Source organism: Acanthopagrus latus, chromosome 17 (assembly GCF_904848185.1).
Source record: "Acanthopagrus latus isolate v.2019 chromosome 17, fAcaLat1.1, whole genome shotgun sequence".
Taxonomy (NCBI): domain Eukaryota; kingdom Metazoa; phylum Chordata; class Actinopteri; order Spariformes; family Sparidae; genus Acanthopagrus; species Acanthopagrus latus.
Genome location: NC_051055.1, coordinates 2,181,433 through 2,325,611, shown reverse-complemented (window position 1 = coordinate 2,325,611; position 144,179 = coordinate 2,181,433). Strand labels below are relative to the sequence as shown.

Sequence of the window (144,179 nt, the reverse complement as noted above, 5' to 3'; positions counted from 1 at the left end):
ATGCGAACAGTGTCCAAGAGTTTGGAGACTGTGTTGGAAACAAACACAGCTTTCGCTAGCTGTTAGCCATTAGCTTCATGGTAGTAACTGTAACAACACATATGAACAAACTAACATTATACAGACACACTAACCATTCTGAAACATCCTGCTGCAGCCACAGAGTCTGTACTTCTTCAGGAGCCTCTCTTTCTGGGTCTGATTCTGGGTCAAACTGGTATGGTTGAACAAAAAAATCTCTGCAAGCCATAGCGATACATATATACATCCACTGTAAACATTAGCGTATGCTACTGCTAATGCAAGGGGCTTCCCCTCCCTGAGAGTGACCTAGCAGGAAGGGCTCTCCAAGTAGGCGTTGACAGATGGAGCTCATTAGCATTTAAAGGTGCAGGCACAGAAACAGACTGCTCTGAATAGAGCTCTGTAGAGCGACTTTTAGACAGCTGAAATTCAGGACCACAGATGGGTTTGGGGCAATGCATATCAAATACAGAGCTGATGGACATCTGACAGTGGTGTGAAATTGATGAAAAACAGTGTAATATGGGACCTTTAACTAAATTACTGTAGTACTCTGTCCGTCCCTGTACCTTCTATTAATGCACATTTCTTCCCCACTTGTATTCCCCTGCAGCTCTTGACGATCCAGTAGGGGCTGGGGCTGTAAAACACATGCTCAATGCAAACAAGTTTCAGACTCCCAAGAGATGAGATACTGCTGCCGGGCTGTACTGCTAACAGAACACTGCCTGTCTGAGGCTTGGAAGCTACAATTACTGACAGTTTGTTTACATTGTGTCAGAGCTGGCTCAGCTGTCAGTGAAACATGTACCACGCTCCGCCCACTCAAGAATGCATTTCTGATGTGTCTCCAAAGAACCGTCAATCTTTATTTCAGTGATAAAAAATATAAATGTCTCATGAGAAAATCAATTTTCATTTATTTCTTGGTCTGAAAAAAGGAGAAGACGTGAGATCTGAGGAAGACTTACAGGGTCTTTCAGTGCATGAAGAAAGGTTAACATGGCCGTGGCAGTGAACAGGGACACAAACAATGTATCTTGCTGCAATGAACAGTTACGACTACACCCATGGCTGTCCTTATTCCAACATATAAAGTGATGGTCCAAAAAGCTCTGGCAGCACTGCAACTGCTTTTATAATGCCAACGAGGCCATTTGAATTCAATTGGGATTCAAGACTTATGCAACATCCTGTTCTCAACATCAGCAAGGAAGCATTAACCTACAGCATCTGTGTTACCCCTGTAGAGTGTGCCTGACTCAGAACTGATGACTTCTAGCTGTGCTCAACATGGTCTGAGAAATATATTGTGTTCCAATCGGGGGGAGAAATTTCTGGTGGATGCAGTTAGCCAAGAAAAGATAATTGCCTAACAAGTCATCTGTGAATTCTCCTTGGCCCGTATTCTGCCCCACAAACTAAACTGTATATTCTTGTCTTTCTTCTCACCTTCTTTTGTTCTCTCTTTTGACTGTCCTCTCCAGCAGGAAAGATGGAACCGTGAGGATCAGTTGCACTCTGATTAGGCAACAGTGTTGAGATCATTTGGAGTGAATTGGTGAGGAAGGATGGATGGGGGGATTATACAGAGTCTGGAGGAGGGGGGCTCAAAGAGAACCTTTGCATGAGGGGGTGGAGGCAGGGGGAAGAGAGTGGAAGAGCAGCCAAAGCAAACAGAAGGAGCTCAGAGTTTGGTTCTAGCCTCCATTGCTGATTACTTCCAGCTACGTGTGAAAGAATGCTACTGTTGAGCAGCCAGCAGTAACCCTCCCACCCGACACCCCCACTGATGAACTGGCAACCTCCTCTTCACTCCTCTCTCTTTCCTCACTCCTGTTCCTCCCCCTCACTGGCTCAGCAGACCCTTGGCTGTATTGCTGTCCAAGCGTTTTATGATTTAATGATGGGAATGCTGGAGCAAATGGAAAAGGAAAAACATCCTCTTTGTTTTTTGTGAAGAATTTCAACTTTGATGAGGCTCCTCTTGATTTAAGTGATTTAATGTCTCAGCACTTCTGCCCAGTTTTGACATAAAGGTGTGTGAAGTGCACATTGGCCACACAGTGTTGTCGAACTCCACACCCTCTCCCTAATCACCCTCTTCTTTAGGGGAGGATTATTTCCACTCCAGCCCCATCACCCTGGCCTGAAGTGCGTCCCCTGTTGGTCAGATGATAATGTACTCCTCATTCTGTGTCAGGGGGAAGGAATGCTAATCTGGATGAGTTGCGGACTGCAAAGTCTAAGTTTTTTTGGCTGCCAGTTTCCACTGCGCACTACTTTCCATGTGGAGCGGCTCCAGAGCGGCCAGGCTACAGAAGGAATCCCCGGCCGAGGGAGCCGATGTGTTGACAGATTTCAGATTGTTCATCTGACCACACCTCTTCAATAAAGATCTCAGGCAGATGGAATGATTAAAGTATCAGGGTTTTACTCATCTGTATGTGTGATATAGGCTGATAAGTAAAAACTGTACAAATCTTGAAGTCATGTCAAGTCAAGTCAAATCTTGCCATGACATCTCTGACCGGTGCAGGACTACTTCTTGGATATCACAAGCAGTAACACAGACTGTAGCTTGAATGATGAAGATCCCACTGATCCTCATTTGATATTATGAAATAATCCAATCCTACAGAGTTTAGTTCCCTCTTTCCTCTTTCATGAACAGTCAGAATAATAATTTTTCACGCTGGATTACCAGTCATGGGGGTTGCTGTAGCTCAGCGGATAGAGTGGCACCACCTTGTATGCCGGCCTCTGCCATCGCTGAGGGCCCTGCGATGAGCTTGCAAATTGTCCAGGATGTACCCTGCCCTTGCCCAGAGACAACTGGTATTGGCTTCAACAAAAACCCCGGCGACCCCATAAAAGGGATAAAGCAGTTACAGCCAATGTATGGATGGGTGGGCTTCCAAGTCACTATTTGATTCACAGAAATGTAGTGGATGCAGCTGGCTTAGTGATCTCAGATATAAAAACCGGTATACTGAGGTGTAAATTTACACAAAATGCATTACAATCAAAATGTGATTAAATCAGCCAGATGACATTTGGAGGTGGACAGATTTCATTGTAATTAGATCACAGCCAGGCAGCTATCTCACAAACGCAGAATTCAGCACTCCAGGTGGACAGAAAAAGTGAGGCTTGTCCTAATCTAGTCAGTCCATTCTGGTTTTATACATTTCAGATTGGCCAAATTGGGTTGGGTTTTGGTGAACAGGTGAAGCCAGGTGTAAGTAAACTGAATAAAGGTGCCTTTTTTCAACCTACTCAACATACACAGGTATTTTTGAAAACTGCATTTAAAAGCCAAAACAATCTCCCCAGATGACTGTATTAGAGCTGTCTCTGTCCATACTAAAACACCTGACATTGCACAGCTGTCAAAGGTCCAACAACACTGTATTTGAAATGTACTTCCCCAAATCCATCCGTGGTCCTGAATTTCAGCTGTCTAAAAGTCACTCAAGTAGGCTCTGCTGACAGCAGGTTGTTTCTGTGCCTGCACCTTTAAATGCTAATGAGCTCTGTCTGTCAACACCCACCTTGCCTGCCACACACCCCTCTCAGGGAGATGATGCCGCATGTGCTAGCGGTAGCATGCACTAATTTTTTATGGTGGATGTAACGCTGCAGCTTGGCGAGATGCTGTTGTTCAACCATACCAGTTTGACCCAGAATCTGACGCAGAAGGAGAGGCTCCTGAAGAACTACAGACTCTGCGGCTGCAGCAGGACGTTTGAGAATGGTTAGTGTGTCTGAATATGTTACTGTGTTTGTTAGTATGTGTTGTTACAGTTACTACCGTGTAGCTAATGGCTAACAGCTAGAGAAAGCTGTGTTTGTATCCAACTCAGTCTCCAAACTCTTGGACTCTTCGCATAGTCTCTGTCTCCAGTCTGCACATGTTTCCAGACTTTTTACTGTGACACCCAAGTTCCATCGTAAAATTATTAACATCAAACTCGCTTCAAACGGCATTGCATAGCGGACCAAAGCGGAGCTAACTAGTTAGCCGATTTCCAGCTGACTTCACCATACTCATAGGCAACTGTAAACACTATCAAAAGGTGGCGACACTTACCTGTGGCTCAGTCTGGTACGGTTGGGACTGATCCTTTTATGAGGGTCAGTGTCGAGGCAAAGCCAGCTTTGTGCTGACCCTCGTTACTTACTCTAATGTAAGGTGGTTAGCACACACATACAAGCTTACACGAACTGCAGCCAGCATGTTGTCATTAAAAATGAAATGCAACCACTGTCTCTTCTGTTGTTCTGTAGCTGGAACAGAACATAGGCACTGATGTTGATTTTTACAACCAACAACAGAGTAATTTGCGTGTCTAGCTCTGAGCGAGGACAGAAACACTGCTATGTTACCGCTGGACACAGAGAACTTCACCTCGGGGATGGACACCCTATCTCCTATCATTGTGCAGAGGAGGCCGGCCTATGAACACCTCTCCTTTGATATGTAACGAAGGAGCTGAATCTGAACAGCCTGTAGCAGCGCCGTTTTACCAGTGGGTGGGCTGCAGAGACCATGCAGAACTTGTTTGCTTTCCTCATTCTGGGAGTTGGTAAGCTCAGGGAGGACCAGTTTATAGACGTAGACACCAGAGAAAATGTGTTTTTCATAATATGGGACCTTTAATGTTGCTGAGTAAATGACGTGCAGATTGTACCTGTGCATGGAAGTGTATCACAAAATGCTTTTAGACCAGTCTACTGTATCTGAAACAATTACACTTTCATTTTTGCAGTAAGGTAAAATAGATACCCTCTGTCCTCCGTCAGTTTTTGAGTAATTATTCTTATACAGCACATACATCAGGTTGTTGTGTACTCATGGAAATTTTAAAAAATCAAGAAAGCATTAGTAATCATGCCCTCGTCGCCCATGAATGTTGGGCTGTGGCATTGTTGAGGGCACACACATAGATGTGTGTTTTCGTGTGTGTGTGTGCATGTGTGGTTTGAGTGTGTATGTGTGTGTGTGTGTGTGTGTGTGTGTGTGTGTGTGTGTGTGTATGTGGCTTTGGGTTTTATTCCTGCTTTGTTTTGCTTGCATTTATTGTGTAAAGCATGCTGTGCTACTTGTTATTTGTATGAAAAGTGCAATATAAATAAAGTCAGATTGATTGATATGAGGCTGACTGAGGGTCCAAGAGGGTTTTTCATGTGGCTGGTCATGATACATACCCATACCGAATGTTGTGCATGCATGTGCCTGTAGGAGGTGGGGCTTCAAGCTTGAAATCTTCTCGGGGTTGCTGTGGAGCCATCTTGTCACTGGAAAGGCCTAGACCCTAGCAGATATCAGTGTTCATGACTTGTGATGAATGTGCAAACTTTGGTATGTGTAGGAGTTTGTCTGGGGAAAGCCATTAGTTGGCGCTACTGAGCTGGTATCAAATTAAAGTACGCATGAGTTTGAACCTATGTGCCAAATTTGGTGAGTCTGTGAACATCCTAAAGTCCTTTAAACAGTGTTGGCAAAATTAAATTTAATGCATGCCATTCAAGATGGCCGACTTACCTGTCGGGGTAAATTAATTCCTGGCTATATCGATGAGACCCGTGAGTACTGAAAATTTCATTAAGATCAAAGAAGGTTTTTGGTCAGATGACCCAGTCTTAGGGGGCACTATGGAGTACCCTGGCCACACCCACTCATGTTGAATCCTAAACAGATGTGATGTGTGTACCGAGTTTTGGGAGTTCTGGGGAATGTTTAGGCCAACAAACATGCACTTCTTTTTGGAGACATTTTGAACTTACAGAAACAATAGGGTCCTTGCAAGCAAAGAACGGTTGCTGCTTTCAAATTAAAAGCATTATTCAGGTACTGCTGAATAGGGTAGGGACAAATAATGTCAACTGAACATTGTTAATGAAAGACTTATGAGTTTCTTAGTATTGTTTAAAATACCATAATGAAACTATTTAGTTACACTAACTTATTGTAATGTTGTACCATTTACTAAGCTTTTTAGTGCCTTATCAATATTGATAAATACTCTACCAAGTATTAATTCAAACATCACTGTCCAATAATACCAAAAGGGTGGAAAGACTTGGAAAAAGAGTTAGGAGAATTATTTCGGAACATTACTGGAGATAAAGAAACTTAAAATTAAAAGTCATGTAGATTCAACTAATTGTTTACACTTGAAATATTATTTTTTTTTAAAAAACTGATAAAGAAAGAAAGAAATTTGTAGTAAGGAAGAAATCAAGGGTGATCCCTCCCTGGAAGTGAATGAGTTAATCAGTTTGTACAAAGAATAGAGGTCTGAATTATATTTGCTCAATATCCCAAAGTCACAGCTCTAGGGTGGAAGATGTTTCTTTGTATGAAGGCAGTGGGTCAGGACGCCCTTGATGGTACCTAAGTAAAGGCTGATATATATATTTCAATAAAATTTAAAATATTGTGCAAAAGTTCATTTGTTTAAGTAATTCAAAGGGTGAAACTAATATATCATATAGACTCCTTACATAAAAGGTTCAATGTTGTGGGCTTAAAATGTCACACTATAATCAGCTAATTCATGCAAAACACCTGCAAAGGGTTCCTGAGCTTTAAATGGTCTTTCAGTCTGGTTCAGTAGAATTCACAATCATGGGGAAGACTGCTGACCTGACAGTTGTGCAGAAAACCATCATTGACACCCTCCAGAAGGAGGGAAAGCCTCAAAAGGTAATTGCAAAAGAAGCTGGATGTTCTCAAAGTGCTGTATCAAAGCACATTAATAGAAAGTTGTGTGGAAGAAAAACATGCACAAGCAGCAGGGATGACCGCAGCCTAGAGAGGATCGTCAGGAAAAGGCCATTCAAAAGTGTGTGGGAGCTTCACAAGGAGCAGACTGAGGCTGGAGTTACTGCATCAAGTACCACCACACACAGACGGATCCTGGACATGGACTTTAAATGTCGTATTCCTCTTGTCAAGCCGCTCGTGAACAACAAACAGCATCAGAAGCATCTTACCTGGGCTAAAGAAAAAAAGAACTGGTCTGTTGCTCAGTGGTCCAAAGTCCTCTTTTCTGATGAGAGCAAATGTTGCATCTCATTTGGAAGCCAATGTCTCAGAGTCTGGAGGAAGGATGGAGAGGCACACAAGCCAAGATGCTTGAAGTCAAGTGTGAAGTCTCCACAGTCTGTTGACTTGGGGAGCCATGTCATCTGCTGGTGTTGGTCCACTGTGCTTTATTGAGTCTAGAGTCAATGCAGCCGTCTACCAGGACATTTTAGAGCACTTCATGCTTCCCTCTGCTGACAAGCTTTGTGGAGATACTGACTTAATTTTCCAGCAGGACTTGGCACCTGACCATACTGCCAAAAGTACCAAAACCTATTTCAATGACCCCAGGATTGCTGTGCCAGCAAACTCACCTGACCTGAATCCCATAGAGAATCTATGGAGCATTGCCAAGAGAAAGATGAGAGACATGAGACCGAACAATGCAGAAGAACTGAAGGCCGCTGTTGAAGCATCCTGTCTTCCATAACACCTCAGCACAGGCTGATAGCATCCATGCCATGCTGCACTGAGGCAGTAATTCATGCAAAAGGGGCCCAAACCAAGTACTGAGTACATATGAATGATTATACTTTTCAGCAGGCCAACATTGCTGTATTTAAAATCTTTTTTTTTTCTTTTTTTTATTGATTACATGTAATAATCTAATTTTCTGAGATTTAGAATTTGGGGTTTTCATAGACTGTAAACCATAATCATCAAAATTATAATAACTAAAGGCTTGAAATATCTTGCTTTGCATGTAGTGAGTCTCTATAATATATTAGTTTAACTTTTTAAGTTGAATTACTGAAATAGATTAACTTTTTCACGATATTCTAATTGTACGAGTTTCACCTGTAATGCCGCAGCGGTGGTTCACCAATTTTCCGCTGTTGGTCGGCACTGCGGCTCCTAAAGAGGCGTGATGGTCCACTTCATGATGATGACATCTGTGTGTTTTCAAGGTGTTTCCCCCCCCGTGGATAGTTTATAATCATATGGATGCTGTTATATTGTCTTGTGATTGAGATCCTGACCCAACAAACATCCTGGAAAGTGACAAAGTCACATTTCTCGCTTTAAATTACATAATTACGTAATCGCCATCAGTAAACAGGACGCTGTCTGACTCTGTCACTCGCAAGGACAGATGCCGTTTTCTTCACTTCACTTCAGTCTCAGTCTGGAGGCTAACCGTCGCCGAGATTTATTTTCATCACAAACATTTGACAAGTTAATGTTTTTTGCTGGTACTCGGTGTGTTAGAACATGGATTAAATTTACACCGGAATATCCCTTTAAGGTCTGGGTGTTTTGTCCTTAGGATGGACAAGTTTCTGCATTCAGTATGTTGCTAGGGTTGAAATGAACCTGGATATGATGTTTATTAACAATAATGTAGACTATGGAAAGGACTAGTTGACTCGGGCGGCTGAAACTGAGAGAATGGATGTACTGCTATAATGGACTGCTATAACTGTAACTCTCAAACCAGTGTTTTTCTTTTCTGCATCATTCTGTTTTGGGTTTGTCTGTCGGTTCATTAGAGTTCTCAACGGGCCTGAAAATTACAAGCCGACCCAACCCGGCCCGCGGGTTTTTAAGCCCGAACCCGACGCAGCCCAACACACCAGCATGAATTGTCGCCCGAACCGGTAACTTTACGCAGCGGCGTCAGGTCTGCATCTGCCCCTCCCCATGAAGCAGGCAGCCAGACTTACTCTTCACCACATCCGAACAGCGATGATTCACAATAAACAATATATAATTTACAACCTGCAAGTAATGTGTATGAAATGTGTTTTATAAAAAAGGAAACCAGGGGCCCGACCCGGCTCATTTGCATATATTTTCGGCCCTGGCCAACCCGTTGAGAACTCTAGTGTTCATAATTTATATGCTTATAAACATTGGCATCATCAATTAAAACTAAATTGGATTTTGAACCCATTACAAATAATGGAGTAGTCCTTTCGTGTAGTGCTATTGGTGCTTTTACTTAAGTAAAGGATCTGAGTACCTTTCCACCACCACCGATACTGTCACGTTACATCAGATTGCTGCATTTTGTAATTGTGTGTGTCAGAGAAGGAGTGTTAAGATAGCAGTGTGCTGCACTGTGTCCACAACTGGCTGCTGATTGGTTTTCCTGTGATTGGAAAAGCAGCTGCTGGCATCCAGCAGAGGAAGGAGGCCTGTTGACTCAGGGCCCTGCAGGGGCCGCCATGTTTTCCTATGCTGTCTTGGGGGCTTGGCTGCTTAAGTTCTCAGGGTGACAGAAACTCATCCGTTTCTTGAACCGTGTGGCCCTTTATTTGAGCTGGTTTGGATCATAGTTGCCAGAGAAAACCTCTCTGAAGCAGAGAGCGGAGCCACAGCACAGGATAAACACTAACCCCTCCAATCACAATATGCCCCTCCCCGGCCCTGCTTATTTTGAAGAGGGATCATATTTAAATTTTGTCCTATTAACATTTCAAAGCATGATCAAATCATCAAGTACCGCAAGCACTTTTTCCCCCTCCTTCTCTTTTCCAAGTAACAAATGGCTTCTATATTTGAACGTGAGCTGGTGGAACCTGAGCACTGGAGGAAATTTAATTTCATGTAGATTATTGTTCCCAATCTCCCCTCTCGTCTATAACAGTGATTCAATTTGAAACTTTTTAGAGGGCCTTTGACATCACTGAGAGACACTGAAAGTTCTATGAAGTTTTTACAACTGCCCTGAGTAGACTCCATTTTAAAGAGTGGGCCCCTGTCCAATATATATATTATTCAGACTTTCTTACTGCCACGAGACAGTGGCTCCTCTGTGCTTTCACAGTCCAAAGATGGCCCTCCCCATTTAGTAAGACCAGTCCCAAACCAGAAGGCCTGGATAAATGGAGGGGTGAAGGCTCTTTTTAGAGCCTAAAATGTTGCCTTACAGTCAGGTGACAAGGAAGCATACAACCCCACCAGAGCAAGACTGACAGCTGCAGTGACGGACTGGGAACTAAAAACGGCCCTGGCATTTCCACCCACCAGCGGCCCACCGGCGGGGGATGGGGGCACAACTTGCAGATAGAACTTTTGACGCCCGGAAAGAACACACTTTTGACAGCCCCAGTGATGGTGAACGTAAACTTCTATAAAAACAACTGCACCAAAACATGAACATATCAATGCACAACCCCAATGCATTAACAAAATAAATAACTCATCAGAGCCAGCCGCTCCATAATAAAAACATGTCTTACCATCATGCAGGATGTCTTCTCTGTCACCAACACCATTAGAGACTCCAAATTATCCTGTGATAATTGGGCCCTTAGGCAATTCCTGATGAATTTCATGGTGGAAAAACTTGCATGCCATTTGAGTACATGACAGTGTCAGAAGGAATTTGTATGCCAACCATATATTGTTGTAGGCATGGATGAAGAGGTTTAACTGCTGGAGGACGAAATAGCAACAGAGTACACAATTCTTGCAGGCAGCACATGTCCTGCTCACCAGGCTTTTTTTCTGTATCTTCCTCTTCCTCCATCTCTGAGGCATCATCATGATAGTTGCATCATCAGCCAACTGATTTGAATGAAACTTGAAAAACAAGTTCAGTGTAGTGGAGTTTGGGGGACTAAAATAGTTGATCTGATCCTCTGGAGTAGCCACACTTCCTGTACCGGTTGCTAGACTCCCTCCTGCAGCATTGGTCTCCATCTCAGTTGCTTCTGCTAATCCACATTCAGACCCTCGGCAGGATTGTTGTTCTGTGTTGGTTAGCTCTATAGATTCCATATCCATGTCTGCCTCTTCATCCTCCTCTTGCTTGTTTTGTTCTTCCTCTTGCTCATATTCCTTACTGTCCTGTCTGTCTCCCTGGTGTGCTGGCTTAACTGTGTCGCTACCATTAGTGCTAGCAGTATTAGCATTAGTGCTAGCTGAAGCTGCATTTGATTTTAAAAACAAATCAGTTTGCAGCATTTTTCACCATCAGCCAACAGTGCCCTCTTAGATTACTCTCTTTTCTCCACTTCACCCTTTTGTTGCTTGATGCCTCGATTCATTTTTTTGCTAGGTTAATCTCAGTCAACTTCCAACTTCCAGTCTCCAACTTCTAACAACAACGCAGACGCAGTCTACTCAATTCAGTCTTGAAATTCCCAGAGGGCATTGCTTCATTTCAACTTTTGCAAACAAATAAAAAATTGCAGGTAGATTTGTTTTATATCAAACCATGCATGTTTTTTGAACAGCTGAATAAGACATTTCGCTACAAAACAATGCAGACCGCATGACTTGTTCTGGTGCGAGCATCTCCACAGCAGCAACGAGGCACCTCACAAATTCACTGGAGAGAGACTTCAACACCAATAGCAGTAAAAATATGTGGCAGGTGATACAAAATGTCATAGGCTACAAAAGCAGGAGCACCTCCATCATGTGCGAGGTCACACTGCTGGATGAGCTGAACACATTCCATCTCCTCAACAAAGGCCACTGTTAGTAACCACAGTGGATGTGAGAAAACATGTCACTTTCACTTTCACAGGAGACTGTTCCCTCCTTCCTTGAAACAACCATCATCGTCCCCTTACCTAAAAGTCTGCTGTATCTAGTCTTAATGACTCTGGACCTGTGGCTCTCTTTTAGAAACTGGTTCTTCAGCACATCATAGACAACATCCCTGCCAGCCTGGACCCTCACCAATATGCTTCACTGATCACTGTGACACTGTGCAGCTCAGCATGGTAACACTGTCCAGAGAGAATCAAAATGTGGATTGGTTAGTTTTACATCATACTGTTAACTGATTGATATGTGACATATGACAGTGGAATTTATCTTGTATCACTTACATTGAAGTTTTCAAGACAGGGGGAATGATTACTTGGAGCAAAAACTATTTCAGTGTTTCGAAGGGGAAAATTAAATTTGAATTGTGAATATATTGTGTATATTATATACTATTAAAGTTTGGGCATACATTTCTGCAGATCGTCACATGCGCTAACAGTTAAACTGTGTTTGTCATACAGTTGTAAAGCTACTTCTCTGTCATCAGTGGGACTGCTGTGCCTTGCAGCGTCTGTGGGAACTACCAGAAATAACCATTCAAACACCCCTCTCTAAATACTAACAAATGAAGACTTTTAAAATGCCTCAGACATGTTTGTCAGAGGTACATGTGGTGCATGATGATCCTGGTACTCTTTCAAAACATCATTTTCCCCACTGTCTGCCCTCAGAGGGGCTCAGTCACCGCTCTGTGGCTAAGGAGAGTTCAAGTCACCATAGAGAGAGAGTCAACCCCAGACAGACAGACAGACAGAGCATCATGGTGGTTCAATCACCCTGTCATTTTCTTTGTCTCATTCCCCCTTTTGTCAGAAACCAAAAGCCTCTGCTTAATAGGACCTTATTTTCTTTTCCATGTTGGTCTTCAGACATGGTTGTGTTACCCGACAATGGAGCCAGGGTGTGTGCAAAGTAATGTCCCCATCATATGTGTAATTTTGTCCCATGTTGCTAAATACACAGAGCCGACCACAGTGACACGTAGAGCAGAGAGGAGGCAGAGGGAGTCATCGGTCTTAAGTCACTCTGGTTTGCCAAACAGAACTCAAATTAAAGGGTTTTGGTTGAAACAAACACTCCCTACCTTGCCAACCACCATGGCCAAAGAGAGGACATGCGAAGGACAGGGCATCACAACCAGACACAGAGATGTGGATTAAAAGCCAAAGTTCAGACCAAACAGACCTTCTCAGTCGTCTCATATGACCCACTAATAGTATTTGGCACTGTCTGTATTTGTAGAGACCCTGCCCTCTGTCTGTATGTTCTTATTTTGGTGTGTTTGGGACTTTCTGTGCATCAACCTTTGAGCAGTGGTGTATAGCCTCCAGCCAATAATAAACAAGCACTTTACCCCACCGTCACACCACCCCATAGACACGCAAATAGCTCGGTTGTTGGTTGTAAAAATCAACATAAGTGCCTGTATTCTGTCCCAGCTACAGAACAACAGAAGAGACAGTGGTTACGTTTCATATTTTAAGACAAGGTGCTGGCTGCGGTTGGTGTTCGTGCTTGTGTGTGTGTGCTAATCACTTCATATCAGACTGCTTCAGTAACGAGGGTCAGTACAAAGCTGGCTTTGCCTCGACACTGACCCTAAGGATCAGTCCCAACCGTACCAGACCCAGCAACTGTACCCGAGCCACCAGAAAGTGTTGCCACGGTTTAATAGTATTTATAGTTGCCTACAACTATGGTGAAGTCAGTTAGAAATCGGCTAACTAGTTAGCTCCGCTTTGGGCCACTATGCAATGGCGTTTGAAGTGAGTTTATTATTGATAATATTCCGATGAAGCTTGGTTGTCACAGTAAAAAGTCTGGAAACATGTGCAGACTGGAGACAGAGACGATGCGAACAGTGTCCAAGAGTTTGGAGACTGAGTTGGAGACAAACACAGCTTTCGCTAGCTGTTAGCCATTAGCTTCATGGTAGTAACTGTAACAACACATATGAACAAACTAACATTATTCAGACACACTAACCATTCTGAAACATCCTGCTGCAGCCACAGAGTCTGTACTTCTTCAGGAGCCTCTCTTTCTGGGTCTGATTCTGGGTCAAACTGGTATGGTTGAACGAAAAAATCTCTGCGAGCCATAGCGATACATATATACATCCATCATAAACATTAGCGCATGCTACTGCAAATGCAAGGGGCTTCCCCTCCCTGAGAGTGAAGTAGCAGGCAGGGCTCTCCAAGTAGGCGTTGACAGATGGAGCTCATTAGCATTTAAAGGTGCAGGCACAGAAACAGACTGCTCTGAATAGAGCTCTGTAGAGCGACTTTTAGACAGCTGAAATTCAGGACCATGGATGGGTTTGGGGCAATGCATATCGAATACAGAGCTGCTGGACCTCTGACAGCTGTATGAAATTGATGAAAAACAGTATAATATGGGACCTTTAAGAATTGAAGGTGTTTTTGATTGGGGGAGGAACTGGGCTACTCACACACACACAAAGGGCAGGGTGTAATTTTTGAAGTTAACTGCTGTGGTTTCACAGCAGTTATGTTCAATCAATCAGGAACCAGGAAATAATGTTTTATTTCTCCCATTCACTGCTTTGCTCTCAATAACACCACTCTTTCCTCATTCAGTCTCTAGCTCACTCCACCACCACTGTTCTCTCTCTCTCTCTCTCTCTCTCTCTCTCTCTCTCTCTCTCTCTCTCTCTCTCTTTTGCTACGTGTGCACCTAGCATTTACACTACTATGAAGAATTTGGAAATGCTGCAGGCCTCTTCATGGTCACATTTTAGTAGCAGGCAGAAAAAGAGACTTTTAAACTAATGACTCAGACACATCTTCACTTCCTGTTCAGGTCTTGCAGTCACAGTAAAAAATCAAGTATCCAGAGGAGTCATTAGCTCTACATGGTGTCTGTTTGGGGTGAAGCCTGCAAGAACCAGTTTCCTCCTTATCTGCTGCAGCTCCGTGTTCCCTTTCTCGTGGTCTTTTGAATAAGTTTGTGGTGTTGTGACAGTTGTTAACAGCTTTTCCAACACGCATCACAGTTGGCAGTGTTTTCATTTACAGTTGTGAAGTTGCTCCAAATGACACACCTCTTTTGTTCAGCCATCACTGCATGTCGGATCAAACTAGTGGTCAGGGTGAGCACAGGGGTGAGCTGCGCCTCCACATGACAGGAGAAGGCTTACATGTGTTCACGTGGCAGAACGTTTTTAGACAGCTCTACTTGTTGATTAAATATGAATCAATGAGCACAATGTAGAACAGTGAAACTGATCCCTTTGTATCCATCCAATTAAAACTTGAATCAGTCTGCAAAAGGAGTTCGTAGTGTAGGCAGTATCGCCATTTTTGGATCGATCCGCCAACCCATATTGGCAGCAGCGTAACATCATGGTGAGAGGCCCCAGTGCAAAAATGTTCTTTGTACCCCTAAACACACAAACGCTTAGACACACGCACAGCCACTGGAGAGAATTGCTATTGCAGGGCTGGACTGGCCATCGGGAGTACCGGGATTTTTCCCGGTGGGCCAATCAGTAATGGGCCGATGGACGGCCGTTTGTTTGTTTGTTTGTTTATTTATTTATTTGCTGCGCCTAGACGTTTTCTCAAGAACGTGAGAGATTGGCGAAAAAATCAAACTGAGCTTCAGCGTCTGTCCGAGGACAGCAACAGGGCTAGGCTGCCTGGTGGAGGGAGGAAGAAGGCGAGCGAGGAGCTGGAGATAAACATGCGGGGAGGCGTTATCAGCAAACGGGCACGCCACGAGAGAGTGTATTGCAAAATGATCAGGGCGATGGAAACAAATGTACGCGACCGTGACAGCAGAGATGAGGAGTTTGCCGCTAGTGCTGGTTGACTAAATCTTTTTCTCCTCTGCAACAACTTCAATTGCAGAAGGATGAAGAGAATTCACAGAGAGAATTCAGCGAGAGGCTGGCGAAGTTTGTGACATTTTCATCCTGGATTTTTATGAGGAAGGAATTAAAAGCCTCTCCCAAATTGCCGCCTGGTCCCAAATAAACACCTCGTCTGTTAAGTGATTGAAACAAATAAACGCCCGGCTCCTATGTGGTATGTTACGGTATCTCAAACTCCACTGAACTATACATCGACTCAAAGTAACAATGATTTTACTCCAACCACAGTCATGTTTTCATTGCCTTAACTGTGAAGTTTTCTTATATTAAAGGATAATTCCTCCCAAATTCTGAAACAATTCTGATTCATATTATCCCAAAAATGGCTCTAAAACATACCAGAATCAGTTTACCTTACATTTTGGTCAGAAACGTAGGACACAACTTGTGGAAAACAAAAAGCATAGCGTTAGCTTTATGGCTCATTGCTGAGCGGACTAGAATGTCTTCCATTGCCAAGTCGTATCTAAGGTCCATCTTATTTAGTGGAGGAGTGAACAATGTTTATGTTGCATAAGAACCTTACAGGAGGGTAATGATTGTTCCAGGTATTAGTCAAACCCTCAGGCGTTACCAGGGAAACTTAGTTATGGCTTGTGAGAGACTTTATATTTTGATTGTAAAATGTATGAAAATATTAATTAATGGTGTAAATTTATTTTCTTTGGCAGGTGACCATGGTATAAGCGAGATAGGACTAGGTGTCCATCAGGAATTAATGGACGACGCGGAGGCCTAAGAGGCGTCCGACGCGCAGAGGAAGACGGTTGCCTCTGCGACGTCCATTAATTCCTGCTTATGGACACCTCGTCGGGCATTATCCCTTACATTTGCACTTGGACATACTCAAATGTTCAGGGTTTTTTTAATAAACTGTTTAACAGAGGTGTAAGATCAGCTGTACAATCATGTCTGCAGTGGTGAAACTGTTGTTTTCTACTAAGAGGTCTTCCTTATATTTGTACATTTAATTTATTTTAGTAAAATGAAAGTTAAAGTGTATATTGCTCTAAGCATCATTGTCTTTGGAGACCCCATTAAAAATGCACATTTTCCACACTGTGTTTATCATGTAAAACTTCTATTTATTATACATACAAAGTGCTTCTATGCTTCTATGACCTTGTGCACCTCTGCTGCCTTTTGAACAGTACTTTAAATAAATCGTGGCCACTTTTTCCCCCATGTTTGTGTGGTCTCAGTCTCTGGCATTTTTTGTATTTAGTGGTCATCCATTCTTAGCAGTGTGACATTTTTCCCACCCACTCAAACCATGAGCCAGCAGGCTCCATGACTGACGTCAGTGCGCAGAGACCCCACAGAGGCTTGTGGTGTGTGAGTGTGTGGGATGAGAAACTACAGGGTTTTCTCTGGAGCTCCCGTCTTACTCACGGCTTGGCTCTGTGTTGCTCGATCACTGCTGAGTTAGTACAGAGGGTTAGGCCCACGAACCACCAGGACATCAGAGCGGTCACACACAGAGCTGACTAGACCTTTATGTGTCATACACTGCCAACCCACCAAACCATCATCCACGTAGCCAGGTTATGATTGTGGGCCACTTCTGGGGCTGCAGCCTTAAACAGTGTGTGTTAATACACTACAGTGGCTGACCTGGGCTGTCCCATTCCAAGCTCTTTCATATTTAGCACATAGAGGAATGTTGCTTTCTCAGCCTGAATTATGACAGCCAATTCACCTAATTAGTCATAAAAAAGTCATCATAAAAAGTGAAGTGTTTATTGTTGACTTTTAAGAACCCATCAACACCAATAAGCTCTGGGTGTGTTTAATATAGCCTATAAGTTGTGTTCAGTCTCTGTGTGACTGATATGAGTAATTTTTCATGGCCTAATGTTGATGCCTGATCCTCCAAGCACTTTAATTTACAGTCTTGAATCACATGTCCATGCATTCCTTGTTCTGTGGACTAAAATAGAAAGAGTTTTTAGTCTTTTCATGTCATTATAGGCCACATTATGTGTATGTCTGTTGTGTTTCACATGACTGAGTCTCCAGTTAAAATTGTGATTGTGATTCTTTGTCTGCCTGCTCATCACTTTGTCCAAGACCATTTCTTTATTTCAAAAGATCTAGGCTGTTTGATTGTTCTGTAGAGGTTATTTGAAAGTAACTAAAACTAGTGTAATAATATTAATATATTTTTACACAGTTTTTAGGCAGTAATATTGCAATGTAAAAAGCTTTTAAAACGAAGGTAACTGGCAATATGTAATACATTGCATTTTAAAAGTAAGTTGCCCAACACTGTGCTGGGAGAGACAGCATACCTTCTAGCATCCACACGTGTAGATGTGCCATCCTGGAAGAGCTGGACTACCTGTGAGCCTGATTGAAGTGCAGATACCACTTCATGCTACACGTAGTGACAAGGACACTGGCAGAACACAAAACTAGAGAAGACTCAGTCACCACCACGTCTTGCTTTTGCCTCTCCAGTGCACCTGTTGTCACTTTCATTTGCACCAAAGCAGGTGAAACTGATTCACACGCACTTCACATCCCTGGAGTTGAACTGACTCTGTGTTACACTGTAAATGTTTTTATTTCTTTTGAGGAATGTATGCACACATATACATTCATATAGATGTATATACACATACTGTATTTGCAGATCAGAGACTCTGATTATGAAGATAAAAGCAAAAGTGTTTTTTAGGCATCTTTTTCATTAATATTTTATTTCTTCTGTCATTTAGCCATGTTACAATAATACGGGCTTGGTCTTATAGAAAATTAATTCACATTTCTTTTTCATCTGTTGGGGAACATATTTGTAGTCAGAATGTTTAAATAAAATTGAAGGTGACAATGTATTCCATAAAATAAAGGAATATCAATAAAAATAATCAATATACTTTCACATACTTTCAGCTTCGTGTACACTTAGATAAACTTGTCAAACATGTCTTACTTAAAAAAATCAATGTGCTGAGACTAATAGATGTTTTTAACATGCTTAGCATTTTATCTTCACTGGCGGTCCTGAACCAGAGGACAGTTAACTGTCTGGTCTCTACTGCCCACAAGTGGATAAAGTGGAAAACACATCAAAAAACCCTAAAAGTAGTTATTCAAAGACAATGGCTAATTCAAAGTATGTGTGTAAACAAGGAACCAAAATTAGGCACATTATGTGCCATTTATATATTTGTGTACTGTTCCTTAAATATGTCAATAAAAAGATCCCACCCTTTAAACACTCATGAACCTGAGCCCTTCAACATGGATCCAAGAAAGATTAAGAATAATTGATAGAGATCAAAGCAGATAAAATCCTACAGTCTGTCCTGGTTTGATTCTGGGTTTACAGGTCTGAAAAGAACAACCCTGAGTAGGAGCCAGTGGGATGATGTCAGGGTGTCATAAAAGCTGTTCAGGGACAGCGCTGCAGCTAGAAGAGCCTTCACAGGTTCAACTGGGAGCTGTGCTGCAGCAGAAGGTTGAGGTTTGGATGTTACTGCTGATGGTGACATTGGCAAAATAAGTCTTGTAAAGATGTGTCCAAGCTCCATCAACCCTGAACCATGACAAGACTTGCATGATTTAAATAAATCCCGGAAAGAGGTATTGAAGGAGAAGGACGATTCCCACTACCATGAGGCCACAGAAGAACAGCACGAGCCAGACAGGAAAGGATCCTGGAGTATATGCAAAGCAAAGGATAAAAGGTTAAAAGGTCTGAGCTTATGATATAGAGCCTTACAGTGCTTACTGGACGATGATCGAGGACTTACTTCGGTTGGGGACAGCATGTACTTGACAGCGGCTGTCCACAGCTACACTCAACATGGCTGTTTCATTATTCCCTTTGATATTTTTGCCCTTTAGCACATCAGGCAGGAAGGCCAGGTCCGTCACAACAATGCCATGGGACTCCTGTACATAATACAGCTTCTACACACAAAAAGCAAGACCAAGTCGTCATCATACAATAGGACGTTTGGTTGATTTATGCATCTGCTGGTTTGTATCTGTGTGTCAGTGCTGTTTTTACCTGCAGGGAGAAAGTGATGTAGATGGCCACAGATCCTGTCACAGTCCCAAGGCCAAGAAATGTTCCAGAGTCACTGTGAAAGACAGGGTTCAGATTGTTTTAGTCTAATCTTGCCTTTTTTTGAAGTATTTCCTCCAAGTGTTTAACCTCCAAGAGCCTCAAATATCTATTTAAATAAAAAATCATAGGAGGAGTGGAGGGGGAAACGTCTGATAACAACTCATGGTCACGCAATGATTCAAGTCAGGCAAACTTTACCTGTTTGGATAAACATGCATATTGAAGACAAGCTATAAAATTGGAAAAATGGTATTTAAGACGTTTTAATCATTTTTAAGGGCCTCAATTTTCACTAAATTGATTCATCAACTTTTAACACATTCTAAGACCCCGAAAACACCCTGAACTCATAGCGCCACCATTACTGACCATTATCTTAAATACTTGAATCAACAATACCCATTTCACTACAGCACATACTTATTAAACCCAGCACAGACAACTTAGACTTGGCAAGAGTTAGCAGCTTAACAATTCAACACCACACATTCTTCCATATAGACTTCCTCCTCAATAGTAGCTCAAAAAAAAAAACATAACAGATACATCAATTCATCCCATTGCAACATGTGATTATGCTCCTGTCTCTTCTCCACATCTGCATAGACATCACCAAACAACCCACCAGATGCCATCTTATTATCTCACTACTCAAAAAACCTGGGCCCTATTCAGATGGTTTATAACAGCTAGTCTAAAGCACAAGTGTGTGTGTGTGTGTGTGTGTGTGTGTGTGTGTGTGTGTGTGTGTGTGTGTGTGTGCAGAAATTATATGTGCATCTGTAGTGATTTTTTAAAAGCTACTGACTTGTTTCCTTAAGAGAGTTTGTAACTACAGCTTTTAGTTGGAAAATGACACAAAATGATGGATGAAGTGATCAGTCTCAATAGTTATAGTAAGTAATGTAATATAATAGATATTTATTGTCAATGTTCAATGAAATTGAGATGCAACCCCTTATTAGTGCAAATTATGAGAGGGCAAAGATAAAAACATAAAAACATTAATACCAGGATAAAAATAGATACATAAAAAACATAAATACCAAGTATACACCTCACATACAATGTCATTCAATAACCAAGATGACAAAGCTACGCAAAATTAATTATAGTTTTTCACTGGTTCCACCACTCACGTGGATTCATTCTCTAGATTCCTTAATAACAAATGTTTTACATGAGTATCAAATGTTTTAATTGGCCTACAGAACTGATTTTAAGGTGTAAAATTGTAAATTGTAAGTGTGTGGCATCCTATTTGACAAAAACCGAGAGTAAAATGAACCAGCTGTTTACACAACAGGCAAGGCAAACTCCGAGTACCCTGTCAACAAGTACCCTGTCTGAGGCAGGGCTATCAGATGGTCCAGACCAAACCCTCCCTTCCTCCTGTCTGAGGGAAGTCTCTCAGCATCAATGGTTAACATGTAATAATATGACCCTATTAGTTACCTGACAGCTAGACTGGAGATGACCTCAGTTCCACAAGGAGCTGTCAGCATGGGCAAGAAGCTCTTGCCATCCCACTTGGTGAGGTAGCAAGGAGGAGGTTTTCTGTCTCGTTTATGGGGAATCTGGACCGTGTAAAGCCTCAGTACATCTTTTTGGTCTTCCACCTTTCCAAACCTAAAATACATGTAAACACAACCATGTATAGCCACTGTCATGTCATATTTATAGCGGGGTGAACAGCAGGGATATTCATAGGAAGAAGATTTCATTTAGGAAGATATTTTTTGTTTTTGGATTTCTTTTCTTTTTTACCTGCAAGCCATATATCGATATGTCTTCTCAGCTATTTGAGGCATGGTCTCAAGCCATTTAAGACCCATAGCCAACTGGCTGCCACTCCATACACTGCAGGCAAAGTCCCGGCCAACAGTCACCAGGTGCTGCGGGAGAGCACAACATATGACTCATTACTGATAAATCAAGATATAATATGATTATCTAACTATAAAGCAAGCAATCTCTGTCTGTCTTTATGTATGTTTCTCGTGTGTCTTGAGAGCCAAGGGATCAACTCAAGTCGGCAGCAGTCGATGTTATAACCGAGTCAGAGTAAAATCATTTCACACATGCTCTGATAACAGAGTAGCAGAGAAAACAGCGCTTACAGCTGGCTCGGACCTCAGTCAGCATGCCCTCACTTTGGAGAAGCAGCAGGAGTATCAGTGCAAGTAACTTAAGAAGGCAGAGTCATTACATCACTCAATCATCTCACTTTGGTGCCAGACTGTGGTGACAGCTGTATTGAAGTCTATGGAAGAATAAAACTCATCATATCTACAATGTATGACTACTGATGAAGAAATGCCTACACAAAAATGAAAGAACAGACTTCAGAGAGAGTTGACGGCTGATTGTTTCGATCCCCAAATTTGTGTAGGGACAGCCTCTGATTTACAGTAGTGCAGTGAATGAATGATATCTATAATGGTTGTTATTGACCTTACAGTTTTGTTTTAAACTGACCTTCATGAGTCCAACAGGGTAATAAATGCAATTAGCTGGACCTGCCCCCTTTGATCACAATCTGTCAATCATTTGAATTTGAGGTCCAGTAATTTTCTGATGAGACATCTGACACCTAGGGACTATTGTTATAATTTATATCATAACACAGTAGTGATGTAGAAACAAAAACTGAGGATTACAGGATTAGATACAATAATGAAAAAATAATGAGAATAGCTTTTAATATATTTAGATAAAATTAATTTTCATATGAATTCCGTAATTCAAAAACAATCTTTAGCCTCTAGGGACTATTTGAGTTGATAAAACTCTTGACTAATTTAGAGATAATTTCAAAGTTTAGAATCATTTATACATTAGTCTACAGGTTAATCAAATAATTGATAACAGAATCATAATATTAATTTATAGAAAAATAATTGTTATGTGCAGCCCAAGACCACTTCATACCCACATCCATGTTGCTCCTGTGTATGATAACCCTGTACAATCCGTATGGAATGTGATGTACTTGGATGAGCTGTTCTTGAGAGTTGCCATCAGCAATACTAGATGCCAAATCAAACAGGCATGCTGTTGTAAAGTACGCACTGCACTAGTTTACATCAAAAATCCACACCAAGAGGTGTCAAAACCTTACCTTGTTCATTGGACTCATATCCAAGTCTTCAATCTCCCCTTCATGTGCTTTGAAGTCATACTTCTTCTTCAGGGATGGAAACTATAGAAGAGTCAGAACATATATCAAAGTCTAGACATCGGTGCCAGAGGTTGTTTTAGACCTTCTTGTTGTCCATCACTTTGACAGACAATATCCTAAAAATTCCATCATAATCTATCGTTAACACTATCTATCATTTTTTTTTAATGGTCAAGAAAAAGTTTAATATCATTTAGTTCTAACTTCTTAAATACTGATATTCAATATCATTTTCAATACAGGGAAATTATAAAAGACACAGTACCATTATATAGCGTCTGACAATCAGAAAACCAGAAAACCACAACTCAAAGCAGATGGATTCGTTTTTTCCTTGCAGAGAGCATTAAAACACCACAGCTAATGTGCCTAATCAGGCAAAGATGTACAGTGCAGTTTTACAGAAAATATGAACAAACCGTTTACAAAAAATGAAACTGAACTCAATTGACTCACTGTAGCCGAGCCTGAACTCAAACCTTCTGCAAAGACTTAAAGTAGATGCTCCTTGGTTGAGTGTAATTAAAACCAATCAAGGGAGTTTACTGCAGAGGGCAGTACAGTACCAACATTTTTACAGCACAGTCCAACCAACTGTAATAAATCCCACTTTACCTCAATTAACTCAATCACTCTGACCTGCTGAATCGGTTTGGTGTCTTCAATATTGAACCAGGAGGTTAGTCAGTCTGTAAAACCTTATAAGGAGTTAATAAAGTTTATGAAATTCATTTAACAAAGATTAGTTTTTGGTCTTATGTGGTCACAGCTACACACTTCATTTCTACCTCCGCCATCTTGTGCAATTATCCTGTGCAATAATACTATTTTTATTTATTTCATTTTTTTCATACATATTCATATTCTTCACTGAGTCTGTTTATTTTATTTTTTTTATGCATCCAGCACATTTACCCCTGTATACAATGCACACTTACCTCCTGTATATAACGCACATTGCCTCCGGTATGTAATGCACATGGCATAAAGTCCTTTCTATATTGTATCTTTCTCTCTTATCTAAATCTTTTTTTAGTATTTTTCAAGTCTTTTTGTCATACTTATTGTATGTCTGTCCAACTGCTACTTTAACAAGTGATTTTCCCTGTTGTGGGATGAACAAAAGTCTAAAGTCTAAGTCTTCATTGTAAAACTGTGTGACTGTATTCCACTCTCTTGATTCACTCAGCCACTCAGTTGTTTTAATATACAACCATACAATGGATTGTGGTAGTGGCATGTTGCGTTTTGAGACGTTACATGCTCCTCTTTTGCATTAAGTTGAATTCTGGCTATGTCAGATCAGGGGCATCTGGCATGACATGCTGCCTCTGGAAGCCCCTGAAGAACTATAACTAACAATTGTCGGGTTAAAATTAAGACAGATCCTGCAGTTTGAAATCTGGGTAGCGTTGTATGCCCTGTGTCAAACTATGCCTGGTATGTACTAAAGCAGTACATGCATGGCTGGTCTGAGGAAACTCCTAAAGTGAAATGAGCGACGGCACATTGTTTACCTCCCAGACTCGGATATGTCCGTCTGTGCCTCCTGTCAGCAGAAGGGTGAAGTCAGGACTGAACCTGACCACCTTCTGGAGTGGGTCTTGAGGGTTCAGGTCTGACTGCAGTTCAGCCAAATCAGCCACAGAAATGTGAGCTGTCTCATCCTTCATATTGGGGGTTTCTCCAGACACTGCAGCTCCATCTTGTCCACCTCTGTCTCCTTTCCCAGCTCGCCGCCTGGTATCTCCCTGCTGTGCAATGTTCCCTACAGCACAGACGACACATAATTTCACTTGCTAACAAATATCTCAATGGGAAACATAAGAGCTGTTTAAACTAAGACACATATTAAGAAACACAGTATATGTAGAGTAGAGCTGTGGACATTATCAACTTTGTTGCATTGCGACATTGCTCTAATGCTTTGAAATATGGACAGTATTTTTTTTTTTTTTTTTGTCAATAGATGCTTTGTCAGCATTCCCCTTCCCTGACTGATGACAAAACAATATTACTGTAGATCACAGCAAAGGTGTAAGGCACTGCTGATGGATATCAAGGTTATTATAGTTTTGAAATTTTCATTAGTTTTTATTTTTATCTAGTTTTTCAGTTTGCTTTTTATTTCAGTTTAGTTTGAGTTAGTTCAACAAATGATTTAGTAGTTTTAGTTTAGTTTTTATTTTGAGGAATTGACTAGTTTCAGTTTAGTTTAGTTTAGTTTAGTGTTAGTGTCTTAGTTTTAGTTTTTCAGGTATTAAGAGAAAGCCTCTAGAAATCCAGTGGGTTGTCACAGACAGTCCCTTGCTGGATCTCATCCATGTCAGCTCATTTATCACCATGGCAACCAGGATGCCAGAGGACGCTGGCGTGAATATTGCTGCTTCTCAATCCTTAGCAAAACTGCTTTTTTCTGTTGGAAAAAGAAAACCAAGTTGTCCAAGCTCTGGGGCTATGCTATTAAGGCTGCACACCTGAACAATTGGCTCTGTGGACTCACCTTTCTCCGCTAATCAGCTGTTAGCCTAGCAATGCTAAATTTCAAACTGACATACTCAATACTCTGTGGGCTGTCCATCATTGCTCCATTGGTCCCCCCTCCACCACGACCTCGGGGTTATTCACCGCCTGGCTCCTTTGTCACTCTCTGCTGCTGTGGTCTCTCCCGGCTTGCGGCGATGTTGGATGGTTGTTGCTCCACTGTTGCTGGTGGGGTCTTCAGGTGTTCAGCGCAGGAGCTCCTGGACCTCTGCCGTCACTTCACCCCAAGCTCCATCGCTGGGATTGGATCTCTTGGTCTCCTGCGTCGCCCCACTGTGTGATCAGGGCCTCCAGATGCAAGTTTGCTCATACTACAGTGGTGGCAGCGGTCAGTCATGCATTTGCAAGGCACCCGGAAACAGAAAAGCGCTGGTGGAAGCAGTTATCTGTCATGGCAGCACCCACAGGCTTCTGAAGAAACAGGTGAATACGGTCGGTGCTATTCCCTGGTGCTGACTTCGGTGCTAGTGTTCCCTCCGTGCTGACTGACAGGCACTCCATTTATTCTTTGTTTTGTTTGTTTGTTTGTTTGTCACCCTCTGGACTGGAGGAAGGGTAGCAGCACAGCGCTTGCTGCAGGACAGGCAGTACTCAAGGGAGAAAATGAAGCTGAATTTATCTACCATTCAAGTGTTTCCCATACATTGACGGACTGTAGTGGCCCACCATAGTCTTATTTGCCGCGCCAAAGTCTAATTATGGAATGTGAAAAAATATTTCTGCCTTTCCAATGCATACTGACGTTTCAGTCAGTCTCTTTTGTTTGCATTACTTTAAATGATTTCAGTACTGCTAATTCAGAGCTGTATTAATGAAAAAAAATAATATGAAGCTGTTTTTGAACTTGGAGCAGTGCACTTCACGCCCTCGGAGGCTCCTCCACTCATGCACACACACACACGGTGACAGATGGTGGGTCTGTGTGTCGCTCCGAAGCAGCCATGAATTAGTTACAAAATGACAAATATGTCACCTATGACTGACTGTTACGGTGAGTTTGAAGAGTATTAGAAACATCTAGTTTGTTATTGTATATTCACAAAAAATCTGATTTCATGTAAAACCATTGGCATAAAGACGATGGTAAAATATTTCCTTTCTCTAACACTGGATTTCAGTGTTAGAGAAAGGAAATACTTTACCATTGTCTTTCACCACAGTCCTTGATGTTAACTAGCATGTTTGATATTTAGCTTGATAATTAGCTAGAGGATATGACCCGTTTTCCGACAGTAGCACAAATCACATTCCGCAACCGAGCCGACCCGCTGTAAATTGTTACCGATGCCCGACTCGCACCCGAAGGAAAATTAGACAGATGCAATTTTTAAAAATGAAAGTGAGCCAGCGTGGGGAATGGGAGTTCTTGGGGGGCGCAAGCATGCATGAATAAGCTCATATGAAATATAAATGCTTATCATTTTGAAAAGCAGGCATATTTTTGTAGATGTGTCACTAATAATGATTTTTTTGCATGTGACGCCTTGAAAATGGCAATCGCTCTCCAGGTGTCCCACCCGATCGGCACCAGAGTCCGCTTGCTTTGTTCATTCTAGCTTTTATTTAATTTTGTTTTTTTTTAAATTGTCATTTTCATTCTTATTTCAGTTAACTAACTTAATTTTTCACTACTAGTTTCAGTTTTAATCTTAGTTTTTGTTAACTATAATAACCCTGATGGATACATGTTTTGTTTTGTAAAAACAGCTTGCAGCTTTTATTTTGTAGACTGCTGTAGTCAGGGAAGGGGAATTTAAATGATGAAAAAGTAGCAATGTGCAGTAATTTAGATCACTGAGATGCATTGAGAAATGAACATGTTATTGAGAATCTCTTAGAAAGGCGCTGGTGTCTTCACCATCACACTTTTTTCTGGCCGTTAAATATTCACCATATTTTTGTCTCCTATGGATCATGTCATCACAGCCTCCTCGCTCTGATGTCCCAATGTCAATTAAAAACCAAAGGAACAGTAGACAGCAAAGGGGCCGTGGGGATCATACAGCAGTGGTTGCTAAGATGTTGTTGTCATAGAGACAAGACGCACATGCAACGCTTTTTCTCTCAGTGCACAAACGTCTTATCATGGCTAAGTAAAGATTAACACATGAACTTGTAATCAACAAATGAATAGGCACATATCAAACAAGTGCAATAAATGTAGCACATTTTTGTTGTCCTGTAAGTAAGCAGGCAAATCTCACCATCTTTAGCAGCAGCTGTGCTTCCTTCTTTCTGTGTGCAGTGTTTAAAGCTCATCACAGAGCAGGTCCCATCCTGTCCTGCAGCAATCACACCATTACCTACAGCCATGTTCATGGTGGCACGTGTGTCCGTATCATGAGAGTGAAGGAGAGTGGCACTGTACTGTTGCTCTCCAACTAGCTGCAGATCCAGGAATTGCTGAAAGACACAGACATGAATCTGCTACAGCTGCTGATTTATACACTCTTATCATGCCTATCATCCAGGGAAGTGGACTACATAACCAGATTAATGCATTAGAAAGGTAAATTGAGTCTAAAACCAGGATTTTCAATGTCATGAAGTTAAGGTTGTTCCGAAATCAATACCAGTTTCAGAAATGCACCAAATTCTGCTTAAACCTTTTGGGTCCTGATTTGCTGCAGAGTCTGTTTTACATCTAATAGAACACTGGTCAGAAAATGTTTAATAATTAATCAATAATAATCAATTAATCAATTTTGTTTAAATATGAAGCCAAAAATTTCCACATATCTTTAAAGGGATAGTTTGTGTTTTTTGAAGTGGGGTCAGTGGGGTCAGTGGGGTCAGTGCCCAGTTGCGCTAATGCGCAGGGATACATACTATGCACATCCCTAGTACCACTGAACCTTTACTGACATGCACTTACTGTACTTTGTCACACTGGGGCAGCAATAGTGACGCCCTGTGGTAGACAGGCAACATTACAAAAGGAAACTTGCACTCAAAATGCTGGAACTAAAGTTTATTCAGTGGCAGTTCACAACACCTAACCGCTCTGTGACACTCTTCAGGTTTGCCACTCCCTTTTAATGCCAAAGTGACTACTACTGCGGGTACTTGCGATGTGCCGAGACAGTCGGGCTCTGAGACGGCTAGAGATCAGAATCAGTACACTTATTCACGTCGATGCCATGCTGCCTTGAATGTTTCTTCTGATTTGACACACTACCTGACTTGTTGCCTTTTTGCTGTACATAGTGAATCCACACTTTTGACTGTTTTCCGCAGTTCATTTTTCGCACTGTGACTGCTGTGACAGGCTAGTCATGCACTCCAGCCTGGTGTTGCATTGATGCATGATGTACAAGGACTTGACTCCTAGCAGATGAAGAAAGGAAGGTAACCAGACAAGCCACTGCCTTGCAGATATATATAGCCTTTGTTTGCACTAATTATTTTTTATGTCACGCTCAGGATGATGCAGCATCATCTCACACCATGTCCCACACACTATCTGATTGTTGACACATCAGAATTATTAGCCTGTAAACACTAATTAATCTGGATCTGCACAGTAACTAGAAACTTAATGTTACAACTAAATGTGGTGGAGAGGAAGTATAAAGTAGCAGGAAATGAAAATATTCAAGTAAAGTACCTGATAATTGTACTCAAGCACAGGACTTGAGTAAAAAACAACAGTACTCAGACCTTCTTGCATGCTTCAGAATCTCAATACATGCCACTAAAAGCTTGCCCATAGACAGAAATGTTAGAAATGCTTTTGTTCTTTTTTTTCAAAAGCAAGGGAAATTAAATGCTCCAACTAGGAATGCCAACAGGCACATGACAACAGGAACCTCAACCTGTGGTAAACAATAATAGTACACATAATAAAACTGAATGCACACACACAAATACAGTGTGTTCTCTTGATCCTGAGTACTTACCACAGCATTCTTTATGCCTGTTTTGGAAGCCCCTCCTCCTCCTGCTGTGATCACCAGCCCTGTTTTAGGGTCCACTTTAATGGAGTACAAGGGGAAGGGGGCTCTGTACAGGTCTGGCACCCTCCTCTTCCCCATTGTTGGTGCTGTATTTTCACTCACACGTCTTCTTAAAACCACTGCATCCAACCACACCTGTGGATGATAGAGAGTGTCAGTTTCTCAGTGGCATTCACTGTCCACCCCAAAAAGCATTTCTTTGGTGCAGCATAAAGTGAACCTGGGCTAACACTGTAACGTTAGGTCCAACGCTAACAGTTAGCAGCTGACAGAGTAAGCACCAACCTGTCACCACCAGCATGAGATAAAACGACTGTGACAACTGTACATCACTAAACATTTCTGCTTTGACTTAAAAGTAACTTAAAAAACACCAATGTTATATTGCGACCACAAAGTGCAGAGTCCATAGTCAACAACGATGTCAACACAGTTTAGCTGCAGCAGTCAGGACTGCTAATGTTAGCACTGCAGCCCACTAGCCTGCCAGTGAGTAAATTGGTCCCCATACCTGTCCAAATGCCCCGTTCTGTCTCCCGTTATTATTTTATCAGACAGCCAAGTTTTAATCTAAATGATTCCATTGTGGGCAATCAATGGCAGCGGTTTATGATGAAAAGCCTGAGCTAAGAGCTAGCGGCTAAAGACAGCTCGACAGCCACTTCCCTACCTACACGTCAGCAGCCTACGCTGCGTCGTGACGTCACCAAAAGAGAGCACGCTTTTGTTGTGTTTCGTTTGCCGAAGTTTCGCTGTGTGGAAGACACAGGAGACAGATTACAGTAAAAACATGATCTGAACTCCTATTTTCTAGAAGAGACCTATCATGAGCATTAGTATGCTTTAATCTATAGGCTCTTTTTCTTCGTTCTTATCTTAAGGAGGAAGGTTGTCAAGCAAGACAAAGAACAGAATTGAGAAGAGATGCCCTTTTCCACCAACCACAGACTTTGCATCCTCATTTTCATGCCATACACCTTTCAGGAGTCAGAAATAGACTCAATAAGTTGGTCCTCTCTCCCTCCATCCACTTTAAATGTCTGAATTGGACAGAACTGTCCATTAAAATGTATAAATGTATATCTTGTGTTTCAGGACATGCAATCATTGTGATATTATGACTGCTTCATAGTCTGTTAATTCAAAGGATATCATGCGGCCATCTAATGAGTTTTGGTTATAACTTCTAAACAATGATATATATTATAAGCTACAAATGAGAGAATTCTCATCTTAACGCTCCACTGGTTCTCGTGACATGTCACATATATTGATGACAGAACAAGTGAGTTTCCTTTTTGCAAGTCATATAATTGGAACATTCAATCAAAATCATATAACCTCACTTAAAGTGAGAGGTCACTTCTTTAACCACACAAAGAAATGAATAAGACATCAGTAAAAGATTTAAAAACACGCTGCTTGGACTATAAAACATATGCTGACTTGGGCTTTGCCTCTGTGTTTCTTGTTTTCTCGTCGTCGGCTCTCATCGTCATGGCTTTTGCTCATCATCAAGATTTTTGCCTGTGATGATCTTAGTTAATCATTCCCTTAATTGTCTTGTCTTTTCTTTAACTTGTTTTTGATGACGCTCATGAATTAATTCGGTCAGCAATAAATAAATGTACCATTCATCCATGCCTTATTTTTCATCCATTCTATTTGCATATCTGTATATAGGTTTAGTGGTCGTTAATCGTCATTCATGTCCCTTAGTAGTTAATGAAATATGTTCAATTGAGAGGTTTGTTCCGTGTTTTCATTTATGACAGAAATGGAAATCAATTTAATCAGAATTTGCAGCTTTCAGTTATGAGACTGATTGATTTGTTGTGATTAATTTTTCATCTTGAATAATTAGTCAATTGATGACTTAATCATGGAGGTGGTGCTACTTCTAACAAGTGCTGAATAAAATTTCACAATGTAGTGAGAATGCTATAAAACATACACATAATAGTTACTAAACCACCAGCCACACAACATCTGGCCAATGCAGGGTTACACTTACTATTGTCATGATCCCAGTTCTAGTTGTTTGTATTTTATTTTGAAACTGTACCACTGTGTCCTTCTCTAATATTTTCCCTCCTTCCTGTGTTTTTCCATTCCTTTCCCTCACCTGTCCTTTTCCCGCTTCACTCCACCTGCACCTCATTCCCTCATTAGTGTGTGTGTATAAAGTCCTTGTTTTTCACTCATGTCTTCGTTTGATTGTTCCATGATCCCCTGTGATGCCACCCTGTGTTTCCCGCCTCAATGTCTCCCTGTGGTGTTTCTGTTTTTTTGTTGCTTGTGTTTTCATTCATTTGTACTTTGATTTTGTTTGCACTTTGTTCAAGCCCTCTTGTTGCTACTTCTTCTTTTTTCTGGGTTCCTTGTTTTTTCGTATATCAAGTTTTTTGTTTGCATTTTATTCCCCAATCCTGCCTCCTGTGTGTTGTCTGCATTTACACCCTCATCTTGCTAGCCATAATTGTAACAGAACGAACTGACCAGAATGGACCCAGCAGACAATTGCGGGATGTACGTGGTGGAGATGCTAAAGGCCGTATCCATTTTTGACATGAAAGTGCTCTTCAGTCTGCGTCCTGGTCGACCAGCCGCAGTGTTTCTCCATTGGCATCCTGGCCGACGTCCACCGTCCACTGAGCTCCTGGTCTCCCCCAACGAGTCTGTCTTTCACCATGTCATCGACACATCTTCATTTCCATACCTCTCTTTGCACACCTCTCATCATTATCAGATGACAGTCTTTAAAGGGGCTCGGTGAGACTTCTATGCTGTGCTTAAAGCAGGTCATTATGTTAGCAGACCCCATTTCTAAACTAACATTAGCTGCTGTTGCACCCCCTCTCTGTTCCCCTATGGACAATAAAAAGTGATGAATACATACAAATTGTTACATAGAATCCCTTTAAGTGAAATGTAACCAAGTCCTATTTTATTACTAGGTTTTGTGAAAATGAAAATTATGTATTAATGTGATGTTGACAACACTGGGTATTAAATCTGAATATTCGCTTTAAAAACACATTTACTGTAATAAAACCTGTATGAAAGTCACCAAGAGAGCATGTAAGTAAAAATGTTTACCATTCATCAAGTGGCTGAATGGAGCTCTTGTGGTTATAAATCAAATGTTATTTCATTGAAATAGAACAATGGCTTTATTGTCCTAACAGGAGACACAATTCCATCTACATTTACTTAGAATAACTACATTTGTCACAAGCAAAAACACAACATATCCCTGTCGATAAAGTAAGTATAGCTGCTATTTATTAAAGATACCATAACTACATAAGTGCTATGATTTTGGGGGAGTCGGAGGGAGTCATGCTATGCGGGGTCCAGGTTAAGTCTGAACAAGTGAGTTTGCTGTCCTGACATTGGTTGGGAGTTTGTTCCACACACTGCCTTAAAACATCTATATAAGTGCAAAGCTTCAGATTTCAAATGACGCAGCAAATGATTACCCAACACATAATCTTTCTTCACTTTCAGTAGTTCTCAGTAGCTCCTCATATTAAAGCACACAGTTTATTAATTATATTTCAGTAATCCATCTCCCACTGTAACGTCATTAGGGAGATCCCAAGGTAAATTAATTACTTATGATGCACCCACAAGCCTGGCAATCCTCTGTGGGCAACAGCCTGCCTGAGACAAAGGTTAATTTTCTTGGCTTCCCAGACTGAAGACATGTTCCTATTACACTATTTTGTTAAATCTGGGAATCCACAAGCACATAACGGGGAAAATGTGTGTTGTGGGTTTTTTTTTTTAGAATGTGACCTTGATAGCTGATTTGGGACACTGAAGTTGGGAGATGATGCTGACAAAATGATTCTGGTCGATGGACAATTGTGATCTCATCAGTGGAACAATCAATACAGGCATACCAGCAGTGTGGGTTCACTGAAATGAGATGGTGTCAGACAGGTTTGATGTAGTCACATGAATGCACTGGAAGTGTTGTACAGCATTGTGCAACCACATCATCCTTCAGGCTCAGGTTTCACCACAAGATTTAAGCCTGCATATATCCATTGAGGAACTGACTCAGTCGGGTCAGAGACATACTGAGCTGTCACATTTAAACATATATGCGTATACATAGTTGCAGACAGGATATATAAAGGTAATGAGTCACATGTGATTGTTACTAAAATGTTTTAGTGATAACTCATTTATTAACTAGCAGGGCCAGGACATGTGACCTTGGTATTTGTAAAATCCTGGCTACAGCCCTGGATACAGTCCTATGTTTCAATGTCGTCTGGATGTCAAAAACATTAGTGACCACAACTTTGCATTAAGATGGCAAGTGAAAGATTTAAAGCTCACCTGAATGCTTTGATGAGTGTGAAAGTAATGTGAATAATATCCTGCAGCCTTCACAGTATCCAAATCTCAACCCAACTCAACCCCCGCGAGAGATTCTGAAGTGACATTTTCCACTGTAAACGCCAACTCACTCACTTCTTTCAAAGCTTTTAGGCTAGTGCAACACATTAACATGAAAGTTCTGAGTACACCAGACACAACAAAGGGTCACATGTTTTCCTTAGAGCATTGAATTCTGTCATAGTAACAGGGAACATACGTTATGATCAATGTTTACTTTTATTTATATCAAATCCAACTATAGTGAGTCATTAATATTTCTAACACAAAACTACTACTAAATATGTTTAACAACACAGTTCGAGTTAGAAATGACACATTCTAGTATGTTTGTAGAAAGTGCTCTAAAGAGCCATTATTTTACAATGTGTTAAAACGATATTGGTGATATTACCAGGTCTCAGTGCAGTGTAGTTGATTTAGTACCCATGACTAATTCATCATGAGAGTGAGACTGAAGCCCTTCCTCACAGTGGAGCCGCTTCAGGTGTGCTGCCATCCTCCCCTCACATGGTCAGCTGTAATTGGGCGTGCTGAACGTGAACTTGGTGACGCAGAGCGGCTGGATCACGAAACGCATCTGTTGCCTCTGACCTGCGGGCGGACGGAGGGGAGGAGGCGGTGATGGGTTCAGGGGGAGGGGACACCGAGGGAGAGAATGTGGACACGGAGAGGTGTCCGCATCAAGTTACGCACAAACCTCCACACGGAAGACGGAAGCGTTACCAAGTGTACCTTCAAAATAAAAGCATAATAATCTGCAGCCAAGTGGATGAAAATACCAATTGAGACTTCTTTAAATAGCTAGATTGTTGTTTCTGATAGCATTGTTGAGAGGATGCCACACAGACTTGATAGAGGCTTTAAGAAAGCCTATGATCTCCTACTGACTAATCCAGACTTTATAAAACAAAACCTCAGTGTTAACTCAAGGTCCACTTGGTAGCTCTCAACCACACCTGGAGGCCATCATCAGACAGAGTTTGCTCAGTTTTTTAGGGACACTGCTCATGTGTTATCACATCATCTCCATGGTGACAGGGCAAACATCCAGCTTCCACAACCAAAGATGTGACTGAAAGCTCTGGAAGTAAGGAGACCTTGAGAGAAGCTTCCTCTTGTTCATCTACCTGGGGAAGGGAAGGGGGGCCTAAACCAGAACGTAGGCTAGGCCTCAAACTTCTCAACATGATAATAAATGATACACGTTCTGCTCTGTGGAAAGCTTTAGTTAAGCTTTTCATTCAAATTTACAGTTTAGTTTAGTTCATCAGTGATGAGAACAGACTGAGTCACTGTGTGCTCATGGGAAGAAAAGAGACTTTCATAACAGCAGGCATTCAAATGTACTGATTCCCTTCAGAACAGTCTACATGGATGTTGTTATTGACGGACAGGCACATTGCGCTGAAGGGCCCTCTGTGACAGGGACCAGAAGTCCCGGCTGTGCTGTGTGGGAGCTTGACGGTGAAGCGGATCTCTGTCTTCTGCGGAAAACACCCAAGACCAAAAAAAGACCGGAGCGGGGGACCGTGTACCGAGGCGACTTCTCATGAGCCATTTTAAAAAATCTCGTCCAGACGGAGGCTAAACGTGCTGTGTGAAGGCTGCCGGGCTTCAGGCTGGGTGAGGACGCCCACATCTGTCCAGAGGGGGGGAAGAAAACGTCTGCACCCAAAGGAGAAATCCGGCTTTTACACACGGTAAGCAATCGGGATGCATCTGTACAGATCATGTCCCTGGTTTTTCACAGCATCTGGTAGAATGGAGACAAAACAGGCGAAGGTAGCAGCTTCCATCATCGCAGGTGATCGGACATTAGACAGCAGACGGTGTCAGTGGACGGTGAAACACACTGAGGTGAGCGTTATCAGGGAAATACAGTGTGGAGCTCAGAGACGCTATGAAGCCGTTTAAACAGGTTTGTTGAATGACAAAGTGGGTGTCATCGGTCCTCAGCCTCAGCGCCCAGACACACTGACACTGAGCTGTCTGTGGACTGTTTTGCACTGGTTTCACCGTAGATCCGATTAGGCGCAACATGTAGCAGGGAGGCCTGCACACAGCCTGCACACAGCCTGACCACAGCCTGCACACAGCCTGCACACAGCCTGGCCACAGCCTGACCACAGCCTGCACACAGCCTGCACACAGCCTGACCACAGCCTGACCACAGCCTGCACACAGCCTGACCACAGCCTGCACACAGCCTGACCACAGCCTGCACACAGACTGCACACAGCCTGACCACAGACTGCCACAGCCTGCACACAGCCTGACCACAGCCTGACCACAGCCTGCACACAGACTGCACACAGCCTGGCCACAGCCTGGCCACAGCCTGACCACAGCCTGCACACAGCCTGGCCACAGCCTGACCACAGCCTGCACACAGCCTGGCCACAGCCTGCACACAGCCTGACCACAGCCTGCACACAGACTGCACACAGCCTGACCACAGACTGCCACAGCCTGCACACAGACTGCACACAGCCTGACCACAGCCTGGCCACAGCCTGCACACAGACTGCACACAGCCTGACCACAGCCTGCACACAGCCTGACCACAGCCTGACCACAGCCTGCACACAGCCTGCACACAGCCTGACCACAGCCTGCACACAGCCTGACCACAGCCTGCACACAGCCTGACCACAGCCTGCACACAGACTGCACACAGCCTGACCACAGACTGCCACAGCCTGCACACAGCCTGACCACAGCCTGACCGCAGCCTGCGCGCAGCCTGTGCACAGCCTGCACACAGCCTGCACACAGCCTGGCCACAGCCTGCACACAGCCTGCACGCAGCCTGCACACAGCCTGCACACAGCCTGACCACAGCCTGCACACAGCCTGACCACAGCCTGCACACAGCCTGGCCACAGCCTGCACACAGCCTGGCCACAGCCTGGCCACAGCCTGAGAGTATGGATATTCTGTAAAAACGATAACAAGAAAAAAGATGATGTGGTGTGAGGGAGTTTTTGACATGGATGTTGGTGAGAGGGGGCCAATGGCAGCAGGATCAGCCAGTGCCACCCCTGATCATTAGGTCTTGTTGAATCGGAAACATATGCCTCTGTGTGTTGAGACATGAAGCCATGATGAATTTCTTCTGTATGTTTCCCTCTTTATTCAGGCCATGTGAGGTCCGACTATGGAAAGCCAGAGTGCGCAAAGCTGTCCAGCCCAAAGGAAAGATGGAGACAATGGAAGTCGCACAAACATAAACTCCTGTGTTTGAGAAATCAACGACTCCTACATGGTACACAACTGTGGAGTACAGAGATGGAAGAGAGCCAGTAAGGCAGCCATGTTTGTAAAACCGAATGAGGAAACGAGAGGTGCACATTCTTTGGATCACGTTGCTACAGAAGAGTAGGCGTGCTCGATACGTGCACATGACACAGGACGAGCTGAGTCAAATGACAGCACTGGATGGACTGGCCACAGACGCAGATATGTAAGAAGACATCACTCTGATGTGCAGGTCCTGACAATCAACACACTGCTGTGATTCATGCCACATATGTGGGCTCTCAGGGGGGAAAGGCGGTTACTCAACAGAGGAGAAAAGAGCAGATGATGTATACCGGAGAGTGATCAGCACTTGGTCTACTCCTGTCGGACAACTAAACAGCTTTCCATTTTTTCGACAGAAGGGAGAGGGCAGGAAGAAGTTCTGAGTGTTCACCATGCCTCGGAATCGAGCCTTTTCAGAACCGGAGTACTCTGTGGAGTATTCTGCGGACTGCTCGGTGACGCTGCCCTCTGACCCTGGACAGGCAGTGGGGCGAACACACGAGGTCACGGTCCGGAGCTCAGGATGCTGCCTCTGCCTGCCGCGGTTCATGCGCCTCACCTTTGTGCCTGAGTCTCTTGAGAACCTCTACCAGACCTACTTCAGACGGCAGAGACATGAAACCCTGCTGGTGCTTGTTGTTTTTGCCGCACTCTTCGACAGCTACATCATCGTCATGTGTGCAGTGGTCTACACCACTGACAAACTGGCTTCTGTCTTAGTAGCATCAGTGGGACTGGCAGCAGATATTATCCTCTACTTGCTGTGCCGCTTCGGGCTGCTGCCAGACCGCATCTCAAGACGGGTGGTGCCCTATGCCCTGTGGGTGCTCATAGCAGCTCAGGTATTTTGCTACCTGGGGTTGAACTATGCTCGCTTCCACCAGGCCAGTGACACAGTGGGCTGGCAGGCTTTCTTCAGCTTTTCCTTTTTCCTGACTCTGCCTTTGAGGCTGACGCCCATCGTGCTCATCACTGCTGTATCCTGTGGGATCCACACCTTGGTTCTGGGCGTCACCATCGCACAGCAGCAGCAGGAGAACATCCAGGGGGCAGCACTTGGCCGACAGGTAAGTTAGAGGAGAGGAAGGGAGGTGGGGTGGAGGGATGGGTTGTCCTCAAATGCGCTTTTCTTGTAATCTCTTTCTTGTGTAATCTCCTGTCCACTTATGGAGTAGATTTTTGACACAAAATTATCTTCATAGATGCAGCAGGCTGAAAGCCAACCACAGCTGTTCCCAGAGGGCAAAGTTTTCAAACTTAGAACCAATCAGACTGCAGCCTCAGGATTTCTAAAAGTCACTTGTAGAGCTGCAGAAGAAGCTTAGGAATTGTTCTTGCACATATGATACCTTAGTTTTAGAACTGATACTAAAATGACAACGCTAACAAAACAAGCACATCTCACAGTCCACTGACTTGTGTGTTCTGGAGCTTTTAACTATCTCACATGGTCCTCAACAGCAGATGAAGTTTATTCATGATTCAGAGCACCAGCCACACTAAGCTCAAATTTCAGTCGGACAGTTGATTCATGAACTTGAGGCCTTGAAAAAATGATCTCAAAGTTCTCTTTTCACCTTGTTCTTGAGCTTTTGACCGTTTGACCACACATTCTTCATCGGGTAATCTAAAAACTTTTTACACAAGCAGCAGTGCATTGTATATACTAGGAGTGGGAATCACAGAGTAACTCACAATACAGTACGGATCACAATATTTTGTCCAGTATAGTATCACAACATGGCGATTCTGGGATAATGAGTAACTTTGCAACACAATAATCTAATGATACAGCAGGATGTCTGTCTAACTGAATGATACAAAACAACTAAAGTTTCATAGAGTGTGACGCTCAATGAGAAGACAACTTGGATAAAGTGCACAGTCTTAACTTGGTGTCTCTTTATCACAGACACTGTCTGCATCTTTTCCATGTTCATGTGTGCCATCATTTCAGTGTGCCGCATGTTTTAAAATAGATATTTAGTGTAAGTGTATCAATAATTGTATCTGAAGAGGAAGCCATATCGATGTTTTGCCCCACCCCTAATATGTACTAATACTATATGCATTAAATGTCACTCATTAGTTGTAATGATTATTATGATATTAATGATTAATGATTGATTGATCAATTATTGTTGAGTTTTTAACCAGTAGGCAGAGATGGGCACAAACACATCACAGTGTCGCATTACAAATTACAAATCCTTGCTTATCAAATATTTCAAAATAAAATACAAATTACTGGTATGACAAAATGTATTCGATTGAAATACAAATAATGAGTTATTTAAAAAAAAAAAAAAACCTCAAACACATTGTATATAAACAGATATTATCACATTTAGTAGCCTACAAGTTGGTTTTGTTGGGCCAGTTGTTGAATAGTGTCAGGGGACAGACGGGAGCTCTGCTAATGGAATTAAGTCATGATTACGTTTATCATTTACATAACTTGGCATTTACTTTATGCCTTCTTTTAACTCCTCCCACTCTGATTTTGCATCAAACCTAGAGAATCAGTGGTAAAAACATTTTTCTAAAGGAAAAACATCCAACAAATTTCATATGTTTTCACTGATAATTGATCATGGTGGTGAATATCAATTCAAGAAATTGCTTAATTTGCATCCCTGATTGTAAGTGATATTATTGTAATTGTCATTATTATTAGTAGTATTAGTATTGGTAGTATCATTCAAACATACTACTATTGTATATAGTTAGCTGTATAATTATACTATTATTGATTATTATTACTGTATACTTTTTATAATGATTTTTCTTTTTCTACATAGACATATTTTTTCTTTGTGTCCTTCACTCTATTTTTATTTTGTATTCATGCTTTATTTCTATTCTTATTAAGTAATTTATTTTTCAAAATGTCCTGCTAGTTTGAGGGGCACCTCAGTGGTCACCACAGTGTGCTACAGCAGTGTTGTTGGGAGGGTGAGGCAGGGATCAAACGAAACTACGGTAAATCTTAAAAGTGCCATCGTAATTATGCTTTTACGCGAAGTTTTGACTCATATTCAATCGCAAATAAAGCCTTGGTTGCTTTTTGGCCAGAGTTTCACTTAAACATGGATGAAATTAATGAGTGAATGAATTAATGAATTAACAAATAAAAAGCAAGAAGTTATGCCACACAAACACACACACACATTCACTGCTCACACAGTCAGTGTGGCTAATCTGTTAAGATTAAAATCCCCGTTTTGTCAAATCCCCCAATTTGTCAAACAGGGAAACTAGAAACTAGGGAAATGACATGTAACAGAGGTCCCCAGCTGGAATTTAACTTATGAACATCATATATGTTATTCCTAGACTGGGAGTCCAAAGTGAGGCTGTGGGTTAGGGCTGGATCTTCTATCAGCGACAGACTCAACCCATCGGCACTTGGTTTTTTGGATATTTTGGTCTATTTTTGACATTTTTATATGAATAGTGCACCTCACTGAATATTGCACTCAACCTGTCGGCACCAAAAATAGAAATAGGCAAAATCAGTGGTTTTCTGACAATGATTAGAGAGGAGTCGAGGAGGAGCAGAATCGACCAGTGCAAAGAAATACCCTGCAGACTGCCAGGGGAATGAGGCTTTGTATGCAACTTAGCGAAGCAAGTTGACAAGCAGCGCAGCTCCGCGACTTGCACTGCAGGGTTTGGAATAGATTTAACCTAAATGCGAGTTTAAAGACTGCACCGTGCAGCACCTCATATCTATATTATTCTGGCATGTCCACTCGTCAGCATGCAGGGGTGAAGCGTGCAAAAACTCAGTGGATCTCACAGTATATTAACAACTGTGACTAAACCAAACTGTTGAATCTACAAGTTTATGTTTAAACTGTCTTGGCAAACAAGCCTATAGCTTAAAAGATCTCAAGAGATTTACTTTTTATTTATTGCAAAGTGTAGCCCTAAAGTTTGGGCTATAATGTTTGAGTAAAGTTATCTTTTACATTTCGTACCTGCAGATGTCAAAAGTTAAGATGAAGGCAAATTTGGTCCACAAAAATCACACAGCAATCACGTAGACTCGTGATAATAATATAAGCAGCAACATCGACCGAGCGTAGCATACTCAGCAGGATGTTGTATTCCCCACCCACTGCACGTGCTGGCGCACACCTGTGCAAATTTTTCACCAATCGTCGATTGACGGCCTGACGGTCACCAGTTGGAAAAGTCTGTCCTTGGTCATGATGAACCATGCCAGTTTGTGATGTTTAAGTTTAGAATGTTTTCTATTGATCCTTCTGTAGTTGGCAAGAGCCTAGCACAAGAATTTGGCTTGCTGAAGTTTCCAAATCCAGCTTTCCAGAAAAAACACAGGTGCTCATTCATTTTGAATGCAGTGAATGTGACTCCAGTGATAGTAGTATAAAGACACCTGTGTCTGAAGGTCCAGTCACTTGTTAATCAGTATTCCTGGCTACAGTTACACCATGAAGACAAAAGAACACTCCAAGCAACTCTGTGAAAATGTTGTTAAGAAGTATAAGTCAGGGGATGGATACAAAAACACTTCCAAGTCACTGAACATGCCCCGTAGTTCAGTTAAATCCATCATTAAGAAATGAAGGAATATGGCACATGTGTAAATCTGCAGGATTTGCAGGACTAGAGCAGGCCGTCCTCATGAACTCAGTGACTGTGCAATAAGGAGACTAGTGAGGAGCTAAATCTTCAGCAGCTGAGACGTGAGAGACTCTGCATACAGCAACTGTTGCTCGGGTTCTTCACCAGTCAAAGCCTTATAGGAGAGTGAAAGACAAAGAGAAAGACACTGTTGAAGAAAGCTCATTAAATCTCTGCAAGCAGTTATGAACGGGGGCCAAACCCACCCGCACGACTCGGACCCTGCGCACCGCAGAGGCCACGGAAGTTTGCCCCAGGGATGACGGGCTCAGGGCAAAAGTGAGGACACAGGCCAACTTTTGAGCCGTGGTATCCGCTGTAATGGGAAGAGCACTGGAAGTGCAAAAGGCTGAATGTGTGCCGATTTGGATTTGTTGCACTAAATCATGCCCACTTGACCATTCATTACTATATGGCTGGCCTCAGGAGTGACCCCACATCTGTACTGTTTCATTACATTTCTATTATTGCAACAAAAAATGAGAGTGACAAGGAAAAATGCATTTATGTTGATTATTGTGTAGGCCTACATTTTCTAAACGCACTGTTATCCATTTGTCTTGCATATGTGGGAAGTGAACTAATGTTACAGAGCCTTAGGAGCAGAGAGAACTTTTTGTGAGGAGCTACAGAGGTGACGTGTTAGCATGTTGGACGTAGCACGGTAACGTTGAGTTTTTTTTAAATATCATCTGTTTAAAAGGCAAAACTGCATTTACATCCGTTATAGTGCCTAATTTGCACCAAATTTGGCAGATAACCTCTGGATCACTTCAGGAACAAGTGACTTAAAGGGGAACTTTGGTCGATTTAAACATGCAGCTTCATTGCTCAAGTTACCCTTGGCTTGCCAGTACCGAAGACGCGAACACATTTGGTCCAACCATTACAGGGCTCTGTGAATGGAGAGTTAGCATTGACAGCTAACAGCATGGGGTCAGAACTTTACACTTTAAGCTTCTTAACATGCTCCACATCTCACCCCAAAAGTCATGCAACATCAGCAGACACCTTACAACACAGCACTGCAGCGTGTATGACTCAAAATGAATAAAAAAGTAGTTAAAACAGTGTGTTTGTACAACGAGCTGCATACCGGTTTGTTGACATCCGTGTCTTCCGGTAGCTAGACCAAACTAGTCAATCCGCTTGAGCTATCACTGAACTGGTCACTGCTGCTGCTGTCCTGACACTGGCCCTCTGTATACAGTTCATCTTCCTCATCTTCACTGGTTCCCTCATCTGAATCAGATGAACCATCAGGTGGCAACACAAAAGATGCCACCTCTCTCTCTCTTGTACCATAGAAAGTACTGGTAGAAATTCCCTGAAAATATATGTACACTGGTGAATTAATCAGTAATACACATTTAAGAGTAAATGAAGTGTAATCAATATTTAACACCTTTATATTATTGATTATCTGTAGAGTATTGGCTTCAAAACATAAGTATATCTGAGAGTGATTATGCCTGTTTATTTACCCCTATGTAGACAGCGTATCCCCAGGATACAGACATTCAATGTTGTGTAAATGTAATTCATTATTTTTCAACAAGAATACATAATATCCTTAAAGAATGATATTTTCAAAAACAACCCCCCCCCCAAAACATATAAGAATAATATCAACACTTACCTCATGGCCAGTGTCTCTGTCCACGTAGGCTGCCATTTTGGAGTTTGACATAAAAGTATCAATTTAATTTTGAATGCTGCCATAAAGTCACATGACCTGGGTACCTGACCCATCCCCCCTAAAGACTTTTTCATGATATTCAGTGCAGATACTTAATGCCCCTCCCCCTACAGCCTGCCAAATGTCTCTATACCCCAGGATACAGAAACCATTTAAGCGTTAAATAGCTTTTTCATGGACAGCCAAATGAGGTTGTGTTTGAAGGTGGGACGTCAGGGATATAATTGGCTGCTTTTGATTATGTCATTATATTTCACCTTACAACTTGCCTTGCCTTGTTTGGTGTCATTATTTTTAGCACAACCTTACACGTGTGACTGTACAGTTATTTTTTTAATTTTGACATACTAAACACACTACACTAAACACTATATAACATACTAACTATACACTCCAAACACGCTATGTCACAAATCTCTTAACTCTCAAAACTCGCCATCTCTGTCGTGGTCTGTATCACCGCCGGTGTCCCTCACACAACTTCCCCTGTTCCTCAGCAACCAAACTTGCTGCTTGCGGACACTTTTGTGACAAAAGCCCGTTTTAACCATTTTTTTCCAAAGCAAATGCAACGGCAATGTTCGCGAAAAAGCGTGGCAGACATTATTTATCCTAAGTCCGGTTTTGGACGTGCCAGTGCGTCCGGTCCATCGACTTGGGAGGTGGGCTGTGGGGGTGGGCTAGCAGCTAGCTATACATGAACATCCACAGATTCCGATTCCACTTTGTTGTCCTCGCATATCCAGATCTCCTCAGACCGGAACAGACTCGGTCTAGACTCGTTTAGTCTCATTAATCCACAATAGTCGGTTTAAATGCACAGAATGGGACAGAACTGCCAGCAAAATCCCAGTCCAGCTTGTGCTGCTGCAGGTATTAATCTGCTTGTTTCTTAAGGTATGTTGTGGGCTTGAGCTCTGCAGTGATTGGCTCTGGTGTGCACGTGACTATGGTGGCTATGGTTGACAATGCAGAATTCATAAAGCATTTATGAAATAATTTATTAACGGTATCATTGCAGTCCAAACAAATGCAACGTTGCACACCCTTGAACCAAGCAGCAGCCATGTTGAAACTCTCAGATCAGTCTGATCCTGATCCGCAGAGATATTTGAGGCAAACACACACAGACAGACATACAGAGATTCCTTGCTTTTATAGCGAGATAAGCCACGCCCACATTGACCAGCCATGGCCACCTTCAAGATTTGGACTCAGGATTGGCCCTGCATCACACCGAGCAAATTTCGTAAAAAATGGTGTAGTCTTTCAAGAGATATAAACGTCCCATATTTTTAGCGCCCCCTAGTGGCCAAAATTCACCAAATTCGGCTCATCCCTTCCCATTCTCATGGCAACCAAGGATCTCAAATTTGGTGTTAATAGCATTTAGTTTGACTGAGATATCAAACAGTTTACATTTTTATAGCTAGCTACAGAAATGTGTTTGTTAATAATTTGCATATTTTTTGACCAAGCAAAATTATTTTGATAACTTCAGATCAGGTCCAGCTGAAGAGTGTAGGTTCCATGCAGTTTCAGGTAGATTGGACAAAATCCCAAGGAGGAGTTTGAAGAAGTAGGTTTTCCAGTTTTCGCGAATTTGTGAAAAAACTTTCTAGGCATTTTTTTGAATGTGTGAAATACGGTGTGGGAGTTATAGGCAGAAACGCGTTGGCCTAGGTTATAGCGCCACCTGCAGGTGTGTATATGTAGTTTTTTGTGTCCGAGGTACGTGCAGGTGTCTGCACCAACCCTCCAAATTGCACCACCCTCCTTTGCACGGTTTAGCCTGTAGCACCACTTTTAGCAGGAGAAAAATACAAATCTTTACAATTACAATAGGGTTCCCAGCACCGCTGGTCCTAGGAAACGAGTTCGCTTGCATACGCGCTCCCTTGGCCCCTCGGGCTTGGCCCCCTAATTAACCCCTTAGTTTCTTTAAATACAGAATATAAAATAGCTAGCGTTGACACAGTCCATGGATCATCTGCCAATATTGCTGGGGTCGTGCATCGTGCAAAGCATTAACAACAACTGCGTATCTTTATTATCCAATTGATCAGGTCATCCCTATTCCTTAACTGTGTCATTAGTTCTCTTCATTGGCCAACAAGCTGGGCTCCTCCTTCTGCCTTAATTGTGCACATTTAATATTGTGCCCTGACTATTGTATTCTTCTTTTGTTTTCAAGCTGCTGGCCAACATTGTGATCTATGTCTGTGCCATCACCGTGGGCATCATGTCATACTACATGGCTGACAGGAAGCATCGGAAGGCCTTTTTGGAGGCAAGACAGTCACTGGAGGTCAAACTCAACCTGGAGGAGCAGAGCCAGCAACAGGTCAGAGGTCAAACATCACAGCATTCTGCATTTTCACCTCTGGGGTATTATCAGTGTGCTCAGAGTCAGAACAGAAGGTTGAATTCAGCATCACTGCACTGGTTGTAGTACAGATTTAGTCTAAGCCCAATACAATGAATTAGGAACTGTGTTTTTTTTTGTTTTTTTTTTGTTACCAGGTGTCTGGATATTTCCTCAGACAAACAAGTGGGCATTTTTTAAAGACATTGTTATTAAATTTGAACTTGGACCATGTAAGACTATATGATGTGGAGCGGTTGTGTATTCCAGCTGATAGGGTGAAAGCATTTAGGCAAGAAAAATGAATAAATAAATCAGTGTGTTGAAAGCCGATCATGACTTGAGCATAATAGCAGTTGAGTTCTGGCGTTGAAGTCCTTTACCATGTGACACATTGAGGGATCTTGAAACAAATGAAGCATAAGAATAATATATATTCAAATTGTTAACATACAACAATATGATTATTTACACACAGACTATCTGTTACTATATAAATACTATGTGAGTATGACCATACAATTACAATGCTCATCATCTGTGTATGCTTCAGTTTTGATTTACATGCGCTCCTGGCAGGTGGCTTTGGTCTCTTCAACACTAAGTCCTGGTGGGGCTCTGAAACAAACAAGCAGCCATGATTTTATAAGGTGCTGCTTTGATAAATAATCAGTTTTTGTCATAGGGTTTATAGTGAGCCTGAGAAAATCTGCAACCGCAGTAAAACAGTATGAACATCTAAACATTTTGTCCTTAATCTCATCACACAACTTGTAATGATTGTGGTGCTTCTCGCTTCCTCATCGTCCGAAAACAGGTAGCTACTCCTGATGAACCCTGTGTGTGTTTGTAACACTACACTTCACACCCATGGAACAGGCCAGATGTTGCACATGCTGTATACTGTATATCTATTACATATTGTCCTCTTTGGATTGTGCAGGCCCTGGCCAGCAAAATGTGTTATGTGATATTTCTTTCAGTTGTGTTTGTGTATGTGTGTGCATGTGGCTTGCACTGTGTCAGCTGTTAGCTCCCCTCCTCTCCTCTCATCTGTGGCCACTGGGCATTCACTATCACCACTGTTTATGGAACAGATGGTTTGTGCCACAGAGGGTGAGGGAATAAGGAAAACAAGTGAGAAAGGAAGGGAGGGCGAGCAGATAGGGGCAATCATGGAGGACAATATAAAAGAGAGTGAAGGTGTTGTGAGAAGTGATAGAGAGGAAAAAGACAGCAAGAGGGCTGATAAACCCACGAATGGAAGAAACTCTCAGAATACTAATGGAGAAGCACAGGCTTCTGGGATACAAGGGCCCGCCAACCAATCAAGAGGTATCCGGTTGTTGCTGGGTACCATGGCAACCAGCTTCCTGAGATGGTGTCAGCTGTAATCACAGAGCCAACGCGCTCAGCCGTTTGTTGCTTCTCTGCCTCGCTGTCAGGTTTTGATAAGAATATTGAAAGCTGGCACACTGCCCCCCTCCCCCATGTACACTGTGTGTATATGTGTGAAGGCCTGTTTTGAATATGTATTCACAGGTCAAGTGTGTGTGTGTGTGTGTGTGTGTGTGTGTGTGTGTGTAATAGATGCTTTGTGTTTAGTTTGACACATCAGTTTTTGTCTGCGTGGGTCTGGGTCGCTGTGCAGGATCTCTGCAGACACACCGACCGACAGTTTGAGGCCATTCAGCTCCCTGTAAACAATACTCTCTACAAAGACAGCTGTGTACACCATATGCACCTTCATCAGGTTGAAGAAAGCTTATATTCATCTCTTTATATATTTGACTCCACATAGAACTAGTCTGTGCCTAATGTGTGGGTGTGAAAAAGATAGAGAAACATGACCCGTGAGCGGCATCATTTCCAGATGTCATCCCATTTTACACCATGTGTAACAGGGTCGAATATGAATTGCTGACTGTACACCAGAGGAAAACAATTTTGTGCCAATAGGGCTCCTAGTACTTCTCTTTAAGTCTGGGACAGCAAGGTCCTTTTAGGCAAGTCGCGCCACACAGCAGCCATCTTGGCAGCAATCCTGGGCAGCTACTTCTGGCTAACATGACCAGGCTCGACATGATCAAAATGTATGGGGAGAAGCCCGCATTTTATTCTTTACACAGGTTATACTACTTCTCTGCATTATACAACACATGCACACAGTTTCTTGCCACCAACATATTTCATGACTCCAGCCAGAGAGCAGAACCATGACGCCATGAGCATTTGAAAAACGCGAGAGTTTAATATCTTAAATAACCTTCAACTCTTGGTAATCCTGTGCATTGGCATGATATCCCCTTTCTATCCTTTTTCAAACCCTGACTGTACCAAAAGGTTGAAACTGTTGTGAATCTTTCAGTTGTGCGCCTCATCAGTGCAACAGCACGATCAGTTGATATGTTGCCTGGTTTGGCTCTAGTAACCTAAAAAGAAGGAATAGCCATTACATCTCTGAATTTCGCTTTAGTGTCAATCTTTGGGGACCCTGTCAATCTGGGGATGTCAGCGATGCTGACAGGGCAGGTCAGATTTGTAATAAAACTGTGGTGTGTGTATTGTCGGGAGCTGTGATGTCCTCTATGTGTCTGTCTTCGTCCCCCACAGGAACGCCTGCTGCTCTCCATCCTTCCAAAGCACATAGCTGACGAAATGCTTCAGGACATGAAGAAGGAGCCCAGTCAGAAGGAGATGCAGCAGTTCAACACCATGTACATGTACAGACATGAAAACGTCAGGTAACATGGTACCTCTGTTGGCTTATGACATTCTGTATGTCTTTCTGACCTGTTTCAACGCCAGAGGTCTCATTTATACAACAGTACGGGATCTAAATGAAATGTGTATGTACACAAAATGGTGAAAATGGCGTGCAGCAGAAAATGATTTAATGCATGCACGTGCACGTTTTTCAGCCTTATATTGCACCTTCTCCACACTCACATTAGACCATAAATGGTCAATATATAGCAGCTCATGTATGCATAGAAATGAACCCTGCTGATCAGTGGTGCTTTACAGTGAATCATGACCACAACCAAGAAGAAAACAAAGAGGTGCATGTTGATGAGGTGGATGTGTTGAAAAAGAACATCATTCACATTGTCCTCCAGCAGAGTGAGGACAGTCCATGCATCCATCATGCAGAACAACACACAAGTGTTCCCTGCAGTATTTACTTGCCGACAGCGATCGCACTGACTGCTTCAGACATGCCATAGTGATCCGGACAGATTAGTATGTTGACGGCTAATATTGAGGAGAGATGAGCCAGATTTTCCTGAATCATTTCAACTGACACAGTTCAACAAGTGTTTGTACAGTTCAGCCCCCTCCTCTGCGTTCTGTGGGTGGTGATATGGTGATGAAATGGTGCTGATGAAATACTAAGCTAAATTTGAGGTGGCCTACATCTTTTACAATTAAGAAGAGCTTATGAAATAGTTATCACAAGCACAAATGGTGTTTTTTTTAATTGTGTATGAAGGAAGGGGCTTGTCAACATAGTTGTCTACATGGATCCTTGCGAAAGTTTCAGACACTCTGCAGCAAAGTTGCAGATTCCATATGACCTCACAAACAAGGCCGTCAGTAAGAAGACTGGATATATATCGAAAATTAAAATGATTTTTTATGTTTGGAAACTGAAGATGAATTGAGGAGTCTTGCAGCCTGAGGGAAAAAACTGTATCTTACTGTATCTTGCTGTTGGTTTATTATTTTGAAGGCATAACATTACATGTAAATGCTGATGACTTCAGCTTTAGCAACGCAATGTACTAGCTGTAGGATTACATGAAGCCAAGGTGTATGAATGGTAACATTATGAAAACAAAGCTTACTTTGTTTGATTATCATCACTAGTGCAGTGCCTGTAGAAAATATGTATTCCTAGAGAAAAGTGGGAGGTTAAGTAGCTTTTTCATGGAGGCCAAATGAGGCTATGTTTGAAGGTGGGACATCAGGGATATTTAGGTTTGTTGTGAAATCCGATATTCCAGGGTATGATTGGCCGTTTTTGACTATTTTTGATTTTACCGTTATATTTCACCTTAAAAACTATTTACTTGGTATCATTATTTTCAGCACAGCCTCACATGTGTGACTGTACAGTTATTTAATTTTTTTATTTTGACATACTGTATTAATACAATGGACCTAAAATCACGAAAAAAACATAAAATCAGAGTAGAAAAAGTTACATTTTTTTACTGTGAAAACCACAAATATCTTTAACAAGCCATTTTTATTACTTATAATGCAAATATAAATTGTTGTTTGCTAAATATGTGCATACATTTAAAGAATTTACAATGTTATTTGTAACTATTTACATTTAAATGCAGGCAATGCTCAGGTCTGCCTGAGCTCCTTCCAGCTGAATGAAAAGCTGCACTGCCTGCTCCACATTCAGCATCTCCTCATTGTTTTGACTCATTAAACAAAAAACCTACTACTACTACTCTACACACTGAACACACTACACTAAACACTACACAACACACTAACTACACACTCCAAACATCCTAAATGTCACAAATCTCTCAACTCTCAATATCGCTGTCTCTATCGCTGTCTCTACACCGACCGCCGTTGCCGGTCATTCATCTGCCTCCGTCCCTCCCACAACTTCCCGTTCCTCAACAACCAAACTTGCTGCTTGGACACTTTTGTGACAAAAGCCCATTTTTATTGTTTCTTCCTGCTCCAGGCACAAAGCAAACGTGACGGCAATGTTCACAAAAAGGCGTGGCGGACATTATTTACCCTAAGTCCGGTTTTGGACGTGCCAGTGCGTCCATTGACTCGGGAGGTGGGCCATGTGGGGGTGGGCTAGCAGCTAGCTACACATGAACATCCACAGATTCCGATTCCACTGTGTTGTCCTCGCGTCTCCAGATCTCCTCAGACCTGAACAGACTCAGTCCGGACTTGTTTAGTCTCATTAATCCACAACAGTCAGTTCAGATGCACAGAACAGAACGGGACCGAACTGCCGGCAAAATCCCGGTCCAGCTCGCGCTGCTGCAGGTATAAATCTGCTTGTTTCTTAAGGTATGTTGTTTGGGTGAGCTCTGCAGTGATTGGCTCTGGTGCGCACGTGATTATGGTGGCTCCGGTGGACAACGCTCGCGGAATCTGTAAAGCATTTATGAAGTAATTTATTAACGGTATCATTGAAGTCCAAACAAATCTGACATCGCACACCCTTGAACCAAGCAGCAGCCATGTTGAAACTCTCAGGTCAATCTGATCCTGATCCGCAGAGATATTTGAGGAACAGACACGTACACAAACACACACACACACACACACACACACACACAAACACACAGGTTCCTTGCTTTTATAGAGAGATGTGACAGTTCATAGTTCGTTCATAGCAACACATACAGTAGATGCATGACCTCATCACTTTGCAGCATGCTAACAGCTCTTACACAAAGATGAACAGTATTAAAAATATGTTGTGTCTTTCTTTCACGTACTTCCAAAACAAATGCAGTGTCTAGTTAATTCCAGACAAAATAGTCAGGTATACAAACTGAAATATTTACAATATACAATGAAATGGTTGTAGCGTTATGACTGGTTTCTTCACTTATGGACAAAGCTCGTATTATTACTTCATTGATATTGTAAGTATTAAAATTCTGAGCTTGAATATCTTCTCCAGAACTACACAGCGCTCCTTTAAGCAAACAGAAATGTATTTGTTGATGATAAAAACAACAGGCACTAATCATAATCACCGTATTTCCTCAGTATAAAATGAGAAATGTTGATACACTCTTGAGGAGTTACATCAGTTGACAATGTTATAAGACGTCTCCAACACAAGACTTTCTCATAACCGGGTATATGACTGATCTGTGTTCATTACTGGGTACTCGGTGGTAGAGTTTATGATGTGAATTCTTGGATATGAAAATGTCAAATAATAACTCAATAACTAATAACTCACCTCAGCCTACATTTACAGATCATCATAACATAGGACATTTGAAGAGGTACCTTGACATTTTCTTTTTCAATTTACCTTTTTTTTCCCCCCAGAATTAATTTTTGGACCTTTTATCCCCAGGTGTGTGGTAAAATAATAATCTGACCACACTGACACACAAAAGTGAAAAATATCCTCCATGCAGAGGACGGTCTGAAACTGGAACTGTGAATGCATGAACACACCATATTTATAGCTGAACAAACAACATACTAATGGTTATTTTTGTGTAGCTAACTCGCTAACACACAGTCAGTGCATTTCTCCACCTGTCGGTAACGGAGGCCAAGGTCTTGGGAAAGAGCTCTCGTGTTTCCACCTGCACAGTCAGAAGACTTGTGGTATTTGTGGCAATGAGCATTGTCCCCGTCGACAAATGTGTTTCTGCTCTCTTACCCTGTCTGCGTCAGCAGCAGATGTTTCTGTACACGCTGTTTCAACTAACCACTGAACTAGTACCCACAATATCACCAGACTCCCTCACAGACCTGCTGAGGATAATCTTCAACTCTGCATAAAGGCAAATCCTAAGTCATCCAGGCTTCACGTAAATTCAGCAAGAAAAAGAAAGTTATAGGCTAATAGGATCATAAATTCTACTGTAACTGTCCTAACCCCAGATTTATCTCAGTGTAACATGTTGAAAAAATCTTTATGTGACTGTAGCACTGTGATGTCAGCACTAATGCGCTGTCTTCTCTATCTTGTTGTGCAGTATTTTGTTTGCAGACATCGTGGGCTTCACCCAGCTGTCGTCGTCCTGCAGCGCTCAAGAGCTGGTGAAACTGCTCAACGAGCTCTTCGCCCGCTTTGACAAGCTGGCCGCAGTGAGTTTCACAGTTACCAAACAACACTGGCTTCATGACAGTTAAATGTTGCTGTAATATACATTCAAAAGTTCATACCTACTCATAAAGAACATGTACATCATGGCAGTCTTTAATTACAGTGATTTCCACAGCTCTCATGTTTCTGTGATTAATGAGTGGAACACAAACTCTTATATCACCAAAACATTCATGAAGTTTGGTTCAATGATAAATTTATTTTTGGTCTTTTGAAAATGTGACCAAAATTATGAGTGGATGGAAACTTGACCTAGGGTGTACACGTATGAATTTTCATGATGTTGATCAGGATCACAGAAAATTGCTATTTATTTAGAATGTTTATTAGAACGTAGAAAGTATGTATATCTGTCTTAATTGATTTAAAGTGAAATCATGTAGTCAGCTACATAAAAAGTGATAACGCTGTGTGTAGTAGCCCATTGCTGATGATTTTAATCACAAAATCCTGTAGGGTGTAGCGGTACAATGATGTCACGGTTCAGTATGAGTTCAGCACAACAAGAAAGAGTAACAAAAGCATCCCAAATGGATATACAATAGTGTTTTTTGAGGTGATAAAGCACCGACTGTGCATTCAGGAGCGCTGACAGAAAAAGCGCTGCACGTGCGTTTCTATGACAACAACATCTTAACAACCACCGCTGTGTGATCCACACTGTCCCTTTGCTGTTTACTGTCCATTTGTTTTGTATTTGACATTGGGACATCAGGCTGTGGGTGATGACATGATCCATAGGAGGCAAAATACAGTGAATATTATCACCTAACCAGAGCCTTTCTGAAAAGTTGAGAGATTGTCAACTTCAAGTGTTGGAGTGGTCGCATAAAAAAGAGGAAGCACTCGGGAAAAACATCTAAAGGACATTTGACTACTTATCTCTGACATTTTGACCCCTTCATAAATGCAAGCGAACATTCGTGGTAAATCACTTTGTGTTTCTATTGATTACATCGCGATCATTGTAAAGACAGATAAAATAATTGCTCCCACAGTTGTAGAATCCTGCCTGTGAGTATTATAAACCACTGTGTGCTGTTTTGGCATCTGAGTAGTCTTAAACTTCAAAGATCTTTTACTCAATCTTGACATCCTGGTACGTATTTCATATCTCAGTAGTGCTGAAGCAACCTCCCATGTAAACCTTTTCTGTCTGAATGCTGTCTAGGAGCCCGAAATGGAGGAAGTTATGAGTAGCAGCAGTATCTTAACTCATCAGCGTCAGATTACAGCAGTAGCTGACCAGCAACTGAAATCACAATCCAGCAGACTGGATCTGAGCATTACTAAAACCATTTACAAATCTTTTGACAAGTCTCCCATCCCTTCATATACAGTTGGATAAGAGCATAGATATCCCAGTCTTCTCTTTGCTCCATGTTTCTGACTCTGAATCTTATCCACCTGTCAGAAATATCACCAGCTGAGGATCAAGATCCTGGGAGACTGCTACTACTGTATCTGCGGGCTACCGGACTACAGGGGGGACCACGCTGCCTGCTCCATCATGATGGGCTTGGCCATGGTGGAGGCCATCTCGTGAGTACAGGGATTAGGGCATCTGAAGGTGGACAGAGCAGGCCTGAGATAAAGATCAGTCAGTGTCCGCTTCATTTCATGTGATGCAGTTGATCAGTCACTTGGAGCACAGTGTGGAATTGATCATTCTGATGGACTGTTACTGACTTCCAGCTGTGAAATAAAGTGTATTGAACAATGGTTGGCAAAGAGAAGTCATTAAGCTCAAATCGATTCTGATGCAAAATTTTTGTTCAGACTCCAGACGAGGGCGCATGAATGAATTGACTTCAGCTTTGCGATGTGTTAGAGACAGTGTATTGTATTATTGTGGTCGCTTTATAAACTCGCTACAGGTACGTCCGAGAGAAAACGCAGACAGATGTGGACATGCGGGTTGGAGTGCACAGTGGCACAGTCCTGGGGGGAGTGCTGGGTCAGAAGCGCTGGCAGTATGACGTCTGGTCCACAGACGTCACGGTGGCCAACAAAATGGAGGCTGGAGGAATACCAGGGTAAGAACAGGCAGCTATTTCCATGCATCACCTCCCTTTGGACATCAAACAACAAGCAACGCCATAATATCAAAAACAGTCTAAAAATATAGCAACTCCAAGAAGGCACATATGACACACATACACACACACACGTTAATTCACGCCACTTTTGAGGACTCACCCTAACCACTGCTTCCCTAACCCTTACACCAAACCTTGACCACTGACCTACAAATCAGCATTTTCCCAATTGAAGATGGTTTTTGTCTGTTTTTAGACTGAAATATGTCCCTAGAAGTGACCGTGACCTGTCTGATCTCTGACCTCTCTGTCTGTGTGGACCAGTCGCGTCCACATCTCACAGAGCACCTTGGAGTGTCTTCATGGCGAGTTTGATGTGGAGCCAGGGAACGGAGGTGACCGCTGTGACTACCTGAGGGAGAGGGGCATTGAGACCTACCTGGTGGTTGTCCCTAAAGGACCTCTGGGAAAGAATGGCATCAATGGTGTAGTGAGTCAAACCTGCCGTACACACACACAGAGCAAATATTTGGATATTCAAATGCTGGTCTCATGTTTAGCCAGCTGATGTGCAGTAAAGCAATGACCTGTAACATGTAAAGTCACATTTGAATTCCTCGAATTATTCAAAACTAAATTTGAATCTCTTTCTAAGGAAGAAAATTCATGTTGAGCATTTAAAATACATGTATTTGTTCAGTCTGTCAAATGTTGTTGGTAACCACTCAGTGCTTTGCTTGTTTCACATCAGAAGCTGTCTGTAACCTCTTCCAATGGAAACTCCCCGCTGTTGATCAACACCACAGAATGTAATGGCAGTGTAAATACAGCCTGCACCACACCGGAGGAACCAGAAGAGCTGGACACGAGGGTAACATAGAAATCATTACCTCAGAGTAGAATGTAATGAATGAATGTAAGAGTGACACTGGTGACCCCCAAAAGAGAGCAGGGTCTTTTTTACAGCTCATAATAAAAAAAAAACAGTTATTTTCATTGTAATTATTCTGATTACATTCCAAGGAAAAAAAAACAACTTCCCACACACACTTATCACTTCTGCATCTGCATCAGGAGTCACATCGCATCATGAAACCTCGACCTCCATGCATGCACCCATCTTTGTCCCCATTCACTTGCGAGGATGAAGTAAATCTTCAAGGGGCTTTATCATAGAGTTTTACTTTGGTGAACTTGATGCATGAATGTGTGCAGCTGACCAGTTGCAAACTGTCTTGGTCAGTGCAAGCATGTTCTCATATAGCTACAATAGCTCACCAACTAACGCCACCCATCAGTAGTTGCTACATCATTAAGGTTCCACCCCCATGTAGGACACACAATATCTGCATGCCACTATCTGGTCTCTCAAGGTACGTAAAGTCAAACTAGTAGAAGAGCTTAAAATCTGAACCGCCAATAAATCTGTCACCGCTGTCACAAAGTCAGCATCAGTCTGGCTGTGAAAAGAATTGAAGCAAGAATCCCAGTTTGACCATGATACCCTGATATTGGTGCTGTCATAAAGCAGAGGCGTATTTTTTTAGCTTATTGGGGCGGCTGTAGCTCAGGAGGTAGAGCGGGTCGTCTAGTAATCGGAAGGTTGTGGTTCAAATCCCGGCTCCTCCTAACTGCATGTCGAGGTGTCTTTGAGCAAGATACTGAGCCTCAAATTGTTGGCAGTAGACTGGAAAAGTGCTATAGAAATATGAGTCCATTAACCATATTAATAAGTAGACAGAGTTTTGAACCATCTCAAGTTCCAGTGCTAAGAGGAAACACATGTCAACAGGGGGTTAGCAACAGAGCTTTCCCCATCCGGTGAATGTCCGTCCGTTCACTCTTGCTTTACATCGGTCTCTATCACTCTCCTTCTTCACCTTCTTTGCCTCCTCCATCAGCTGTTCGTTTTTCCTTTTGCCGTGTAGAGTTTCCACAGTTATTCCAGTTGTGCCACCGTTACCGGAGGATAGTGACCAGGGCAAACAATGACTCTTCCCGCCTCGATTGTGGAGTGGCCGACATGTTTCCTTTGTGATGTAATTCAACCAAAGATCTGTCTTGATGGCAAACCAAATAGTAAAGTGAAAGCAAGGTTTATAAAGAACCAAACTATGGCCAGATGGTGTCATTTGTCTGCAGTCATTACACTGTGACATCAGTATTTACTGCAGAAGCAAAGAAAGTTATCCACTGCCAGTTAGATTATATTAGACTATGATATTATTTTCTGTTCACTTAAGTTCATTTCTACATTTGAATTTGAACAGCGGCTACAAGGAAAATTTGGGCTTGACACTGAGATGATGAACATTGTCAAGCAGGGTAAGCAGGGTGTGAAGCAAGTGCTACATGGATAGGCCAGCTGACAGAATTGCTACCCTGCCATTGGTATAGTAAATATCACATATAGAAATGGAAGATGTGGGTGTCCAGTTTTTTAATTTCTTTCTTTCAGGTGGTGAATCCATCGTTTCCTAACCCTCGCAGAAGGCTGCGGCTGCGGGACCTGGCTGAAAGGGTGATCGATGCTCAGGAGAACGAGCAGGAGCTCAACAAACTGCTCAATGAGGCTCTGCTGGAGAGAGAGACAGTCCAAGCGTGAGTGAACACCCACACTCTTTGAGCCATAAAGCACCGCTGCTTCTGGATGCAGAGTACCTTAAGGATAACGCTCTCTCGTTGTTAAGTTGAATCTCACACACCGTATTGTTTCCTGAGGAAGTCTTTCTCCTCTGTCTTTAATTCAAGTTAAATTTTGGATCACATTTTCCTTACATGAATCACCTGCTACTGTTATAAATTCTGCAAACTTTACTTTTGCGTCTGCTGGTCGAGCAGCCTCCTGTATTGAACCAAAAATTAAGAGACCTGAGTGTTATGGAAATTTGTCAGTGCCTGTGTTGAAAACAGTACCAAACCAAAATGATATTTATTATGGCAAATCACAGTCTGCTCTTGTGTCTTGTTGCTGAAAAAACCTTTTAGAATATTGGGTCAACTCTAAATAATGTGATACCTTTGTATTTAATATTTTATACATGTGCTGACATTCTCTTTTGCCATCAGTCTGAAGGGGAAACACACCAACAGGCTCTCCCTGAGGTTTGTGGACCCAGACCTGGAGACTCGTTACTCGGTGGAGAAGGAGAAACAGAGCGGAGCAGCCTTTTGCTGCTCCTGTGTGGTCCTGCTCTTCACTGCAGCGATGGAGGCGCTCATAGACCCCTGGTCAGCACGTACAGTCGCCTCCTCACACTTCTTCTTCACAATTTGGCAAAAATGTGGTTTGAATTGTTTTCTGGGTGAGACCCCAAAAATAAGTTCATAACATTATTTACTCTGAATCCTCCACGCTCATCACTTCTTTAATTAACACAGTTGTAGTATGCCTTTCTCCATATTACAGTGGCTTGCAGCACAGGCCAACCCGCTGTAATATTATTCTGTACAGTATCTTTTTTCTATATGCAGCTGTTGACTTGTTGACTGCTCCCAGTGCTGTGTTTTTCTCTCAATATTTTTCTGTGTGTTCACATGTTGTGGAGCAGGCTGATTGCAAACTACATCACATTTGCAGTGGGAGAAGTCCTGCTGCTCATCCTGACAATCTGCTCTCTGGCTGCCATCTTCCCCAGAGTGAGTAACAACACTCCTTTTACATTTGATGTCATATTTTCTTTTCACTACCTGGCTGGACCAGGTACCATGTATCAGCACCTTCAGATCAGTTTTATTTGTATAGCCCAAAAACACAATCGCATTACATTATTGTTGTCCTTTGCTCATTTATAGACACCAGTGCCCTAAATACCACTGATTATTTCATCAAATCCATGCACTATTCCCCGAGAAGTGAAAATGTGGAAAATTGTGGAAACATGTCAGATGTCCTATTTCTCAATGTTAAAGAAAGGGGGAAAACATTCCTTGATCTGTCCATTATCATCGAAAGTCAATAGGGTCCATTTTAACTTGTTTCCTGTATGACTGAGTTTGTCAGTGATAAACACTCCTATAGCCGTATTTATTGCTTTGGCACCTTCTGAATCTGCAGTGAGGCTGCCGGAGGGGACAGGGTTGCACTTCCAGTCTGTTTTTCACTCGTTCTGCTAATTGGCACATTCTGGTGACACAGTGGTGAATTAAATGTTTATTTTGATTTATTTTTTGCACATGCAAGTATTAGACATAGATAGGATATTTGACAGTCTGGCAGACATTGTACAGATAATAATGGGAAAGCATTTTGTGACATTTCACTTTACCTTGTAGGTCTGAGACTTTTTATTTTACAATTTCAGAGTATGTAATAATAAAAAATACACAGTAGAACAACCACACACAAATAGAAAATTATTTGTTGTAATTTTGTGATTTAAGTAGAGTGATTTATTTGGTGAACATGAATAAAACACATTGCATATAGATGATTAAATGAATCTGATATTCTATGGATTATCATTGTGTATTAAAACATTTTGGGGTTCACTGGTAACCCATGGTAACCCGGCATTTAATGTACACTGCTATGGACTGTATGTAATTGCTTCAAGCAAAGTCTGCACAAAAACACTCTTACTGAAAAGGTTCGGAACATGTGCGAGAAAGCCCTCATGCATTGATGATTTGACCGTGAGATAGCACAAAAAACCAGCACAGACTTACTGACAACAAGCCTCAAAACCTTTGAAAAAGTGAGTGTGGTCACTGGGAGTGGGTCTATGGGGTTTGGGTCACATAGGCAGAGGAAGTTAAATATACATACATACTGAAGCAAACTTCCTGTACTGGTTCACGGCAAAGACACGTAGAGTAACACCCCTTGTGTATGTGCTGTTGATAATTAATTGCATTAAGAATAGCATAGATTTGATAAGATTTGAGTGTGTGTGTGTGTGTGTGTGTGTGTGTGTGTGCATGCATGGCATGGAGCAGTACTTTTGATTCCACCTCATCATGGAAATGTAGATGTATTGATAAGCAGCAGTCGGCCAGTATTGAGTGCCACTGTCACAGGATGCACTCAGATGAGGTCAGTCAGCAGCACACGCACAGTGAGCCAGTCAATCACATGGACTGAAAAATGCACAGTCGCTGTAAAAAATGCTCAGGGCTCTTTAGTACTTATCAATATCACATCAACTATCACAGTGCAATAAGCCTGCAGGACAATTTCACTGAACACAGTCCATTAAGAGAGGCACGTGTGTATAAATGTGATCATCCTCACTGTACAAGGTCATCAGCAAAAGTGACATTTTAACATGACAGTGTTAACTTACAACATTAATAATGACTGCATTCCATGGAGGTGTCACTCTGGTATGGTGTAAAGCTGCTGAGACACTTAAATGAAATTGAGCCATCATTCCTGGTGCTAGTGCCCCCTGTGCTTAGCCTGTGAAGTCAAGTCAAAATGTCTGCTGCAAAGAAGCCTATGGGTTTGACATGCACCAGCACCTGAAACTATTTTTGTATTGCTCCACAATGAACAGATGGTGCATTCACAAATACTAGTGCACTGCCCATAGGAAGCATGTATTCCTATAGAAAAGTGGGACGTTAAGTAGTTTTTTCATAGATGGCTAAATGAGGCTGTGTTTGAAGGTGGGACATCAGGGATATAATTGGCTGTTTTTGACTACTTTTGATTTTACCATTATATTTCACTGTAAAAAACTATTGACCTTGCCTTGTTTGGTGTCATTATTTTCAGCACAACCTCACATGTGCGACTGTACAGTTATTTTTTCATTTTGACATACTGTATTAACACTATGGACCTAAAATCACAAAGTAACAAAAAATCAGAGCAGGAAAAAGTTAGATTTTTTACTGTGAAAACCACAAATATGTTTAATGAACCAATTGTATTAGTTACAATGCAAATATAAATTGTCGTTTGCTAAATTTGTGCATAAGTTTATGAAGTTATATGTAACTATTTACATTTTAATGCAGGCAATGCCTCAGGCTCAGGGCTCCTCAGCTCATTCCTGCCTGTTCCACATTCAGCAGTCTCCTCACTCTTTTGACTCACAGCACAAAAAAACGACTACATTACACACTAAACACTATATAACATACTAACTATACACTCCAAACATGCTATATGTGTCTGTCTGTATCACCGCCGGCGTCCCTCCCACAACTTCCCCTGATCCTCAGCAACCAAAGTTGCTGCTTGCGGACACTTTCGTGACAAAAGCCCTTTTTTACTGTTTCTTCCTCCACCAGACACAAAGCAAACATGAAGGCAATGTTTGCGAAAAAGCGTGGCAGACATTATTTACCGTAAGTCTGGTTTTGGACATGCCGACGCATCCGTATACTTAGTAGGTGGGGTGTGGGGTTGGGCTAGCAGCTAGCTACACACACGAACATCCATGTTTCCGATTCCACTTTGTTGTCCTCGCGTATCTGGATCTCCTCAGACCGGAACAGACTCGGTCCGGACTCGTTTAGTCTCATTATATCCGCAACAGTCAGTTTAGATGCACAGAACGGGACCGAACCGCCGGCAAAATCCCGGTCCAGCTCGCACCATTGCAGGTATAAATCTGCCTGTTTCTTAAGGTATGTTGTTTGGGTGAGTGCAGTGATTGGCTCTGGTGCGCACGTGATTATGGTGGCTATGTTTGACAATGCTAGCGGAATTCATAAAGCATTTATGAAATAATTTATTAACGGTGTCATTGTAGTCCAAACAAATGTGACGTTGACAGACAGACAGACAGAGATTCCTTGCTTTTATAGAGAGATGTGGGTGGGGGTCACAGCTAGACTTGAGATGGAGTGTAGTGTTTCCCACAGAATCAGACTTTAAAGCTGTAGTCTATAACTTTTTTATGTTATTTTTGCTAAAATTGTCATTATGATCTGACGGTAGAATAAGATACAGGTCAGCTGTGTAAAAATCCACTGTCTCTGGCTCCACCCAGTGGCTGTAATTTGATTTGCAAGAATCTACCGCTCCCGGGTCAACACAACCAATGAGAGCCAAGTAGAGTGTCTGAGAGGTGTCAGTCACTCTCGTGCATAAGCTGTTGGCAGTCCCCCTCCCTCACACAGTGTGTGCTGGGCAGTGCCCCTCCTCCGCTCAGGTGCAGTGCCTGCTCTCACCTGGTCAGATATTTCAAGCCCAAACTGTAAACAATGGCAGAGAAGAGACAACAACAGAGCAGAAAAATGCCCCACCATTGCCCGCGTCAAAGAGAAGAAAAAAGATGAATGACGAAGAAAAGCAGTGTAAAAAGAAAGAATTGGACCGTGCCAGAGAGAAAACTAGGGTAAATATCAGAGCGTCATTTCAGAGGTGGAGGGAGCTGCAGGATTTGTAAGGACTCAAGAGCAAGGCAGTTTGCTGCTTTTGTGCTTGATAAGTAAGGACTCCTGTTTGATATGTCTCACTCTATGTTTTAACCACGAGGCTACAGTGGCGGCAGTTACAGTAATACTAGCAACAGCTCATATCACCATACGATGTTGCAGATGAGCTACGTAGCTTGCTGCTAAATCCAGCTTGTTAGCTTTTATGATAACTCCAGTGTTTAGTACCGTCTTTCTGGCTACTTTAAAAAAAAGTGTCTTTCAAGTGACCAAGCAGTTATAACGTTAGTTTCTGCTCAAGTTCAATTGAAGTGGTTGACTTTGTTTAGAGAAATAATGTTACCTGTGCCTCAGAAAGGCAGCATGGTGATGATGATTACATGAATGAGTACCTGGTAACTCCGGCTACCACGATGTGAGGAATATTGTTTGTTACTTGGGAAATCTACAGTGATCTGCATGAGGCACTCAGCATTGTAAATTAAGTTGTATTGGTCAGAAATAGAACAATCAGCACTTATGTTGTTGTTGTCATTTTGAATGGGCCGTCTAGGTTATCTGGCATCCTCTGTTACCGTGGTTACAAGCCTGCTGGTTTTGCACCAAGCTGACTTGGATGGGGATAAAATGTAACCGGGTGGCTCTTCTAGACTCTTCACATTTATTGGACAGAATTGCCCAAATTATGACAGTAAAAACAAGTCATTTCGCCGGGTTGTGAGGCTTTTATTACAGTTTTACAGATGCGTCTTTGCCAATGTTAGCTTTTGGGAAAAGTGTCCAGTGCATCACATGAAGATGTAATTACACGGCTCAGCCATGACAAACACTGGCTTCAAGACCTGGCGCTCTCTGTGGGGCCTTGATCTCAATGATGATGCTACTCATAGATACCAGCCACCTAAATGTAACTGATTTTCATCAGGTCCATGCATTATCCATATCATAAAATCTCAAAATGTTGAAGAAAGTGAAAATAAATGTTGGTATCATCCCTCTGTCTGGTCTGCTGTAGGCTGAGACCCATCCTCCATCCAGATTTCAGGGAAACCTGTTCAGTAGTTTTTGTTACGCCCCAAAACATGTATCCACTGCTTTACAGATGCATCTTTCACGGTGTCAGTTTATGGCTGAAGCTTTTTTGATGACATAATTACACAGTTTGGCCACTACAGAAGCCTGGTGCTCCTCCTGGGGGCTGGGGTCAGACACATTGATGACTCATTGTTATCTTTAGGCAGCAGAATGTGACTGTGGCACTGATCTGAAATCAATTCTTAAGTATTTTTCCTTATATTTAAAGAGCGCATTATTGAGAGTACGATGGGCTGACATAGGCTGGTACACGATACACTTTCACACTAGAGAGACCGCTTTCAGTCATATTAAATGTTTATATGCATGCAGTCATGTCACCAAAGCAAATGTCACACTTCAGGATCCCCCAGGAGGAGCAGGAAAGTGAAAGCCTTGAAACTGTGTTTGTGTCAGGTCTTTCCCAAGAAGCTGGTGTCTTTTTCCACTTGGATTGACCACACCCGCTGGGCCCGTAACACCTGGGCCATGGCAGCTATCTTCATCCTCACCATGGCCAACATCATGGATATGGTGAGATTTTCGCTAATGTTTCCTACAACCGCAGAAGGCCAAACCAGTGTGTGGATTTGTATTTATTTTGTAAGTTAATTTTGCGTGAAATATGAAACCAACCAAGTGTGGCCAGTTGTCAGTATGCTGTGGATGACCTGTATACCACAGAAAAAACACAACCAGAACACTGGCCTAGAATTATATGAACTCTAGATGTTGCTGCTGAAGTAAAAGCTGAGCATGGACATATTGAAAGTTATATTCATAATGATTTATGACTCATGACTTTGTGTGTCTTTGTTGTCTAGCTGAGTTGTCAGCCTCAAGTCGCAGACTTGAGCAGCCCCACAGCGGCTCCCTCCTTCTCCTTTGGCCCTGGTGGCTGCCTGGACAACCCCAAATATTATAGCTACATCGCAGTGCTGGCACTGATGGCCACCACCATGCTGGTTCAGGTCAGTCACATGGTGAAGCTGACACTGATGCTGCTCATCACAGTCGCCACTGGCATTGTTAACATCTACAGCTGGAGGGACATCTTCGACAGCTATGACACTGCTCGCTTCCAGGACTACAGGTGACGTTGTGTCATTCATCTGTGTAAAGTAGAGCATTCTACATGTCACACATGTAACATGCTAGTTTAGGTCTTGATGCATGGTTGGTCGCATGTTGTCATCTGTTCTATAAATTATCATACAGTAATCTCAGCATTGAACACTCATCATGACAGACACATGTCAATGTTCTTCTTGGCAGGTCATACCTGGTGCCCTCCAAGTTAACAATGACACTTATGATCTTCATTATGATGGTCAGCTTCTATTATTTCTCCCGACATGTAAGTTAATGTCTGCTATGCCTTTTCATATGCTATTAGTGTACCCAAATCAATCTGAAAATAGCAACAATGTGTTAGCAGAGCAGGTTGATGTGAAGCTAGAAGCTAAAAAAAAACACATTTCTAATACCAGAATTGTGTTTTTTCCATATGTAAAAATGTATGATATGTATGATCTGTATTAGGAATGTGAAGATAATCCAAATCCTTGTTTCAATTTGATTTCTGATTTTACCAACTCTGCCTTTATATTCAGTGATCATTATTGAAACCCCTTTTTAATTTATTTTGAATTTAGAATTGATGCTGTGACACCCAGAGTGGGAATCTTATGTATGTCATGTACTGTGCAAAGCATCTCAGGTATCTGCAACACCTACAGAGTATAATTTAACCTGAATATCAGTATGCCGATCCACTCTACAAGCCCCAAAATTAAAAGCCTCCAGCCAGCCTGCTCTGTTTCAATCTGTTTTTGTCATGACCGAACAGGCTTAAAACAAGTGTCGGTGGTGCTTTGACAGACAGGCCATATGACCACAATGTTGCTCGACTCCATCTTTGTTGGTTCCAGTAAAGTTCAGGGCACACTGTCATGACAATGTAGTATATCCAAATAGTGTACATGTAAAAGAAAAAGATTTGCAAAGCACCACATGACTTCTGTAAGAGGCAGTGGTTTTAGGACAGAGACATGCAGAAAGACCCAGACGCAGCCGTGATAGCCACAGAATGTCACTGTTTCAACAAGTGTCAGTAAAATGATAAAATCTAAAAGAAAAAGAAACACCTCCATACAATACATATACATATCAGTTCAAGAGGTAGAAGCTCTTTCGAAAGCATTTAGGTCACACGTTAGCATCAACAAAGTTATGTAAGTGTATCGATTACCAGCGAATAGATTTCAGTCTTCTGCTTTCAAACTCATATACTGGTCAGATGCTGCCATCAGTCCCTGTTGTTTCCTGCAGGTGGAGAAGCTCGCCCGCACCCTGTTCCTATGGAAGATTGAAGTCCATGAACAGAAGGAGAAAGTGTATGAGATGAGACGCTGGAATGAAGCACTGGTGACCAACATGCTGCCTGAACATGTAGCTCGACACTTCCTGGGCTCCAAGAAAAGGGATGAGGTATGATCCCGAATATCGCTCATCACTCATTCCAAAAGTTACAATATATACTTCGTCTCACTTTCAAAAATATGTCTCTCAGTTGAATACCTTCCAGCAGCGAAATGCTTCTTTTAGCCAAGATGGACGAAAGTATCAATTGCATGAATGTAATGTAGAAAAAGAAAATAAAATTTAGGCACATGAGAAATGTTTGAATAATGCTTTTCTGACCAGCCAATGGGGGCAACGGCCTCTTACCTTCTTCCTCCCTCCTTTCTTATGGAATGTTCCAAACTGATGTTTTGGCGCATTTCACAACTTTCAGTCTTTTGCCACTGTTCCAACTTGTTTGAACCGTGTTGCTGCCATCAAATTTATAATAAGCAGAAGAATGACACCGCCTTGTTAATGTGACCTGTTCCAGGAGTTGTACAGCCAGTCCTACGATGAGATCGGAGTCATGTTCGCCTCAATCCCCAACTTCTCTGACTTCTACACAGAGGAGAGCATCAATAATGGAGGGATTGAATGCTTACGGTTTCTCAATGAGATCATCTCAGACTTTGATAGTGTAAGCAGCCTTCCTCATTACCTTCCTATCTTTGTTTATATTAGGGTAGCTGCTGGGACAGCACGAGGCTGTGATAGGACCCAGCAAAACACATTTGACATTTGAAGAGATATTAAAGTCATTCAGATGTGAAAGTCATGTAGCATGTTGCCAGATATGTGTTGATGCTGAGGATTTGATCTTGACCAGAAGTAGAGAACTTGTGATGAACCCATCGGTCTATGTGAATGTAACCTTTGGCTTGTATTCATGTCAGCTGCTGGATGAGCCTCAGTTCCGCTGCATCACAAAAATCAAGACCATTGGCAGCACCTACATGGCTGCATCAGGTGTCACCCCAGACATCAGCAATGGCTACAACTGCATGAAGGTCAGCATGACATCTATGGGATTCATTCTGTGACTTTAACAGACTAAACATGAACATATTCTGAACCTATAGGAAAATAGGTCTGCATCACTTTTATTGATTTTGAATGTGATAATCTTTCCTGATAATGTGGACCTCATGATACAGTATATATTCGTGGTGTTTCTTGCACCTCTCAGATGATCATGTAATTTATCCTAAATGCTGATTTTAGGATCAAAAATGCTGTTTTTGCCAGGCATGATAATGCTGATGTGTGTGTTTGTGTTGTTGTGTGGCAGAAGGAGGATCAGTCTGACAGAGAGCGCTGGCAGCACCTGGCAGACCTGGCAGACTTTGCTCTGGCCATGAAGGTCACACTCATGAATATCAACTACCAGTCATTCAACAACTTCATGCTCCGCATTGGTATGTGCAGATACTTGACCAATTTTTGTGTGTGTGACGTGTTGTGCCATGGTGCTTGAATGAAAACAAAAACTTTTCAGTTATGGCCGCTGTGATGTCACCTATACATTTCTGAAGAGCCAGAATGAAGCTCAAAGCAGAACTCACAGACTGCCACCATCATGGCAGCGACTCACCCCCTCTGCTGAACTCCCAACTAATCCAAAATGAATCCTGGTCACTGAAACATGCCTACCTAGCTGGAAGCTACTAATCTTGCCAGAGCTAACAAGCTAGCTGTGAAAGAAAGAAAAGATCAAAGTTTCTTTGTGAACCAAAACCACGACAACCCAGTGCAAAATCAGTGATATGGTACTTTTATAGATCCTGTCTTGTCTGGTTGCAACAGTTGCTTCTCCAACTGAAATTTGTAATAAAGCTGCAGCTTCTGGTCCCGCTACTGTGATATTCAGCTGTAAAACAATATGTTACTGTAACAGAACGACAAAACTACGAAATAGGGAATGAGCTTTTAGAGCCATGCAGAGTTAATGACCAGACAGGTTCTCACGAGTATAGTCGTCACAGACACAGAATGTAACAGCCTTTACCGTGTATGTCATGTGTCAACACTCTCCTCTAGGTCTGAATAAGGGTGGAGTGTTAGCAGGAGTTATCGGTGCCCGGAAACCCCACTACGACATCTGGGGCAACACTGTGAACGTGGCCAGTCGCATGGAGTCCACAGGGGTTATGGGAAACATCCAGGTACAGCACTGGGCTTTACTCCACACAACTCAAAAACACACAAAAGTAGAGTTACACAAGCCTACAGATGTATATACACTTAAAAATGTATACATATATATGTATTCACACATTATAGGCCTATATTTGGCTCAGGGATTATCTCAGGGCTCAGGGAGTAACTGTATCCTCTTCCATCTCACATCAGGCAGTTTAGATAAATTCCTAATCCTGTGATTTATTATTTCCATTGTATATACTTAATTAATTAAGTCTTTCCATTTGCTTAGTTGAGGTGCTGCTGGTTTCAGCAAGTGTTTTTGTTATCTGCTTTAGTGCAGCTACTCGTGAAATTCTAAAGAGATACTTATCGGTTTGCTGAGAGAGAGGCTGTGGTGTTCTACCAAGTAATAGTTGCTCGGGCCCCAGGAGTTCATAGCTTCACATGCCTCAATCCAATATTGCTGCAATACTGGACAGTAGAAGAATATATGAGTGTGGTTGGCTTCTATCTCGCCACATTTTCACCAACAGCTTGGTGTTACCTCCTTAGAGTACTTGCTTGAATAACAGGTGTTATACAGAAGCGTAGTTGAATTTTCCAAGAGTCCTCTCTCCAAATAACTTTCTCCTCAAATAAATGTATGAATAATTTTATCCCATTGAATAAAGTTCTTTTTTGGTATATACATTTGCAAATATTGAAAGAAAAAGAAAAGTCTTGGTAAAATATTTGTTTTCATAATCTCAATTCTCTCTGTTACTGTTACTTAATTTCACTCTCCAAAGCCCCAAAATTATACTGATGAAGCTTATTATAGTCAAATGGTCACCCCTAAGTATCTCAGTTTATTTTGTTGCTATTTTAGATTGTATTTAGATCTGATAGTATGTGATATTGACTGCCCAACTATCATTGCTTCTGATTTACCCATATTTAATTTGTAGTCAGACATTGCACTGTATTGTTTTATTTCCTCCATAACTACCTCCAGGGATTGCGATATATTTGTTAGGTAAAGGATCAAATCATTTGCATATATTGCTAATTAGTGCTCTTCTTGTCCTAATAACAGTCCTTGTATTTTACAGTTTTGGTTACATGGCCAAAATAAAAAAAATAGGGGGGCCAAAATAAAAATTAGGGGGCCACAGCATCTCCTTGGATTCAAGACAAGACTTTGACTTGTTTACTCCAAAATATATAGTATATCTCATGGAATCCTGAGTGCTGACATTAACTGGGGCAAATGAGGCCTGTAGTTCCTGAGATGTTTGTCTGAGTTCTCTTGTGACTTCCTGAATGAGTTATTCTTGTGCTCTTAAAGTAATATTGGAAGATTCAACATTGGTCCAAGTTTGCAAAAGTAACCACATTTTCAAAAATCAACCTCGGTTAGAGTTTTGTTTTAAAAAGCACAAATATTATAGATCTTGTTGGGCCAAAATACAACAGAAGTATATTGTACTACATAAAGGTGTTGGCACAAAGGCACTAACTTCAGTTTGGTTAGTTCCATCAGCACAGAGAGGAAAGCGTAGGAAGTATCAATGATGGCTTACACAGCTTCTTTTACAGCGGTTAGTTCCTTTGTTAGAAGTGAAAAGTCATCAGCCTGCAGATTTCAGTGTGAGCTCAGAGTTTAAGATCAGAGCTAAAGAGTCAACCACAACATTGTTTTTTAGACTTTTTGAATGTGTACTATTTTTTTATGGTCTGTTTTAAACTAATGTGTCACATTTATTCTGAGCAGCGGTGTGAAAACCCTCTAATCTACTGTGTGTATGTATATGGATGCATGGGTGCTGGTGTGTGTGTGTGCGTTGCCCCCAGGTGGTGGAGGACTGCTACAACATCCTGAAGGAGTATGGCTTCCGCTTTGTGAGGAGGGGCCCCATCTTTGTGAAGGGCAAAGGAGAACTGCTCACATATTTTCTGAAGGGAAGAGACAAACAAGGCTCATTTATCAACGGTTCCTCCGTCACGCTGCCACACCAGGTGGTGGACAGCTAAGGACCACACACACTCTCTCACACACACACACACACACACAGAGTAATCACATCTAGTGTGTAATGAATACAGAAAAAGCAGAAAGAGAGTTTTTGGAATGAGAAGTAATTTGCCTAAAAACGCTCTGGTACCTGGAACAGAAAAATACTACTGACACACACCTGTGACAACACCCCACACACAACTCAACTCACACATACAGGGTCACTGTCTATGGATAGATATATCTACCATTAGAGATTTGATTGAAGTTTAAGTGATATGTTGGAATTGAACCATGGAACTCAAAACATGAAGAATAATCATCTTAATGAGGAATGAAGTAAAAGATGGCAGCTTCGGACGTCTAGACTCAGATTATACACAATTAAAACAATACAAATAAACAGAACTAGAATATAAATATCTGCAGTGCATTCAGAAATTATTCTGACCCTTTTACTTTTTTCACATTATGTTATATTGCAGCCCTACGTGTAAATCATTTAATGATTTTTCCTCCTTTCCTACACTCAGTACATCATAACGACAGAGTGGAGACAGACTTTTAGAAACATCTGCAAATGTATCAAAAAAGAAAAACTGAAAATCACATCGACATCACTGATATTGCCCCATAACTGTTCAGCTATCAAAACACCCTGCGCAAAATGAGGATTGTTTTGAAATCAACATGAGGGTGAGGATTGATTCAAACTGATTTAAATACACAGATGGGCTTTATGTCTTTCCAGAAACATCTTTCAGATAAAAACAACATTGTACGTGCACGCACACACACTCACACACACGCACACACCAATTCTGATGCCATCTCTTCAGCCTAAATTCTGAACATTGTCATTTACACTTCCATGGACGGGAACCCGAATGACTGTGATGAGGAAGACGATTTGAAAGTTGACCAGTGAGAGTTGATATAAACTGATCTGCCACCTGCTGCCCATGTGTGGTCGTATGGGTGTTGCATTACTCATAGTGTATTTTTCCACAGTCGAAGTATTCTCTCTCCTTGAATCAGATCTGGAAGTCCTGTGTTCTCCTCTCAACTCGTGGAGCCCCTGCAGCACACTACACTGATGGCCTCTGGACGTTTGTGTGCCTCGGAGCTGTGCTGAACATGAAGGATAACAGACAATTTGCTCTGTGTTTCAGGATAGAGACAGGTGATGGTGTCAGGAGGCACACATGGCAAAAACATTTTTCACATTATGGATTGATGGAAGTGCCTATCACAGTTGTGATCGCAATGTTTTAATTATGTTACTCTCCAGACAGGAAATTCTACAAGTGCTTTCACAACGATGCAAAAGGATAATTCCAGTTTATGACATTTTGGGTTTTATTTATGTATCTCAAACCAACATGTAATTCTGAACGTGGCCACCACATAAAATGCTTTAAATAATGTGTCCAGAGTGTCTAAATGTCTGACTGTTTGATTGTTTACCTCTTTTAGTTATGTCACCGTGACATATGATCTCAGCTTCTACTTGATGGGAACATGTGAGGAAAAATAAACTGGAATTATCTTTTAGCTGCGTGGTGGTTGCGGAAAAACGCTGAAACAAGTTTTTAAGCAGATTGTGAAAGTAATATAGTACGCACTACACAAGGTAAAATGAGCTTGATGTGATATCACCGTTGGTGTTGTTCCTGGAACATCTGAACTATTTTACTCTGGGACCATGAAAGCAACTGACCAATCCCTTTCTTGCATTGTTAAAGCTTTGCAACCCAGCAAAAAGACTGAAATCTGTTGTAGTTTGGAACACGTGTTCCAATCTAGATAGGAGGAGATCCATCTAGAGAGGAGCCACTAGAAACTGTTTGTTCAAAGGCAAGCAAAAAAAGGACTTGTAAGGTGATTGATGGATGATCTGTCTATCACCACCTATCACAGGGTAACTCCAACCAATCAGATCAAAAGTAGGAGAGTGCTGCCACCAGCAGAGACACCTGGTGAAACAAATCTTTAATAAAGCCAGTGTCTAGAAAGGGGGCGTTCTTTGCCCTTCTGTCAAGAAAATCTTCTTTCTAGTTCTGAAAGAACAACTATCGCAGCTATGCTGACTTCCTGAGGAGCCGCCACTGATGTTTTGAAATGAGCAGAGTTTTGTCTCTGGTCAGTACACCTAAACCATGCCCACAGCTGCCAGTTGTTCCTTATGTGCTTACTGGTTCAACATCTGTGTATTCAGCCACAAGTTTGTAGAGAGCTTAAGTCCCATCCCTTCAGTTTCCCTCATGGGAACTTATTTCAGAAAAACCCTGTCTGGTAGTGAACGGAGAGAGACAAATAATTAATTGATCCTGTGTGAACTGTGTCTCGAATCACAAATATGATGTTTGTCAAACTGGTGAAACATCAGACTGTGAAGATTCGTCATTATAAAGACTACTCAGCCAACAGTTATGTTAGGGACGTAGTCTCATTGATCACTCACCAAAACCCATGATTTAAACATTATAGAGCTGCTCCTGTATATTAGCAGCTCACAGAACTGAACCAGAACCAACTCTCTTTCACAGAACTGCTGTTGTCAATATGAGCAGATTCTTTGTGATGTTCATCTTTTTACAACCTTTTCTGAGCCCAGTGGGCTCCATGTTGGTGTTGGTGGTGTGTGTTGATGAGACGATGTAGTTCACTGAGCGCTTTAACACAAAATTACAGGAGGTTTTATTGTAATAACAACAAACTGACACTTTATTGACTTGGACATATTTTTCTCAAATACCATACATGTGATTCATAACACAATTCAAATGGGATAGAAAAATATTTATTTCTCTTCATTCACTACCATACAAAGTTTTTGCAAAATAAGGTCCCATGAGGCAAACCAGAGGGGGCGTGACATCACAAATACTGCCTCACAGGGTAATGTTCTCCCAAACCTACACCTAAACTGCAAAAGGAAACAAAAACATGAAAAACACAAAGTAAATGAACCTAGAAGAAAATGATAACTGAACAGTATAACAAAATGTTCTGAAGGGATTCCAAACCCGGCATCTTTGGTGAGGGTTCTGAACCCATTCAGCCACAGCAGCTTTCTCCAAGTGGACTTGCTGCTCCTTAAGTTGAAAGCATGTTTCAGGCACAACACCAACACCAGTTGAGAGGCTATGACTTGTGTTGGTTCAGTGACGTTTGAGCAACTCCATTTATACCTGGTGTTAACATAGCGTCTATATCTGGGTCATTATATGTGATCATGAAGCCTTTGCATCTGTACCTAGAATTAATGATTGTTATCATTATCTCAACTCTGCCTGCAGCATGGTCAAACCTCAGCAACCTGGTGGATTTGTTGTTTTTCATTCATGTACATTTCTTCATTAGCAGTGGCCATCAACTTTGAAAAACTTCTTGCAATGGAAGATGTTGCTTAGCTTTTTTCATCAGAATGTGCCCGAACTACACAGACGTTATTTTCACATTGTTAAGTTCTGATTACACTGTGAGCTTAACCACCTCCAGAAGTGGATCCTATGTGCATTCACACATGCCTTCACTTGTGCTTTCCCTGATCCAGAAAAGATCCAGATCCAGATCTTATGTTAATACAAGATGGAAATGGACTTTAACTTCACTGGTAAATTTTGACCTAAAGTTTTATTCTCTGCTGTCAAGAAAATGGTGCAATTTCCCAAATGGAGACGGGTGTATTCTAATATGTGTAAACTGTGGTCATCGAAGGTTTTAGCTGCAGACAAGAAGTATGCAGGAGAAAAACTTGACACAATTGGAACCCTGTGTGGTTTTGCGGACACAAACAGCCTAATTTATTCTCAAGAGGATGTGTCCTGTCACAGCCTCTGCAAGTCTGACCTCCAACTGAGCCACCTTGGTTCGTCTACCAAAGGTGGAGGCAGGGTGCAAAAATTTGACACCCAAATCAACACGTACACTGGAAAAGGATGTGACGAAGAATATATTTACACTTCTGTCAAGCCAACCTGCTCACCTGCAGGAAAGCCCAATACTATGCTTGTTTTTAGTCACAAGCTTGTCTTTTTGCTTGTGACAACCCTGTAACATTAGTCCCCTGATTGTTATTCCGGGTTATTACAAGGCTTTGACGTGACAGCAGTGATATGCAGGAGAAGAGCACACCCACCTGGCAGGAAGCAGCTGTACTATGTGTGTTTCAGGGTAAAGTATTTAGGGAGCTGCATCTCGTCCTGTTGATTCTAAAGCCCATTAGTGTCTCTGTAGAATGGGATCAAAGTGCAATAGTTTCTTCTTCTTACAGACCTGACACTTCTCTTAAGAAAAGGTTCAATCATAACTTCCCTTTTAATTATTTTTTTCTAGTGTAATGTAAAGTTTTGTTCTATTTAAAGTGGGGAAGAGAGGACTGAATGTGTCCCTGTTGTACATAGAGTTTAGGCAGTGTTTATTTGTCAGATTTATTCACTGGAAATGACAGGAACTTTGTTTTTTGTTTTGTTTTTCTTACACAGATGTGAAAGTGCCAAATGATAAAAGAAATGTTAAAGCCAAAACATGGACCACAGCTGTTTCCTGATTTGTACTATAAAAGAATCTCAGGCTTGGGAACAAAATAGCACTTTGAATAATCTGTCATGATTCCAGGTTTTGGTGGCAACAGAATTTTTGAGCTAAGTACCAATACAAGAACAGTGAGATGCCATCTGGAGAGCCCACACCAGCAGGGCCAGCTGACGGCATCAAAAACAATGAGATGATTCTGGTTGTTGTTACCGCTCAACTTTTGCCTGAATTTGAATCAGAACCTTGATTCATCTTCTCAGTTTTTGTGGTTTCAATTAGAAATACTTTAGGTCTACTCAACCTGTTCTGAACAGTTTACCCCAACCTTGGTGTTTAAGTTGAAGTCAGTGTACCCTCTTTCATTTCTCTTGTTTGTCATCATAATGTGAGTTGATTATAAAAGTCTAATAAAGAAGAGCCTCAGTGTTGTGATTGCTGCACAGTCAGTGGAAACTTCGGAGCTGGAAATAGAGAGAGGCAGTATTGATCTAGGTGGGGAATTCTTTCATCACAGCAACCAAGTCACCAACATCATAACAGGACACTCATGAAGAGGGAGATGATCAATAAGAACATAGAAATTAAACTTACAAACCCTAACTTGAAACTGAACTAAAAAAGTAGGACTGTACTCAATCTGTAAATACACAGTAGTGTACTGTACAGTACTGTTGTATACAATGACACAAACTAATAATCAGTCAGACAATTTCCATAACAACATAATGCGCTAAATAATGAATCTACACAGATGTAGTGACGGGGGATATTCAGTTGGTTGCAGTGGGAAGTATTCAGTTGTTAGCAAACTCACAGCAAGAGATCACTAAATCCTACACCCCAGTCTTCTGATCACAGTAATATAGAGATATAAGATGGCATCATTAAATAATGCAACCTCCAGGTGTTGGTACAAATCTGACATTGCATTTGCAATAAACATCAGAATCAGATTTACTGGCAAGAAGGATTTCACACCAATGAGGAATTTGTCTTGGTGAACAAGGTGCATGCATTGAAGATAACAAACAAACAGTGACTGTTTTATTTATTTGTTTGTCCACACACACTAAACATACATAAGTGTGGGATGATAAATAAATATGGAAGAGCTGTAGAAAATTTTAAAAAGTATTTAAAAAATGTCCAAATTCTGCATTATTGTAATGCAAAGATTCAATGGGAAGAACACCCTCTGTTGTGCTTTTTTGGTGAGGGATCTGATGTTCAGCTCACATTTTAGGTCCTGGGTGATGATGGTACCCAGGAAGCGGCAGGACTCCACAGAGTTAAGTAGGGAGCCACACAGGATGACGGAGGCGGGTGGGGCTGGGTTTTTTTCTGAAGTCCACGACTATCTCCACACATGGCGGCTGAGCTGAGGAGCTATAAGCAAGCCCACACCAGCTCGCCGCCTCTCACCGAGGGCAACTCCAGAATAGAAGAGAGTCCAGCCTCTCTCAAGGAGCTGGGTTCCAGAGCCCAGAATATGCGTGGAGGCAAGCCTGACTATCTCTAGCCAGTACCGCTCAACCTCCTGCACCAGCTCAGGCTCTTTCCCCCCAGCGAGCCATGTCCCCATGGCTAGAGTCACCGTCCGGGGATTGGGTCGACAGGGCCCCCCACCCACGATCACCCAAATCACACAGCACCTGCCCCTTCTGAACCCTCCTGCAAGTGGTTAGCTCAGTGGAGGGTGGGCCCACATCACTTCTTCGGGCTGTGCCCAGCCGGGTCCCATGGGCAAAGACCCGGCCACTAGGCACTCGCCTGCGATCCCCAACCCCAGGCCTGGCTCCAGGGTGGGGCCCCAGTGAAGCCAATCCGGACGAAGTAAACGTCCTCAATATTCTCTGTGTCATTAGGGGCTTTTGAACCGGTCTTAGTCTGACCCGTCACCTAGGACCTGTTTGCCTTGGGAGACCCTACCAGGGGCATTAAGCCCCGGACAACATAGCTCCCAGGATCATTCAGGTGCTCAACCCCTCCACCACGATAAGGTGCCGGTTCAAGGAGGAGATTTTAATGACTTTATGAACTTAAATGATTATGCACTTATGACAGAAACATAATTAAATAAAAACTGTCTGAGACAGTTACAGTACACTGACACTTATACAGCATTGTCATTACTGCAGCTATGGAACAGATAACATGGAACTGGTCAAAATCTACTACTCTACTACTGGTGAAATTTGTGGATGGAATGTGGAAAACAATGAATGAAGGGCTTGTAGAGTTACTCTTTATTTGATCCCTTCAGTGAGTGGTGTCCATGTTAGGTCATTTGAGCTTGTGTGCCTTGTCCCGGCCACTCGGTGGTGGATTTCCAACATATTGGTCGATGTCCTTGTATATGGAGCACCAGACATGACATGGTCAAAAAAAAAAATAATAATTGTGGCCACAATATAGCTATAACGTGCACACAATATACTACTTCATGGCCACAAAATACTAAACTGTGGCCACGAAATACTGAATTGTGGCCACAATTAACAAGATGTTGACTAGGACACAATAAGATAAGACATTCACCTTAAGGACATCACGTAGGCGATTGCAGTTTCTAGAGAAGGTGTGCTTCTGTAAAAATAGATAGATAGATAGATAGATAGATAGATAGATAGATAGATAGATAGATAGATAGATAGATAGATATCTCTATCTATCTTTCTCTATATATATATATCTATATATCTCTCTCTATATAAATATCTATCTATCTATCTCTATCTCTATATATCTATCTCTATCTCTCTCTATATATGTCTCTTTCGCTCTCTCTCTATCTGTCTCTCTCTATCTCTATATATCTATCTCTATCTCTCTCTCTATATATATATCTGTCTCTATATCTCTATCTCTATCGCTATATATCTATCTATATCTCTCTTTATATATCTCTATCTCTATATCTCTATCTCTCTCTATCTCTATTGCTATATATCTATCTATATATCTATCTCTATCTCCATCTCTAAATATCTATCTCTATATCTCTCTCTATCTGTATATCTCTAACTCTATCGCTATCTCTATCTCTATTGCTATATCTCTATCTCTATATATCTCTATCTCTCTATCTCTATATATCTCTATCTCTCTATCTCTCTCTCTATCTCTATATATCTCTATCTCTAGATCTCTATAAATCTCTATCTCTCTCTATATATCTATCTCTATCTCTATATATCTATCTCTATCTCCATCTCTATATATCTATCTCTATCTCTATATATCTATCTCTATCTCTATATATCTATCTCTATCTCTATCTCCATCTCTATATATCTATCTCTATATCTCTACCTCTATTGCTATCTCTATCTCTATCGCTATATATCTATCTCTATCTCTATATCTCTATCTCTATCGCTATATATCTATTCTATCTATTCAAAGACTGCTGACCGGACCAAAGGACACTCTGTGGAGACCCCTGTCCCGCTGCATTCTGCAGGGTTTTAAAGGCCTGGGTCATGATTTAAATTTTTTTAATGAATATTCCGAATGTGTGGAACCTGCTGAGGAAAGAGAGGAGGTTGCTCCCTGTACTGGATCCTCCAAGAGCCGGTCCTGTGAGGGACCTGTCTGGACCTTCCCAGCTGGGCAGGTCAGAGTCTGGCCACAAGATTGCAGACTGCGGGGTTTGTTACTCTGGGGCAGGTGGTGGCGCTGAAGGGGCCCTGGATGGATGACCCCTCTGGACTCGCTGCCCGGCTGGGACTGACGTCAGTGAGGGTCACACAAAAACTCTTAGAATATAACCCTATAAACCCGGCAGTAGAGGACAAGTGTTTTTATGAGTGTCTTCGTCTTTTACCCTTGTTTCTGTTTTTACAAACCAAATGTGGAGAGGTTTTGGGGCAGGCCAAGATGGTGGTGTATTTTAGCCGAAGGAGGAAGGTGAAGGATGGTTTTATTGTTGAACCTGTCACTGTGTGTATAAATATGATGAAGTCCAGACTCCTCATTGATTTTAATAATTACAAAGCAGCAGGAAATCTGGACTCTTTCCAGCAGGTTTGGTGTTTTAATCAGGCGTTGTGTTCTGTGGAAAACCACACACTGCAGTTTGGAGATGTGCTCATGTGAATCAAGTATTTATTTATATATTCATTTATTTATTTACTGTAATACAAATGTAATACATTTAAGAACCACAATAACAGTATGATTTTTATCAATAAAATGTTATTTTTTTAAGTCCCTCAGGGTTGGTAAATTAGGTTTTAGTTTCTTCACACCAAACAACTGTGACAATCTTCAAGTATGTACTGGATGAAATGGTTTGTACACTATAACTGCTTTGGGTAATTCACATACAACATATGTATTTTAGGGTTCTAACCCCGAAGGGATAGAGCCCTTCTAAAATTGTGTCGGTTTATTATTAGGGTTCTAACCCTAATGTGTTTTATTAATAAGGCGAGCTGTAAGGACCCAGAGACACAAAACTTGGTACGTTGAGTATAGATGACGTCCAAATGCTGCTCCAAAAATTTGATCCCAGTCCGTCAGATGGGAGCGTTATAACATAGGGTGTGAAATTCAAAAGGCTCTCCTCGCCAAGCCTTAAGTGCTATTGACTTGAAATTTTTCATACACGTCCTCCTGATAGTCCTCTACTAAAAAACCTCTGCACGACGAAAGCTGCTATTACAGATTTTTTGCTAATTTGCATAATGTTAAAAACAGTAAAATGAATAGAACTTTTGAAAGATTGACTCTATCAACACCAAGCTCAACCTATAAGGGGTGCTATAAATGCCATTAGCATGTAGCTGAAAAACCAATTTGGAGAAATCTGGGGCTTATCATGGCGATGTGTTGCACAGATCTTTGAGGAACACGGCGGCTGATGTCATTGACTGCGGGGGATGAGGGTCAGGGGGGCTGGTTTGGGGCAAAAGAGGTTAGAACCCGCGGATTGCCGCTTGTGGCTATATTTGTTTACATTTTGTTTTTTATTTTTTTGTATAATATACATTCTATATGGCATTGTTTTTATAGCTTTGGTTTACTCTTCTTTTTTCCGTCATTTTATTGTTTTAATTGATCTATGTGCTCTTAGTTGGGCTTAATACTACCATATTTGTCTCCCATGCATGTATGTATATGAATTCAGTCAATTGTCCCTGACTAAGCAATTGAATCAAAAGAATGAGAATAAGACTCACACCGAATTATAATTCAATTGAATAATTTACGTAAACTACAGAACTTGTTGCTTAGGATCTTAATAATTAATGAATTATGACTGGAAGGTGAGAGACGGATGGCGCCCCCTGTCGGAGACGCACCGCGCGCAAGTGGACGTGAAGGAATTTCCGCTGACGTCATTCCGTATGCCCATAGCAGGGCTGCAGCTGTCTGAGAGCAACAATAACAAGCTCTACCCACAACTACTTTACGCAGCGTTAACGGGACCTGACAGCGCCAGATTCCATCGAATTTTCACAAAATGCGGTCGTCGAAATAAGTCCGGCCTCCGTTTGTTCGTCGTCCAGGTTGAAAACCGGGTTATCGTCGCGGAACAAACACGGAGACTCAGCCGCAGGGGGAACAGGGCAGTTCGGGGCTGCATCTGGGTCAGTGGGCCTGTCGGCGGCTGCTACGCTGGTTTTGCTTTCCCCGCAGTGTCCCGTTGCGCCTGTCATTGTTTTATTTCGACACGGTGTCACCTCCATAAACCGTATTAACATGCAGGCTAACGGGGCAGGCCAGGAACGAGATTCAGAACTGTCCTGTCGTAACGGTGCGCAGAACGGCGAGTCGTCCTCCACCGGTGCAGCTCACTCCAACGGACTTCTGTCAGTCACCAACAATGGAAACACTGTCATCAACAACAACAACAACGGTGTGTCTGCCCAGCCCGCGTCCAACAACACCAACAGCACGTCGGATGCCAACTCGGTCGTCAAAAAGAAGAAGCGGCTGTCTCAGTCTGAAGAGGACGTCATCCGGCTGATAGGACAACATTTACACGATTTAGGTCTCAAGTAAGTGAGCCAATTTAGCTTCGGTGTCATCGGCCCGGGGAGCCCGGACAGTCAGCTGTCGGTTGAATTATCTTACTGAAATCCACGATGCACTCGGGACTGTCATGTGGACATGTTGTCCTCTCTAGTCAAGGGACGAAAACACCCCGAAGCTCGCTTGAAAAATGAGCCAGTTTGTTGCAGTCTTACATATCAGCGACATGCCAGCAAATATGATTATAACACATCAGAAGGACGTTACATCTCTGTTAGGCCTCACGGGTACATTCGGCCTGCCTGTAACCCACCTAAGGAACAGGTGTAGCTCTTGTGTGGGACGGTGGCTTAGATACGATTTTTGATTAGTTTTAACCGGTTTCCCCGTTATTACACCTGGACGTCCTGTAGGACGGCGACAGTAAGCGTGTCATTGTCACAACCAAGTGCAGATCAGTGGACCCGATGGTCTCCATGAAAAACTCTTTAGAAACAATAATCGAGTGTTGACGACAAGCCATTTGGTTCATAATTGCTGGAGTTTTGAACGGAGTGTGGCATGAGTTCTATCTATAGGTGTGGACTGCTGTACAATTGTCTTTAAATTGGTACTATATATTTTTTGAGAAGTAATTCAAACTCAGAACTTTAATATGTAATTTTTCCATAAGTGAATAAAAAAGCTAAGAATAAGGACCAGGAACTCTGCTTGAAGCTAGAGAGGTGGCAGGGTCCGCCACATATAAACACAATAAAACAGTATAAACTGTGGTCAGTTTGCCTGTTCAGTCATGAAAACAGAAATTTTGTGTATTTAGTTTGTTTCTCTGCTCATTAACATCTCTGACACAACAATACAGACTGCTCCCTTAGTTTTACTATACATACATTACAGTGTAGTGTGTTTTATTGGTATCATGAGAGCATTCATTAACCTATTGATTGTTTAGTAAAATGGAAAGGAATCGTGAGAAAATGCACTTGACCAGTTTTCAGAGTATATTTAGGACAGTCCAAAATCTAAAGATGCTCAAATACAATGAGACATTAAAAAGCATCTAACATTTGAGAAGCTGGACATTTGAGGATTATTTTCTGTCAGTTAAATAAGTGGTTATTAAAAGCATTATGAATATTTTCACTGGTTATAGATAGTGTAGATTGTATTGATAGTGACCTCAGCAACAAATGTGTCTCAGTCCATTCTGCGCACAGTGCCACATACATGTTGTGATGTGTTATTGATCAGTTGATCTTTATCTTGCTGTAAACTGTGTACAGTCAGACGGTGGACCTCCTGATGCAAGAGTCTGGCTGCAGACTGGAGCACCCCTCTGCCACCAAGTTCCGCAATCATGTCATGGAAGGAGAGTGGGACAAGGTGGAACCAAATTATCTTTAACAACAGTAATCTGTACACTGTATTTAGACAAATTAGATGAAATCATATGGGTTTAGTTTGCTCAAAATGACTGTAGTAGTACGTTTATCAATAGTGCCTCTGTTATTTATTCTTTTTCTCTCTATCTTTTTCAGGCTGAGAGTGATTTGAATGAGCTGAAGGCACTGATGCATTCTCCAAGTGCTATAGTGGTAAGTGGCATGCTGGGCAATCCTCAGACCACTGACAGACAGTTTTGTCTTTAATGTTGTGTGTTGTGTCATCAATAAATGCACAAACACAAATCGGCATGAGCACAAATCTCTCAATACAGGGACAAAATAAAAGACACCTCCAGTATTTAGCACTTGAGTTAAGACATTTGTGCGAGTACAAGAGAATAAAAAGGAAAACAGTTTCACTGAACAACTGAAACAACCACGTCTAAAACATAACAAAATGTTAGGACTTTAACTCATGTTCGCTGAAGAAGCAGAACAAGTACAACACATTGTAAGGACTATCCTGCCCTCACGTGGCCTGACTGAAGACACCTCCATTCAGGCTTTAAAGAATGACTTCTGCAATTTTCAGCCTTAATCCTATCTATCTAGAGACCCCTCAGTGTTCGCTGTGTCTTGTGGTAGCACCATTACATCTATTGTCCTTCTGAATGATGTCACTTGTACTTGGAAGAACTACTGATACGTTCATTGGGGGCGTGTAAGTTCGCACACACAAAAAAAAATCTTTTATGTCTTGCTTGTATGCTCGTTAGCCACATGTTCGAGTGTCTTGTTAACATGAGAGCAGAGGAGGTTTTTGAGGGGGAGACTTTTTATAAGTGTTTTGGCTGACTCGATACTCAGGCAGGATATTTTCAAGTCAGAGCAGACAACTGAAGAAATCAAGTGGAGCCGAGCTGCAGCTGAATTAGCGTTAGAGGACATGATTGACAGCGACTATCCAGAACTGCCAATAGCAAATTGTTACTAGTGAAGCCTTAGTTATATCACCCTCCGATAACAGAAAACAAAATGTTTCTGCTCTAGTGCATGGGCAGTTTTTGTTGGATACTGTCGTCGACAACTACCCTGAGGCAGCTCATGTGCATTGCAAAGGTGTACTTTTGCCTTGCGTACAGGTGTGCCAGAGAACTTCTATAGGTTCCCAAAGAAATACTGGAAAAAAGCATGACCAGCAGGGCCAAGGGGAAAGGTAACCACTGAGTTTGTATTTTGTCTCCAGGCCAGCAAACAAGGAGCTACAGGCTTGGGCAATGATACACAGCAGCAGCAAGATGTTTTCTCTCAACAAGTGTGGGATGATTTGTAGATTTGATTTATGAATGAATTCAGTTTTTTTTTATGAATTTATGAACCAATTTATGAAAATTAGTGAAAGCAGTTAGAAGAACAACCCATTAAGAATTACTTTAAATGTAGATGTATAGAAAAAAAGAATCATAAAGGCCCAAAAGGATGAGATATTAAGGCATATGAGGGTTTAATTCTGGGAAAAGGTAGACTAATCATGGAAATAATAAGTGATTTCCTGTTTCCTGAGAAATACAGCCTCAGAAATGGGTAGAAAACCCCATTTGTAATTTATAACATTTAAGATATATATTTAGAAAATATGTAGGTGTACAATTTACCTTTCTTAAAACATATACACTAGCTGTTTGTGTGCAAAACACACACATTACAGAATAATAGCTCTCAGCTTTATAAAGTGACTTTGAGAACTCCAAATGACTTGCTTTGACAAATTTCACTTGTTTGTAAAATGGATAACTTTAAAAATCATTTTCATTAAGCTATTCTTCTTTGCAGACAGATCACAGGCAATAAACTTTCCGCAGGAGGTCACATGCAATGCATGTGACGTCAGTACTCAGACAAACAACTGGTTGCCTAAATGTACCCTCTGGGTGTGGTCCATGTAGGTGCACAACACATGCACAGGACACAGGGAATACAACCTCCTCTGCTCCTCAGATGCCACAGGAGGGGGACAGAAGTTCAAGGGCTCAAATGCAATAGGGTTTTAGCCAAACAGGCTGCATTCAGCTGTAAAGTAACCTTGGAGCCATCCAAACTGAAATGGGAAAAATATGGATACCTAGTAAAGCATGAATGTTCCCTACCTGCTTTGCAGGGGTCAAAGAGAGAAGGAGTGCAGGCTTTTATGGAATAAATTTCCTATCTGTAGAGGTGGTCACAGGTGTCAGCTGGTGGACTCTCCTTTAAGAAGTCTGTAGTTACTGTAGCATCGTCAGGGTCACTTCCTCAAAGCCAGCAGATATGCTTGGGAAATACATTTTAATTGTGGAAAAGCAGAGACCTTATCCAGTAGTTCCTGAGGGAATGACAAAATGTCCACAATAGAGCACTGAAATAGGAGTACATTCTGGGCCTGACACTACTGCTCAAGTGCCCGTATTTATAGGCATACTCTTTGCATACATCCTTGCACTTCTGTTTGTTGCCATGACACTTGGGGGCAGACCCTTAACTGTTGAAACAGATCTCTCAACAGGTAAACACGCAGCTGCCACTGTTCTAGGTGCAGATTAGGGGGCAGAAGACTTTTGTAAACCACGGTGATTAGTGAGCTGGGCTAAAAATCCTGCTGATTTTCATCCAGGAGAGAGCCAATGTTGTGATTGGCCCATCACTACAGCAGCCATGTCCAAGGACTTCAGATATATAAGATAGACAATACTAGATGAACAGAGTAATGGCTTGAATGCAAAGCCGTCAGATCGCTGTCCTTTTCACACGACACAACTATCTTCCTTGTAGTTGAGAGTCTTAGCTTGTTGTGATTTCCACACTACACTACTGACTGGTCAGCTACGAGTCACACAGTAGATGATCACACACCCAACGTGATTGGAATGATGCGGTCTGATTCGCAGGGGGGAAAAAGAGAGGATAAAGATGGTAAGTGAGAGAATGGATTAGGATGCATGGATAGCAAAAGATTTATTTACACCAAAAACATGACTGCCTGCTCGCATCATGGTTTTACAGTGCATTCAGAAAGTATTCAGAGCCCTTGTCGTATTTCACATTTTATTAAGATGCAGGCTTATGCTAAAATCGTTTGAATTAATTTTTTCCCTTCATCAATCAAACTCCTGTACTGCGTCGGCAGAGACTCTCAGAAGGATAACCATCACTGCAACACCTCATCAGCCTGGGCTTTATGGCAGAGTTGCTAGACGGAAGCCTCTCCTCAGTGAAAGACACTTGAAAGCTTGCTTGGAGTTTGCAAAAAAAAAACCTTAAGGACAGTCAGACTGTGAGAAACAAGGTTCTTGTCAGTTACAAGTGACATGTCTAGAGGAAACCAGGCACCGCCCATCACCTGCTCGATACAACCCAAATGGGGAAGCATGGTGGCATGGCAGCATCATGCTTTGGGTGTTCTTTTCAGTGGCAGGGACTAGGCAACTGGTTAGGATTGAGGGAAAGCTGAACAGAGCAAATAACAGAGATATCCTCAATGAAAACCTGGTCCGGAGTGCTCTGGACCTCAGATTCAGCTGAAGGTTCACCTTCCAACAGGACAGTGACCATTAGCACGCAGCCAAGACAATGCAGTAGTGGCTTAGGGACACCTCTGTGAATGTCCAGCCAGAGCCCTGACTTGAACCACACTGAAGATCCCTGGAGTGACATGAAAACGGCTGCCCATCGACGGTCTTCATCAAACCTGACAGAACTTGAGAGGATCTGCAGAGGAGAATAGCAGAAAATCCTAAAATCCAGGTGTGCAAAGCTTGTCATGTCATACCGGAGAAGACTCAATGTTTTAATGGCTGCAAAAGGCGCTTCAACTAAATACTGAGTAAAGGGTCTGAATACTGATGTCAATGTGATATTCAAGATTAAGATTAAGATTTCTAAAATTCTGTCACCCCTTTGTCATTGTAGTGTTTTGAGTGTAGATTGGTGAGGGAAAAAAGTCATTCAATGATTTTAGCTTCAACATGACAATGTGAAAAAGAGCAGGGCTCTAAATACTTTCTGATTACACTGAAATACTTGTGTATGTATTCTAATAGAAAATATGCCATTATTATAGCAGCGGAGAGAGGGAGAAAAGAGAGAGGACTTGACTGTCATTGGCTGTAGCTCGTTCATGGCTGTCTGATCTGTCTCTGACATATCTCAGTTCACGCATACCAGGCATGGTTAAAGGGAACGCATACCAATTTACCTCTGATCTTGGGCTTTTTGTCAGCAACCTCCAAAAGAATGTCTGTGAAGGCAAGATCAGGGTTGCAGCGGAAGCTTCATGTGTATTTGTCAAAGCAAGTATTTGTGTATTACCTTTAGTGAAATTAGAACCCCTCTGTCTTAATATGCTTTAGGTCATTGTAAGTAATTACTCTCTGAGGTCTGCTCTGAAATCTGTCCAGCAAGCCATGGGACAATATGAACATTTCCTGGTTAAAATAATTGTGATTCATGACATTATAATGATTTCCATTAGAAATGCTTTCAACATTTGACATGGCACTCAAACATACTGTATTCACTTTGCCTCACATATTTTTAAGAAAAAAATATTCTTTATGGATTGAGTGAAAAACGTTTCAGCGAACAGGGCTATGGAGGCAAATGGTGGTGCTGGTCCGTAAACAAACATCTCAAACACCTTGTCGTTCTTCAGTTTAGAAGACATAGCATTTCCACACATCAGATTTAACTTATTTGTCACTTAAGTGAATCAGGAAATAAATATATACACCTATATACACACATGTCCCGTGACTAGTATCAGCAATATGATGCTCAGAACTAACAGGTTTCACAGTTTTGTCGACTGGTGGAAACATTCACCGAAATCACAGAACACAATCAGTGAATCTTTCAAATTAATTTAGATACTAGGAAACTATTTTGTCTTGATGTCACATGGGTGAATGTTGGAGTACTCACAGCCTGTGATGGATAATGTTCCTTGTCATATTTGGCCTCTCTTTGTCTTCCTGTCCAGCGAATGAAGTTCCTGCTGCTGCAGCAGAAATATCTGGAGTATCTGGAGGATGGGAAGGTTTTGGAGGCCCTGCAAGTCCTCAGAGCTGAGCTCACTCCTCTCAAGTACAACACGGAACGTATCCACATCTTAAGCGGGTCAGTTCACCAGCAGAGAATGAGAAAGATTGCTTCTACCTTTGATATTTGGTATGGTAAAACATATTTTGGCAGTCTTTGCTGTGTCTGAGATTTACAGCACTGATTAAATGTTACAGTGTGAAATAACCTCTGTGAAGAATTTTCATGACTTCAACAAAGTCCCTCTGAATTCCATGCTTAGCAGGATGAAAACTCCCTGAAAGGATAACATGATCACAGAACACTGAAACGCTGGACAGCCTGATATCTATCATGTTTCCATCTCATGGTTATTTCATTCTTTCAAATTATTATAACAGTCAGCACAGTCTCCTGGCGTTTTTTTTTAACACTGCTTAAAGTTGTTGTTTTTCAAACTGTGGTGTGTTTGCAGAAGCATCTTCTCCTCAGGTAACCTTTCACATCACTCAAATCTCCTGCTGTCTATAGGTTTATTCATATAAACACTCCAGGTTTTGCCATGAGTTTTCGGGCTTTCCGGCGGGGGGGTTCAATCTATGAATCATTCAATGAGAACCATGCATACTTCTCATGGAGCTAATGGTAAAACTATTTCTGTCTAGTAAATGTCTGATGTTACACAGAAGTCTGAAGATCCTCAGGGGCTCTGCTGCTGACAGGAGAGCTCCTTATGAGGACAAAGACGTCTGAGCAGAGGTCTGAGTCAGTAAAGATGGAATTAATGGATGCCTCAGTAGTGCTTACACACTGCTGATGTCTTCCTTTTGATGAGCAATTCCCAGTAAGGCAGTTAACAGACCAACAACTCTGTTTAATAAACTAGAGGTTCCTCATGCATTTCAGTGACACTGTAACACTGTTTTGGTGCAGTACGTACACAGCAGGCTTCAGCAAGTGATAGCAGTTGTCTGTAAAGAAGTGGATCCCTACTCAACCTGCAGCACAAGGGAAGATTGTGGACTACAGTATTCATCACATCCCACACTATGAAAGTGCTTAAGTGTTTGAAAACAAAAACATCCTGATCGAGGTTCAGGGTCCAGCGTTCAGTGTTGAGCCAGATGTAATGATTCAGTCACCGTGAACAATGAAAACATGACACCCTATTCTGGGGACTATGAATATCCACAGCAAATTTAGCATGTGGTGGCTATACTTGTCGTGACCAAATATCTCCAGACGGCAGTCAGGCCTGATGTGTAATATTACGTAGGTACCGATGGCATATTTTCCTCACCTTGCCATGAAGATGATGCAGTTGAAAACAATCAAACATAACTTTTCAAAGGTGTCCTATTCTGCCTAATATTATGTTCGGTAGATTCACTTGTGGCTTTATGCTTTTCATAGGCAAGTGCTTCTGGTGCTTGTTTCCTCTTTGTTTTTTATGTTGAAATAATGAAGGAGAAGGCCAAGATCAATATACTGACCAAGGGATAAATTAGAATGAGCTCACTGTAATACCAGGTATGATATTTGCCTGACAGTAGCTGATAAAATGTCATCACTTGTTTTTGAAGGTACCTGATGTGCAGTCATGCAGAGGACCTGCGAACCAAAGCAGAGTGGGAAGGCAAAGGCACGGCATCCCGTACAAAGCTGCTGGACAAGCTCCAGAGTGAGTGCAGTCTGACTCATACCCTACAGTGTAAATTCTACTGTACATGCAGTCCTGAATCCAAAATAGTTGGGATGGCGTGTGAAAAGAAAGTAAGAAGACAAGTGATTTGTAATATTTGTAATATTCTTTTCTACCAGTATTCTACCAGTTCACTGTTCAAACTTCATCAAATCATTGACTGACTGATATTTCAAACATGTTGACACAGGGGCACCAAAGGACTGTGAATGTTGTGGAATGCTCAAAAAACACGTTTGTATCATTCCACGTCATTGGGTTCACTGAGAACAGGTGACAGTTAGGGCTGTAACAATACACCAAACTCACGATTCGGTTTGTATCACGATTTTTGACCCAGGGTTCAATACAAACCTCGATTTTAAAAAAAACTAGTGCATTGCCCATAGGAAGTATGTATTCCTGTAGAAAAGTGGGAGGTTAAGTGGCTTTTTCATGGATGGCCAAATGAGGTTGTGTTTGAAGGTGGGACTTTAGGGATATAATTGGCCTTTTTGACTACTTTTGATTTTACCATATATTTCACCGTAAAAACTATTTACCTTGCCTTGTTTGGTATCATTATTTTCAGCACAATGGACCTAAAATCACAAAAAACATAAAATCCGAGTAGGAAAAAGTTTGTTTTTTTTTTACTGTGAAAACCACAAATATGTTTAACGAACCATTTGTATTACTTATAATGCAAATATAAATTGTTGTTTGCTAAATTTGTGCAAGAGTTTTTGAAATTTACAAAGTTATATGTAACTATATACATTTAAATGCAGGCAACGGTCATTGCCATTAACTGTCTGCCTGTAAATTGATGTTGCAGCAGCAGCATTTGTGGTCAGTAGTGGGTAAATCTCATGTTTATGATGTTTTTGAAGATGCTACTTCTCTGATCCAAAGTTGTCAAAGAGTTGGAGCAGTGTTGAAGCTGTGAGTTTGACCGCAGGTTTATATCCCCTAACTAGCCAGAATACCTAACTGCATATAGCTGCAGCAACAACTGCCACCAACTGTGTCTGTGTTTGTGCTCAGTCTTGTCTTTGACAAAAGTCAGCACTCACTGTTTTCCAGCAATGTTTTTATCCTCACTTCTCTGTACATTCAGGAAACACACAATTCCCTCCATTCAGTAGTCAAATACGAGCGAATAACAGTACATTACAGTGGAGTCAGGCACTTCCATGGCTCGTTGCTGCACACAGGTTGAGAAGTGAGAGTGAAGATGAATCCAATTTTTAATCTCATGAATTTGCATTGAAAATTAGGGGCATAACAGTATTCTGAGTTGTGCATGCTAATTTATGTTTGACTGCTATACTGCATCATACAGATGTGTCAATCGCCAGAGAGAAAAAACACTCCAGTAGCAGGCTGTAAACTTGATTATTTCAGCTGTAAAGTCAGGCATTTTAACATGTGTGCTTTTGGGGATTGACTTTCTTTTGGAGCCAGCCTTCAGTGGCTATCGTGGAACTGCAGTTTTTGGTACTTCGGCATTGGCTTCAGTTCCAGAAGGTTGTCACTTGTTGCACACTAACAACCACTTGAACCATAACATAAAACCTTTGCAACATTTGTGACAGGAGTGTGATATCTGTGTTCAGTCCAAACATTACAATTCGAAACTAGGAAGACACATTTCATTGTTATTTATTATAATTATTGAATTGTTTTGTTATGATTTCATGTCATGTACACCTTCCCTTGGTGGGTTAGGTTGAATAGTTGAATGATATATTTTTACCTCATCCAAAAAGGATACAGGATAGATAAATAGGATAAATTAGGAAAAAAACATTTTATTTGTGGTTTGTTGTTGTAACTAACTTGTGTGGGCATAAGCTCACTTTTGATAGTGTTGATGGTGGAGAAGTGTTTTCTTCATGGGCAGATGGCAGGCAGCATTGTATTGGAGGAGGTAGATGATGAAGAGGAGTGGACCCAAAACTGACCCCTGGGGGACACCCAGTGAAACACCTGAACACCCAGACCTGTGGTCCCTTATTTATACGAATTGTTGGCGGTAAGTGAGGTACGATGTGAACCAGCAGAGTGCAGCACCAGTGGTCCCAATGCCAGCCATGTGGTCCAGGAGTATGGTGTGGGAGATAGTGTTAAATGCTGTGCTGAGGTCGAGGAGGATGACAATGGTAAGAAGTCAGCTGGAGACAGCTGCATGGAGGAGGTCATTAGTGATTTTGACCAGGGCTGTTTCAGTGCTGTGTTTTGGACGGAAACAGGATTGGAAAGGTTCATGGAGGTTGTTTGTGTCAAGGTGGGACTGTAGTTGTGCAGCAACCACCCTTTCAAGTGTTTTGGAGATGAAAGGGAGGTTGGAGATGGGCCGATAAAGGTTAAGGTCAGATGGGTCAGCACCAGGTTTTTCAGGATGGGTGTGATAGCAGCCAGTTTGAGAGTAGGGGGTACAGTGCCAGTGGTGAGGGAGGAGTTAATTATGTTGGCGATGTTGGCAGACAGGCTTTGAAGAGGGAGGTGGGAAGAGGATCAAGCTGACAGGTGATGGTTTTGGCTTTGCGGTTGAGTTCTGAGATGGTGTGTTCTGATACTGGGGTGAAGTTGGACATGGCTGATGAGAGGTTGGCCGGCGGTGATCATCCAGGTTGGATTGTTTGAGGAGGTGCAGTCGAGGCCAGTTGTTGGTGAATGGTATTGATTTTAGAGCTGAAGAAATCCAGGAAAGCAGTGCACTAATCGGTGCTTATGTCTGGTGGGAGAGTTTTAGGAGTCTGAATTAGGTGGCTGACCGTTGCAAAGAGGACTCAGTTGTTACCTGTGCCAGTGTTGATGAGGTTGGAGTAGTATAAAGATTTGGCAGTAATAAGGGCAATCATGTGTGATGAAGGTGGTCCGACTGCATTTAACTGTGTACAGTGAGCCAGGGTTTTTTTGTACAGTCACTCCAGTCGACGGCCTGTGGCTTTGAGCTGGTAGGTCAGGGGTAAACCAAGGAGCAGTGTGAGTAAATGAGACTGAGCAGGTTTTCAGGGGAGCCAGGGTGTTCAACCTGGGGAAACAACTATGGCTGCAGTAAGTATCAAAGCTGCTTAACCTGTGTCAAATCTCACCTTCTGAGCTAATCTGAATCTTTCTGCGTGTGTGTGTGTGCAGCATACTTGCCTCCATCAGTGATGCTGCCTCCTCGCCGCCTGCAGACTCTGCTGAAGCAGGCAGTGGAGCTGCAGAGGGAGCGCTGCCTCTACCACAACACTAAGCTGGATAGTGGACTGGACTCTGTGTCCCTGCTGCTGGACCATGCTTGCAGCCGGTAAGGATCCACCACATATACCATACCACAGCAGGGCGGTTTTGGTTTGAATCTCTAATATTCTTCACTTACTACTACGGGACGGTGCTCTTATTTGTGGCCTAAAGAATCGTACTTCTGTGTGGGTGGAAACAATATTTAGTCCATTGATCACTAGAATCATTTCATATCAACGTTTTTGCCATTGAAATAAGTATCGACCAAGTCTGCAATAAATATGTAACCACTGAAAGAATATCACATTCGGTCATTTAAGAATTTTTTTTAAACAGATGTATTTGATCATAAATGTCTTGTTTTATTTGCAGTCCGAAGCTTAATGTCTTCCTTATGTTTCTCTTTTCCTAAACTTTAGGAAACAGTTCCCTTGCTACACGCAGCAGATTCTCACCGAACACTGCAATGAAGTCTGGTTCTGCAAGTTCTCCAATGATGGCACAAAACTGGCAACCGGGTCAAAAGACACCACAGTCATTGTGTGGCACGTCGATATGGTAATCAATTATTATTATCATTATTTCATGAGTTCGACTTAGGATAGGGAAAATGAGTTGTCATGTGAGAGTTGAAATAGCTGGTAAGTGGTTTGTGTGTTTCTTGGCAGGAAACTCAGCAGATGAAGTTAATGAAGACTCTGGAGGGTCATGCCTATGGTGTTTCATACCTGGCATGGAGCCCTGATGATGCCTATCTGATAGCCTGTGGTCCTGATGACTGCTCTGAGCTTTGGCTTTGGAATGTACAGGTACAACATCTCTCACACAAGTCCAGAATGGACAAGTAGTCACTAGCCCCTTTCACACTGCCTTTTCAATGCTGGAATATTACTCCATTACTTCACCTCGCCATCTGTATTAAAGTTACAGGGGTAGAATGTTCAGCCTTTGATTCACTAGGGGAGGTAGTAACAGAGCCGCAACAGAGGTGAGGTGACGTCTGTGTGTGAGGGTTGGCCAGCAGCACAGGACAGAAGTGTGTCAGTCTGACAACTAAACAGATCCTCATCAAATAGAAGAGAAATGTCCAATATGTAAGCAAAGTTACAAGACCAACACTAATGTGGTAGCAGGTCATGTCTTTAGCATCTTATGAGAAAAAATAAAACACATTCATACATGGAGAAGTATTTGTTATCCTGTCTGTCCTACCGACACTTCGTCACACCTCCAAGGAAATGACACCTGTTCCCTGTAGAGAGGGCCAGACGGCTCCCGCTGTTTACTGGAGGTGATTATGTGACATGATTTGGAGGAAACAGCTATAACGCACCATGTATTTGTCACCTTCTTCTACTGTGTTGTTGTAGTTACTGTCTCTGGCAAATTAAACAGAAGAAAAATCACCAAATTCAATTAGGAAAAGTCACTGTGAGGGTCAGCCCTCCTGACCGAGTCTTCAGTGAACTTCCTTCAGAAAACTGCATCCTTGTCCAGGAGTGAGAGTCACAGGGTCAGCTGTTTAATGATGGTGATTATGTAATTATATAATTTTGAGCATAAAACTTAACTTTGTCACTTTCTAAGATGCATGGTGGATCAGGACCTCAGTCGCAACAGCATCCATGTGATTATAAACAGTCGGTGGATACATGTTTAGTTTAACAGGTGGAAACATGATAAAGGTCCCATATTATACTGTTTTTCATCAATTTAACACAGCTGTCAGAGGTCTAACAGCTCTGTATTTGATATTTATTCCCCCAAACCCATCTGTAGTCCTGAATTTCAGCTGTCTAAAAGTCGCTCTACAGAGCTCTATTCAGAGCAGTCTGTTTCTGTGCCTGCACCTTTAAATGCTAATGAGCTCTGTCAACACCCACTTGGAGAGCCCTGCCTGCTACTTCACTCTCAGGGAGGGGAAGCCCCTTGCGTTAGCAGTAGCATGCGCTAATGTTTATGGTGGATGTAAATATGTATCGCTATGGCTCGCAGAGATTTTTTCGTTCAACCATACCAGTTTGACCCAGAGTCAGACCCAGAGGGAGAGTCCCCTGAAGAAGTACAGACTCTGCAGCTGCAGCAGGATGTTTCAGAATGGTTAGTGTGTCTGTATAATGTTAGTTTGTTCATATGTGTTGTTACAGTTACTACCATGAAGCTAATGGCTAACAGCTAGCAAAAGCTGTGTTTTTTTTCCAACTCAGTCTCCAAACTCTTGGACACTGTTCGCACCGTCTCTGTCTCCAGTCTGCACATGTTTCCAGACTTTTTACTGTGACAACCAAGCTCTATCATAACTTCACTAACATTAAACTTGCTTCAAACTCCTTTGCATAGTGGACCGAGGTGGAGCTAACTAGTTAGCCGATTTCCAGCTGACTTTACCATCCTTGTAGGCAACTATGAATACTATTAAACTGCGGCGACACTTTTCGGTGGCTCGGGTGCAGTTGCTGCGTCCGGTATGGTTGGGACTGATCCTTTTACGAGGGTCAGTGTCGAGGCAAAGCCAGCTTTGTACTGACCCTTGTTACTGAAGCAGTCTGATGTGAAGCGATAAGCACACACACACACAAGCTAACACGAACCATAGCCGGCACGTTGTCTTAAAATATGAAACGCAACCACTGTCTCTTCTGTTGGCAGGCTCAGGGAGGACCAGTTTACATATGTAGAGACCAGAGAAAACGTGTTTTTTATGATATGGGACTTTTAACAAACACCCCCCACACACACACACACACATCTCAACATTATGATGTGTGCCACCACATCTCTTTGGTTCCTCAACTCCAGCATGCTTTATGAAATGACACACTGGAGTGGCTTTATGTTGATGCTGCCTGGTTCAGTGTGAACAAATATAGGCAGTGTAGAGGTAAGCCTTTGCTGCAGTGCTGTAGTGGAATGCCTGTGTGAAAAGGGCTGCCGGCTTCCTTCCTGTTTGACTAAATTTTGATCGACATATAGGAAAACCATTCAAGACAAGCAACAAGAACAGTTATTGAATGTCAGCTACTGTCAGCTGTGTGGTGAACATAAATCAGCAACAGGTCACTGGCCAATCACAAATGTGTCCTGCAGTGCAGAACTTTTTTTTCTCAAAACTGTTGCTGTGCTCATGACACCATAGAATTTGCCATGTGAATACTTAAACCTATTGTATTGCTACGGTTGTTCCCCTGTTCAGCTGTGACAAGCCCATCACTCTAAGGGTGTCACTGGGGACTGTTGCCAAAAATTTAAAAGCTCTGGTGTACTGTGAAGTAATGAAATGAATGCCTCTGAGTATGAAGGGATGTATATGCCATAGTGAGACATCTCACTAATATTACTCTGAGAACTGAGGTCACACAAGTAACCTTAAGTTTTTCACCATTTAATTGTTGAATTTTAATGCATGATGGTTTTACAAGGGTTGACTGTCAGATAATGTTAAATACAGGATCCTTTCAGCCTTCCCTTTGTAGCACTATGCTTTATGTCATTCATCCCTGCGGCTGAAAGAACTGAGAAAATATTGTCTCCTAATTCTCTGATTTTAAGGCGTTACAAATACTTGAATAATGCCTGTTGCCAATGCATTGATTAGCTGCAACTAACTATGCAGCCCTAGCTCAAGTACATTTTATGATCATAATTAGAAACTGCCAACCATCTTCTCCATGACAACCAGCTGTCACATTTTGTCACTTTCACACACTTAGCACAAACTGTATCCAACGCCGCTTCTTCATGTTCATGGGAACACATCCTATCAGTCTTTGTACATGTAATAGTGTTTACTGTTGTCTGGACCCTGTGAATGTAGACAGACAAAAAATTTAAATTTTAAAGTGTGTAGTAGTGTGTAGTGTTTGATCTTCTGTCACATTTCTCTCTCCATGGCTTTGTTGCATAGACAGGGGAGTTGCGAACAAAGATGAGTCAGTCTCATGAGGACAGCTTGACTAGCGTCGCCTGGAATCCAGATGGCAAGCGCTTTGTCACCGGAGGCCAGAGAGGCCAGTTCTACCAGTGTGTGAGTATCACTCACAGCACGCACTCTGTGCTGTCAGTGCCCTGAGGGTCTGAACATTACATACAGGGCTTTTACATCACAACCTTGGCCTAATATGTCTATCCTGATATTGATACTATGATGACATGCATGTAGAAAACATACTATGAACAACTTTTCCGGTCTTTTGCCTGATTTCAGAGCTGAAATGCAGCTTTTTTTTCACAAGAGGATCCTTGGAAGGACAAATGAAATTGAAACGGCATCCTGATTGGGCTGATCCAGGTTGATTGTTTTAAAGTCTGTGTAAAGCAAATTCAGCCATTTTCTTCTAAACACATGAAATAGGACATAAATGTATTTCTTTAAAACATGTAAAAAGCCTTTCAACCATTTAGAATTTAATTGTGGAGCTAGGCTCGCAAACTGTGTTTCAAAATTAATGTGTTCAGGATTTAATGGGCGGGTCACAAATCGTAGCCACGTTACGTAATGCGGCTACAATTTGTGATGATTAGTATAAACCCCACCCTGTTGTGGAAGTGGTATAAATACGTTCAGCGCACATTAGAATCGGTGGTTTTCTGCTCGCTCTCCAGTCTCGGATACCTTATTTTACGATAACTTGCATCTAGCTAACCAGTCAACCAGTCAGCTAACCAGTCATGTCTCCTCCACGTCGCTTGTGCATCTTTCCTGGATGGAATGATCTGGAATTCCCCTGAAGCATTTTGTTTCCTCCTAAATTCCAGGACTTGGATGGAAATCTGCTGGACTCATGGGAAGGAGTTCGGGTCCAGTGCCTGTGGTGTCTGAGTGACGGCAGGACCGTCCTCGCATCAGACACTCACCAACGCATCCGTGGATACAACTTTGAAGACCTGACAGATAGAAACATGTAGGTCACCAACCAAGCATTACCAGCACCATATGTGACAGTAGTTTAAAGGATTTAAGATTTCAGACATAATCTTTGATATAGTGGTCAGATTATTTGGATTAAAGTAATCATATCAAAAGTCATAATATTACTACAGATTGTCTTGACACCTTGATACACATTAACATTAATGTTGACATTATGGCACTAGTACTCGGTACTCAGGTCGGATCACACACATCTTTGGACTTGGCGCATCCGTAAAGGTTTCATCACGTCAGCAGAATGAACTCCCACAGAACTTCTTGAACCCCTGACCTCTAGCTTCTTGCCCAGACCACACCTATCTTTGAACTTCATCTTCATTTTCATCTCAATTACACACCTGTGTGGTTTCCCCTGTCTGCTGCTTACATTTTCATGTACAAAGCCCAATGTACGACCACCTCTGGTGCCAGGGACCTCATGTTATTGTTGAGATTAAAAGTGAAGTGAAGGGGCAGAATTTTAAATTTTGATCTTTGAACTTGTAAATATTTCGATTTGATCTCTCATTGAACGAGGATTGCTGGTTCTTTGGCACCTTCTAAGTCCTCAATGACTCTTGAAATGTGTTGAATACTGCCGCATGTGGTGTGAAATGTGTCTGAATTAGGCATGGCATATTTTTTAATCGTACCATCCTGCAAAATTTAAACAAAGTAGCCACAATCAACACCATAGTGTCACAACGTTGCAAGATACAGTAGCTATACTTTAAAGTCATGTAGTTAAAGTCAAAATGAAGGCCAAGTTCAAAGATGGAAAATCAACTATTGAGTAGTCTACAGGAGTCACAGTTCATTACAAGTTCGGTACAAGGTGGAAAAAGAAAACCAGAAAATCCCAATTGCATGAGGCTAAGTTTGATTTATTTTTAATTGATAGTAGCCCAATTAAAGTTTGTTCCACCTTGGTCCATCTGAGATACTTTTAATAGACACACACACAAAACATACAAACAAAGACATTTTTTAAATTAAAATGTTGATGTTAACTGTAATGTCTGAGGCCCTGTTGTTGGACTCCTTTTTTTATTTTTGCCTTGCTCCAGTGATGGACACATCCATGTGATCTATTGTGTCTATTATATGCTAGGATGTTCGCCAAGTTTGCACTAACTTAATGCTATCAAACAAAGCCAACACACTGTCCTCTGCCAGTCCACCACACGCTCTCACAAACTTTCCCCCACAGTTGATTTGAAAGAAGAGGGTGGGTCCTCCTAAAACTTCCAAGTTGCAAATGCTTTAAGAAATGCTTTTTCGGGATGTCGAACTTCACTTTTATTTAGATCGTCAAACAACATCAGTGTATTGTCTTATATAGGTCTAAAAACTTAGTTATACCCTTATTTAACCAACTTTTAAATCCCAAATCATTCTTGGCTGGGCTGAAATGTTCATTGCCCAAATCGGTGAAAAACAAACAGCACTGGAAAGTCTTCTAGATATTTATGTACCTCATACCAGACCACAAAAGTGTTTTTCACAAAGGGATTGGTTATTTTTTTATAGAATAGATAATCTGAGTCCGGGCTTTCTATTATTGCAGATACAGTTTAGAAACAGCTCTCTGGTTTTTAGAAAGAATGAGGGTGGAGGTGCCAATGGGATCGATTGAAACAAATATAAAAACTTTCTCTTTATTCATCTTAAACCCAGAAAAGCCACCAACTTCACTCATCAGCTCTAAAAGGGAAGGTATTGATTTTCTTAGACCCGAAAGAAACATGATCGTGTCATCTGCAAATAATGCAGTTCGATGTTTCAAGCCACCTGTGTTAGTACCACATATTGTAGGATGTGTCCGTATTGCTAATGCCAGTGGCTCCATCACTATTATAAAAAGTAGAGGTGAGAGCGGTGACCCCTGTCTTGTGCCACAAGACAATTCCAATGGAAGCGAAGTCACGTAGTTTGTGCAGACCTCCACAGCAGAATCAGTAAACAGAATGTCAATCCACTTACAAAAGTAGTCCCCAAATCCAAAGCGTCTAAGCACTTATTGAAGATATGGCCATTCGACCCTGTCGAACGCCTTCTAAGCGTTGAGTGATAAAATGGCGGTGTCAGAGGACCCTTTGTTAGCATGAATTATATTAAGTACACTCCTCACATTATGAAAACCCTGACGGTTCTTCACAAAACCATTTTGATCTGGATGTATAATGGATGGCAGGACTCTCTCCAGTCTATTATCTATCTATCTATTGGTAGTCCGTCGGGCCCTGCTGCTTTTCCATTTTTCATGTTACAGATGGCATTACCAATATCTGTAGCATCCAATTCTTTATCCAACTGAAGCTTTGTGTCTTCTGGAATGGTGGGAATTTCTAGCCCATCTAGGAAAGTATTCTGATCTATAGATTCCGCTGGATATTTCAATTGGTAAAGAGTCTTGTAAAATGAAACAAAAGTCTGATTAATTTCCAATGGGTCTGTTGTAATAACCCCTTTTTCATTTCTAATTGCATTCATAGCTCTTTCTGTATTTAGTTTTTTGATTTGCCAGGCAAGCAACCTACTGGGTTTTCACAAAAGGTCTGTTTAAGTCTTAATAGGCCATCTTCTGCTTTTTGTGTGGAGCGTTCTTCATATTCAGCTCCAAGGGCCAAAAGTTTTTGTTTAGTTGGCACCGAATTGTCAAGGCACACCACTCTCTCCATCTCCGTGTCCAATTTTCTGTTTAAATTTATTAAATTTGGAACCAGTGAAACTTAAAATTTGGCCACGGATATATGCTTTAAAGGCCTCCCACCTAGTGGTCGCAGAGGTCTGATCTGTATTAGTTGTAAAATACACATCTATATGCTCACCCACAAATTGAATAAACTTGAGTTCTGCAGCCACCTCAGGTGCCATCGCCATCTATTGGCCCTTCTGGGTAACTGGGATCCACTGTATAACAATGATGTGGGGGAATGGTCTGACAGAGCCGTGCTATCGTATTGACATCCAGATATATTGGGCAGCAGGGATCTGGAAACTAAAAAATAAGCTGTACAAGATTGGTTTTTTAATGATAATGAAAAGCATGAAAATTCTCTTTTTGTCGGATTTTGCACTCTCCAGGGATCACAGAGATTCAGTTCGCCTATAAAGTGTTGTAACTTCTTCCTGCTGTGAGAGTGTGAGGTATCCACCCCAGAGAAACAATCAAGTTTCGGGTATAATGTGCAATTAAAATCTCCTGCTATCAAAACTGTACCAGGAAGGGTGGCAATTAACAGAAATAAGTTTTCAAAAAAATGAGGGATTGTAATCATTGGGGCCATATACGTTAATTAAGTTAATATTCTCACTCAAAAGTGTTCCTTGTTCCACCAAATATCTACCAACTGTATCTGAAATAGTATTATTTACATGAAATGGCACCGATTTGTGGATCAATACCAAGACTCCTCTAGAGTGGGAGGAAAAGCAGGAAGAGAATACCTGGCCTGGCCATCTCCTACGCACTTTCAGTAGTTTGTCTTTGAGTAAATGGGTCTCTTGAATAAAAACAATAGAGGATTCTGTTGTTTGAGCCTATTGATAACCTGCTTCAACTTGATTAATTTAGCCACACCCCTCACATTCAAAGAGGTGAATTTTAAATCCTTAATTGGAGTCATCTTATATAAATTTTAGATAGTAGTATATAATTTGGTCCTCTGACATATACATAGACCTGATGTTTTGTGGTGTAGTATACCATGATGTATGCAAAAATACAGGCGGATACTGTGAGCGATACAAGAGGGTAAAAATAAGAACATTAAAAAAAAAAAAAATGCTGCCATGAACAAGTCCCCTTAGCTGTTATCCCGCTAATCGCACCCCCCGCCCCCAACTCATCTATGGGAATGACCATACACAAGGACAGATCCAGTGCTATGCAAGGGAGCTGTTAACTGAACTGAGGTCTTTGTGCACCTTAACCCAATAAAGCACAGTCATAAGAAAAAAAAAACAAACAACAATAAAAAAAACTATTAAATAAGCACGAGACATGAGAGTCTCCTGGCAACAATTTGATATTTCACAGACACGAAAATCAAAAGATGAGGCACCTGGGCCTCGCTAATAGTAGTTATATGTTGGTCCATTACAAAAACGCAGGTCCTGTAAGAGCATCTAATCATCACAATAGTCTCTGGTAAAGAGTCATTGGAGTGGACAGAAAAAGCATTACTCAGGCATTTTATGAAATAAGTTTAAAAAAAAGAAGAGAAAAATAAATAAATGAATAAATAAAATAATAATAATATCACAATCACCTCTCATGATTTGTAAATAAATGTGAATAGCAGTCCCCACATTATATGTAACTTCAAAATAATTGCATCCAGAAACAATACTAACGCATAGCTGAGAGGGGGGTGAATTACACTCTGTAAATGTAGTTCACTGTTTACCCCGTGTCATTACTCACATGGCGCCACATTTAGTGTTTGTTTCCAAGTGACCACCTTACCTTACCTTCAATAAACTTCTCAGAGTCTGCTGGGTAGTTGATCTTGTGTACACACTATCCTGTAGCAAATATTCAGGGATCTCAGTTGTTGTTTCACCCCGTCATAGTATCTCGTCTGTCGCTGTAGCTCTGCAGATATATCCAGGAAAAGCATAACCTCTTGCTCGCTGTATAGTGTCTTGCCTTTGGTCCTGGCTGCTCGCATTGCTCTGATATTGTCTTGGAAGTTTAGAAATGTAATAATGAGGACTCTCGGTTGGGGAAATCGGATGTTTTGTGCCCCAATGGGAATCCTGTAGGCTCTTACAATGACAGGAGTCAAGGGAAACGTTGCCGGGCCCAGAGCTTCAGGTAGCCATTTCTCGAGAAAAGCAATTGCGTCGGACTTTTCTGCTTTTTCGGGCAAGTTAACCACCCTGAGATTTGATCCTCTTGAGCAGTTTTCAAGGTCGTCTAACTTGTGTTTGTGAAGATCTACTTGTTTAATTAGCTCTTCGGTTTTGCCTTTCCCCGTGTAAACCATGTCCTCGACCTTGCTGATTCGTTATTCTGCCTCGTCCATGCAGCCTGAAAAGTCTCTCACATCCCTCTTAGCGTCATGGATTGCATTCAGGACTCCAAGTTTAGTGGCAAGTCACTTCTCATCAGGTCTAGTCTTTGTACAACATCCAGGTTTGGGGCCGTATCGGCAGGTGTTGTAGCTAGCTGGGAAGAAGAACCAGCATTTCTGACAAGCTAGTCATTCTGCTAGCATCCAACTCGTCATCTTCCACAGTTGGAGAGAAGTCTGTTGCACTTTTACTCTCATTGTTGGTTTTCTTAGAGGGCATTTTCAACGCGACATAGTCTGCAAAGCTGTCAGCGCTGGTTAACCACTGTGTCCTTGTATTTTTTTAGAATATTGAAGGATTTTTGCCAAATATTGCCGGAGCTCACAAAAAAAGCATGTGCTCAGTTTAGAGGCATGGACACACCCCCAGGAAAACAGCTTTTAGGTGTATTACTACTATTTAATGAATTGGAGAGTGGATGATATTGCTTAAACTGTTTTGACATCATTCTCACCGAGTGGTCTCTATTGTGCTTGTTCTTTAAGCATTGTAGCAGTATTTCCTGAGCTTGTGGATGATGGTCTATGTTGTGTCACTTCAGAGTGCAGGAGGACCATCCCATCATGTCATTCACTGTTTCCAGAAACGGAAGATTAGCTCTGCTCAATGTTGCTACTCAGGTGAGCATCCTGTTACTGTCTCACATTATGAACCACAGTATACTGTTGAACCTGAGCTTGTCGCTCTTTAAAAATGTGTGTCTCATTAAATGTGTTTGTAGGGAGTGCACCTATGGGACTTGCAGGACCGGGTGCTGGTGAGGAAATACCAAGGGGTGACCCAGGGCTTCTACACCATCCATTCCTGTTTCGGAGGGCACAATGAGGACTTCATCGCTAGTGGCAGTGAAGGCAAGTCCAGAGTTTAGTAGTTTATCTCAGCTAATTTCTGATGTGAATTGAGACGACTAACATTTTAATAAAAGGAAATTGAGCATCAATAAGCAAAAATAAGCTGCATATCTGTGTCTCCTCAGACCACAAAGTTTACATCTGGCACCGGCGCAGTGAGCTGCCCATTGCAGAGTTGACTGGTCACACCCGCACAGTCAACTGTGTGAGCTGGAACCCTGTCCTACCTGGATTGCTGGCCAGTGCCTCTGACGACGGGACCGTCCGAATTTGGGGACCCGCCCCCTTTCTGGATGTCCAGGATGCAGAAGGGCTGAATGGTATGAACATGAACACTACAGCACTGTGTCTAGTTGTTAGGTTGTATGAAATCAAAGTTTTCAGGGGTACATATGTATTGGTTATCTTCCAGCAACTGCTCTCATCAGTCTCCTCAACAGTTTACGTATCGACGGGTGAGAATCCCTAAATGAACAGCACAGTCAACACTGTGACATTTCAGGTTTAAATGTACATTAAATGGACTGTATTTACCTTCGTGGACAAAAAGCTTAAATAATAAAAATGATAATAATAATACTGATAATAATGATGATGATGATAAGAATAATGATAATGATGAGGATGATGATACTGATGATGATGGTGATGATAGTGGTGATAGTGATGATGACTATGATGATGATGGTGATGATAGTGATGATGATGATGATGATTTTCTTTATGTGTACATTTCCATGCATGATTTAAAATTATAGTAAACATAGCCGCAAGCGGCAATCCGCGGGTTCTAACCTCCTTCGCCCCAAATCGGCCTCCCTGACCCTCATCCCCCACAGCTGATGACATCGGCTGCCGTGTTCCTCAAAGATCTGTGCAACACATAGCCATGATAAGCCCCAGATTTCTCCAAATTGGTTTTTCAGCTGCATGCTAATGTAATTTATAGCGCCCCCTATAGGTTGAGCTCAACATGCTTTGGCAGGCAGATTCCCAGTCCTGTTGTCAGCCTACCCACTTGGTTTTGTGATGATGGGTGTGGGAATTATGGCCAGTCATTTCTAAGCCCCGCCCATTGCAAAAATACATTGGTCCATGGCGGCCATGTTTTTCAACCAATCTGGCTCATTTATAGTAGAAATGTTTGGGGGTTTTTTTATCCCACGAAGCCGTATACCAAATTTAGTGTTGATAGAGTCAATCTCTCAAAAGTTCTATTCATTTTACTGTTCACATTATGCTAATTAGCAAAAAATCTAAGTAGGCAGAGCTTTATGGTCCAAGAGGCTTTTTTGTAGAGCACATGGAGCTGGACTTGTGTGTCAAATTTCAAGTCAGTCAGACTTATGGTGTGAGGGGCATGGCCTTCCCAAAAATGCATTTTCAAGCCTTAGTTACAGCGCCACCATGTGGCTGACTGGGCTCATATTTTAATAAAAGTTGATGCACATCATTTCCAATGATTGGGCCAAGTTTCAAGTTTCTGGCCCATTACAGCTCACAGGAATTTGAGCTCAAGCGGCAGACAACAAATAATAATGATAATAATAAACCGGCACAATTTTAGAGGGGTTCTATCCCTTCGGGGTTAGAACCCTAACAAGTGCATTGCCCGTAGGAAGCATGTATTCCTAGAGAAAAGTGGGAGGTTAAGTAGCTTTTTCATGGATGGTCAAATGAGGCTGTATTTGAAGGTGGGACATCAGGGATATAATTGGCTGTTTTTGACTACTTTTGATTTTACCATTATATTTCACCTTAAAAACTATTATTTTCAGCACAACCTCACATGTGTGACTGTACAGTTATTTTTTCATTTTGACATACTGTATTAACACTATGGACCTAAAACCACAAAATATCATAAAATCAGAGTAGGAAAAAGTTCAATTTTTTACTGTGAAAGCCACAAATCTGTTTAATGAACCAACTGCATTAGTCATAATGCAAATATAAATTGTTGTTTGCTAAATTTGTGCATAAGTTTTTGAAATTTACAAAGTTATATGTAACTATTTAAATTTTTAAATGCAGGCAATGCCTCAGGCTCAGGGCTCCTCAGCTCATTCCTGCCTGTTCCACATTCAGCAGTCTCCTCATTGTTTTGACTCACAACATAAAAAAACAACTACACTACACACTAAACACACTACACTAAACACTATATAACACACTAACTATACACTCCAAACATGCTATATGTCAGAAATCTCTCAACTCTCAAAACTCACCGTCTCTGTCGCTGTCTGCATCACCGCCGGCGTCCCTCACACAACTTCCTGTTCCTCATCAACCAAACTTGATGCTTGCGGACATTTTATGACAAAGGCCTGTTTTTACCATTTCTTCTTGCAGCAGACACAAAGCAAACGTGATGGCAATGTTCGCGAAAAAGTGTGGCAGACATTATTTACCCTAAGTTCGGTTTTGGACCTGCCAGTGTGTCCATCGACTTAGGAGGTGGGCTGTGGGGGTGGGCTAGCAGCTAGCTACACACAAACATCCACAGATTCCGATTCCCTTTTGTTGTTCTCGGACTCTCCTCAGACCGGAAAATACTCGGTCCAGGCTCGTTTAGTGTCATTAATCCACAACAGCCAGTTTAGATGCACAGAACGGGAATGAACCACTGGCAACATCCCAGTCCAGCTCGCGCTGCTGTAGGTATAAATCCACCTATTTCTTAAGGTATGTCGTGGAAGTGAGCTCAGCAGTGATTGGCTCTGGTACGCACGCAACTGGTGGCTCCGGTGGACAGTGCTCGCAGAATTTGCAAAGTATTTATGAAAAAATGTATTAATGGTATCATTGCAGTCCAAACAAATCTGACGTGGCACACCCTTGAACCAAGCAGCAGCCATGTTGAAACTCTCAGATCAGTCTGATCCTGATCCGCAGAGATATTTCAGGAACAGACACACACACACATACACACAGACAGAGATTCCTTGCTTTATAGATAATATCAAATCAAATCTGAGTTTGCTCCTCAGAGTTTGCTACTTTTGTGATGATCATTAAAGAAAATCAACAGATTAATTACCTTCTCTAATATTTTATTAAAGAAAAGGCTTTTCTTTGTCACAAATAGATATGACTCTCTGTGAACACAGAATCCTCCTGTAACAGGCAATGTGCATATCCCTGAGAGTAACACAGTATACTGTAGCCTGTATAACATTTCAAAAAACTTTCAATGCAATAATTAATGCAGCTTGCGTTTCAACACATTATGGACATGTGTATCTCTCATACTAAGCTCTCATACTAAAACAGGGCTACTTTTGGTCAATGATGATAAAAAAATAAACAGATTAATGTTTCTGTGTCATTAAAGAAAAAGCTGCTCTCAGTCAAAGATAAGACTCCTATCACAAAATCCTCCCAATGCTATGTTACTTTATACCATTTGCATTTCAACACATTTTGCAACAACTTTTTGCACAACATGTTGAAATGCAATGCTGAATACAGATGCAAGTCTTGGTAAATTGCAACAGATTTTGCAATTCCCTTCGCTCTTTCTGAGTTGGGTGCTAAATTTGATATTGCTTGCTCGATGGTCCTCTGGTTGGAAGCAGCTACAACCAACTGTTTTTCTTCCTCCTCTGGGTGGAAACGTTTAATGTGAGTTCTCATGTTTGTCGTGTTTCATGATGATCGTGATGATAGTAATCATGATAATAATGATGACAGTAATAAAGATGGTGATGATAGTAATGACGATGGTGATGATAGTATTTACGATGTTGATGATAGTAATGATGATGGTGATGATAGTGATGATGATGATGTTGATGATAGTAATGATGATGATGATGATGGTGATGATAGTAATGATGATGATGATAGTAATGATGATGATGATGATGATAGTAATGATGATGATGAAGATGATGATGTGATGATTATCGTGATGATGATGTTGGTGATGATGATAGTGATGTGATGATAGTGATGATGATGATGTGATGATAGTAATGATGATGATGATAGTAATGATGATGATGGTGATGATAGTAATGATGAAGATGAAGATGATGATGTGATGATTATCGTGATGATGATGTTGATGTGATGATAGTAATGATGATGATGAAGATGATGATGTGATGATTATCGTGATGATGATGTTGATGATGATGATAGTGATGATGATGATGTGATGATAGTAATGATGATGATGACAATGGTGATTAGAGTAATGATGATGATGATAGTGATGATGATGATGTTGATGTGATGATAGTAATGATGATGATTATGATGATGATGGTGATGATAGTAATGATGGTGAAGATAGTAATTACGATGTTGATGATAGTGATGATGATGATAGTGATGATAATGTTGATGTGATGATAGTAATGATGATGGTGATGATGGTGAAGTGAGTAATGATGATGGTGATGATGATGGGGATGGTAGTAATGATGATGCTGATAGTGATGATGGTGATGATAGTAATGATGATGATGTTGATGATGATGGTGAAAATGGTGATGATATTAATGATGATGACAGTGATGATGATGGTGATGATAGTAATGATGATGGTGATGATGGTGAAGTGAGTAATGATGATGCTGATAGTGATGATGGTGATGATAGTGATGATGATGTTGATGTGATGATAGCGATGATGATGGTGATGATAGTAATGATGATAATAATGATGATAATAGTAATGATGATGATAGTGATGAAGATGTTGATGTGATGATAGTGATGATGATGGTGATGATAGTAATGATGATGACAGTGATGGTGATGATGGTGATGATAGTGATGATGATGGTGATGATAGAAATGATGATAATAATGATGATGATAGTAATGATGATGATAGTGATGATGATGTTGATGTGATGATAGTGATGATGATGGTGATGATAGTAATGATGATGATGTTGATGATGATGATGATGATAATAATGATGATGATAGTGATGATAGTGATGATGATGTTGATGTGATGATGGTGATGATAGTAATGATGATAATAATGATGATGATAGTGATGATGATGTTGATGTGATGATAGTGATGATGATGGTGATGATAGTAATGACGATGATGATGATGATGATGATGATGATGATGATGAATATTGTCTCTTTCCTGTCAGAATGTTGCAGCATGGACAGCTGATGATCTGCCGCTGAGAACCTGAGGATCATTAAGACCCTGTAGACACTTGAATGGATAAAGCCAGGAAAGCTTTGATTGGACATGTGACTGGACAGCTACGTCCTGGAGGCGGGGCCAGCGGTGCTGTGTGTCAGGATGCCACAACATGGAGACGTCAGACTTGGCCACATTATTGAGAGCAGAGTCGGCAAGTGATGTTGGGCTCCACGACCTCCAGTGTCTGAACCACCACCTCCTCCTGCCTGGACCCGTTCCTTCAGCACCATTCAGGACCACCCACTTCCTCTTATTTATTAATAACTACATTATTTATTCATGAGTAGTTCACTGACTTGTGCTAGGCTGTGACGTAGCAGTGTCTGTGGAGGGTGTTTGTCCTTAGTTTTCTTCAGTCCAGTTTCTGAGCTGCTCACATGAAGGCTTAAACTTTTGTCCTCTCTCACCTCCTGAACCTTTGAAGAATTTTACCTACAGAACATTTGATGGATGTAACACCCACTTGAGCAGTATCTTTTAAATGCAAAATTCTGTGTTGTGTTTTTTTTGTTTTTGTTTTTTTTTTTATACAGAATATTTTTTTCCTCCAGCTTTCCTGCTTATAGCCAGAGAAAGTATAGTGTTTGATAAGCATGTCACCTAGGATTGCACAGGACAATGTATATGATGGATTAAGTGGTGTGTTTTACACTTGCTGTATGTCCTGCTGTTTCTATTTGAGTACACTGAGTTGTTGGCTGTCTTAAGCAGCTGATGTGTGGAAACCTATTGAGATCAAAACATGATCTGCCACCTTTACCTCTGCATATGGATTATCTGATGTAGATATGTAGGTGTAATTTCCTTCATGCCATCAGTGTGAAGTTCCTCTTTCTTTGCTCTGCTTTCACTCTGTTTCCACTGCAGCCTGTTGCCATCTTTGTCTGCACATAAACAGCAGTCTTCATATGTTTGGGTTTTTTTGGTTTAGTTGTTACAAGTTTTACTTCGATTTATCTCCATGTTCGTTATTTTTTTAACTACAAGTGGAGCTGTAATATTTAAAGAGAGACTCCCAGCTCAACTGTGAACTGTTTGAAAAGATTAGGCTGGTGTTACATTGTCTTTGTTTCATATTGCCGAACAGTGATCTCCCTACCCTGGCTCAAAGATACACTGTATAGTTTGTTTAAAGAGGAACATTAATTTCCAGCCCCTCTCTGTAGTTCTAGATAAACATCCCTCCAGCAGGAGGAAAGAGTGCATTTGTTGCAACTTGTTTCAGCAGCAGATCAATTCGCAGTGAGTATACAGGGCAGCAGGGTGGTGTACACTGCACTGAGTCCAAATAAACTACAGTGTGCGTGGTCATGTTCATGCAGGAACAACATTGTGGCTCACTGGTGTGTTTTTGGACATCAATGGAGCTGTATGGCACAGAGGAAGAAGATATATCAGGCTTTGATACACACAGTACTTGTTAGTGAAATACCTTCATTGTATTTAGTTGGTCTGTGAGAATTGTTCATGATTTTAAAAAAAAGGAAATCGCCAGCCTTATCACACAGGACACACAATGATGGAGTGTATCTTTAATAATCGGTGAGTAACACATTTGTACACAAGTGTAACATAAAGTTATTATGAACTTCTACAAAGTGTTTCCTTTCAGAGAGTCAAAACAACAGTCTTGCCTGATATAATGTTCTATGTAACGTGCTGTATATTTGTATGTTTTGGCATGTATTATGAGGCTGTGTAGTAATGGCAGACAGGATGATGTGTGTTTCATGGGGTTCCCACGCCTGTTTTTTATCTGACAAGTTCAAAAATCTTTCAGCTTCTCTTTACAAATTCATACCAGATGGTCCTGGCTGCACTACTGTTTTTCAGCAGCACGTTTACATTTACAACTGCTAACACAAAAAGGAGTCTTGAGAGTCACAAACCACAGTGCAGCCAAAGTTACACCTCAGCCTGCTTCTTTTTGTGACATTCTTCCAAACTGCTTCTACGCGTTTATCAGAGTGAACATGTTTTTTCCAACCTCTCTGGTCCTGGAGGCTTCCTGCAGGACTGCCAGGACAGTGGGAACCCTGTGTACCTGCTCAGATACCATCACAGCCATCACCAGCTTCAACTCTGCCATCACAGAACACACGTAGTGGTACATTACGATAGATGTCTCACACACACACACACACACACACACACACACACACTCAATTCAATCACAGATGTGGTGTGTTAGTTTCTGCTTCTGTGATTTTCTTTAGTTGGGCCATTCAGAGTATTTTAGGCTTCTCTCTTTTTTTTTTTCTTTTTTTTTCTTTTTTTTCGATTCTCGCTGTAAGAAGCCAAAGTAGGAACTTGTTTGCTTGCAGGCGGTTTCTGCCACAAACCATTCTACATTTTAAATGTGTTATTACAAAAAGTGATTGTATTGTTCCGTATTGTTCTGTAGGAGAAGTATTATGTATGCATATTTTAAATAAAGAATTCAGGGTTTTAAAATGTAATTTACTCTGAAATGTCCTTCATATGATCCATACTTAGGAGAGATTAAGCGACTGCTGTCTTGATCCACTGAGCAGAAAACCTTCACACCTTGTGTCAATGGACGTTGCATGTTTATTTGTGTTAGATTCATCTGCAAACATTGTATTGTTGTTTTAAACAGCTATAATTAATACTTGATTCCAGAAATGTGAAAACAACTTAAAATGAGTTTCTCGTAGTGATGAACTTACAGAGAACGATCAGCTAAGTCGGCAGCTCCCGTTCACTTCCCAGAGCTGTGTATTCCTGTACACTGGCCTGGTCAGCAGCAAACAGCAGACAGACACATAATCCAAGATAAGCTGTAGTCATAATTTAAAACAGACATTAATCAGAGCTGTGGTGCATAATATAAAACGAAAGTATACTGATGCTCAGAGTAAACCGTTAAATCAGTGTGTGCAGTCACATGGTCTCTGCTGCTGATCATGGCTCAGACTTTCTGCACATGTTGCTTCATCATTAACCCGCAGATACTTTTTTGCCACTTTGCAGTGAAAAAAAGCTGTTCTTGTTCACAAACAGTTGCACCACCAAGCAGGTCACATTTTGTCCATTAGTTGGTTTGGCAGCAGCAAATCACAAAAAACTACTGCACAGATTTCTACTAAACTTGGATGGAGGATGGGCCTCAGCCCAGAATAGACTCTATTAGTTTTTGGTGCTCATTCACATAAAGAGACGGATCCAGGAAATGTATCTCCCTCTCTTTAAGAACGCTTCTTTTTAAAGTCTTTGGTCATTTCTCTGCATGGATGGGAATAATGCATGGACCTTGGAGAAAGACTAAATTCAGATGGAACCATGTGCTTACCTTATTGATGAGCAGCTATGGTCCGTGCAGGCAGGCATGGACTGGCCATCTGGCATACCGGGGGCAATGCCCGGCAGCAGGCAGGAGATGAGCAGCCAGAGATGCAGGCTGACTGACAGGGGAAGTGTAGTACAACCGGTAGGCTGGTAGTAACGTTAGGATACTACAGGGACTGTGAGGTGATGGAGGTAACGGTAGCTCTATTACATGTAGAGTTATTACGGGTCTGGCCGAGTCGACAAACCCAACCGGACCCGCTGGCTCGGACCGAGTTAACGGGGTGGGGGGAGCGGACTGTGTCCTGCTGGGCTTAGAAACCGGCGGCCGGGTCAGGTTGTAATTTTCAGACCCCTTGAGAACTCTGATGCCATGAGTATGATGAGCAGCATGTTTAAAACTGTTTAAAAAAATAATTTAAAAAAAAAGTATGAAAGTATTATTAGCAAAGGGTTTGCCCACATTGAACAAGACAGTGTCAAATGCTTTTAAGACATAGTTGCTTTGCATGAGCTCATAAAGCAGCCCTGACTTTAGCCTGATACAAATGCACGTCATAGCTTTTTAAAGGAGGGAGCACCTTGTAACATGAAGAGTTAGAATTGAGCTGCTATATCAGGGAAATTCAGAAAATACATATTTGAGGTGATTTCAATAAAAAGGATAATAGAATCAATTGAACTACACAGAGCAGACAAACGTGGTGGAGTTAACAAAAGATGCTAAACTTCTTAGATTTAGGATGTTGATGATACATTATGCCTGCAATAGAATATACCTAAGGTAGGTAGAACTGTGTGTTGAGTAAATTTACTCCTTTGCTTTCCATGATGGTTATTTGATAGAGGTCTAAAGTAATGATAAACTGTACATGTCTAATAAGCCTAAAGGCAAAATGTTATGGGGGTGTTTTTTTGGGGGGGGATTTTCGGTTGTGTTCCGCTAATCATGAGGGGCTGGTCAAAGCCAAAAATGCCAGGGCCGATTTTTTGTCCCAGTCCGTGCAGGGCTATCCAGTTTGATACTAGATTAGGTGTAATGGAATTAAAGGCGACTGAAAGCTGAATGTTCACCAGCAGGTCTTTAAGGCCAGGATGCACCAACAAGGATTCATTTTTACACCCAATTAAATCATGGTTTAATTCGATTATAAATTATTTGCAGATCCCAGCTGGCACTGGGCAAGCAGCAGGGTTACACCCTGGACAAGTCGCCAGTTCGTCACAGGGCTGACATATAGGGACAAGCAACCATTCACTTTGACATTCACACCTACGGGAAATTTGGAGTGACCAATTAACCTCACAGGCATGTCTCTGGGGAGAACATGCAGACTCTGCACCGAGAGGCCCTGCCTCAGCTGGTTGGCAAACTCATGACCGTCTTGCTGTGAGGCAACAGTACTAACCTCTGCACTTCTGTGCTGCCCCGACAGCCTGCGCATGTATTTGTACCCGACTGAACGACCCGATTACATCCAATGTTCTCTTTTGTTTCAGTCACAAACTACATTAGAAATGGACCTGTAATTGGTGTGAATGTAATTTAATGTATGGTGTAATTGTGTATACTTTATTCTATTGTCTTATAGTGAATTCTACATAATTAATAATACCAACAGATTTCAATGACTTGTGCTATACATGTCATGTCAAATCAAATTAATCAAAAACATGACTTTTAAGGGGTTCACCTCGAAAAATACAAATATAAAGCTCATCCTGCTTTGAAGAAGTGAATGGCTCAAACACCAACACAAGATGATTTCACTTCAGTGAAGGGAATAAACTGACCAGCATTAAAGCAACATGAAACCCTTTCAGAAAAGAACACAGTAAAAGTGGAACTTAAATTCCTCTTTTAAAATAAATCAAGATCAAACGATTTTACACTTGTAGTTATGTCTTAATCCACATACTTTTGTTAACACAGTATATAAAACACAATTTACTTCTTCAGCAATCACACACTTTGAGGCAAATAAAGAAAAACAGCTGATCTTTCATTTTTATTTATGAAACACCACATATCCCTCCAAAAAAGAAACTTGACACTGCAGAAGGCAGTTGGGATGTACTAATTGGTCATGAGTAGTGCACACACACTGAGACACCCGCTGACACAGCAAACTTTCAAACAGAGAATGTCAGACGTCAAACAACAGTGTGTTCTTGGCTAAAGTCATTCAGTAAACAACATCAGTGCATGATTAAGGTCAAATCCAGCTCTTCAAACTGCCACTCATACACCAACACAACAGCAGCCATAGCTTACAACATGCAGTACCATTTGCTCATTTCTCCACAGACTGAACAGAACAACCGTTTTATGGAAAAACACACAATGTCTGTGTGTGCGTACAAGGTTTCTGTTTTTAAACTGTGGCTGGGGATGGTGTGATTGTGGAAGTCTGGCAGGTCTGTATTCATAAATTGATGGCAGAAGCCAAATGTGGAGCTACAGACTGACCTCTGAAGCCTTGAGCAGGGAGCCATAAACAGCTGCTTAAAGGTTACATATGTGAGATTTCTTTCCAACTTCAATATGGCAGCAAACAACTATTTGTAATGTAATGATAGAATGGAGTGATGGCAACGTGGGCAGAACATGATGGCTGAACCCCTGTGTGTGTGTGTGTGTGTGTGTGTGTGTCAGTCTTTACAGACTGTTTTTTGTTTCCATCTGCCCAGGGAAGCCTCCAGACTTACTGTCTGTGAAAAAGTTGAAGTTTCTAATGGGACGTTCAGACCAAACATATGGGGAATTTTTGGCACTTCTAAATAACATACAAGACAATGCAACGTCTTTATAAGATCTGTGACTATATGAATGGAAAAATAATAGATGCTAGATTGCCGTCTCTGGGCTTTTTCCAATTAGGGCTGGCAGACTGGGGAGGAACAGCCCAGTTTGAACTGCCCAGAGCTGGTCAGCTTTGGAGGAGAGGGTCGGTTGCAGAACCGACTGTCCAGAGGATTTTACTCCAGAGACGTTCACCAACGAGAGGGAAGCTCAGATATAACTTTTTAATAACTTTTGGGATTAAAAAAAGTGGATTTATCTTCAATCCTGTTTATTAAGCGGACCACAGCAGTGATCCATGGAGGTGACCTTCATTGTCAGGTGTTTATGTTGCGTGTTAACTGCAGCTAACTAGAGCTGGGGAAAAATGTCCAACAGAAAAGGAGAGGGGGAATAAGAAGATAGAGAACCGAAGGTTATGGCAAGTACTGCATTTAAAAACACACACACACACACACACGCACGCAGACACACACACACTTTCCATGTATGCTGTGTTGACCGCCAGGCTTCTGGCTTATTTACAGAACAGTGTTCTGGCTGTTGGGCGAATAAAAATTAATGATCCTGCGATCAAACCCACACGAGTAACTTGAGGTCTGAATGCACCATCGCTGCTACCAGTTGCTGTGGGTCTGCTGTTGTAATGATGATGTTGTAATAACACACTGTTGCAGACAGACTGAGACAGAATAACTGAATGCTTTAGTGGCCTTCACAATTAAACACAGAAGTTGGTGTATGAGTTCGTCATGATGGTACTGAAGTGTTAAATGGATAAATATACATATTGTATCAAAGTAAACGTTCTGACAACACAAATAACAGTGAACAGCAGTAAGAACTCAGTGAAAGAGCAAACTTATTCTCTTTGCTGTTCTACAATATTTGTTGCATGTAGTACAGGACCAAGATGTGAGGGGAAAAACATCAAACCCTGGAGTTTGGAATTTGGCAGCTGGGGTCAGAGAGTGTTCTTGGTGCTTCAGTCGTTGATCAGAGCCAGAATCATGCTGGAAAAACAGAGGAGGGAGAGGTATGTGTTAGTACAGACTGAACCTTGTTCAAACAGCCACCACTGCTATACAGACCGGAGAGGAAGGTGCTGAAGGTCTTGAACATTTGTCGGGAAATGCTGTGGTTCTCACCTGTACAAATAAATGAAGAAGCAGAGCAGGTGGTAACCCAGTTTGATCATGGCCTCTTTCATGTGGGACTTGAGCTGACCTCGGTTGTGGATCTCAGTGGGGTCAAACACACCCATGTTTCCCATTGGAACCTTCATGTACCTGTAGGGTCATGTACCGACAGGGACAAGAAAGAGTAAACTTCGGAGACTCACGGCAACAGTGCGTCCTGACACACCACTCCGGGGTCGGCTACTGGCCAGTGTAGAGGTGTAGAGTGTTTATCAAGATAATCTTCAAAGAAGTACACCACTGTATGTCTTTAAGTTTAAAATAAATCTCTAACAGTAAAAAGCTAATGTTAAGCTTTAAACAGACTACATCATGGTCAAATGACTTATATGTCACCAGTAAGTTTTTTACTACACTAATATTATACACACTTAATTATAAAGTGATATTATCTACTACTGGCAAAGGTAGAGTGAGAAAAGTTTGTAACACAAGGCTTGTGTTAACCTTGTGTTTGTCTTTATGAACTGCAGCTCGCTCAGATCTCTGTTGCCTTTATCATTACCGGAGTAAATCATCTCAAGCTAGTTCAACAGCTTCACCATCTCCTAGTTACCACAGTGGTTTTAAGATTCTGCTTCTTGCCCTCAAAGCCCTTAACCTGGCTCCTCTGTATCTTTCTGAACTCCTTCATATACACACCCTACCACACTCCCAGAACTTGTTCTGCCATCCAGCTCACAACAACATCAGCCCTTTTGACAACCACAGGGTTTCAAGCTTTCGGCCACTCAGCCCAATAACTTTAGAACTGTCTCTCACAAAACATTCTGACTAAACTTTTTACACTCACCTCGATTTTTGGAAAATCATTTATAACTTCAGCTATCAGCTCTCACGATATACCACTGCCATCTGCATTTAACTTGGTCTTATAAGGTGTCCTTGAGTACTATGAATGGCACCTATAAATGTTTGATTATCATCATAATTATTGTTGTTCTTCTTTTTTTAATTGCAATAACACATTTCACTTGGAGAGTCAAACCTTCTGGCTGGTGACTGGCCACTCAAACAGACACGTCACCACAGCCACAAATACCTCAGTGTAATGCCTCATATTCATTTCTTTTGCGCTTTCCACAAGTCTTAGTTCTGGCTTTAAATGTTTGCCAATGCACTTCACAGCAGTAGATGCAATGTCTTATTTAACATTAATGTATAAAAATGTTCCCTTTACGATGTTCTGAAGCTTCTTGTTTGCAAGTCACAGCCTGTATAGTTCCCTATTTATGACACTTCATATGAAACACTAAATGCAGTGTAATTACTTCTTTATGTAGCTCACATTTAATCTAACAGTGACTCAAGAAATATTCAAAACTAATCAATATCATCTCTTTTTCAACCAACAAATGAACAAATTACAAATCTGTGTTTTGTGACATGTTGATGTTGTAACTGCGTTTTAGCTGATTGATACTAGTCTAAATCAGAGCTGTAGCCGAGACCATGTAAAAGCAGGTTGCACATAACCAGTCCAAATCAGAGCAAAATCATGGCCACACACAGACAATGCCAAATAAATCATACAGCACCTTGTATTTATGACTGACATTCCAAACAAGATGAGATATTATCCACCTCACAAGCTGTAAGGGGAAAAACTACAATCGAACTGTTTTGGCTTGCCTATTCAGTTGGGAACTAACCAGCATAGAGCATGTTAAAGACATAAAAATACATAATATCTTGTAATCACTGTAAGCTTTTCTGATATGAGCAAAAACAACATCTTCAATCTTAAAGATCTTTTGGCTAGAAGTGGGTTGCACATAACTGACTAAAGTGGGGCTCTATCAAGTTGAGATGTCTAAATGACATCTATTGCTTGCCAGGTACCTGTAAATATTCCAGGCTGCTACAGGTAAGTTGAGGAGGAAGATGAACCAGTGCATGGAGACCAACATCAGCATCGTGGAGAGACACTGGCCAACCATCTCTGGAATTACCCACTGGAAACACAAAATATCAAACATCACTATCAGAAATCTAACATCACAGTAGTCATAAAGTTGCCAACGTCAAAATCATCTAGAAAACAAAGACATGAAATTATGCTTTAGCAACTAAATCACAGTCAAAACAAACAAATACAAAGCTCAAAATCGAAAATAGTTAAGGCATGTCTGTACATATATATGCATGTATGTAAAAGACCTACTTTGTTGAGCTTGGAGCAGCAGGCTCTGGCATTGATGTAGTCACATTCTAGATCAGACAAGGTGATAATCTGAGCCAAAAGTCAAGGTGCCATATATTGGTGAGAATCTTACAAGTGATACAGCTGTCAGTATTTTCCCTTCTGAAAAACTCTGAATCTTATTTCCAGCCACTTGTACTTCACACATGGACTCCAAACAGACAAAGACAGCATTATGTTTTCTTAAAGGAAGTGGTAGCTGTATATCCTTCTGTTTTACACAGGACGAGCACATTTCCCTTACTACTTTAGTACATTCATTTCAGCTTATCTAATTATTTACTGCACAAGTTCAGTTCTTCATTGTGTCAAGAACTCAACAGGGAAACCTGTTAAAATCTGAAATAAGAATTCGATTAATAAATAATCATTCCACGCCAAGTCACCCAGGAATGAACTACTAGAATACACATGTAAAAAAAACACCATGCTATTTAGCTCCAAGGGCTAAAATGTTTACCGGCAGTGTTACGCGTTCAGCGACAGAGGTTTTCCGCAAACACGGACTTGGCTCCAGACAGTAGCTGAAATAACTTAACTTACTGCGACTGAATGATAAAGGTCATCTGTAATGTTGTAAAGCGTAGATACATTTGCTGACTCAGAGTTATTATAATTTTATAATAGTCACGTACGGCGGCAGTATCAGAAACATCACCAGTGGCAGCGAGCTAAAGAAAACCACAGTGAGAGATAATGTTGATTTAAAACTGTGACTTTTTAATTTGTTTTTACGCTCTCGTGACCACACCTTGTCACACCGTTTCTCTGCGGGTGGAACAAGAATCCTGTCAACTTAACTGGTCTGACGCTAGCATGGCAACGACAGTTCTAACTAGGCGGCTAACCGGTTAGCTGCTTAGCATTAATGTAACATAGCCTCGTGTAAACAACGGAATTTATAAGAGCATTCACCAGCTGACCGGCTTGGTAAACGAGCTCGACACTCGCCAGAGAACACACGGCACAAAAAAGGATACGAAGTAGACTGAGAGGAAAATCAGTGCACAGCAGTCTACAAGTGACAGAATGAACACTGCCGCTTCCATTTTTCTTCTTCCGTCAGTGCTTGGTTTCCATTTCCGGACAGAGCAATCCTGTGCGGCGCGCGGCCCCACAGAGTGACAGCTGTCTTATCACAGTGCTGCCACCCGGCGGACTGGAGGGGAACTGATGGAAGCACAGCACGGCAGCTGAGCGGAATGAATCACATACCTCATAGAAGGACATTCAGAGGAGCTATATACTGAGAACACAATCTTAAAAATGCTTGTGTATCATTTTGTATTTAGTAAATACATATGTTGTGTGTATGGAATAGTGTAATAATAAAAATTGGGGGCAATGTTTAAGTCATGCAACTTCCCACCGAGGGAACCAGAGTCATGCTGACTTTAGGATTAGCTACAAAATACTTCATAGCTGCATCGCTCTATGAGGCTTGCACTAAAAACTAATAACCTAATGAGAACCAGAACCTGCTGTGTGAGGCAAGCCTCCTATTGTGTTCATGGATGTTGTTGTAAATGACTGTGAGGTGTTTCCTGGTGTAAGCTGCACTTGTAAGTTATGGGTCCAAGACACAGACTGTAGGGGAGAGGGGTGTGTTGTGTTGTAATAGTATCACACATTACATCCACCCGCATGAAACAAGCCAAGTACAATACAGTAAGAATCTGGTTAGACAACATGACAAAACTGGATTGGCACTTCCGTCCACTGAGGCCAAAGAGTCCCCTTTAATTCAGTCAAGCCTAATCCAGTCTGAAACTCTATAGTGCTGTATCACTCTACATTTTATATTTATGATCACCAGATCTTGCAAATGACTAAAAATGCACAGAGGGTGTGACTCTCTAACACCATGTGCACTGTGCACACAGTTTTTTCAGGGTGATTAGTTGATGATGCGAGTTGGAAAAAAGGAAAAGAATAGTTTGAATTAGGATGACTTTATATGTAGAGCTGTTTTTTCACCAAACTGTGCTTGGATTACATCTATATTCAACAACTGTCTCTTTGATCACACAGTGAAGCACAAGTTGTTAGCTCTGTTTCTACTGCCTTCTGTAAATATGATTGTCAGTGTGCATTATGATAATTCTAATGATAATGATCTTTATGTCAATGAACAAATAGATACATGATTTTTATATACGTAAATAAAGATTCTTTTCCTGTATTATTGGGAGTGAGAATCCTTCAGGTGTAACCAGCACTATATAGGACCGTACTGATGTTCTGGACATGATGATGACCTCATCCAGCGGAGTGAGTGCAGGGATCCCCTCTGCTCCTCCAGGAGCTCACACACACTCACTGTGCACAGACATCAGCTTCTTGGGCTCTCGCTTGAAATCAAACCACTTTTTTAAACTCCTCCAAAGTCTGTGGCTCTGAATTTAGCTTCCACTTCTGTCACTTTCTGCCATTTCACTTGCTGCTTTTCGTTGACAGACCTGAGGCCTCCATATAATGCCCCTTTTCATCTGTCAATTTGATTAATCATTACTTCAAGTTTGCTGTCTGTAAAATGGCACTTTGTGTTCTTCATTGTTCTTTGCTTCTGACATTTCTCCTCAACACAAACCTAAATTCTGGCCCATTACATGCAAATCAGGTAATTTGGGGCATGCTTAGAGCCATATATAGTGAATAGTGAGGATGGTCAGACAGCCGATGGTCATGCATAAAATTTCAGAATGATTGAGTCTGAGGAAAACACGTGTGAATGGACATACATGGCATTTTATAAATCTGACAAAAAGACTGTGTATGCATGTTTCCTGTTTTGTGTGTACATAGATTTCTACACCTGAATATACACAGAGGCTCAAACATTTGGCCACTGGTGTTTTTCATCAAGACCAATGCATTTTACCCCGATGAATTAACAAAAACGTTGAAAAACACTCTCATCTCACAATGAAAAAGAAGGTGAGAAATCCTCCAAGGCCTGGGTTTGAATTCCAGCGGAGGCAGGACCTTTCTCTACAGAGTTTGGATGTTTTCCTCCAGCCTCTGTGGGTTGTACGTTACATGATTGTATGTGAGAAATAAATCTTCTTCTTTTATTTGCATAGTTAGTAACAGTTCAGTCACAACAATGACCTCGTAATTTGATAGAAATGCAATACAAGCATTTTCCGGTGAACAAGGAAGCTGTTAATTCACATGCGTGACTGATAGAATATGTGTTCTTGTTTTCTCACACATACCAACAGGTAAGGTGTCCAACAATCATGTTCAAAAATAGCTCAGTGACAGTCATAAAATGCTTATGCACAGCAACAAGTGTGATGAAAGTTGCTGGTGCAGAGCAGTGACTCATCCTGCTGCCACTCATGAAGAAGTGGGCAGGGCTGCAGGGGAGAATATGAGAGATGCAAACTGTGAAGGAGGAAGCAAGAGGGAATTTTCTTTCAGTCTGGTCAAAATGCTTAAATAGGAGAGTATCACTCTGCTGGAGGCGATGCACTGCAGTGTGAGAGGGGACGGAGGGAAAGAGAGAGCCTAAAGCCAACACTGAGGAACAGTGGAGAAGACTATAGTATGGCCTGGATTGCTCTTGTTATCTATTTGTACATCACACTTTTCTTTACTATTCTGGAGAGTGGACATGGAATTGTAAAGGGTAGCCGTGCACTCAGCGCCACAGCCCCAGGAGACGTCATCATTGGAGGAATCTTTCCCATTCATGAAGATGTGGACAAGGAGAACACGTCCTTTGCGCCCCACCTACAGCCATGTATCAGGTGAGACTAATCAGCCTGTTACAATGAATCATATAATGATAAATGTGTTGACTTTATCAATCCAGCTCTGTATTTATGATTTTTTAACCTGACTCTTTGGATGCAATTAGCAAAACTCCCAAGCTCTTTACATTTAAGAGGCAAGAATCTAGAGGAAATACTAGTAGCCATGAGAGCAAATCACATGATAGTCAATATTCACTGACTATCATGTGACTACAGTCAGTGGTCATCAGAGCCTCAACTAAAGCAAAACTGGAAACAAGTCTGTTTTCAAAATTCAGATACAGGATAAAAGTAGTATAATTGTTCCCTGTTATTGTATTCTATATATTAGTATTCATTTCAAGAGCACTGAATCTGAAATTTAACAAGGTGCTGGATATATGGATATAATGGATATTAAAATGGTGCAGGGAACGATTACACAAGCGTACGCGCAAAGGAGCACTGTGTGTATCTGGAGAAGTCAGAATGTAGTATTTACAATATTAATGAGTAAATAATACAAACAATTTCCATGAGTGAATAAACTTTGGCTGAACACTTTTAAGAGTAATCTTAACACCTTCCTTTTCAGCTGAATTCTGTTTCTTTATTGGTTTATATTTTCTGCTTAAACCTGGCTTTATTCTATTTATCTATTCATTTACTATTCATTTAATTACTTTAATTATTTTGTTTTATCTTGTTTTACTTTATTTATAATTTACTTCTCAATTAAAACGCAGTTTTGGACTCCTAACCTCCTTTAGTATTTTATCATTCTTAGTTATAGAGTTTTATTATTTTACCTTTATTTTAGAGCGGAACACTTGACATTTCACACTCTCCAGCAGTGGCAGGAGTTTTGCTCAGAGCAAACATGAAAACCATGAGATGAGGTTCAAAGCTCAGGATGAGCCAACCAAGTCAAATTTTATGTTAAGATAATTTAGTCAAACTACAGTTTTAAGATGTCAAGAATGAACCCTCAGGCTCTTTTTAGACGGTTTTATCTATGATGCTTATAACTTATAGAAAACCTTTTATAAAGTGTTGACAAATGTGTTTGTTAAATTATGATCTGCACAGCTAGTCTATCAGGTCAATATAGTAAGGCAAACGGTATCAAACATAATATGTTTTTTAAACATTGTCACAACGACGATATCCATATACGATATCCCTCCTGCAGTGACCAGCTCTACTACATGATGCCAGCATGAACCTTATCCTATGGCCTACATTTTGTAGGTGCTGCAACTAAACTCTTATGCTGATCAGTAAGCAAATGAAGCGAAAGTACAATGACAGTATATTGGGTGCACTGTATAAATAGGGTGTTGTCTGTATTGTCAGAGTCAATATTGGTATAAATTACAGCAAATATTGACTAAAAATCCAAAAGACATGTTGATGAGTTTGGGGTTTTACACCGTTTTGTTAAAATGGATGACGACATTTATCATGATCAATACAAAAGATGACAAAGATGACTCACCAGCAGGTTGTCCAGGAGAAGCGCTTGAAGTAGATGTACATTTGTGTCCACCATAAAGAAAATCAAGCATGGCTCAGTTCAAGGTTTGACACAGCCGTTTTCAAGCATGAGTGTCCCTGATGTGGCCACTGCTCTCAGGCTATGTGAGGAGGGAGAGACGGTCAGGGCCGGCCATCCTGCGGCATGACGATAAAAGCGCTTGCAGTTTGGACTTAAAGAAGGCAGTATGGAAATGCTCTGACTGGGACAGTGTACGGCTGTACAATCCTGCAAGCCTGTAAGAAATCAGACAGTCCTACCGCTGAGATGACATGTATTGTCTTTGTTGTTTTGTTGAGAAACCGATTCAATATGAACATAATTAGACGTAAAAGGAAAACCGTCTCTATCTTTACAGTGCAGTTGTGTAAGAGGTTGTGGTTATTTCACAGTGAGTCAGCATGAGCAAGAGGAACCGTGTTGGCACTGCCGGTGTCGTTCAACAGGTTTTCTGGCAGAAGAAAAGTAATAAATACAAACACTGTAATAAAGTTATGTCTTGTTCTGCTGCTGTTCAGAAACACAAAAGTACCTACTGTTGCTGCTTTCCTCAGGCTGTGAGACTCCTTCATCCATCCTCAGCAAAATAGTTTTCATTCTCAGAATCAGACACAGCGGCAGGAATAGAGAATAACTACATAAAATAGTCTGTTTTTTCACTAATGGTCTTGTTTGCTTATATACATTATAAAGAGGCATCGGAATTCAATTCAAAGTTCCTTGTAGTGAGCTTGTAGTAGAGCACTAATAAAGTGAATTCATGCTCTTAACAAATAGGGGGCTCTTACTCTTACCTCCTCACATTCTTTTGATCATTTCAGTACATTTTTCCCTATCTTGCACCTTTTAACTTGTTTTTTCATTACATCCGTAGTGTATTAATTATGACATGATCACACTGTACTGTTCATGCAGGTTTCAGGAATTAGGCCTTGTGAGGGCTCTGGCTATGATAAACACCATAGAAGTCATGAACAAATCTCCTCCGCTGACTGAGGTCAACATCACTCTGGGCTACCAGATCCTGGACTCCTGCTCAGACGTCAGCACCGCTCTGAGAGCCACGGCAGACCTCATCCAGCAGGCTGACTGCCACCAAGGAAGCAACAGTCTCACCTGCGGCCAGCCGGTCATGGCTGTTATCGGGGCCTCTAACTCTGAAACGTCCATCGCCATCGCCAGGCAACTGACTCTCAAGATGATTCCTCAAGTAAGTCTGTGCAGTAACTTTGGTTTTAATGTTATTCAAGCAGATACAAGCACCAATTATTTATAAAAAATAACGACAGTGTTTTGCACCTGCTATTGTCACGCTGTAGCAGAGGAGGTGCACATGCAATGGATGAAGTTTTAATCTTGATCATGGCAACACAGGCGAACACTAAGACACATGAGGAAACACAAAGACAGGCTCAGGAATACTCAAAAGACTGGACTTAAACACTTGAAACAGGGACAAGGCTGACTGGCAGCATGAACACTGAAGAGGGAAGGCTGATGAAGTTAGATGCAGTGTAGTTGTGGAGAGGAAGCAGACTGGGGAAGAACTCAGGTAGGAGGGCTGAGCTGAATAAAGAGACAGGTGGAGGGAAAATCGTGCTGGTGAGGAGAACAAGAAAACGAGAGGGAAAACAGAGCCCCACTACTGGACACCATGACACTGGTGGTCAAAGAATGAGGATGTTGATTGTTAGATTATTCTGTCCATGTAACACTTTGGTCTAGAACATCAACATCAACCGGTCATATTAACATTACATTTAGTAGAAACCTTTATGGTCTTTGGAGGAGGAGTCATCAGTACCCTTCAAGGTATGTTGTTGTGCAGCCAGCAGTGAGCATATAGTCAGATGGCAAAAAAAAAAAACCCCATCAACCTCAGAGAACAGCTTGTCATCAATTCTAGCCTGGCTGTTAATCATTTCAAGAGAGAGTCTTTGATAAATCCATTTTCACCTCTTTAGATTTGAACCTTCTGAAGACAAAGAAGGATGTTTGTCACCTGTCTGTGAATTTCCATGGTGCTGATCAGAGTCCTCACTGCTGAGTAGAGATAGAATGACAGAATCGTCAGAAAACTTACTGATACGTATCCGAAAATGACATCATTGCTTTTCTTCTCTCCAGGTCAGTTATTCATCGACCGCTGTCATTCTGAGTGATAAGAATCGCTTCCCTGCCTTCATGAGGACCATTCCTAATGACGAGCATCAGACAGCTGCTATGGTCAGTCTGCTCAGCACATACAGATGGAGCTGGGTGGGAATTATCACCACGGACGGAAGTTATGGCCGATCAGCTCTGGACCACTTTGTGTCCAAAGCGTCTGTAGAAGGGATCTGTGTGGCCTTCAAATCAATCTTACCTGAATCTGTAACCAGTCTGGATGTCCACTCTGTCATTACAGAGACTGCTAAAACCATCCAGGACAATCCCAAAGTGCAAGTGATTGTGTCATTTGCAAAGCCAACTCACATGATGTACCTCTACCAGGAGATTAAGAATCAGACGCTGACAGCGGGGCAGAACATTGGGTCCATGAGAAGAGTGTGGGTGGCCAGTGACAGCTGGTCTTCATCTAGCTCTGTGAGAGGGAACTTAACTCTGGAGGACATAGGACATGTTGTGGGCTTCACCTTCAGGAGGGGATCTGTGACCTCATTCCTTAAGAACCTGAGCATGCTGGGGGCAGCTGGACACGAGCACACAGTGAATAACTCCTTCATGCAGGACTTCTACACACAGCTAAATATAAGTACAGATTCTGGAGACACTGAGCTGCTGTCTAAAGCTGTGAACACCCTCAGAGAACACATTCAAGCTGGTACTGTCTTCAGTGTTGAGATGGCTGTGAGTGCCATCGCTCAGGCTGTAGCATCTGTCTGCAGGGGAAGAGACTGCAAAACAGCAGGCGCCATGCAGCCCTGGGAGGTACTGACATGCAATACACGAGTGTGTGCTTACAAGTGTGTATGCTCTTGTGTCACATTTATAAGGATTAGAGGTAATGTTAGATTCAGATAACATCTGGGGATTAGGTCTTGGCTGATGGAAAAGATTATGGTCACATTAAATATGACACCTTGGAATACTTACCATAAACACAGGGTTGAGAGAATTGGCAGCCACTTCCTCTTACACCTGTGGGCCTTTTGGAACAAGTTCTCCTAAAGCCATAATCCCCGTAAAGATTGCTGTTTGAAACATAAAAAAACAGGAAGCAATCATTTGCAAAAACAACGATTTTACAAAGTGTTCCTGAGCCCATGTAGGAAATCCTTTATGCATTCATGTGTTACGCAAAGTGGGGAGCCTTGTTCTCTTCTGAACAACTTCTGTTTTTTACTTGGTTCCATGAATGAAAAATGCAAAACAAAAAAAAAACTTTTTTCCCACAGATTTTTTTTTCACAGGTGGAAGAACCTAGAAAGGTTATTCTGGACAAAGTTTTTTTCCCCCACCAGTTCGTATGTCATAAACACAGGGGAGAAAAAAAATTAGATCAGAAAGGATCACCAGAAAAAAAAAATTAAAAAAAATCTCACCTTTATATACCTATATAGATAGAAAAATAAATAATTAACTAACCTGTGGAAAAGTGCATAAAGTTTCTTTTTCAAAAAAGAGACACAATATCAAATAGTATGCAGCCTTTAACAGAGAGCATACATTTGGATAATTTAAACAACCAAAACAAAACAGCAGACAGTATCAGCTCCCAGTCTACACACTCTATCTTTGGAGATGGTAGTCCTTTTTCCCCACAGACATTTTCATTTATTTAGAGCAGGAAAAGTACATGTTTCTGCCGTTCAGGTCAGTTGCAATTTTAAGTATCATAATGACAAACTAATCTTAAATCTTGAAATGGAATTGAGCGACATCATCTTCTAGTTAATTTCACCTGTTTGTCACGTGACAAAATCTCTGCTGTGGAAAAAAATCCTAGTGTACAGCATTGCGATCAGAGCTGATAGAGGGTACACTTACATCTAGCTTGGTATCAAACATATAAGCACAGATACCTGAGACCTGCGACCTGCAACAATACAACAGGACCTAATAAGACTGAATATGCTGTATATTTATTTATGATGATAGAAATCTATGCATCATTTAAAAGTTAAGTCCACAAGCAAGGTGCATATCAATGACATGTACATGATAGGTTACTAAGGTGGAATATGAGTGCGATGTTGATGAAGTGTTGCACAGCCCCCCAGCCACCTTCACTAAACATGAGGCCCCGGCACAGAGCATTTTTACCCCAGCAGCAAAAAACTCCCCCACTCCAAAAGCGAGTAAAGCCTTAAACAGGTATCCATGGTCCACTCTGTCAAAGGCCTTCTCCTGGTCCAAACTGAGAAGACCAAATTTCATATTTGAAAGTTTTGCCAGGTCCAAAATGTCGCGAAAGAGATGCAGGTTGTCATGTATTGACCTCCCCGGTACACAGTAAGTCTGATCGTGGTGTATTATTGTCTCCAACTGTCCCTTCAGCCAGTTTGCCAGACCCTTGGAAAAGATTTTAATGTCAGCACAGAGCAGTGCCACTGGCCGCCAGTTCTTCAAGTCACTGAGATCCCCCTTCTTAGGTACCAGAGTCAGGACTGCCCTCCGACAGCTCAGTGGTAGCTCGAAGCACGAAGGCACTCCAACACCACCTCATACCAGTTCGGGCCCAGAACTGACCAAAACCTTTTGTAGCGGTCAGCTGGCAGACCATCCACCCCTGGGTAACGGCCAGACGCCATCTGTGCCACTGCCTCACTCAACTCCTGGAAGGTGACAGGGGAGTCCAGTTCACCTCTTTGGGTTGAGGAGAGCTGCGGTAAACCCTCCAATATTTCCCCGACACAAGCTGGATCACAGCCCCCTCCCTCATTTCAGACTGCTCACATGTCACCCATCTGTCAGGCAGGCGCATGCGGTTCATGTGTCCATCCTGCCCCTGTTGTCTTTCCAGCCCAAAGAAAAAAGAGGTTGGCGCATCCATTTCATTCGACATTGAAAAACGAGCCCTTACAAGAGCCCCGCTTGCTCTATCCTGGAGAACGGAGCCCAAACTTCTCTGAAGTTCAGCCAGGTTTCGCCTCTGTTCTGCAAGTGTTCTGCTCCACAAGCCTCTCCTCAACCCCCTTCATACTGTTCTCCATCCTACCTATAGCTCTTTTCGTCTCCACTGAATTCGAAGAAACACTGAAAACTGAAACCCCACCACCAAAGAAAAGAAAATAGGAAAAACAAAGAAAAACAAAGAAAGAAAAGGAAAAGTACAAAGACAAAGCACCGGCCTCATGGCGTGTTGCCTCCTCTCACAGAGAGAGAAGAAGAAAGAGAAAGAGAGAGAGAGAGAGAGAGAGAGAGACAGAGAGAGAGTTTGGAGAAGGACAGCAGAAGGGGAGGGAGGGTGTGACATGAGGAACGAGAATAGGAATAAGTGCTATATCATAGGCAGATGTACTTGTTTCAATTTGTGGATGACGTTTCACCTCTTGTGCAAGAGGCCTCTTCAGTTCAGACTAACTGGAGGGGGGGTGCAGACTGTGTGGGAGTGTCCTTGTAGAGTCGTTAAGGATACGTCTGTGCTTTGACTCATTGACCCAACTGGACTTCATGTGGGTTGCCAGGCTAGGTGAGCCCAGGTGTGAATGGTTGTTAAACTGACTGGGGAGAGAACTCAGTACAGCATTATGGGTGGATGATAAGTGATGTCTTAGCCCACTCCTCTGTTCAAAGATGGTCTTTCCAATTTGACACAGATGGATTCTTTTACAAAGTGGACAGCAGAGCCTTGACCTGAGGAGTTGGCCCTCCTGGGTTGGTACATTTGTTTATGAAGAGGTTGTTTTACAAATCTGTGCAGTCCTGGCTGCATTGAACAGCATAAACTACATTACTCTGTCCATGTCTGGGTGTTTTGTCCTTAGGATGGGCAAGTTTCTGCCTTAGTGTGTTGGTAGGTTTGACGTAAACCACGATATGATGTTTATTAAAGTCCATGTAAAGCAGAAATGAATTTGTGTTATGAGTTTGTCACACCACAGAAACGCGTCATTGATCACTGAGCCAAATTTGAAAGATTAAAAAAATCTCTAAGTATATAAAATTAGGTCTCAAAATCATGGAAAAACAAGCACTTCTCTCTGCTGTGAAAGGCTGGGGGCGTGTCAGATAGAGGCGCTGGAGCCACGCCCACATGCAGGAGGGGAGCCTCCTCCATGTACTTACTTTCCATACTTCTTTCATACAGTTACTTTTCTGATAGTTATTTTATTACCACAAGCTCCTCAATGACTCTGTCTGCCCAGTTTTTATCAGTTGTGAGGGATAATACCAGCTGTGGACTAGCTTTAGTTATGAAATAAGTGAATCATGTACGCTGCATGTGCAGAAAATGATAGCTCACATATTGACTTGTCTGAGCTAGCTGCTCCCGTCACTCTCCTGGTGGCCGGCACATATTGCCGGTGGCTGATGGGGGTAAAGTGAACACTGCAGAGACGGGTGTTGGTGTTGATTTTCAACGATCTTGACAAAAATGACAAAATTGTAGTCCGTACGAAACTTAAATAAATACTGTGGCATCCAGGAAAGACGCACAAGCAATGTGGGGGAGACATGACTGGTTAGCTCGATGCAAGCTATTGTAAGAGACGCTATCAAGACTGGAAAGCGAGCAGAAAACCACCGATGCTAATGTGCGCTGATTATATTTATACCACTTCCGCAGCAGGGTGGGGTTTATGCTAATCATAGCCGCGTTATGTAACACAAAGGGACCCGGCCGGGAGTCAAACCCAGGTTCGCCGCAGGGCCTCAGCACATGGGACGCATGCTCTACCAACTGAGCTAAACCATGCCCCAAACACAGACATTTTGAAACGCAGTTTGTGAGCCTACCGCCAGTGGCTGAAAGGCTTTTTACATGTTTTAAAGAAATACATTTCTGACCTATTTCATGTGTTTAGAAGAAAATGGCTGAATTTGTTTTACACAGGATCGTCCTTCGTTTTTCAGATGTTCCTGTGTCATAGAATGACAATGTTGTCACATTTCCTCATCTGCTCTGGATCTTTTAGACTAGAGGATCTTACAAAGGTCCAATTTGGGTAGCCACAGGTTTCAGGTGCTCCCTTGATGTGCGTCCCTTGCCCAGCTTGTGCTCCAGTGGGTGATGGGAGCCCGGTACTGATCTGTGTGTAGGAAGACACACGAGAAGAGCAGATTGTCTCCTCTGACATCTTCCTGCATGACTTTGATGTTATTGTCCACAGCATTTCTGTTCTGAGTTTGACCCAGGTGTCGTCTTCAAGAAATTAAAAACAAGTCCAATATAGCACTTAAAATAACCATGACCTGGATGACATGGCATTGAGACTCGAGGCACTAGACAGGAAGGGGAGTGATTGAGGTGTGGTCCCACTCTTGAGCTTCATCTAAAACTATATCTCCATCTAGCTAGAGAATGGCAATATGATTCAATTGCCTAAGTTCTGCTTTGTTTCCTTGTTTAAGATATTTATCTATCTACTTGTGTATTGTTCCTGGAGCTATGTATTGTCACACTGAGGGTTACTTAACACCACAGTCAAACCCCTTGTATGTACACACAAACGTGTCCACGAAGCTAATTCTGGTTCAGAAAAATGTGTGGACATCTTAAGTATAGTTAAGCACACAGTAAATACAGAGCGGAATGTCCCTGCAGATAAGAATGCTCAACAGATGTATCCATGGTTTCATGTCCTGTAGGTGCTGAGAACTCTGCGGAAGCAGGAGTTCAAACTTCAAGAAGAGCGCTATAAGTTTGACAGTAGAGGAGACCTGAACCTGGGCTATGATGTGACAATGTGGAGGTCAGACAGAGGGGACATTGATGTCCATGATGTTGTAGCTGAGTATCACCCACAAGACAACAGCTTTACCCACAGCAACCACAGCGTCAACCATCTGCAGGACCTCAGGGTAGGCCCGCACTCTGCTGCCCTCATGTCATCTGTTAAAACAGAAAACCACTCACACGTACGGCAGTGCCTGTTTACTGGAAACATTCAGCGCGTTGAAGCTGACCTGAGCAGTTCTAAAATACTGTACTTCAGTTTCAATATCCAATACAGCATGAGTTTTCTGAAATCAAACAGGCTGTGTAGAATACAGTAAATATGCGTTTAATTTATTGCAAGAAAATGATTATGGATTCTCCTGCTTTCCTCAGCACATCATCTCAAAATGCTCCAACAGCTGTGTGGCTGGAGAATTCAAGAAAACAGCAGAGGGTCAACACACTTGTTGTTATGAGTGCATCAACTGTACTGAGAACTACTACTCTAACAGCACAGGCAAGACCCTCCATACATTTACATGCACAATATAACTATATAATACATGTCTGAGCCTGAGCATGTCTACTTTGTTGATATGAATCTGATTTATATGAATCTGATTTCCACCTGATGTTGAGATGTATTCCAGGTGATCACATAGAATAGAATAGAATAGAATAGAATAGAATAGAATAGAATAGAATAGAAACATTAATAAATATTGCTAACTATTTGTGATTACATGCAGATAAACCCTGTGATTACTCTCAGTGTGCAATGAGGAAGAACTATAGCCTGACCACAATCTGAAATAAAAGCAAATGTTTGGTCCTTGGAGCTGAAAGTCCCTTATATGCAGTTTAAGTTTCCACCACATCTGAAGACTGGGGCAGATTTGATCACCTTTCATTTAAAACAACAACAACAACAATACCAACTAAAGTAAAAAATCTCTAAGTGAGCACTCTGTCGCTTTTTGTTGTTGTGTCACAGATGTGACAAGAATTCTGCTTGCAGCTTGATATGACGATTTCAGTGCATTTATTTTGTTCCTCTGAATTTTGAGGGAGTGTCTCTTCAAAATTCCTGTGCTTCATCTTACAATGCCGTTTCCAATTGGAAATCTTCATCACAGCTATAGTCTCCCGGCATATTAAGCACAGGGGACTTGCGCTGGTTGGAGGAAGAATGAATGCACGTTTTTTCAGTCCATTCTTCTTCGTATTGCCGATTTTCACTGTCCGCTTTCTTTTTTAGCGGTGAACTTGGAACATGCCATTTTCGTGCTCCTACAGCCAGCAAAATGTCACTATGCGAACTGCTCCAAGAACGAAAGTGAAAGTTAAAAATTATTAAATTAAATTAAATTAAAAGACATCAAACCTAACTTAAGTACAACTATAGGATTTATCAAGGTGTCATGGATTTAACAAAAGTTTCAACAAGATTTTTTAAAAGAAAATCCATGACATCAACTTGGAAAACTGGAATTAACCCATTGTCTGACTGAATAGGAATGGAAGCAAAGTAGACAACATAGAGAGTGTTTATTTGTTGCTGATTGCTCAGTATGTCCAACCCCGTTGTAGTACAGGCCTCTGGTTCCAGAGTAAAACCTCTGTGAGCCAGTGTGTGATGGTGTGACTGTGTATCTGTCCCTGCAGATATGGACCAGTGTCTGAGCTGTGACACAAAGTCAGAGTGGTCTCCAAAGGGCAGCTCCAGCTGCATCCCCAAAGCGCGGCTCTTCTTCTCCTGGCGGGACGGCTTCGCTGTGGTGCTCCTGACCTTTTCTGCCCTGGGGATCCTCCTGGCTCTGCTGGTGTCAGCTCTGTTTCTACATCAGCGTGACACCCCTGTGGTGAAGGCTGCCGGAGGGCCGCTGAGCCAGGCCATGCTGTTCTCTCTGGTCATTAGTTTCATCAGTGCCGTGCTGTTTGTTGGACAGCCCAACAGCTTCCAGTGCAAGGCTCGTCAGGTGCTCTTTGGCATCAGCTTCACTCTGTGTGTCTCCTGCATCCTGGTCAAGACCCTGCAGATCCAGCTAGCCTTCCAGTTTGACCCCAGGCTGCAGGAGGTTCTGCGGAGGCTCTACCAGCCTTACGTCATCATCTGTGTCTGTGTGGCCTTACAAGCAGCTATTTGCATCTGCTGGCTGGTGCTCAAAAGCCCATTTAAGCACATCATTAGGAATCCGACCACCCTGCTGGAAGACTGTCATGAGGGCTCCTATTTAGGCTTTGGGGTGATGCTAGGCTACATAGCTGTCCTGGCTTTTGTGTGTTTTGTCTGTGCCTTCAGAGGACGCAAGCTTCCACAGCAGTACAACGAGGCCAAGTTCATCACCTTCAGCATGCTGCTCTACCTCATCTCCTGGCTGCTCTTTGTTCCTGTCTATGTCACCACTTCAGGAGTGTACCTGCCAGCTGTGGAGATGGTAGTCATTCTAATCTCAAACTATGGCATCCTCAGCTGTCATTTCTTCCCAAAATGCTACATAATCCTTTTTAAGAAAGACCAAAACACCAGGAGCGCTTTCAGGAAAAATCTGTATGAATACTCGAGCAAAACCACCAACTCTCCCTCTGTGTCTGAGAGTTCAGCATCAGGGCAACAGTCCAGCGGTCAACACTACGTCAACAGTTTTTCAGTCTTCACTGTACCTGCAGAAAATCCTCTCCCAGCTGCTGGGGTGACAAACTGCATGGACCAAACTGACTGTTTAAGGTTGCACAAAAGTTCAGTCAGACATCACTGCCTCAGAAGACGCACCAGCATTTAAACTTTTAGTATACGCTTGTCAAACCTCATTATTTGAAATGGATTGTCAGAAATCATTTATATTGAACTGTACAGTTCATAAGATTCTTTTACAGAGATTATACATTTAAGGGTTAGCTACAAAAATATCTCATTGTTGCACCATTATTACATCCTGCCTAACATTCATTTCGGAGGACATGTACAACCAACGCTTCAAAAAGACTCAGGATACACAAGCCAGCCTCCAGCCTTAGACTTTACCATTTTTTCTGTTTTATGTCCCCTTCTTTTGAACATGTGTTACAGCAACCCTAAATCCAAACATTGAGGAGGGTGCAGATGTCTTTGAGGGCGCTCCATGCATCCTGAAATTGTTGGCTTTTCTGTCTTTTCGGTCTGCTCCTGTCCGTCCTCCCACCCATCATACCGACTCTTCACAACACACATTTCTGCCTGAAAAACAGCATCTGTCACCGGCAACAAACTTTAAATCACCAAGTGTTTGAGTTGGAAAAAATTTCTTTCTGTGGGAATTACACAGTGGTTCGTTTTCACTCCAGCGGTGCTTCAGGTCATTGCTGTGGCAATAATGCAGTGTCTCTGTGTGAAAGGGGCTAGTGACCATGTTTCAGGGATTTACTTTTATTTTTGTGGCGACAAAAAGAAATGACAGTCATTTTTTTCAAGTGAGGGATTATGTGATTTGCAGAAGTAATGCATTTAGTTACTTGTTGCAGAAAAAGTGATCCAAGTATTCTTAGGGTTTACTTTGTAAGGTGTTATCCCCAACAATGCACAAGCTTCTGGAGAGAGACTTCATTTTCACCTGTGGTTGTCATGCACATGAGGTCAAACTGTAATTTCAACAAAAATCACCAAATTTAATGAGGAGCAGTCGATGTTATGACCCTTGGTCATATAAACATTTTTCTGTGCTTGAGTGAGTGTGTGTATGTGTGATTGGCTGCAGGTGTGTCTGACTGATTGCAGGTCGTCCCAGGGAGCTGATTGGTTCCTGCCTGAAAGCCAAGAGTTTAAGGGCCAGCTCCTCTCCAGTTCCCGTATGCTCTCCCCTATTGTCCCAGACTACCAGCATTGTTGATTGTGTACTAGCTGTGTTTGTGAATAAAACCATTTAAAAATGCTTCGCTGCTGGTGGTGCTTGGAGGTTTGGGAGAGGGGAGTCTCATTTTCATGTTGTGCCAGGGTTTCCCCCAGGCCCTGGTCTTAACTGTCACAGTGACGGTCAGCCCTCCTGAACTTCCCCCTGAAAACAGAGCGTCAGACAGGGTCTGCTGATGGTGATTCTTTGATGAAATGTATAGAAAATAAAACTTCTCTTTGTCACCTTTCAGGATGTATGGTGGGTCAGGGTCTCATTCACAGTATCCATATGATTATAAACAGTCTGCTTAGAAGCAGATTCACAGGTGGAAACTCTTAGAGCATTGCATAACTATGTCTAATACCCCTTTTCCACTGGTCAAAAATGCCACCTAAACCCACTGAGATCAGGCTCATGCTGCTGTTTTATGTGTTGTTGCTGCAGCACACGTCATCATCTGTGGCTGCATGCTGTGAAACAGGAGGGAGGGAATGACAGTCAGCCTGCCAGACTTAAAAAGATTGCTCACAAGTCCATCTCGAGTCTCAAGACTTCATTCGCCACACAGTAGCTATCCATTTTCAAACATGACGATGAAAACTGGATTCTGTATTTAACTTTAAATGCTGTGGTCCCTCATGCATGAAGTGGAAATAAAACTTTTATTATTAGCAGCCCTGGACTCTTGAACACAGCTGTACATATAGCAGTCCAGTGTCACTAACCAGATCAAAAGAGGTGTGTTCAAAATAATAGCAGTGTGGAGTTCAGTTAGTGAGGTCATTCATTCAGCTGGCCCTTATCTATGGACGAAGGCAGCAAAATTTGTACATTCTGGTTTTGGTGCATAAAATGGGTATTTCCAGACATTGAAGAATCAGAGGAACAGTGTACTTTGATTAAGAAGTTGTTTGGAGAGGAGAAAATGTGTAAAGAAGTGCAGAAAATGATCTCAAATGCTGTAAAACGGCAACCAAAACCAGAGAGATGTGGAAGAGGATCCAGAACTACCATTCGAATGGATCGAAGAAAAGTTAGAATGGCAAAGATCAGCCAATAATCACCTCCAGGGTGATGAAAGAAGGTCTCAAGTTACCTGTGAGTATTGGAACAGTTAGAAGATGCCTATGTAAAGCAAAGGTGGACTGATGAATGCAACATTGTTCTTTTTGGGTCTAGGGGCCGCAGATTGGCAGACGACCCCCAAACACTGAAGTCAAGCCACAGTACACTGTGAAGACAGTGAAGCATGGTGGCACAAGCATCATGATGTGGGGATGTTTCTCATACTACGGTGTCTGGCCTATTTATCACATGCCAGATGTCGTGGATCAGTTTGAATACATCAGAATACTTGAAGAGGTCATGTTGCCTTATGCCGAAGAGGAAATGCCCTTGAAATGGAAACAAGACAGCGACCCCAAAAACACCATTAAGTGAGCAGCATCTTGGTTCCAGACCAACAAGTTTAACATTATATAGTGGCCAGCCCAGTCTCTGGACTTTAATGCAATAGAAAACTTATGGGGTGACATCAGAAATGCAGTGGAAGTGTGGACTGTATTCCAGTTGTCCTTGCCAGAGGTTGGTCAAGTCTATGCAACACAGCTGTGAAGCATTTCTCAGAAACAGTAGTTATACAACTAAATATTAGTTCAGTGATTCACAGGAAAGCTAAACCTTCAAGCAATTTTCAGTTTATATGGACCCTGCTATTTTTTGGAACAGCTTGATATTCCTTTTTCTTTCTGTACATTAATAGTTGATACATTTTTCTTCACGTTTTGATTTGGAATAGAATGTGCAGTGTTCCCAATGCATTTCCATGTGTGGAAATAATGATGATGGATACAGAAGACATCTGTGCTGACACAGGAGTCCGTATCTCAGATTTCAACCTTGTGCCTTAGCTTTAGGCCAGGTAGGCATAGGTGAAGGTGTAGCTGTGGCTTAGAACAAGTGAAAGAGAAGTGAGTTTCATAAGCTGAAAGCCATGGCAAAAAATTCCATGTGACAGCCATGGTGACCATTTAACTCTCCACCATAACAGAATTATGTTTTTAGCATCATAGCTCCTGAACCAAAAATTATAACACAGAAAAGGCCCTGTCTACGCCTGTGTTTTGATGGTGAAGGAATACAATGATACCATATGCAAATGTCATGGTTTATGAAAAAGTGAACAATTTTTTGTGCATGTCACCTGGACTAGGGGATTTGACCTCAGGTACAATCCAGCATCATCTATGTCTGCATGACGGGGAGTCAAGAAGGTGGAGAAACTCTGCTCTCACCCAAATGCTTACCTGTCTGAGGACATATAAAAATGAGGAGGACCAAAACCTGTGTAACAGGCAGGACACTCACTGGTGAATAACCAGCGCGGCTGAAGTCAGTGGTCAAGGCTGGTTAAATCACATTTTAAAGGATAATTTCTGTCAAATGACGAAAAAAGATTCTGTCAGTTTTTATTGCATCCAACCATGCAGACAATTTCAATTATACATGATTCAAAAGATAGATAGTGCTCTGAAATATCTTCCTTCACCCTAATACAGTGGAGTCAATGGAACTTGTTTGTGCTGCTCAAAACTTTGCAACTTTTTATTTGAAACAACCCACTCTAGAAATAAAACAAGGAGACACAAACGTGTCTCTTGTGGGTGAAACAGAGAGCTGAACCCAGAGGAAACGAACAGTGGAAAAGAGATCTCAGTAGTGTCTCATTCATTTCTCCAAGACAATTATGAGATCTATGTGATACCAAAGTGGGGCTGTGGCTGATTTCTCCTGCTTCTCAATTGTTTCTCCTTTACAGCTCCATAGCCATAAAGGAGCAAGCTTTGAGCAGTAAAATTTTCCTCTGGGATGTCTCGCCCCTTCAGGTTCCCTCATGGGACCTTATGTCAGAAAAACCTTGTCTGGTAGTGAATGGAGAGAGACAAATAATGAATTTATCATGAATCACACATATGATGTTTGTCAAGCTAGTGAAATATCAGACTATGAAAATACGTCATTATGAAGACTACTCAGCCAACAGTCTTGTTAGTGACGTCTCGCTGAACGTTCACCAAATCCTGTAACTTAAACATTGTAGACCTGCTCCCAACTCTCTGTCACAGAACTGCTGTTGTCAATATGAGCAGATTCTTTGTGATGTTCATCTTTTAACAACCTTTTCTGAGCCCAGTGGGCTCCATGTTGGTGTTGGTGACATGTGTTGATGAGACGATGTAGTTCACTGAGCGCTTTAACACAAAACTACAGGAGGTTTTACTGTACTGTTTAATTTATTGACTTGGACTTTTTTCTTTTAATTCACAAGCATCATGTGTGAGTCATGGCACAGTTCAAACAGGATCAAAATGTATTTGTCTCATGTCTCATAAAGTCTCATGGCATAACATGGTCCATGGGAAGGGGCGTGACTCCGGCTCTCTATAAGCAGTGAAATGTATGTTTCGTAATGATCGTAATATTAACATGATTTTGAAATGAAACAATGCTTAAATTATATAACAATCTCACTCCTGAAAGACAAAATACATAGTCTTCATTTTCCAAAGAAAGGTTGATATCTCACCAATAAATAATATAACGTCACAACCAAAGTTAATCAAATTAAACTTGGATGGTGTGACATTAGCTCGTGGTGACTTATGCTAGCTAATTTTAGCTAACCTTAGTTATGACTGTATATTAGACCACAGTGAGTCACTTCAGTGGCTCAATGAATCCTCTCTTCTTGTGCATCTGTTACATCTAGTTTAAGCAGGAAACATTAACATGTAATTGCTGCTACGGTAGCTGTTGTACAGTCAAAGTTACAGAGACTGGCTGTAAGCTGTTGACTTTCCTTTGTGGTGCTGAATGTTTACATCCATACTGGGTAAACCGCTAAACCCAACGTCCGTACAAGGGATAGTTTGCCCCAGCAACCTAAAGGCAGAAGCCCTGCTAAACAAGCCCGACATGGAGGTGACAAGAGCCCAGCGTGTCTGCAGACACACCCCTCCTCCAGGATGTGAATGTGAGCTGCATGTCTGTGAGCTGATGGAGGGCTTGAGGATGTGAGCAAGCTGTTCTGCATTTTAACAAAAGCTGTACTTTTGGCATTTCACATCATTTTCTGTCCTGTGGAGAACATTTACTGTATAAAGACTTTGATAACTGATGATCATAAAAGGGAATCATGATCATGTTAATCCTCGTCAAATATAACACAAAGAGATTAGGACCATAGGCCCATGGTGTTTGAACAATTCAGTATTTCGGATTTACAAAACCACTGCTCAACAGTGAAGTTTCCCAACACAGCAGGAAGCAGGAGGGGATGACTTCATATCTAGGGTGGTCTTGTGTGACTTATTCTAGAGCGTTTCCACTTTAGGTAACTACACAGAACAGGAATTAGTGTCCTATTCTCACTGCTGAGTTTGATGTGCCTGTTTTGACAACTCTGCACACCACAGGGTGAGTCTTCTTCTTTCCTCCCTACTAAATTTGTTTGCTCTGCTTTATCAGTTTGTGTTTAATCTGCTACCACATTTATGTACATACAGTCATGGTGTGTGTTGACATGCTAACAGTGACAAAACAAAGCCAGTATTTAATGAAGTGGTTCATACACAACACAAACTAAAATGGCATATAAAACATTGAACCCATTGCATAAAAAAATGACTCTGGTCAGCCTGCGTAAACAGAGTGTAAACAGCCTCAGGTGCTGCTCGTCATCAGTTTCATCCACGCTGAGAAATCCCCGGGTCTAAACTTGTCAGTCTGGTTGTGCAACAAGAAAAAGGGAGACATGAAGGGAGAGGAGAAACATGACAACTTTAAATTTTAACTGGCAATGCAATTACAATTTGAATCCATTTCAGTGCTCCGATATCCTGCTTTTTTCAGTGAGTGTGCGTTCATTAAAAAGAGTGATTAGGATTTGTGGGAAGTGGACAGCCAAAATGACACTAAAACCCATGATTTAATGACGTCAGGCAGAAAAGGAGCCTGAGAGTTCAGCAGAAACCTGAATCTTTCTCACAGCTGTGAAGACCGTACAACTCCAGCCTGCTCAGAGAAAAGAACGCAGTGTTGTAATGGGATACAAGTGAGCTGAAATTCCTGTCTGGTAATCCATTATCACCGATGCTGAAAGATATAATCACATTTAATAATAAACAGCCTGACACGGTTTCTTCCTGTTGTGTCTGACGTGTGTAGAGATAGCTAGAGGTGGACTTCTTATAAATGTGCAGTATTTTACTGTGTGTAATATGTACTGTTAGGTTGCTCATATCTATATTCATATAGCCTAATGCACTCAGTGCATATGGGATCACAGAAACTGCAACAGACTTTATTAACAGACTGACCCATGTGTTATCACTACTGATTACTACATTGTTACATGATACAGCATGCAGCCAGCTATGAGTTCACCAATATTACAAATATTTTTAATATTCATTTTCAATTGTATAAAAATTGCCCTATACCATAACTGTATACAGGGGTGGACTGGGACCAAAAATCAGCCCTGGCATTTTTGGTGTAACTTTTTGCCCTTAAGCTAATTTTATTTATTTATTTATTTATTTATTTTTTAATTACAGTTTATCATTACTTTAGACCTCTATCAAATAACCATTGTGGAAAGCAAAGGAGTAAATTTACTCAACACACAGTTCTACCTACCTTAGGTATATTCTATTGCAGGCATAATGTATCATCAACATCCTAAATCTAAGAAGTTTAGCATCTTTTGTTAACTCCACCACGTTTGTCTGCTCTGTGTAGTTCAATTGATTCTATTATCCTTTTTATTGAAATCACCTCAAATATCCCTTTCATATTTTCTGAATTTCCCTGATATAGCAGCTCAATTCTAACTCTTCATGTTACAAGGTGCTCCCTCCTTTAAAAAGCTATGACGTGCATTTGTATCAGGCTAAAGTCAGGGCAGCTTTATGAGCTCATGCAAAGCAACTGTCTTAAAAGCATTTGACACTGTCTTGTTCAATGTGGGCAAACCTTTTGCTAATAATACTTTCATACTTTTTTTTTTAATTATTTTTTTAAACAGTTTTAAACATGTTTAACCACAGCATAGAGCGCTGCCACAAATTCAACCTTTAACCTAAATATCTAAAATGCCATGATGTCGCCTAAAACAGACACTTGCTGCTCATCCAACACTTCTCAGCTTTGACCATTTGCTATTTTATCAGAATAAGGTGCCGTGGCTGCCAGATTTTGGTAAGTACGCAACACCAGTTAATATTGATACTTATCAATCACCACTGCTCATCATACTCATGGCATCAGAGTTCTCAAGGGGCCTGAAAATTACAACCTGACCCGGCCGCCGGTTTCTAAGCCCAGCAGGACACAGTCCGCTCCCCCCACCCCGTTAACTCGGTCCGAGCCAGCGGGTCCGGTTGGGTTTGTCGGCTCGGCCCGACCCGTTGATACCGGTTGTACTACACATCCCCTGTCAGTCAGCCTGCATCTCTGGCTGCTCCAGCGAACACGTCTGTGATTTTAGCACATTTTGCAGCATCTACAGTGATTCTTCTCTGCTCCCAATTTCTTTCTCTTTGGTTGCTCGTTGTTTCCACTCCCCAGCTCAACACTGTGAAACTAGCAGAAGTTACAGTACACAGCGCAGAGAAGTGGTGGGGCCGCTGTCGTACTACATCCTGATTGGCTGTCTATATTGAAGACGGCCCAATGGGCCGTCCCCTCTAAAATGTGCACTTAGAAAAAAAAAAAAGAGGAGGGCTGAGAGATTTCACTGGATTAGCCCAATGTCCTTCAAGAAAATAAACCAATGGGCCGTCGTGGTCGATAAATATATATATACTATTTTGATTAAATTATGACAGCCCACCGGGCATTACCCGGTATGCCAGAGGGCCAGTCCATTCCTGACTGTATATACTATAGCTGCAGTTGGTTATGTTCAAATAAAAGACAAGACCGGGGGACCAGCTGCAGTTTGGAAAAAGATCCCTTTTCTACAGAGCGTGCTGTTACATAATTTTACTCCTGTAAACTGGGAAGAAGGACGCAGGGAGACAGAAATAACAATTCAACTTGCCCATGTTTGGAGCTGTCATCTAATTTCATGATTGCATTATACATGTTTCAGTCTTTTAAACAACTCTGTTTGTAATTGTAAAGTTAGTCCTCCCATTGGCAGTCCACTTCTTAACAAATCACTTGCAGCAATCTCAAATTAAAGGGTTACTCACAAACCAACAGAGTCAGAAGAACAGCTGACATGGCTGGATTATATCAGAGAGAACTCAGTTACAACAATCTGAGAGGTTTTCACTACAGCAGAAGGCAAGATAACCCGTTACAGGTCTAAACAGCCACATCACCCACAGTCAGCAACTGCATGAGATGAAGAGGAGTGAAGTTCCCCAGACTCCTTTATAAAATTGCACAATTTGTGAGTTGGTGAGTGAGGTGAAACTTTGTGAGCAACCATTTCTGAAAGGTTCTTCATTATTTGTGTCTTCTTGTAAATTCAGCATCTGTTAAGGCCTCCTGTAGGGAGTGCTACACACCCCTAGTTACCGCATCCACGTGACCATATCCCAAGTCCCATGTAAATATAAGTCGCTGTGTTTAAATAGAAAACAATGGAACACCGACTTTCTATATAGCTATACACAGGTACTGCCCTGTAAAATATATCATCTGACATGTCTTTGTAGAGGTTTGAAAACTAATGCTATTCGTAGTTTCAGAAAAACAGACACCCCCTAAATTTCCTTGAGCATACTGTGTTGAATTTAAAAGGCCAGCGGGTATTTGATATACTGTAAGTTGCTTTTTGTTATTTTGTTTAAACAAGTCACACATTACATCTTCTGGACAGTAGGTGGCACTGTAGACGTGGACAATGAGGGAAGTATAAAGCTCAGGTGCAACGCTCATGCACACTTAAGATTAAATTTCTGTAAGAGCTGACAGCAGTATCTTGTGCTCCCTTTCGTCATTGCTCCACAGGTATGTCAATATGTTAAAAAAAAATATCTACCGATCATTTCGCTAGCATTGTACAATCATATGAAATGTTTAGGAGGTGTTAGAGGTGTTATCCAAGTTGTATGTGAAAAGTGTTGAATAAGATGTTTTGATGAGTGAAACCAGAGCTAGCTTGTACAGTTAGCAAAGCTAATGCCAATGGTTGGAGTTCCCTCCGCCTCGCCGCGAAATGTATTCACATTGCACAGTTTTGTTATTTGGCTTTTGTACAGCAAAAAGAAACAGTTAGATGAAGTAACATGAACGTGGTTTTGTTTAAATGTGTGTTCACAGTGTGAAGTGGCAGCTCTGTGTGTGTGTGTGTGTGTGTGTGTGTGTGCGTACGTGTGCACGCTTGTTCATGTTCATGTAATAGCGGTGTCTGTAAACAGCCGTCCTGTTGACAGTTGAATGCAGTGTTTCATGCTTTGTTTCTTTTATTTTAAAGGGTCAGTTCCCATATTTATAGTGCTGATTACTGATTTGTTACAATCTAAATATCTATTGTGTGTAAAATGTTTAAGATGAGACTTTAATTGAACATGTGTAAAATCCCAGAGAAATGTGGAGTAAAAATGTTTTGGTAAAGCAGATGTGTTTTTGAAAAAATGGCACTTCAGATTAAATCTCTGTATGAGCTGACAGCAGTATCTTGTGCTCCCTTTCTTCATTGCTGCACAGCTCGTTTGCTGCTGGCCCAGGTTCCCCTAGGCCTGAGGCCCGTAACAACTTCACACCTGTGAACACCACATGTAGTGTTGTGACTGTGAGGGGAAACTATTGAGCATGAGCCTGCTCTCATTGGTTTGATTTACAGATAAGCTTTTAAAAATACTAGTCATACTAACCAACATTGATATGTTACTAATGTTTAACAATCACATTTTTTATCAGCAGATAAAATGTACATAATTAAATAAGTAATGATTTTAGAAAAATATTATATCCAACTGACAAAGCGAGTGGCCAACTTCTGGGATTCATTTTGGAGAGTTGGGTCTCGAGCAGAGAGTCATAGACTTTTGCCCAGCCGGTAAGTGGGCACCAGGGTCCAATGTTGAGTCACGGCCTTCTTACTGTGAGTGGTGGTGAGTGGTAGCTTGTGACAACACAGATACAGACATACAACAGACACAGACTTAAAACATGTGACTTTTAATGAAAACTTGAAACTCAAAAATCAAAAGTTGGCAAAAACTACTTGAGGTTTATCCTTCTTTTGCTGACATGTCTGTTCCCTGATTTTTTTCTTCTCCATTTTGATGAGCAGGGGTCACAAGGGGTAAAAACAGATAGTCTAACTCATCAGTCTTTGTTGAATTCAAGGAGGACATTTTAGTCTGTGCCTTCTGTGATTCTCAAACTGAGAATCTTGTTATGATTAGTATACTCTTAGGACCCAAATGCACGACCCAGACAACAGATTCACAGTAAATAGCAAGTTCTTTTAATGTTCAAACATGTAAACAAGTGCAGGGGAGAGGGAGGGTGTGTTGTCCCGGGATTGTGCAAGTACTCCACCCAGGTGAGATGAGTGCTCCAGGAGGCAGGGCTCCAAGCACAAATGCAGCGCAGTCCCGTCTGCAGATCTTGGTTGGCTCTCTCTGTCTGGCCATTAGACTGCGGGTGGTATCCTGAAGATAAGCTCACCATTGCTCCCAGTGCCCGGCAAAACTCCTTCCATACTCTTGAAGTGAACTGGGGGCCTCTATCTGACATGATGTCTGAAGGAATCCCATAGATCCAGAGCAGATGGCTCACCTACAGTTCATCAGATTCTGTAGCTGAGGGAAGTTCAGGCAAGGCCACAAAATGTACTGCTTTGGAGAAGCGGTCCACAATGGTAAGAATGGTATCATTACCCTGAGATAATGGCAGTCTGGTTACAAACTCCACAGTGATATGTGACCAAGGACATCCGGGCACTGGGAGTGGGCGGAGGATACCTGCAGGTGATCGATGGGTCGCCTTTCCTCGAGCACACACAGTACAGGCCTTGACACACTCAGGGGTGTCGGCCGCCACGGTTGGCCACCAGAAGTGGCGTTGAAGCAGAGACAAGGTGCAAAAAGCGCCAGGACGGCAGGCAAACCAGGATGTGTGGCTCCACTGGAGGACCTGAGGGCAGACAGAGACTGGCAACAAGTGACCCTGGGGACCACCACCAGGATCAGGATTAGTCTGTAGA

General features: G+C 41.7%; 5 protein-coding genes and 2 long non-coding RNA genes across 9 annotated transcripts; 4 read left to right on the top strand and 3 right to left on the bottom strand.

The window, feature by feature from the left end:
* Window positions 1–18,138: 18,138 nt before the first annotated feature.
* Window positions 18,139–29,987, bottom strand: preb (prolactin regulatory element binding). 2 transcript variants are annotated; one of them, XM_037075502.1, is made up of 10 exons: window positions 29,792–29,987; window positions 29,224–29,415; window positions 27,529–27,727; window positions 24,298–24,548; window positions 22,721–22,801; window positions 21,367–21,494; window positions 21,055–21,228; window positions 19,540–19,612; window positions 19,280–19,439; window positions 18,139–19,183 (listed from the first exon to the last, which is right to left on the bottom strand). In XM_037075502.1, the coding sequence occupies exons 2-10, from the start codon at window positions 29,356–29,358 to the stop codon at window positions 19,089–19,091; spliced, it is 1,296 nt and encodes a 431-aa protein (XP_036931397.1). In that variant the 5' UTR covers window positions 29,359–29,415; window positions 29,792–29,987; the 3' UTR covers window positions 18,139–19,088. The 2 variants fall into 2 exon arrangements, with proteins under 2 accessions (XP_036931397.1, XP_036931398.1); XM_037075503.1 differs by lacking the exon at window positions 29,792–29,987 and adding an exon at window positions 28,503–28,651 and having other exon boundaries at window positions 29,224–29,351.
* A 4,777-nt stretch (window positions 29,988–34,764) lies between these two features.
* adcy3a (adenylate cyclase 3a) lies at window positions 34,765–74,535 on the top strand. The gene is made up of 21 exons (XM_037075208.1): window positions 34,765–35,396; window positions 36,836–38,066; window positions 45,546–45,695; window positions 48,330–48,460; window positions 52,442–52,553; window positions 53,987–54,114; window positions 54,450–54,608; window positions 54,936–55,101; window positions 55,363–55,482; window positions 57,070–57,212; window positions 57,681–57,842; window positions 58,163–58,250; window positions 63,435–63,551; window positions 63,842–64,110; window positions 64,293–64,374; window positions 65,349–65,507; window positions 65,914–66,060; window positions 66,317–66,430; window positions 66,712–66,838; window positions 67,461–67,585; window positions 69,399–74,535. Exons 2-21 carry the CDS (start codon window positions 37,392–37,394, stop codon window positions 69,576–69,578), a joined length of 3,354 nt encoding a protein of 1,117 aa, XP_036931103.1. The 5' UTR covers window positions 34,765–35,396; window positions 36,836–37,391; the 3' UTR covers window positions 69,579–74,535.
* Window positions 74,536–79,445: 4,910 nt separating this feature from the next.
* Window positions 79,446–108,372, top strand: wdr26a (WD repeat domain 26a). Its single transcript, XM_037074529.1, has 14 exons — window positions 79,446–80,108; window positions 81,366–81,465; window positions 81,621–81,677; window positions 86,479–86,615; window positions 88,100–88,197; window positions 91,342–91,498; window positions 91,854–91,992; window positions 92,103–92,243; window positions 95,339–95,458; window positions 96,190–96,335; window positions 101,967–102,045; window positions 102,147–102,276; window positions 102,402–102,596; window positions 107,405–108,372. Exons 1-14 carry the CDS (start codon window positions 79,810–79,812, stop codon window positions 107,425–107,427), a joined length of 1,821 nt encoding a protein of 606 aa, XP_036930424.1. The 5' UTR covers window positions 79,446–79,809; the 3' UTR covers window positions 107,428–108,372.
* On the bottom strand, window positions 107,980–111,147 carry LOC119006142. The gene is made up of 2 exons (XR_005070691.1): window positions 110,777–111,147; window positions 107,980–110,264 (listed from the first exon to the last, which is right to left on the bottom strand). It is a non-coding gene; the product is annotated as an uncharacterized LOC119006142 (long non-coding RNA).
* Window positions 111,148–112,516: 1,369 nt separating this feature from the next.
* Window positions 112,517–113,725, top strand: LOC119005629. The gene is made up of 2 exons (XR_005070555.1): window positions 112,517–113,423; window positions 113,496–113,725. It is a non-coding gene; the product is annotated as an uncharacterized LOC119005629 (long non-coding RNA).
* Window positions 113,726–113,819: 94 nt separating this feature from the next.
* cnih4 (cornichon family AMPA receptor auxiliary protein 4) lies at window positions 113,820–118,104 on the bottom strand. The gene is made up of 5 exons (XM_037073412.1): window positions 117,958–118,104; window positions 116,939–117,007; window positions 116,617–116,729; window positions 114,724–114,864; window positions 113,820–114,588 (listed from the first exon to the last, which is right to left on the bottom strand). Exons 1-5 carry the CDS (start codon window positions 118,024–118,026, stop codon window positions 114,561–114,563), a joined length of 420 nt encoding a protein of 139 aa, XP_036929307.1. The 5' UTR covers window positions 118,027–118,104; the 3' UTR covers window positions 113,820–114,560.
* A 2,381-nt stretch (window positions 118,105–120,485) lies between these two features.
* gprc6a (G protein-coupled receptor, class C, group 6, member A) lies at window positions 120,486–133,988 on the top strand. 2 transcript variants are annotated; one of them, XM_037073407.1, is made up of 7 exons: window positions 120,486–120,732; window positions 123,170–123,464; window positions 124,382–125,185; window positions 130,010–130,222; window positions 130,473–130,596; window positions 131,745–132,807; window positions 133,150–133,988. In XM_037073407.1, the coding sequence occupies exons 1-7, from the start codon at window positions 120,530–120,532 to the stop codon at window positions 133,169–133,171; spliced, it is 2,724 nt and encodes a 907-aa protein (XP_036929302.1). In that variant the 5' UTR covers window positions 120,486–120,529; the 3' UTR covers window positions 133,172–133,988. The 2 variants fall into 2 exon arrangements, with proteins under 2 accessions (XP_036929302.1, XP_036929301.1); XM_037073406.1 differs by having other exon boundaries at window positions 131,745–133,988.
* The last annotated feature ends 10,191 nt before the right edge of the window (window positions 133,989–144,179 follow it).

Excerpts from the sequence above, each read along its gene's own strand:
- preb (XM_037075502.1), bottom strand. The coding sequence starts at position 29,358 with ATGGGGAAGAGGAGGGTGCCAGACCTGTACAGAGCCCCCTTCCCCTTG. Across the intron at positions 24,549-27,528 it reads CACAGCTGCTGCTAAAGATG|GGAACATTGCACAGCAGGGA; the intron begins GTGAGATTTGCC and ends TCTGTGCTGTAG. Across the intron at positions 21,229-21,366 it reads TATCGATATATGGCTTGCAG|GTTTGGAAAGGTGGAAGACC; the intron begins GTAAAAAAGAAA and ends CATGTATTTTAG.
- wdr26a (XM_037074529.1), top strand. The coding sequence starts at position 79,810 with ATGCAGGCTAACGGGGCAGGCCAGGAACGAGATTCAGAACTGTCCTGT. Across the intron at positions 86,616-88,099 it reads CGTATCCACATCTTAAGCGG|GTACCTGATGTGCAGTCATG; the intron begins GTCAGTTCACCA and ends TTGTTTTTGAAG. Across the intron at positions 91,499-91,853 it reads CTGGACCATGCTTGCAGCCG|GAAACAGTTCCCTTGCTACA; the intron begins GTAAGGATCCAC and ends CCTAAACTTTAG.
- cnih4 (XM_037073412.1), bottom strand. The coding sequence starts at position 118,026 with ATGGAAGCGGCAGTGTTCATTCTGTCACTTGTAGACTGCTGTGCACTG. Across the intron at positions 117,008-117,957 it reads TTTTCCTCTCAGTCTACTTC|ATTATCACCTTGTCTGATCT; the intron begins GTATCCTTTTTT and ends CTTTTGGCTCAG. Across the intron at positions 114,589-114,723 it reads TTCTTCATTTATTTGTACAG|CATGATTCTGGCTCTGATCA; the intron begins GTGAGAACCACA and ends CTGTTTTTCCAG.
- adcy3a (XM_037075208.1), top strand. The coding sequence starts at position 37,392 with ATGCCTCGGAATCGAGCCTTTTCAGAACCGGAGTACTCTGTGGAGTAT. Across the intron at positions 54,115-54,449 it reads GCCATGGTGGAGGCCATCTC|GTACGTCCGAGAGAAAACGC; the intron begins GTGAGTACAGGG and ends AACTCGCTACAG. Across the intron at positions 66,839-67,460 it reads CAACTTCATGCTCCGCATTG|GTCTGAATAAGGGTGGAGTG; the intron begins GTATGTGCAGAT and ends ACTCTCCTCTAG.
- gprc6a (XM_037073406.1), top strand. The coding sequence starts at position 120,530 with ATGGCCTGGATTGCTCTTGTTATCTATTTGTACATCACACTTTTCTTT. Across the intron at positions 120,733-123,169 it reads CACCTACAGCCATGTATCAG|GTTTCAGGAATTAGGCCTTG; the intron begins GTGAGACTAATC and ends CTGTTCATGCAG. Across the intron at positions 130,597-131,744 it reads CTACTACTCTAACAGCACAG|ATATGGACCAGTGTCTGAGC; the intron begins GCAAGACCCTCC and ends CTGTCCCTGCAG.